Here is a 119,476-nt window from a genome sequence, read left to right on the forward strand (position 1 = left end):
CTGAATTTCGCTATCAGCCGTGTGTTGGCTGTAACTTCTTGTCACTTAGAGATTACAAGTTCAATTGGAAAGACCTGAAAGGGAACTATTAGTGATAGCTTGCCCCCAAGAAAATACTCGCCCCTCCATGTCAATAGCAGTTCCTTTACAAATAAGCCTGCTGGGAAACCAGTTCAGAAACACAGGCTATTTAACTTTTGGCTCTTGACATTTAATGGGTGTTTGTCATTTTGAAGGAAGAACTGCCAGAACTGAGATTGAATCCTGTAACTACTGCCACCTTTTGTGGTATCTGGTGTGACCGCTGAGCATAGTGCCGCCAGCGCTGCCCTGAGCTTCTGGTTACCTCTGACCTGGTGGAAGAATGTTACCTTCTGCCCTGCAAACCAAAGGGATTAATTGCCTCAGTGGCCAGCAATCTCCCTGCACGCAGTGACTATTTTGTCAATTGGCAGTTGCAGTCTTTCCTTTTCTTGAGTTCATTTAGTAATTACAGTAATTCAAAAACACTCTCAAGATCGGTGCCAGTAGTAGGTAGAATAAACAATCACTCCAGGCTTTGTAACATTTCATAGATGGAGTGACAGGTTTTATTTTTGACTGACGTGTGGCTGGTGGTATGATCTGGTACTTTAGCCCTCAGCTCCATTTCGTAGCATGGGGCTCTGATGTGCTTCCCTCTACAGAATAATGTTAGATGTAGAAACGGTTTGCTGGGAGAGCTGCAAACATTGTGAAGTGACAATTGCTTAACTTTCCCAAAAGCTTGGGAAATCCAGATGGAGAGATGCTTATCAGGCATAGGGCTGGGCCTCGGTTGGCTTCTTGGCAGACTACCTACTTTGAGACAGCAAGTAAAAAAAAAAAAAAAATCTTTTGGAGACTTGGGTCATGTCAGGCTGGTGAATGCTCTGTTTCTGAGCCTGGCAGCAACAGTAACTGTGGGTCAGTCTAAGCTTTTCTGGTAAACATCCTTGGCAACAGAGGCTCCCGATATTATAACACCTAATGTTTTAGCTGTGTCCTCAGTCCCAGCTAGATGTGGTGTTTTGGAAGGGTGATGTACAGTAGCTGGGCTGTCAGTAAGGATGCGTGAATGGCAGGAGCAGAACTGCCATGCTCCTGTGGCTGGGCAATACCAGCTTGTTTTGGGCGTGTGTTCCTCAGGCTTTACTTAACAAAGCCTCTGTGGTCAGACTTTATAGGCTGTGAGCAGCTTTCCAAAACTGGGGTCTCTTCTGCCAAAAGGGCGTATCTTGTAAAAAGGTGACAACGATGGGAGTGAGCAGGTTCTGCTCCTTGCTGTTCACCATGTGATGCTGGACAAGTCACCTCCATTCTCACTGACTGCCGAAAACCTGAACTGAAACCCGAGAATCAAAGTCTTAGGATGAATACCTACAAGCATGAAAACAAAAATAACCGTGGTAATATAGCAGATATGAGCAGAAAATAATCAGATGTCTTGGCCTACAGCAGAGTGCTGATGCCGTTCCAGATCCTACAGCCCAGTGCGAGGTTGGCCGGTAGCTCTTGTCCTGATCTGCCACGTTGCTGAGGCTCAGTGTGCACTCACGGTGCGTTCCCACTGGAAAGGAGTGACATTAAAACCCGACTTAGCTAAATCAATACCACGTGTCACATGACACCGCTGTGACATTTCTGGCATGAGCGCTACCTCCTAACAGGAGATGGAAGTGGGAAGCAGCAGCAGCAAGTGAATAATGGATTCGATATGCCTGATTTGTAACGTTTACAAAGAAAGGGTGTGTCTCCTAGCTACAGAACAAACTGGTTATCAAAATGGGAACCAGAAGTTCTGTGTCGTCCAAAATGCACAATGTGAGATAAAGCAGCGTGGAGCACACGGTTAGTTTGCTGTACTCCCCGTGGCTGTCTAGGGGGCTGGCCCTCCACGTTTGACTCTGGATCAGCAAAAATGTGCAGTAGAGTGAAAAAATAAAGAAGAGACAAGGGGAGGGGGTGGGGTAGGGGTGGTAAACTGTGGATTAGAACTGGTGTAGCCAGTTGGTCGCCTGGAGCACAGCATGCCCACACTATGTCGGAGAGGGTGACGCTGCTGCGGCCGCTAACTCGCACGTGGCTGCCGGTAGAGAACAGCATGCCTGGCAGCAGCGGAGCGCGTTGTGCAAACGAGATGTGGGGTTGGCTTAGGTGTACTGGGAGAAGCTGTAGGAAAGAATGGTGGATGAGGAGGCTGGAGGGGACTGAAGGACAGATATGTATCTGTCTGGCTGTTTTGCAGCTGCGCCCTGCATGCTGGACACAGGCTGGGAATGCTGACTGTTGTGTGCTTCTTGTCACGGTCAAGAAAAATCTAGGTTCTTTTGAGTTGAAAAGTTTGATGCTGAATTAGAACAAAAATGTTCTGACACAGATGAAAAGCAAGTCTGATGTTGCATCTGGCTCTGTGACATCCAAAAATCAAACTGAACAAAACCAGAGACTGGACAAAAAAAGATAAAAGTGAGGCAGTGCTGCAGTAGGCCATGGAGAGCTGTGATTTCTTTTGCGTCCTTCATCTCCAGTTTCTTTGAACTGCATGTGGCAGAGAGATGCCCTCTGCCATTTTCACCTTGGGCCAACGTATTTGCTAATCCAACAATAGAATGCTCCAGAAGGATCTGACAGTGTTTCCTGTTTCAACAGTAAAAACTGAGACTGCTGTCCTTAGCACGTAAAGCGACCGGATGATCTCCATCCTCTGAGCTTTCTCCCGTCGAGAAGAGAGCAGTCACTTATCGGATTTGGTGTGGACGGAAGGAAGGGTAAGAAAGGAACTTTGTCAATCCATGACGTGAAATATTTTATATTAAGAGATTTGGCAAATGGTTCTGTGACTCCAAACAGGATGAGATAAATTTTCCAAGGTCAGCTCTCCTGTACTCTCGGCCTTAGGTTTAGTCACTGAGAAGTCAATTCTGTAACCTTTACAGCAACATCCTGCTAGTGATGCAGAGACTTAGCTATTGTTGGCTTCAACAGCAACTCTTTTTGTGTCTTCAAAGGACAGGAGGCTGAATAATGTGCGTACTGCATGGTGAGAAACTTGTGAGCAGGAAAGTATGTTTGACCGATCAATAAAAATAGAGCAGCCCGGGCAACAGGGTAACTGTTCACCCAGGCAGTTGCAACTTGTTGTAAAGAAAAGGCCATATTGAAGGGTGGATGAAGCAGAAAGTGAGAATTCTCTCAGCTCAGCCTTCTGGCTCGCTGTGTGGCTTTGGCTCCCTGAACTGGTTTTCAGCTGTTTTGTTCTTAAAACAGAATTACTACGATGTACTTTCCTGGTGAGTTAACTGCTCTAAAGCCCACTCTGGGCACAAAGCTTTGTGTTTCTGGAATATTCCTGGACTGATTAATTATCGTGGAACTTTACTTTTATATGTCTAAAAAAACCAATCCAAACCCCACCCACCCACGTGTGCTTGGTTCCAGCGTAGATTTCATGAGAGAAAGATAGATTTCATTTTCAAGGCACGAAGCTTTCAGCAAGCGCAGGATCTCAGTGGTCGGCAAGCCAAGCTGCGTTCTCTCTCCACGTGCAGTTCTGGCCACACAAGGCTGTGACGGCGCTCCAAGGGTAGCGTGCGAACACTGACGCGTTTAGCGTACCCGTACTGGAGCCAGGACTTTGAAGAACTGTATTCTTGGTGCCTAAACAGCTCGGTCTGTCTTAGCTTAGTCAACCTGAGCAGGGGAAAGCTAAATGAAAATGATGACAAAGCTGGCGGCTCCAGCTCTGTCAGAAGGTAGGCAGTAACGTCCAGCTGGTTTACAAAGTCATCCTCTGTATTCATTTGAGCAAAGGTGGCCGCTCCTCCAGCGCTACTGCTGCCAGGGATGGGCTTCCCGGGACTTCAGTTCCTAGCAGCGTTGATCTGGAAGAGCTGGGATGTGATTAGGAAGTCGGTACACTCAGGTTGGTTTCATGTGGAGGCATTTGTAGGGCAGAGCAGCGTGACTCCGTGTTTCCAGTCTCACAGAAAAGGAAGCTTGAGACTCAGCTCCAGAAAGATGTCTTGTTTCTCAGCCCGTGTGGCCTACAATGCACACAGAAAGCCAAAAGCTAGTGTGAAGTTTCAGTCACCAAATTTTTCTTTTTGGTGACAATACATGTCAAAGTCCTTCTTCAGGACTCCAGACGTGCCATAATCAGAACATAATCTGAAAGAGCTCGGGCACAACAACAACGTGCCCATCGCCCTAGACTATTTTAGCCTTCATGTTGTTGTATATTTACATTAATGAGCGAAGAATACGGGCCTGCCTTTTTTTTTTTTTTTTTTTTAAGTGAATGCCACTGTGGGGAGGGCACTGACCCTACAGACACTGTGCGCCTTTTATAAGCAGGCACTAGACATACAGCTTTACAGCTTTAAATTGCTATTTCTCTGGCTTTTTTGTACCCTTTTAGTCTCTCCTGTGATTCTTGCAGCTATGAAGTGACTGTAGAGCAAAGATTAATGCATGGGACAGCTCTTTTTTGGGATTTCAAAAGGAACAAGGCTTTTGATGGGGCCTGTAAATGTACTGCATTACCGTGTCACATACTGCTTTCACACTGTCTAGCAGATAGCACTTTTACTGCGTATTACCTCAGCTGAAATGCCAGAGGTGACAAAAACTGAAGTGTGTTTTCATGAAAACACCACAGTGGGGGACCACCATTTGGATTCCAGCTCTGAAAGCACAAGAAAAATTTTGTCACACTGATTTTCTAAATAGTTCCAAAAGAAAAAGAGCCTTGCCTTCCAAATGCACTGAGGATTCTTTAGACACAAATAGTAACCTGGCTGGTACTTTTTTGTACATTTTTATAAACGGTGTCCTATGAAGAATATCCTTCGGTGAGTGTACACTGTTCAGGTATGTAATTACAGATAATTTTCTGCATCAAAGAGTAAAAACATTAAAGGTTAGAAAACAGTATTATTTTTCAAAGCTCCATCCTCATTTTCTCGCCTTCCCTGGCAGTTGATACTTACGAGATATTTAAGGAACAGACCAAAACAAATAAAGTCTTTGTGGGGTCCAGCAGGTAGCTACCCTCTATTTCAAGTCTCTCTGTATTTATTTTCTTAGGAGGATTCAGAAATGAACCCCAGTAGTTTGTAAGTGTCACAGTTCATAGCAGACACTTATTGCTGCTTAGTTAAAATTATTTTAACTAAACCATGAAACACCTGTGCAGAAAGAAATGTGAATATTGTCTGGAGTCATATTTAATATATCAAACTAGCAATTTTAGTAGTTTCTTGCATCAGAAATTAGAGGAGAGCCTGCAGTGCAGCTATTAGAAAAAAAAAAATAGAGTAAGCAGGTGCTGGCTTAGTTTCTTAGCGCCCACATTGCTGCTGTTGGTTTATCTGATTGCAAACCTAGCATACTGTAGCACCATGAATATGGAGCAGCGAGCGTATGGGAAAGATGCTGGAAAGATTGCACCCTGATGTTCTTAATCGGTAATTAGAAACTAAAAATAGTATTTTAGGGAAAGATAATAAATCCGTAGCCTTTAATCCTCCTGTGCCAATCTGTAAGCTGATATCATTATTACATGAAAGGCAGTAAGAACGTAAGTGAGTAAGCAAGAGCGGGTTGCTGTTACAGTCACATTATGAATTCCACATAGCCCAAGCTCGCTAGCTGATGTTTGGCTCCCTGTTTTATGCAGTCTCTAGCCATAAAGCAGGTTCACTTGCACACAGAGAACGTACAGTTTTGTTGTTTATTTCCATTCCTTAGCTGCTCCTACTTCCTGAAGTATTCTGAAGAGAAGTGAGTTAGGTTCCGAGTCTCTTCTGCACTCGTGAGTTGTAAGTAGTAGTGTACGTGTGAGAAAATGGCAGCAAGGACAGAAACGGGAAAATTTGTTCCCATGCTGGCAGTTCTGACGCACCAAGAGGCTGAACCAAGAGCTAACGTGCCATGCAGATACACATCTTCTCTTGCTGTAATAATCACAAAGAAAGCATCCCCCTTCAGCAGGGCCTTTCACCTAAATATTTGGTTTGCAAATCCTAAGCTGCAGGTATTGCCACACCGGTACCATCACAGCTGATCCTGCTTAGCGGAATCGGGCCGTCAACCTTACCCCATCCAACGGGGAAACCTCAAAGAATGTCAAGAGTGAAGCATACCAAAATAGATGTGATTTCATAGACCAGTCCTCCTCCCATTCACAACTGTGCAATAGCCCTGGGACAACTGCTGCAGTTCTTTAAAGGGAGAAGTAGCACGAAGTATTTAAAATAGTGCAAACTCCCTGAATGCAAGTTAGGGGTCTGGAAAAAGGTGCCCATGCTAAATGACCTGCTGGGAACCACTGGCCATGGAGCAAGAAATGTAATACAAGAGATCTGGTGGCAGAAAGATTTGAAATAAGAATGTCCATTTACCAAGTATTTTTGAATTTTAAAAGCTTTATTCCTGCAATTTATACAACTCAGTATCTTGCAAAAATGTGTGAAAGCAAGCGCCAGATACAATTACTGGAAGTTGCCAGGAAACGTACTGTCATGGCTTAGCCACGGCTACAATGCAGGGACGATTAAAAAAGAAGAAAGTATCAAATGCTGAATTCCACTGGAAAAAGACAACCAGAAGCGTGAAGTGCATCTGTGGAGTGGGCTCTCTGATACTACAACAGTACGGTTCAGCAGGCACCACTGCTTCCCGGGCTCCGTTTAGCGAGTCCCTGGGGCAATTCGTCCTCCAGATGAAACGAACCCCTGCTCCGCGGAGCAGCCAGGGCGGGGAACCGGGAGCAGTCCGGGCTGGGAACCAGCCCTGCTCTCCAGCGTTGGCCCCTCCGGGACAGCGCCCTGCCCCGTCCCCCCTCTGACCGAACTCCCCAGCTCAAAGCTACTGAGGCCGGAACCCCTCCTGGGGCCGCTCTCTTCCCCGCAACGGCGAGTTTGGGAGCAGGCCCAGCCTGGCAGGAGCCACCCCGGCCCCTCTCCTGCCCGGCCCCGGGGGCGGCCCCGGCAGGTGGATGCCTCCTCCGCCGCTCCTCCCCGGCTCCGTCCCGTCCCGTCCCCTGCCCGGCTCCGCGCCGCCTCTTGCCGCCGCCCCGCTCCCAGCTGACGGGGGCAGCCCCTTGTTTACCGGCCAGGGGAAGCGGCCGCCAGCCCGGCCTGCGCTGGAAGGGGCCGCTGGAGCCCGGGGCCGACACCGAGGGGCAGGGAGGGGCCGGGCGCTATAAAGGGGGCCCCGCGGCCCCTCTGCGGGTCTCTTACCGACCATGCGAAACCGGGCCCGGCCCCCGCGCCCGCCCCGCGGCCTCTGATTCGCCCCCGCCGGGACGCGCCCGAGCCTCGGCGGCTGCGACGACGCGGGAATGGGACCGAGAGCGGCGGCGGCGGCGGCGGCGCTGGCCGTGGCCGTGGTGCTGGCGGCCTGGTGCGGCCGGAGCCGCGGGGAGAGTGAGTAGGGGCCGGGGGCGCGGCCTAGGCGGGCGGCGGCGGCCCCGCGCGGTGAGGGGGCGAGGCGGCGCGGCCCCGCCGCCTTTACCCTTTGTACCTGCTCGGGGCGGCTCGGCCGGGGCCCGCGGCGCGGGGGAGCGGGGCCCGCAGCGCTGCCGCGGGGAGCGGCGCGGGTCACCTTCATGGCTGGGCTGGGGCGTCTGCAGCCCCCAGAGCGGGCCGGGAGGGAGGGCTCGGCGGCCACCGAGATTGCGGCTGGGACGGAACCGGGCAGGGCTGTCAGGGGGCAGCCGGGCCCTCCGCGCTCTGCGGCGGGGAGGGGGCCGCTCCCGCGGGGCTCGGCGCGGGTCAGGTGCGGGGAAGGGCCTGGCCCCGCGCCCCGGCCCGGTGCGGGGGAAGCCCCGGCCCGCGGCGCCTCGGCGCTGCTCGCCCCGGCCGCTTTCAGAACCGGCTCCGGTTTCAGAGGGGGTTGGCAGGTTTGGGCTTTGGCCGCAGGAACACTTTTAGGGGTGGGCTTTCCGATCCACGGGTATCGAAGGAGGGGGTGAAGCTGCGAGGTGGGGATCGGGGTTTAAACAGGGTCCTGTGAAATACAGCGCAGGGGTATAAAGATGCTGTGCTGGAAGTGGCAAACTTGTCAGGTCCACAGCTGACACGAGTTCAAGCCTTACGAGCTGTTTTGACAGGTGATGTTAAATAAACTTCCTTAGGAATTCTTCTAGTTAAAGGTTTTAATTTTGGATGACGTTTGCAGATGTTTTTTAATAGTGTGAAACTATTTATTTAAAGAGACCTAACTGGATACTTAAATCGTCTGTCTCTAGGCAGTCTGACAGCCTGTTTGTTAGCTTTCCCTTCGGAAAAGGCAGCAGCAAAAGAGTCTGTTCGAGTGCAGATAGCGCAGTGATGGGCATTTTTGAAATGTGAATGGTATTCAAGGAATAAAGCAGGATGTACCCTTAGGACAGCCTCTTTTTGCAGCAATCAGACAAGTTGTATGTTAAAAAATGCCCCCATTTCTTCCTCGTTCATGTTTTTACATTAGAAGCCTTAAAAGAGAGCAGGGGTACGGTTTTGGCTTGGGAGGGTGAGTTCCAGCTGGCCAGCATGTACAAACCTGCCTGTTACCAACAGAGAAATGGAAAAGGTGGCTGACATACAGCACTAATAATAAATATGTGAACAGCTTCGGTCCAGGGGTTCGTAATTTGAAAACGTTATTAGAACTGCTACACTAAAGCTTCTTATTTATTTATTTACTTACTTAAATCATATTCTGCTTTTTGGATTGCAAGTGTGTTGCAAGTGATCTTAACTCCATAGTCTTTGCCGTATTGCTACGTGGTAGGCAAATACGCTCTGCAGTTCATGGATGGGGAAGCAGGAGCGATGCACAAGATGTCGAAGCAAAGCCTGAGGTGGAATATTTTTATGTCTTTCATGTAGTACAAATACTTTTCGAAGTATTTTACAGCCAATTTGGACGCTAAGGTCCATCATTCAAAAGGTTTTCAGCCGCTTTGATGTTTGACTCCATTTTCTGAGAATGATTAGATCGCAGAGCACTACGGCGCGGACGGAAAACAACACGCTGCCGCGGCGGCCGGCATCAGCGTGGCTCGAAGGGTGAACGCACGTACGACAGTTGCATAAGCAAACAAGTTGTTCTCTGAGCAACGGAACTAATGAAGTCTGCTTTCTTGGAGATTTGTCCCCTCCGTTCTCTACACACACGCCCCGCAATAGCGCTGCTCTCCAGTGACAACATTCCCCCGTCTCTGAGCCCAAGCAGACATGGTTTTTCTTGTGCCCCGTGTCTTTCTCTTCCCTTTACTTCTTTTAGACAACGTCAGGTAAGAGGCTGGGGGAAAGCAGCGGAAAGTGTAGGTGGCTCAGTCGGCAAACAGAGTGGATGGTTAAAGCATCCTTTGGATGGAGACGCTGAGTTTTTCCTCCTTAACCCATCCCCAGTTTTCGTAAGACTGTTAGGAATATGGTGTGTGAGAACCCTCTTCCCCTTTTACCTGTGACTGGAGTTAGGTGGCGAGTTCAGAAGTTACCGAGAGGAGCAGAAGGAAGGGCTAGGGAAAGGAGACCTGACCTGTGCGTAAAAATCGAGATACATACATCTTTTTTTTTTGTGAAGAAAAACAAGTTTGTGTGGTTTTTTTAATCACTCTGTTAACATAATGCAACTTTTTGAAATAAATCTCACACACGACTCATGCCCGTCAATGCCCGTGGCATTTTGGGTGGGATTTACCCCAGCTAGTTTTAGGCATTTACCAACTGAGCGACTTACTTTGGCCGGCTTTTGTGGTTAGGAGAAAACTAATCAATGCAGTCACTAGAGTTTAGAGTACGCTTTATCCCCTTCTAAACTCTTCACCGAAATTTGAGCGCTGCGCGTGTACTCCGTTGCCTACCGCTGACAGTGGGAGTTAGAAATCTAGCTGAGATCTCTCTGCCTAAATCAGGTGGGACAAAATTCACTTCATATTTCTGTAGTAATAGCCTTTTAAAAGAATTTGCTTCTTAATTGTTATTTCTGGTTCATACAGATTTTTGTGTGTGTGTGCTCGTAGACTCATTAAGAAACTGGTTCCCTGTCCCACCTCAGCCCTATGTTAATTTTTGATACTGACAGACGCAGTTGAGAATTAAATTTTGCTCCCACGAGTGTAAAGTAGAAAGGGGAACCGCAGCAGGGCAGGGCTGTATCAGCAGTAGGCATCGGCCGCGTCCGTCGGCTATCCTGGTGTGCCCTCTTGCTCTGTTAAAGAGAGGTGGCACGCTCGCTGTCTGTCAGCACTCTGTAAAAGCTGGCGGCTTTCTGGAGGTCCGGTTTGGGGTGACTGTCTTGCGGAATAAAATTTATGTTGATATTGGCAACGTGTAGAACCTGTTTCTGCTCCCTTTGAAGTAACGAGGATGTTAAGGTCGTTAACCACAGGAGCGCTCTCAGGTAGGCTGCCCATTACCCTGCGTGGTCCCCTGTGGTCCTGGGATGCCGTCGCTTCGCTGCCTTTCGTCCCCGCGTGGGTAGCGCGGCAGTACGGGTCGCGTGTTTTGGGTTGATTTGAACGAGGAGAGCGTAACGATAGAGCCAGCCAGGCTTTACAGGCCAGACTGCGTGAAAGTGACCTCCGTGACAGGTCTGCCTGCGGTTCAGCAGCGCTCTCTTGAGCGCTGGACGATACGGAGACGTCATCCCAGGGGGCCGGGGGTTTGTGGACGGGCTCACTTCTGAGGCTGTATCTCAGTTTGCTTCATTGCTCGGATCTAAGAGGCTGAGGTGGAAAATTGAAGTTTAAAAATTAATATTCAACAATTAGATATTTTTATGTCTATCATACCTTTGCTGCAGTAGGCTGGAAGCTGTTCTACGGTCCCTTCTGCTGACCTGTCACTTCACGGGATGTTCTCCTGCCTCAGCAGTTATCCAAGAAACACCTGAAAGCCTCTTCTCCAGCTTCTTAATACCACTTCTGAAAGTCAGCCTGTTCTAGAATTGCAAAGCTTTTGGCTTGACCAAGGGGAGTGTGATTTTTCCTAAATAATTTGTTTATTCAAGCAGGCAGCCAGCACTATAAAAATGCAGGGTTAACTACTAGTTCTCTGAAACGGCTTGTCATCTTTCCCTGCCGTGCTGCGTTATCCAGGTCCGGACTGCTGGAGAGCCAGCGCTCCGAAGCAGTGAATCATGAAGGTTTGGTATCCACATAGTTTACTATAAACAGGGCTTAAGTTCCAGCTCTTCCGCTGTTCGACTCTCTCTTGGAAACTAACCTCTGACATCAGATCTCGTTTCTTCATTCACTACGGCAAGGTTGTTACCAAACTAGTTTGTTCGAGAGGCTTTGGCCTCTTGGGATTTTTTTTGTTTATTTATTTTTTTAAACATTATGCCTTGCAACTTTTTTCTTGGGGGTCTGATGAAACATGTCTATAATGATTTTTTTTGTTGTTTTTTTTGTTTTTTTTTTAAGTTACTTTGAATAGCTTGGTAACTGGGGATGGAGGAGCGTTTCCTCCCTGGCAGTGTAACGCTGTACTGCTGGACACGCAGCCTGTTTCTGCTGAAATTGAGGAATTTCTGTTGAGTAGAGATTTTGCCAGTCGTTTGAACAGGAATAGCTTTGGGCCTACTGCTGGAGAATCAATAGGAGATATTTTTATTTTCCTGAAAGCTAATTTAAGTGGTTTTGAAACCAGGTTGTCTGTCTTATAATGGACTGCTCAGCTTTGCTCTCCTTCTGGGATCAAACCTGCCCACCCTTCGTGCTGAACTCTTGATTAATTCTCCTGTCCCTGCAGAAGAAATGCAATCGAGAGAAGCTGTGGAAAAACACTTACTACTTTGCTTAAAACTGCTTCTTGTTGTCTTGGTAACAATAAATTTATGGGGTGACTTAAGCGGCTGCTGCACGAAGAGAAGATACAAACTGCTGAACAGAATTCAAAAGCTTGAAAAGCTCGAGAAACTTTCAGCAGAAAAGCATATTTTGTTTCTGATTTTCTTAACTCCTTATTATTTTCCTTCATCCTTGAGGTGGTTAAAAAAAAAAAAAGGAGCTCAGATACCATGGTGATATTTATCGGTTAAAATCTAAACTGAAGCAGAACATGAAAAATAATGAAGTGTGATTTTCTCTAACTGTGGAAAAATCTGTATAAACCCTTTTGATCTTTGCAGATTTACAATTTTATTAGCCTTTTATTCCATTGTTTATTTCAGAAACAAACCTCTGGTTTGTTTTAATCTCCTCCTAAGTTTCTATACCAGGCTAACGTCGGCGTTTGACGCGGCCTGCCGTTGCGGGGACTGGTGCGGAAGCTCCCGGTGTTGGAAGCCCGTAAGCGCAGCAGACAGCGTGCCAGTCTGTGTTGCTGTTGCTCAGCTTTGAGAGCAGCCGAGTTCGAATCACTCGGGTCACATCCTGGTTTGCCAGGACGTGTGAAATCTCCTGTCTGGCCTGTGCCGGCAGCACTAATTACCAATACTGCGTTCTGTGTCAGGGTTTAGAAGCGGTGAAAAATCCCAAAATAGGTCTAAAGCGCAAACAGCTGATGGGTTGTGGATGTGTGCTTCCAGCTCGCGTAGATTTATATGAGCATTCAACTCTTCAAAGTGCTTTGCTGTTTACTGCCAAGCCTCACCTTTTTTTTTTGTTGTTGTTTTTTCTTTTTTAGATTCAGCTCCAGCTAACCTTTCTTCTTTAACACACTCAGTCAAAATATCAAAATATTTGCCTGTCTTAGCCTTTGGTCACCTTCTCTGCCATCTCCAGTGGGGGCTGTGTTTCAGGATGGGGAAAACTGACGGCGAGGGAGGTTGAGGAGGTTGATACCCTGCGTGGGTGTTTAGCTCGTTGCAATTTTTGAGGCGGTAGGAAGATCTCCAAGCGGCTTTCCGGGTGTTTGGAGCAAGAGCAGCGCTGCTTGTGTTAGTAGTGACGGCCAGAAGCCGGTAGTGGTGCAGGTCAGGTTCACAAGCAGAGTAATTTGACTTCTTCTGAGGTGGCGAGTGCTGTGAGCGCAGAGGGTTGGCCTGTCCCTAGACAGGAGCAGAGAACGCTCTCCACGAAGCCTCGCCGAATGTCCATCTTGGCCAAACGGGGTGATGCCTTTCCTCGGTGTGTGGCACCCTCTGCTCTGACGCGTGGTGTGTGGCTGGTGCAGCGGTTGCCCACCCGGCATAGCTCCTCCAGAGCGGGTTCGTCAGCGTCGTTACTGGGTGGTACGAAGACTTTTGTAGCCTGAAGTGCAGCCGCAGCACTTGGAGGACTTTGTGCTGGCTGTCCAAACTGCAGTTCTTTTCCTCCACGCTCCAGCTTTTGCGGTCTCCTCTTTGCGCGGAGCTGAGCGGGGATGGCTGTGTGGGTTAAGGGGTTGTCTGAGGGCCAGTTTCTAATGGCTTACCCAATTCTGGTCGAAATGATGAAAGACTCGGGTAATTATGCTTAGTGTATAGATGTCTTTTGTGGCCTTAAGCCACAAAAAAAGCCTGGAGCTTTTATTCTTTAAAGTAATTCTTAGTCTGTAGAGTTCAGCTGTGTTTTTCGAGCTGTATGCGTTCAACTTCGGCTAGGTAGTCCTTCATCCCGGGGTACAGCGACTGGTTGTGGGTACCGCCTCAGCGTGCTGTATTTTGCCCGTGTGCTCGGCAAGCAGTAAATAAGATGTTGGATTTTGGATTTATCGGGTAGCTTTAACTGAGCTGGTGACTTGTAGGTTGGTTGTCAGTGTCTGAGTTTTATTTGTCCTTCTCTTGTTTCTCCTTTCATGAAGAAGCCACTGGCCCGCCCTGTCACACGCTTGCTTCCTTGGAAATACCTATCTGCATCGTTTAAAATAAATACTTAGAGTGCTTATAAAGAATCTGTTGCTCTCCCAGTTCTTCTAGCCCGTGATTGAGACGACAGCTTTCTGGCTTGCTTCCAGTTTGGCTGCCGTTTTTCGCGGGGCAAAGAGGTTGCTGGTAGCTGGTCATCAGATTTCCTTTCCCACCTTTAAAAGGTCCATCCTTCATCTCTGAGGCACTGTGTGCGTGAGCTTGTTCTTCCAAAAAGCAATTTATGAAACGACTTGGATATGGTGCCAAAAAATCCCTTTGGGCAACAACGTTGCTCCAAATCCTGTATTAGTGTTGCCAGATTGGGGTTTTTTTTTTATTGCAGTGGAGCAAATTTTTGAATAATCGTTAAGATGTTTGCATAGAATTTATTTTTAACCCACACAGCAGTGGTCTGTGTGAAACCATGAGGAGTCAGACAATCATAAGTATTAAACATCTCTCTTTACATCAGTTTTGTGAGGCCTGATTATTGCTGGGTGATTTCTTGAAGCTGTGTCGCAGTAATTTTGTAGTCGCTGAGCTTTACGGACAGTCACAAGGACAGTAAAGATCCTGTGCTCGAGGAGAGTACGGGGACGTGTTCGTCTCAGCCGTAGACAAAAGAGAGGATCCCTAAAGTGGATGCAGTCTTTAAAAAAATGCTGAAACCCACCTGGACAGGGCAGCGAAGCAGTTGCTTTGTACCCTTCTATTGCCGAGCAGCTTGCCCCTCCACGGGCTTCTCCCTCGGGCGGTCAGGTCCGGCTGTGTGTTTCTAGGAAACTGGTTTGGAAGGGTTGTCACTGGGACTCCTCTGTGCTCTACGGGCACGGTGCTCTGAATGTCCTTCTTGATTTCTCACCTGTGCTTAACGTTAACGGAAATATTTCCCTAGCCAAACTCTTTTCTTTCTGTCTTTTCCTTTTGCTGGTCCTGGATTCATAATTACCCGGTTTACCTTCTAATTTACGCTTCGCGTAATTGTTCATTTTGCCCGTTCTTTGGCTTACTGGTTCTGCTAAATAAACTGTCCAGAGAGTCAAGGCAGGGAGATTTGCAACCTTTAGAAAATCGTAACAAAGAAGCCCAAACACCTAATCTGAAAAGAATGCTTAGGGCAAAAAATACCAGTGTAGTAAATTACTCCTGTCAGCACAGTCTGGGCCGGAGCGTGGGCCGTGCTCTTGCATCGGTGCGTTTCCAGGGTTTTCGGTTCTCTTCCCAAGTGCTACCATTTCCTAGTCGTTATTCTTTTCCTGCCTTCCCCTCCCTGCAGCCCTTGGGAATGACTCCTCTAATGCGCTGGCGTTAATTGCACGGTCTGAGATGGGGAAGGTGTGTCGCTGGCAGCTGCCTAGAGAAAACAGATCCCGGTGCGCAGACACCTCTTGCTTTTGTGAGTGCCAAACGACGTCTGAGGGCTGCTGTTACAATGGCAGTCGTGACAGAGGTGATATCCAGAAACTCAAGATGGCAGAAAAAAATTACAAAATGCTCTTTCAGTCTGATTTTGTAATCGTATCCCAGGGAGCGTAGCTCACAGTGTATTTCCTAACGCGTGAAGCTGTACTGAAAGTGACCTGGCCGTGCATTCTGAGTGTGGCTGGGCGGGTGGACAAAACCGTGTGTTTAGAAAACTAAACCAATTACCTTTTCTTAAATAAAGAAGTGACGTTGTTCTTTGCCTTCCAGTTTGCAGAAGCATGGACATTCGCAACAACCTGACCCGGCTGAGCATGCTGGAGAACTGCACTGTGATTGAGGGCCACCTGCAGATATTGCTGATGTTTAAAACCAAGCCTGAAGATTTCCGTGAGCTCAGCTTTCCTAAACTGACTATGATTACAGACTACTTGCTTCTTTTTCGCGTCTACGGCCTGGAGAGTCTAAAGGGACTTTTCCCTAACCTCACTGTGATTCGAGGAACTCACCTGTTCTTTAACTACGCGCTGGTCATTTTTGAGATGGTTCACCTGAAGGAGATCGGCCTCTACAACCTGATGAACATTACCCGAGGCGCTGTGCGGATTGAGAAGAACAATGAATTATGTTACTTATCCACGATCGACTGGTCAAGGATTTTGGATTCCGTAGAAGATAATTACATCGTGGCCAACAAGGATGACAAAGAAGAGTGTGGAGATGTGTGTCCGGGAACTGTGAAGGGGAAGAGCAACTGCCCGCCTACTGTGATAAACGGCATTTTCATCGAACGCTGCTGGACCCACGATCGCTGTCAGAGAGGTGGGTCGCGGAGTGATGTGCGTCAGCTGTGGTTTTGCTGTCAATTTTTAACTTGTGGGATCTGTTGGAGGGCTAATAGGTACCGGTGAGTTGCTGCCTTTAAGAACAGATTCTTAAAAGCAAGGCTCACAGTTGACGTTGGGTGAAGAGAGGCCCTTTGGAGCGGGGCTGTTTTTAGCGGTTCTTTCACATGTGAATAACGTATTCAAAAATGTTGTGTTTGGTTCTCTGGAAAGTTAGGGACTGCCTAGAGCTCACAAGTTTAACAGGCTGTGAGTGTAACTGGTGTCTAGTCTGGTAGTTAGTGGTATTAGTATCTCTGCTGGGGATTAAAAGTCCACATTGACTGAAACGCTGCAGCAGGCAGGAACAGAACAGCAGGGAAACGCATTTGTGGAATAAACTCAACTCTAGAAAGGTGCAATTGCACTTTTACTGAAACCTTCCTCCCGTAAGGTGTAAGATATGTGGATAAGTGAGCAACGTTTTGTGCGGAGTAAGAAGCTGAAAGCCAAGCCAGACCTGAAGGGAAAAGGAGGAGGAGAGAGGACCTGGATGGGGGTTACCTGTAGCGGGAGTCCTGGGGAGGGTGGAGGAGCTGGGCTTTGCGCCCGGGTTTGGCTCAGCGGAGGAGGTACGGTCAGAAAGTCAGCTGCTGTGGCAACCCCCGAACCCCAGTTCCTAAGCTGTATCAGGGTTGCTTTTCATTTCGTACAGATTTGTGTTTTCCAGACTTGGAACGGAGCTTAAGTTTAGTTTTAATTACATACTTGATTTACGTTCAGCCTGACGGACAGGGAGCAAAGTGAATTAAGGTGAAAGGGACACATTTAGAGTTGTCTGTCTTTCTGGAGGTAGCGCATCCAAACGAAGCAGTGTGTCCTAAGACGAAATTAGGAAACTTGCGGGCTGGAGAGGATTTCTTGCCAAGCTTTAAAGGGCAATTCTGCGTGCTAAGTGCCAAATTTGAGAAGGCATTCCTACCAGTATGCAGAAACTAATGAAATTAATGTGGTTTCCCCTCTGCTACTCCTCACCCCAAAATCGTCTAGCTTCCTTTTAAGGAGAGTGGTTATTTTTTGTCACCAGAATAACAGGGTATGAGCAAGGAGATGCAAGCATGTATGTGTGTTCCTTTTTTAAAATGAAAAGTAAGGTTATAAAGCATTTTAGTTTTTAAACTCTTTTGGTACACAGTTATTATCAGCGCTGAAACCTGGTTTCTTAGGCGTTCATGGTTTATGTTTTCTGCTACTTCTTAAGGTTAAAGACCTAACTGAAACTTTTTCTGTGGCTAGACCATTCCTGATGGCCCTCATTCCTGTAAGTTTTCTGGGGCTGCGCTACAGCAGACTGGAATGTATGGTTTCTGTCCTTTATATGACTGCCTATTTCCATGAAACCTGTAGGAATGTAATATTTTACCGTCAGGGCAGAAATCTCAGCGCCTGAGCCGCTCGTACAAATTCAGCTCTATTTTTCAGCTACCGTAGCTTGGTTACCTAGGGAAGCCAGACTAGTGAGTCCATTTGACTTGAGTTTGAAATTGAGATTTGAATTTGAAGGTGGTTTCAAAAGCAGATGCTCCCATCTGCTTTCCTGTGTTCCCTGTAGATTTCGAGAAGCTGTGCTCCAGCGTATTTTGGCTGCAACTGCTCTGCATTTCCAAAACCACTTAACACGCCAGGCTTATCTTTGTTTCGAATGCCACGATTTGTACTTTCATTTATTGCTGGCTGGTGTTCTCCACAAGCTGGTTTCTGTATTACATTGTGCTTAGTGACACCTGCCTGTGTGCTTCTAAAGTTGTTTTAACAGCTCCGGTAGTCTTTTAGACTTTTTAGACTTTTTTTAGTAGCGTTTAGACTTTCGAGTCTAGTTACGCGGACGCTAGCGACTGTGGGAGAGATGAAGTGACGTTTATTCAGTGAACCTATTGGAGGAATAGCTGTGTTCTCTGTTCCTGTGCCAGCCGTAACGTATCCTTAGCGTGTGTAATTGTTTTGTCAGGATTATTAAGAGCTTGTGTGAGTTGTACTTTGGCTTTCCTTAGCCTCAAGAGCCTCCTCGCAGCTCCAAGTACTGAGGGTATTAATGGCATTAAATCTTTCCCTCTGCATTTTTGCAGCTTGTCTGGGAATCTTCAGCAGCTAATGCTGTGCCGGAGTCTCCCGTCTCTCTGGTTTTAAGCGTATTCCTCTCTTTTATTTTTACTCTTTGTTTTTTAACCCGTGCTGGAATGAACTGTAGCAATTTCAGTATAACTTTCTTGGGGGAAGTTTGGTTTTTTGTGTCGTTTGTTTTCACGCAGATTATTTGTATCTCCAGTTTGTTTTATAAAACTTGGTGTAGAATCTCCTGTTTGCTATTTTTTTCTTGCGTCCCTGGATGGGAAGTGGTTGCTGTCTAAACTGATATCACTGCTGGACAGCACTGCTGCCCTGGGACTGGGGGCCAGGATATTTTGTTTGCTGTTTTGTCTACCGGAAAAAGTCCTTAAAGAACATGTAAATATTGATTGTTTTGACGTTACAGAGTGCCTGTCGATTGACAGAGACAAGTCCCAAGCTGGCAAGCTTTTCCAGCCTGCTAGGCTTTGAGTCCTGCTGGAGAAAATTAGGAGATGGGCAAGAAGTGGGAAGGCTGAGAGGCGTCACAGAAAGGTCTCGTGTGAGTGGGAAGGGAGATGGCAACGGCTGGGGTTGGAGCGGGGTCCCAGGTGTCCCCCATCTCCTCTGCACCGGTCCCTGACCTTCCCCTGCCTGCTCTCTGCAGTCGCTTCCTTCACGTCTTCCCTGCCACGTCTCCTACTGACCGTGCATCTTCGATAGCTCTTTAATCAGCACAGATATCCCAGTTAACTCCACAACTGACTTTCAGTTATAGCGTATAATTATCCAAGGCACGCATCCAAGTCTCTGAATCATCCTTGCAGCTATAACTCCAGCCCAGAAATTTTTTCAGTTGGTGATAACATGTTCAAGACAACAAAGCGAAGGATCTTCTTACAGACGTTGGAGCGAAGGTTGGGGATCAAACCGGCCGGGAGGAACTGAGATGATCTGTGGGCAGCTGCACGCTTTGAAAAAACTGTTGCGATATTGAGGAATTTGCGTCTGAGCGCAAAGATGTGTAGGTGGAGATACCAGAGACCGAGATTGGTCCTGAAAGTTTTCTTTTCTCTTTTCCAAATTACTTGTGTTGGTGTGAAAAGCAAGGCGGTTCAGTTAAGGCCAACTCACGTTATATTTTTGAGTAGAAGGGAGGGAAATATGTAGTCTGCTTGGAATTTGGGTCTAGCCTTCTGCTGTTTGTGGCAGCCAAATGCTGTTCCTGTTCGGGAGGGTTTGTACCTTTTCAGCCTACATTTTTATAAGGCTTTTTTTTTTTACATACATACTTACTTTTATTGCTGTGAAAACATAGTTCTTAGCTCAGTGCAGCATGTTCATGCAGAGAGCGTCTCTGCTGAAGAATGCAGACAACAAAAATGCTGGAAATGCCACGTCCTAGACCTCAGTCTGGATCTGCCAAACATGATTTTCATATTTTGCATTTTTTTCCACATGAGTTTTTTTATGTAATAAAAATGCTATATGTCTGTCACTCCGCTTGCGGAAGGAACAATTCCTTCTGAAGCAGAATTTCCTGCCAGTTCTCTTTGCAGCCAGTCTTCTCTGTCCATCCATAATTTGAACCAGTCTGATGGTTTTGACAGTCTAACTATGAAGGCGGGTTCAGCCTTTAGCTTGCGTATTGGGTCATTTGGAAGCTGAGTAAGGTAATAGGAAGGAAAAGTGGAACGGCCAAATAAAAACGAACGGGAAAATGATCTGCAGTATCTGACAGGCCCTTGGTGAATAGTGGAGGGCAGCATTCCTCGAATATAAGGATGGATATCTGAAATACAGGCTTCGTTCCTTAGAGGATATGATGAAATTCAAGTCCTCCTGTTCATCCTGAGTGAAACCTTTGTGGGAATCTGTTATCTTCTTCATCTCAGGACTTCACGCTACCAGGAAATCTGAGTGTGAGCCATTTCGGGTTTGTAGGTAGAGTCTTTCATCAACCTGTTGTCTTGCTTTACGCAATAAGAACAAAAGTTATGTCTCTCAATTAGTGGAATCCAGAATTTGTTGGAAAATATTCGCCTCGTGAAAAGAAAATAGAATGTACACAAAGCCATTTGGGCCAAGCGAAGAAGACAGTAAAGCAGAGCTGATAGAAGGGATGGCAGTCTGGAGTAATGGCCATGCAAGGGAGCTGCTAAAGAAAGGTACTGTATGAAAATAAGGATATTTGTCCAGATTTTTTTATGATGTTGGGGAAGCAGGTCGGGAGACTAGGAGTACAACAGAATCCCTCTTTAATTTTCCTGTGAGTTATCCAGGGAAAATTGTGGGGCAGATAGGGGACAGGTAAGGAACGGGAGTAGCTTTAGCAGCTTGCTTTGATTCCTGGTACGAGCAACACAACAAAGCACTCAGAAAAACATCCCTCAGCCTGAAATGTTTTTCCACTGCTGTGAAATAGCACCGAGAGCTTTTAAAGAGACCGGTGCCAGGAGAAATTCTGCAACTGTGAACATCTTCAAGGCAGGTTTGAATAACAAAGTTCAGAGGTGTGTGTGGGAAACGGTTTGTGATGTTTACTTAGGTAGAAATACTACTTAGCAACAGCTTCCTGTAATTTTTATGTGCTGGGAATTTCTGTAACCATAAGCTGAGCTTTATTACCTTTGTATGGGAAAGGGGTCTCGAAGCACCAAACAGACTTAGCCAACCTCAAGGGCAAGATATTTTTAAAGCTTCAAACACAAAAGAAATTTTTCCAGTGGCTACCACATGAAGTGGAAGTGCTCCTTTTATTTGGAGATCTGATAAGAACTACCATTTTTTCCCCCCCTAGCTCTGACAAATACCAGATGGAAGTTGACACCCGATAATCTCGCTGGGGCGTCTGTTCTGAACCTCGCCAAGCGACAGCTTTATTGAGTGCGCGTAGTGCTCATGCTCGGGGCTGTTGTGATGCTTGCGAAGGCTAGACATCCTAAACTCATCCACTTCAGCTTATTAAGCGAAGTTAAGAGATTTATGATCCTGGGTGGGGTGATACAGTCCAGGATTGGGGGCAAAGGGGTGGAATAGCTATTTATTATTACTGCTTGCTTTAAAAACAACAAACAAAACCTGGGGCTGTGAAGAAGCATCTAGTGCAGCTTCCCTCTTTAACAGCCCACCGACGTGGGTGATACAAGACTGGGATTTCAGTGTTACGTTTTCAGCTTGCTGAGAAATCCCCACGCATGCAGCTCCCATAGTCTCACCACGTTCATGTTTCTTGGGCTTCTTCACTGCTGAACCTTCACTTAAATGCCCATGGCCGACCGGCGCTTTAGACAGACGCTGCTGTCTGATCCGTTCCAGTATCCGTTAGAGCATCTGAACAAGAGCTAACTGGCAGGTGAAGTTGCCAAGCCACTGTCCATCGTACTTGAGAAGTCATGGCAAGGATGCCATCCAGAGGGACCTGGACAGGCTGGAGAGGTGGGCCCGTGCAGACCTCATGAAGTTCAACCAGGCCAAGGGCAAGGGCCTGCACCTGGGTCGGGGCAATCCCAGGGACAAAGCCAGGCTGGGCAGAAAATGGATTGAGAGCAGCTCTGAGGAGAGGGACTTGGGAGTGCTGGTGGACGAGAAGTTCGCCATGAGCCGGCAATGCACGCTTGCGGCCCAGAAAGCCAACCGCATCCTGGGCTGCATCAGGAGCAGCGTGGCCAGCAGGTCGAGGGAGGTGATTCTCCCCCTCTGCTCTGCTCTGGTGAGACCCCACCTGGAGTACTGCATCCAGTTCTGGAGCCCCCAACATCAGAAGGACGTGGAGCTGTTGGAGAGGGTCCAGGGGAGGCCATAAAGATGATCAGAGGGCTGGAGCAGCTCTGCTGTGAGGCCGGGCTGAGAGAGCTGGGGCTGTTCAGCCTGGAGAAGAGGAGGCTCCGGGGAGACCCGAGAGCGGCTCCCAGTGCCCAAAGGGGGCTGCAGGGAAGGTGGGGAGAGACTCTTCAGCAGGGCCTGCTGTGACAGGACGAGGGGTGATGGTTTCAAAATAGAGGGAGGCAGATTCAGACTGGATATAAGGAAATTTTTTTTTACGCTGAGGGTGGTAGAACACTGTCCCAGGTTGCCCAGAGAGGCGGTGGATGCCCCATCCCTGGAAACATTCCAGGCCAGGTTGGCCGGGGCTCTGAGCAACCTGATCTGGTTGGAGATGTCCCTGCTCCTGGCAGGGGGGTTGGACTGGGTGGGCTTGAACGGTCCCTCCCCACCCAAACCATCCTGTGATTCTAAGAGTGTAGTGCTTCACGTGCAGTGGTTCAACATGAACGTTACTGAAAGATGTTTTAAGATCTCTGTTCGATCTTCAGTGGTGACGTCAACTGCTTGTGATTTCCAAGGGTGGCGTGCCAAGGGTACTGCAGGTAGAATACTTATTTTTTCCACTTGAAGAACATTTCCGAGTTACCTTGTTTGCTTAAACAAGGGAACCTGCACTACCCCTTGTTGGACAAAATACGGAAGACTGACTGCATTTGGCAGACACGTTTGTTGGAAAATGCTGTTGTCTGGGCATGGATATAGAAGCAGGAAGCCACAGAATGTAAAAAAAAAAATAATAATAATACTGAGCAACAGGGTTAACCTGTGTTAGTCATGCGTGAATGGGAGAGCTGCGGATCCCTCACCTGGTGCGATGTGTTTGCTCGGGGAGGAGGAGGAGGCTGGTTTCGTTCAGAGCAAACCCTGCTGAACGTTGGCAGTGCCGTGGTGGCGCAAGCGAAGATGAGGAGTTGGCCAGCGTACGTATCCTGTGTGCTTTCCTGCCTTCGCCTCCCTTAATGAAGGCAGAACAATGACTCTGTATTTTAAACCTTAAAATTTTCAATTAATTCTAAAACATTCTAAATCAAACGCAGTTTTGATGCCCCTGCCCCAGTTTAGGCAGACAGAGCAAAATAAATTTCAGGTTTGTATGATGGTGTAGCATTCTTTCATTTTATGATGAAGGAAGGGGAAATGTTTATTGTAGAAGGCTTGGAAGGGATTGTGAACCATTGAGTCCATACAAAGAAGCATATTCAGTGTATGTGAGAGGAGCAACTGGAATATGTCGCTTGGCAAAGCTCTCTGAAGCGTCTTTCTCTGTCGGGAATCGGATTTGACAGGGATTGCCTCTGTAAATAAATTTTGTGTTTAAAAAGCCCCCCCCAGAAGAAAGCACAAAAAAGGTCAAAAAACCCCAGGTGCAAGCAGCGCAGAGATTGTTTCTGTACTGAAAGGTGGAGGACGGCAGGGCCTTGTGACGAATTACAGCGCTGGTGAACAGCCCAGGGTGTCCTGGAGGAAGCCGCGCTCGCCCTCTCGGTGTGTAACAACGGCTGCTTACGAGTTCAGCGGGCGTGCTTCCCAATTATATCCTTGAATTGTGTGCAGGCTCCTACTGGGGGGATGTGAATGAACTTGCTGGGATGTTTATGCTTCTTAATTAGGGCTGTTGGTTAGCTGGGAAAACGAGTGCTGGGCAGCGGGAAGCTGGGGGGGCACTGGCTGGCATGGCCCGGCAGCGGGCTGAGCGGCTTGGTCCGTGCCTGGAGTTATTTCAGTTGCTGCTTTGATCCAGAGTTTGCGGCTGGCATTGCGTAAGCGTCCGAAGCGGCGCGCCGCGGCTCGGTCGCTGGAATACTGTAGATTGCAACCGTGTGCGTTCATCGCCTGTATCTGGATTTTTTTGCTGAGGGGACTGGAGGGGCACCGTGCTGGCTGGGCTGACATTGTTTCAGAGTCGTCAGCGTTGCTTTTATTTTGGCTTGTGGCATTTAAAACAAGCAGAGAATTGACTGGCTCTGTGCGGTGCGTAAATGTTGGCGAAGTGAGTATCACGTTTTCCTTTGAGTCTGGCTTCCTTCTAAGTCAGTACTTAAATGAAGTGAAAAAACAGGGCAGGACCCTCGGCACCTGCTCATGTCCAAAAAGTTTTCTAATGTGGAATTTTGTTCTTGATTCGTAAGGGAAACGGGCGGAATTGCTGCCAAGGAGAAGGACATAGGCGGGGCGAGAGGATGCTCTGTACGAACAAGGAGCCCCTAGCTTGGTACCTTCAGCGTGAATTCCTCGATTTGAGGATGTGCTTTCTTCTTTACCTGAGCAGAGGCTGCCCCCGAAGCACCCTGAGAGGCTGGAGGCTCAGAGCAAGAAGATGTTTTGAAGGCAATCCCCCAAAAGAGCTAGAAAGAAAGTCTGGTCTAGAATAGCATTCAGTAGAATGCTGGGATTCATTTTCTTCTACGTATTTGTAAAGATCTCGGGGTGTATGTGGTTTCGCTGGCATCACTTCATTGCAATTCAGAAAAATAAATGTGATTTTAATCTTGTGTATTGGATTAGAAGTGCCCTTTCTGAAGGATATTAAGAAATACTGCTGCGTTGTAATTGTAAATCAGGCAGTTTCAGCTTTGCAGACGTCAGCTCGCTCACCGTGGCCGCTGAAGCCCTGGCAGGTGCCTGACAGCTGAGTTGTTAAGGATTATAGCCCGTGTTCGTATGCGGGCGTGGGGAGGCTGACAGGCATTTAGCAAGACTGGTCCAATGAAGAGCGTAAAATTTGCGAGGTCTTTTTAGTTGGGGAAGGGGAATTTCTTTAATCTGTTCATAAACTACTGCAGTCTTTTGTTTTCTGTATAATTTGAAGGTTTCTGGAGCTGTACACATCTTGCTACTGCTCACTCGGGACTCCTGCTGAGTTGCTGCTGCTGCTGGTATGTGGCCACGTCGGAATGGCAGGGCTCTGACGTGATGAGCTGAGGGATTATTTGGGGTCTGTGGGAGAGCTGCCCAATTTGGCAGCTTTGCTTTTGCTAATGCAAGCGAGACGCCGTTAGCTTCCGAGTTGTCTGCTCTGAAACATCCGAACATAGTAAGTGAGGTTTTTTACTAAGCAACCTGCAGCAAAAAATCACGTTCCAGCTATTGCACTGAACCGAGCATCTGGAAATCTCTCCTGCAGAAAGTTCAGACATCGCGCTAAAACTCCATCATACCGGCAACGTTTTATGACTGAGAAAGTGGGTAAGGGCAGCTTGCACTTGGAGGTGGGCTTGAGCCCTGCTGCGCCGTTGCCTACGTAATTAGGCATCCATGTTGCGTTACGACGCTGTGAGGTTTTTAATACTTCATGAGCAACGTTCATTAAAATTTCAGTATCAGACAAATATTCCTCTTGTCTTTTCTGCAAAGACAAACCAATTATTTCATGGGTAGTGAAAACATAACACCAATGATTTAATAACACAAATAGGACTTGTTTTTTCTGGTCTTCAGTCTTGTCTGAATGTCATCTTTCTGAAGTAAGGCTGATCGCACTGGATGTGTTTACACAGCTTCAGTTGGGGATGAATGAGTCCAAGAGTTCCCTTCCACGTACCCCTCGAAAGCTCCCAAAAGCCAGAGAGGAAATGGAGCTCCTCACTGTGATGTCTGACTGTCTGAAAGTCTCGCCCAGAGGAGCCTTAACGCGGCTTAAAGGAATAAGGCTTTTGTTTTAAAACGGTATTTGAAGCGAAGCCTTTAAAGCTGTTTCTCTGCTCGTTCAGTTCTGTGTTTCTGGCAGAAGGGAGAGGTAAGGTACAGCAGCAGACGTAATGAAAACTCATTTATGTGAAAACTGCTTTATCTGAAACAACTTCTCACCTCATCGTCAGGTTTCTACAATTGTTAAATTAGCAAAAGAAATGTCAGGTGTGGATGACCTTTCCCTTAGGCTTCTCTTCCACTCTCCAATCACCTTATCTCCAGGGCTGCTTAAATAATTTGTGTGGTGTTTGGCTGCTCTTTCAGTGCTTGGATATCGAGTTTCTGTGGCTTGGTATAAAACTAGCCTACAAATCTATTAGGACTAAGTGTCTGCATCAAGCATCGTTTTTTGTTCAGGGGAATATAAGATGTTCTCCTTCGAGCCCGTACGGTGTGTGAATTTGGTGGGTGTGATAAGAAAAACGTCCTCGTGTTTTGCATGGCTCTGTTGGCGAGAGCAGGAGTTGCTGCATGACGCTTCTTGTTGATCACCACCGGGGAAGAGTGTGTTGTTTTTCCACGTGCTCTAATCTGCGATAACAGAAAGAACTCCAGATTGTGTTTTTCAAACACGCTTTCGGTCTCTCTGTGCTCAGATTTTCCGGTGCCTATCCACTGCAGTAAGACATCCATTCACCCAAAGCCTAATTTGAAATGGCACGGTTTCAAATACGAGCCGTGCTGTGGGACCGAAGGAGGCTGAGCAGGACTCGGCAATAAACTATCACGTGTTTTGCGTTGTACTAAGTATTTTTCAGAGGATCGCGTGCTGGATGTGGACTTGGATACCGCCGATCTCTTATCAGCACTTCCGTTGGCCTCTTGGGTGGTTCCGTGCCCTCTCCGTGCCTCGGTGGTTGTCTGTGACATGGAGCTGGTCAGGGTGACTTGCTGACGAACTAGACTTCGATAAACTTCAGATGGCGAATGAGGGAAGTGCTTCGAGGCAGAATTTAAGGTGGAGTTAGACAAACAACTGTCAGAAATGTCTTAGGTATAGTATCAGATCTGGCCTTGGACAGGTGGATGGACTGGGCGGCATCTCGGAAAACCTCTTCTGCTTCCTTCCAGTTGAAGACTGTTTTCAGTAGCAGCAGCTCTGTGCTGAGATTTGGAACCTCCGCAGTTTGCTTGCGAAAAAGACTCTTTGTCCCTGGAGAAACAGATACGGCTTCAGGTTTCTTGCAGAGGAGAGTCCCATCTCTTTTTCTTGCTAGATAACGCTAGTTTGTGTAATTTTTTTTTTCAGAGGACTCTCTCCATCATAAGATTATTTCCATAGTTGTTTTTTTCCCCCCTGCAGTAATTACCCCATTTAGGGATCGGCAGGTGTTGCCGCTCACGCTACGGTGTCAGTTAGAGCAGCTCTGAACAGTCGCAGTTGCTCTGAAATGGACAATGCTGATGGTAGCTGGTGATTAGACCGTATCCTGGCTCCCGTGCTGATAAGCATCCCTGAAGCTGAAGCTTTTTAGCAAACGTGGCGCGCGCCAGCCCAGTTCATGTTGTGTAAGCAGATCCTGTTTCTCTCCATGGCCAAGCGTAGTTTAACAGGCGGGTAACGAGACTTTCGCTGCCACTGTACTTCCTTATTATTGAACAAAGGGACTTCAGTGACAGTTGGTTTTGTTTTCAGAGTTTACCATGGCAGAGGTGTGAAATCAAACAGAATGTTCACAATTCTGACAATTGACAGTTGGAGCCAGTAGCTATCGTGGAGGAAAGACTGAGAATCCAGGACCTCCCCTGCGTTTGATGTAACTTCAGAAGAATCAGTTCTCTCCTTGTTGGGATGGCACAACTAGTTTGGGATTCGGTTTACGACTTTCTCGTGCGTGATTTAGAAGGAGAAATAGATTAATAGCCTCCGAGGGTGACTTGTGCGATGTAGTTAATGGGCTTTGTACTGATCTGTAGCCATTTGGGTTTTAGGGTTGTGTTTGCGAGGCTTTTGGTCGTTCTTACCCATTCTCGTTTGGCACTCAGAGAAGCAGAGTGATGTGGCACGGCACGCGTCCTGTAAATCAAAAGCTGTCGGGATCAGTACGTTTGTAATGAGAAACCATTAGGCAGATATCTATCTGGATAGAGCTGAGTTAGATCGTTTGTGTGGGGCCACATATTAATTAATCTACATTGAATTACGTGAAAATGGGCCTTGCTGGTATGGTGGAGATGACAAGGGCAAGTAGTAAATAAAAATACATTTCAGAGAGAGGTCTCAACTGCTTGGCTCTGGAACTGCGAGCAAACAGTATCTATTTCAGTCCTGCTAAGTAAATTCTTATGCCTAGAAATAAACTGTGGCGAGCGTACTTACTGCTTTAGGGCAAAGAGAGAAGGGTGTGCAAATTAGCGGGCACGAGCTGATGAGGCTAAAATGACCGGAGTATTTGAGAGAATATTACCTGGTGCAGATAATCTATGCATTTGATCCTAGCATGCCTAGTAATGAGATACTGCATACAGTTCAAATGTGATTTGGAAAAAAATTACTGTAGGTTCAGGGAAAACCATGCCACCTACGAAATCTCTGTAAGAGACGCTTTACAGTATGGAGTTTTGGATGTATCTATGCGGGAAGCAGGCGTGGTAACAGAAGGATACAGGTGCTGGGCTTTTGGTGAATCCTCTTGTGCGCTGGCTGCTCGCGTGGGGTGTGACTGCTCTGTCTGATTCCTGCCAGGTTGCCCGCTGCCAGCCTGGGGTTGTGCTGGGGAGCGGGCAGCCGACCAGCAGCGCCGCTTCCCAGGGCGCTGCCTGCTTAGGGAGGCTGCTGGAGACCCGCGGTCGCCTTCCCTCTGCCGCTGTCTCCGGTAGTCAGGCTCTCCTGGCACGGAGCGAAACCCTTTACCCTTGGAGTGCCTGCAGTGGGACAGAGAGTGGCATTGTGATCGGATTCCCTCCGCAGCCGTTCCGTGTCTCACGTGGATTTGGGCAGCGTGCTAAATGACCGTGCGCTGAAACAGTTTATGCATCCTGGTAACTTACGGAAAAAAAAAAAACAAACCTGGTTGGCAGAGCTAGTTAGCTTTGCTTCACTGGAAAGTTCATCCTCCAGATATTTCTTTGCACAACTGGCCTTCACGTGATACTTTACCTTTCTCTCTCCTCATCCTCTCTGGCTCTCTGGGAGCTGAGCTGGGAAGTGGGGATCTGGAATGAGTTATGTTCCTTCTTCCTCTCTGGCTTCTTCTCAGTGTCTTCACCCGCAAGCACAAATTCAGCTTCAGTATCTATGTTTACGATTCATGACTACGCCATGAAATCTGTCCAGATTAAAATCTTAACCTCTGTCTGACGTCTCTGTGGAGATCGTTAGTTATCAACTTAATCTCCTTGTGGTTAGTCTTGCACTTCCACCCATGTCATTACCTTTCTCGGTTACGGACAGCTCCACTTCCCTGTTTGCTGTAAACTGTATGTCCTTTTTGTTGTAGATTTGCTCTTATGTTGTGTGTCCGGGTTACATTTTACACATTTTTTCACATAACGTATCTAAAATGCAATCTTCCTTCTCCCCGCACAGCTGACCGTGTCAACTTAGCTTTCATTCTTTCATGCCTTGTTTACTACAACATCCTTCTCTGTGGCCTTGAGAGAAGCAATCTCATCCCTCTCTTATCTTTGCGGAAAGCAAAGGTTACACGTTTCGCCTCGTGCTTTGATCACACCACTCCTCATTTCCAGGACAGGGTTTGCAGGTAAAAGTAATAGCTTGTCTGAGACCTGTGTTTGGAAGAACTCGATGGACCTTGTTCTGAGACCGTCACCGTACACTGAGGCGCTGCGCATCTCCATTTGTCGCCGGTTCTCAGTAGGGCAGATCCCAACTCCCGTGCTTCTCTCTGTCGGCTCGTCCTGATGCAGCATCTTCTCTCATCCAACACGAAGCTGCTGACTGACTGTTCCGGTCAGTCTATGCTGCTCGTCACAAGAAATAAACTGCATTTATTTCTCAGCACTGTGCTGACACAATCGCCTGGCTTTAGAGGGAGATGTATTCAGAAGAAAGCACGGATAGAGACTTTACGCGCAATGACGCTTGTTTTTTGGACACGTGTGGCTGTCGGGATCCCTTCACTGCGATTCTCTGGGGTTCGCTAGGATCTCAGCGTGAGTGAGCAGGTCTGACGGGAGGAGGTTAAAGTGAACAGGGATGTTTGCACGATGCTGTACATCGGAAAGAGTCATATATAGTTAAATATTAACGTGAAGCTTTCATGAGGCTCCCAGGTGACGTGTCAACTGTTGAATGATAAAAACAAATCCTTAGGTTGTAATAAGGATTGAAATTTAACGAACCATAACAACAAAACAGCACCCTCGTAGCTGTAAGTAAAATGACCAGCAAAGCCTTACAGAAGAATTCCCCAAATTAACTTTAAAGATTCTGGTCTTGATTACAAATCATCTGTTCTGGTGTACAGAGTCAGGTACAATATGAGGTGGCTAATGTCCAAACTGCTTTGAAATTAACTGCTCCTTACGAATCTCCACGTTCGCCAGAGGCTAGATACGCTGAACGTTTCTGCCCCTTTTCCCAGGGAGACAGGTTTCACTCCATGGCTCTTTAGCAAATTACCATCAGAAGGGCTGAAGCTCAGAAACTTCTGGTCTCCCCGTCCTCAGGTACCTGAGGGACAGGAGCGGGTTGCGGTGGCTTCTCGATCTTCAGTGATGAGCCGTCAAAGGCACTGGCAGCAGCGAAGCCTGGGGTTGGTATTGATTTGCACAGGGCGTTACGTTTCATGGTGTCTGACTCCAGGTTTTGCCTGAAAATGTAGTGTCAATTTTGGAGTTTGCGTATTAAAGAAAAACCAGCAAGCGAGCAGAGGTTGGTGGTTGTTTCCGACCCCTTACGCTGCGCTAAGCTCCCGTGTAGTTTTGAACACAAAGTACAAGGAGCAGGCTTGATCTGCTGGCCAGAGAATGGCACAGCAGCCGTGTTGTGGACACTAGGTAAAGTATTTACAACTTCTTGTCGCTATCCTTGGGTGCACTGTGTGACACTTGTTCCGCCTTTCACAGTGCTGCCTGTTTTCAAATCAAACTCCATGTTTTGATATTTTAAGCTTGATTGCCAACAGCTTAGCCAGATTTCTGCAAGTTGTTTTTACATGCCTGGGGAATCGGCTTGACTGAAAGGTACTAGCAGGATGAAAACAGACCTAGTCTTGAGTTTTACTTTTTTTTTTTTTTCAGCTCTGTCCCCTCGCTCTCATCAGAACGAGACGCTTTTTTTCTGTAACTTCAGTTCATACGGCCCTTGCCATGGTGTAAACGCCATGCGCACTGCTTAAAATGAATGAAAGGAAAATGCTTCTGTGATCTTTATTCTGTCTGGGCAATACTAGGCATACCCAAGTGGGAGACATCCACTTCTCTGTGTAAATAGTGGGAGTGACAGAGGAGAGCAGGAGTGAAAAACTTCAAGGGAGAGAAACAGAAAGGTCTAAAAGATCTGTGAAATGCGAGCCTGTCCTGAAGATTTATGGGGAAAAGGTGAGGGACTTTCATAGCTGGGGTTTGTAGCCCAAGAAGATCCTGTCCCCCGAAATAAGAGATGATAGCTGGACTGCCTTACTAATTCTGGCCGCAGTGCTGAGCCATTGAATCTGAAGTTACGTGGGGCTTTGTACGCCTGGGCGCGGGTACTGCGCTGTGTCCGTGCTGCGGTGGCTGAAGAAGCTCGTTTGCAAAGACTCTCACTTCGTAAGAGGATAAAAAGCATTGTGGATCCATTGCAGTTGATGACTTCCTCCAGGCTTCATCATATCGGCATGACTTATAGATAATATATGTTTACATATTGTATAAAAAGGTGTGTGTGTGTGTGTGTATGCATATATGTTTGAGTTCCTCTTTGTAAGTTTTCTGTATTCCTTGGCATAATTCACGTGTGAATAAATTTCTCTATTTGCAGAGGAAAAACTCCACCGGTAGTTGTAGCACAGAAGATAATAGATTGCACCGCGGTCTAGACAGCAGAAGGATGGCATGGAAGAGACTTAAGGTTCTGGAGACATCTCCCCTCATCCGCTCCTTTCCTCTGTCACCAGCAGAGCTCAACCTTTCCCCCTATCTCCATTCAACAACTTCTGTCGCAGACCTCCATATCCCCCATTATCGTCACTGGACAAGGTGGCACGCAACTCCAAACCCTTTTATCTTTTCTGAACTCGCGTTTGCTGATCCTAACAGGTCCGTGCGACAGCACCAGCATCTCTGTCGGTTTTAGCTGTGGCGGCTGTTCTGAGCTGGGAAGCAGCCGAATACACGGGGTTTGCGAATGGCACTGGTTCCGGGTTGGAATATTTGAGACGTTCCTCGTAGCTCCAAATAAGCACGTAACTTGTGAAAGGGTTGGGAGGCAAAACAAGTTCTTTCTTATCCTTACTGCTAGATGAGATAAGAGTTGTGATGTTGTCCTGAGAAATGTCAATGGGAAGAGTTTCCTTTACGTTTTAGTAACAGTGTGTTGTTTTTGGAAGTCACTGTCTATGGGAAGGGAGGCACCTGCAGTTAATTTTATCTGTTCCTGTGTAAATACGGACCTTCTAACGTTCCCAACTCGCGGCTCAGTGGGGTCGCGGCATTATGTACTGTAATATCTTCTTTTATAAATAACACTTTAATTTTAGTGCTGATTGTAAAACCTTGAATTTACTTGGCGCTTTCTGCTTCCCGGGTTGGTGCTAAGAGCTGAAATCCTGTGTGTAGAGAACAGCATTTGAGTCAGTGTGGTTTTGGAGGGTTGTTCCTTGGACATCTGTGGCGCTGGGGAAAAGGGAAGGGTAAATGTTGTTAGAGCAGTTGAGCACTGTGAATAAGGGACATAAAGTTTACTCGAATGTGTTGTGATATTTCCTGAATTTCGCTTGATAACTACGGCCAGTGTCAGGCATCACGGGCAGTCTTTTTGTAGAAGCACATTAACCTCTTATTTTCTGTTGTGTTCTAGTTTCTCCACTTATTTTGTAAATTTGGGGGCGGGGGGGTCTGAGAGAGCTACTGTTGTTAGTTGTTGAGGCAGTGAAGAGTCCTTGTGCTCTTTACAGTCCGGTGGGCCTCCATAGCCATGTTCTTCCCAGGCGCGTTACCGCTGTCGGAATGCCCCGGGAGCGGCGTGCCCTGCGCGGCCCGAGGGGTTTAGGGGTTAGGTTTCTGCCTCTCCGGTCTCGGTGACATGAAGAAATAATTGAAGGATGTAAGCCACAGTGCAGAGGGGCCGGCAGCACGCTGGTTTTCTTGACGTGTTCAGATCATATAAATGCTCAGAAGAAAACAGATGATCGTGAGTAAAATAATTTTAAAATTATGTTACGGATAAAAATTATGTTCTAGAACTCTGCAACAAACACTACGTAACGACTTACTGAATTTGGAGTCTTCTTGAGAGGAAGAGGAGTCAATCTTGGGGAAAAGTGATCAAGTACAAAACGCTATGTAGGTAAAATATGATTTAATACATAATTGTATAAGGAGGTGAGATTTATATGGGTTTCAGTGGACGCGATGCTGCTCAGCGCTTGCAGAAATTCAGGAAACAAGCACAGACTCCGCAGTGCTAAATTAAGATCGCATGCTTGCAACACAGGAGTTACTGCCGTGGGCGATTAGTCCTCGGGTTTCCTTTTTTTTTAATTCCTTGTTGGTTTTGTTTTTGTTTAGAACCGCAAGACCCATTTCTCCAGAGCTCATTATCGCGACTCGAGGGTTAGGAAATTAAATTAAGAGTTCCCGCTGCAACTGTAACTCAAGTATAATTATATGTGCGTGCGTGCAAGACTGTTCCTGGGTGAATTTACATGGCAGCTCTCGCAGCCGTTTACAGTAGGAGGGGAAAGGCAGCGCCCTCCGACAGCGTTCCTGCGGAGCTCGGGTCTGTGCATGTGCCCGTCGTATAGCATTACGCCGGCCTAGGCCCTGGCACCGCGCGGTGCTATCGCGGCCAAAGCAAGCCGTTCTCGGCCGCCTTCGCACCGCCTTCCCCCGCGACAGATACGCCTCGCGAGTTAAGCGCTCGGCGGGAGGCAAACCCTGCGCCAGCCGGTTGAGCGGCGCTGGGCTCCGCAGCTTTGCGGCCTGGCGGGCGGGGAGCGGCGGGGGTGAGGGCGGGCTGGCCGCCTCCCCGCGCAGGCGGCCGGTGCATTGGCGGAGCGGGGGGCGGCTCTCCTGCCGCAGCTGTTGTCCGTCCTGGATTTCCTGGGATCCGGAGCCTCCTCACGGCTCGCTGTGCTGAGGGAAGAAGGACCCGGCGGTGCGGGGGCGGCGCGGGGGCGGCGGGCCCCCCGCTGCCGGCTCCTCCGCAGGCCCCGAGCAGCGGCTGGGGCGGGACGCGGCCGGTGGCCCCGGCCCGGCCGAAAGGAACGGGGCTGGTTACGGCCCGGTAGAAAGATGGTGGTGTCGATTCCTGACGAATCGGTCCCAAAACCGTGCGGGAACATCTGTGCAGTATATATGCTGCATCTTGACGTTCATACAAGCGGTGTAGGATTTCTTCTTGGTGAGCTGCGTCGCTCTTGCCGTGCCCAGCGCTCCGTCCCTGTGAACGCTCTGGCCAGCTCGCCCAGCACGTCGCGATTCACACCCCTCCGGCAGCTGAGGATCCCAAAGGAACAGCAAAACTTACCCTGAGTGGTTTTTACATCTTTTTTTTTTTTTTTTGTCTTTTTCTGACAATTCACTGCTATTGTGTTGTGAGCAGAAAGCAAGAAACAAGGCCTAACGCAAACGTTTTTAATCATTAGTTCAATATTGAGACAAACTGTGTTTATTAGCTGAACAGCTTAATTGACTTCCCTGCTGAATATGGGTCTCCTGGTTACCTGTGCTGGCTCGGGAATATGTTGACAGTATCGGTGTGTTTTCTTCCCACCTGAAGCACAGGGAAGTGGTGAAATGGCGGGAGCCATCCACAGAGGTAGAAATTCCTTTGCGCTGACTCTGCTGCCTTTTGTCCCCCCCAGCTGGGCCTCAGCAGCATGAAGAAATGTCGGTTTGAATCTATAATCAGAAAGGTTTGTAAAATGCATTGTTTCCTAAGCCTTTGGAGCCACTCTAGCTAGCTAGTTAAATATTTATTCACCCCTGGAACAACAGGTTTGAACCTCTGCGTCGGCTCCGTTTCTCCCCCATCCAGGGCAGGTTAGTTAAGCATTATGCTGTTTGTCATTTTTTCAGATGGGGATTTTAAAATCCCCGTTCTTAAAGATCTGGTGAAGAGGTTTTGTGGCTGTGATGAACAGCTTTGCGTTGTCCAGAAATCCCCCGGCGTTAACCAAGGCTCGGGCTGCGTAGATGCTATGTCTGAGCCCACCCTGTGCCTCCTCGGTTCGTACCGGGCCGTGCCACAGCTCCCAAAAGTGCAGCCTCGTTGCAACGGGGCAAACCTACGCGGGGCAGCGGCAATTACTGGAGTCTGCAAACCTCCATGGCGAAGGGGTAATGAGGTGCACTCAGTCAGCACAAACCTATTCAGTGTTGTCCTGCAGCGAAAGCGTAAAGTGGCAGCAAAAAAAAACCAAAGAAAAAACCCATCTGACTCATCTGGAGTCCCATAACCTGGATGCCGTAGCACCAGTTACAAGAACTAGTGAAGATGCACTGGAGAGGTTTCTGCATGAATTTTAAGTGCTTTCTAGCGTGCATACGTTGATAATGTCAAGACAACATCTCTTCAGGATCTTGTGTAATGAGCATTTGCACAAAATAGTGATTGACAGTTTCTGGTCTTAATGGAAAAAAGAGACGTTGCCTTGGCTGCTTTGCTTTCTTCAAGCTGTCTTTTAGACATCAAAAGCTTGTAGAACAGGAAAAAGAGAAACGTTAAGAACAGTTTAAAAATACTTTCATTGTATCTTCTAAAAACCTTTAGAGTTGAGAATTTGAATAGTTTCTGCCCTGTGAATATTTGCAGGTGAGTTCAAAATGTTTAAATAAGTACAGGACTTTGAAGATTAGTTTCCATAACAAATTAAAAAAAAAAATTGTGTGGCATAATGTTAAGTAGGTGCCGTGTGTCACTGGGTGTTTTGCACGAGGGCCAACTTTGCCAAATTAACTGTCTGCTCCACTGGCTCCTTGAGAAACAAATGTTGTCTTCTGAACATTTTAAACTCTGTAGTTCTTAAGCATGAAACAGAGCCGGGAGAATACCCTTTTGCAGGAAGCTCTGATGACGAACGCTGTGACTTGCGCGGCAGCGTTCACCCTCCAGCTTGCACAAATCGTTGGTGCGCGCGTTCGCCGTGGCAGTTTACGTCCCGGCTGGATGCTAACCCCACCAGTACTTGCAAGCGTAGTCCTTGCGAGACGTCGGTGTGTCAGTGCTCACTTAGGAGCATGGGGAGGTGTGTGAGAAATCACCCAGACTCTTTTCCTCCCGTACACCTTGACATTTTAGACCAGAGTTAGTAAATTTGATGGTGTTTTGGACTAAATTCTGGAATTTTCTGTCTATGCTTTTCTGCTGCCAATATTTCTAATAAACTGCAGCCATGACATCTGTTGCTAGACTGTGCTCCATCTGTGGCGTGGTAAGGAATGCAGAACCATGCTTTTACAACAAGTTTCTCGTTTCATATTTAGTCTGAGAGAAGGTATCATCTGCAGATTGCCTGTATTTGGCTGTTGCGGATCAATGAATTACGATTTGTGGCAGGTTCATGAAGTAAGAGCTATTGCTAGAAAAGGGCAAGAAGTTGGTCAGCGTAAAAGAAAATGAATTTGAGATACTCTCCTGTCTTCCTTGTTAATGGATGAATCGTGAGGGATGCGCAGAGAAAATACCTGCCCTGGATGCCTGACATGGAAGCAGTAAGATACTTGAGGTGAAATTGAAATTCTACCGCAAGGTCAATCTCATCCATTTCGTATTTCTTCAAAGGATTTATCAGGCTGGAGCAAACCAGAGGTTGCTTATATTTCCCATGCCGTCTGCTGCAGCTACTGCTGCTTATTCCAAGACCGGCATTAACCGCTTTAACACGCTTAATTCTGCAATCCTTTAACGTGGGGCGGTGCGCGGCAGAAGGGGATTTTCTTCCTCACCACAGCTGGGGATTTGATAATCAAAACACCGGTAGCACTCTGTGCTGCGGATCCTACACGTTTAGCTGAATGAAACTGCCCCACGGTCCGCTACCAGGCATCGGCCAGAAATTAAAAATAACCTTTTAGCCCCTGAACATTGGTGTGTCTGGGACCTTCCCAAAGAAAGCCCCTCCTGCTTCAACACTGAGTGCTGCACAGAAAGTTTGAGGCGTTTTGAAGCGGGTGGTGTTAATTCAGTGTAAGGTTACTTGTTGTGGCCAGCACGGATCGCAGCAGGAGTTATCGTTGTCTTCCGTCACCGAGGGCGCTTGGGCAAGACATCAGAAGCCGTTCAGATGTGCCCTCAGACAAAACTCTGCTTTTGGTGGGAAGGTGATGATGTCTTCCTCTGCTGCTTGGCAGTTCACAGCTGTGGCCCCAAGGCTGTGTGTCACGGCGCAGATGAATCCCGGCCTGCGTCCCTTGTCCCTCCTGCTGTTGACATGGCTGCGTCACAGCCGTCCTTGGCTTTGCTGCTCGCTCTTGTAGCGGCGATTCCAGCTTTATCGTATCTTTTCTGTCTTGACGTTCTGCGACGTGTTCTGGATTAAGCACTTGGATTTAATCGGTTCAGCCTCGTTTGAATTGTTAAGACTGAGTGTGAAGGTGCTGAGCGGCAGCGGGCGAGGACTGTCCTTCATTTCGCGGCTTCTCTGGGTTTGCTGAGCTGCCCCTCCAGCTCCTCGCTCAGCGTTAGTCATGGCGTTTGCTCTGAGCTATGCTGCCGCTTGGTTTCTATTTCAAAGCCCAAACCGCTCATTAAAAGTATTGTGAGGCGCTAAGTAATGGGTAATTAAAAAGCAAACCATAAAAACCTCAAGCAATAACACTCGTGGGTGCCCTTCTTCTTGGACTTGCTGGGACAGTCACCAAAGAGCTGGTGTTGGGTGCCAGCCCAGCAGGCTTCCTCCAGGGAAACGGGTCACAGGTTGATAGGTAGGAAGCAAATTTTCATAAAGCTGAAAATTAATGTACAAGTAGTGTTGGACATGTGTTATTTGCAGCATTACTGTGGGAAACTTAGTTTCTTAAACCAAGAAACTAGAATCTTCTGGCTGGAACTGGCTATCCCAGACTGGGAAGCTCGCGCTGTAGGAGTCTGGTCACTTCAGGGCTCCAGAAATAATTCTGGAGTCACCAAAGCACTCCTGGGAGCCTTGCACTGGACAGAGAGGAGAGGAAAACTCCGTTTTCTCTTTTTGAAGATGAGGGTTAATGAATTGTGAGGGCGAATGATAGCACTCTTCAAAAATGTTGTTAAAACTTGGAATTTACACTGAAAAACTGAGATGAGGCAGATGTCTGCCCTTCACGGATGCCTCTTTGGAAAGAAAGTTACCAAGCTGAGCAGGACGACGTGTAATTGTTGGTAAGCCTTTCGCAGTCGTACGTCGTCAGGTTGTCCTGTGATGCTCAGTTGCCTTTTATCTTTTCACAGTTTGTCCACCTGCCTGCAAGTCCCAAGGCTGCACCTCTGAGGGTCAGTGCTGTCACAGCGAATGTCTTGGGGACTGCACGGAGCCGAACAACCCTGAAAAATGTGTGGCGTGCCGCAACTTCTACCTTGAAGGCAAATGCGTGGACACCTGCCCACCCGGTTACTATCGCTTTGAGGGCTGGCGTTGTGTGACCTTCAGCTTCTGCCAGGAACTGCACAACAAATGCAAAAATGCCAGGGAGTCGGGGTGTCACGTTATCCACAATAACGAATGCGTCCATGAATGCCCGTCAGGGTACATCATGAATTCCAGCAAGTAAGTACGAGTGTCTGCAGGTAAAGAAACCACGCTGTAGTTTTTGTACGGTACTTTTCTCTCGCTTGGACAGGTTTGTGTTCTGTGTCAAGACCGAGAAAAGTTTCCGGCATTTGAGTGTCTGTGACAGTTACCTGGTCAGCTTTAATACAGTTTGCAAACTAATACCGTGCTAACTCAAGCCACTAAAAGCAGACGTCTCTACTTACCGATCTATTCTTCCTCCGCTTCCCTTGTTCCCTATTGAGTCTGGAAAAAGCGGGAAAGGGAGATTGAGAGAGAGGACAAGGAAGAGGGGCGTCCTGAAGAGGGGCGTCTCTCTGTGCTCAAGGAGGATGAGGGAGACGTGCAGTGGAGAGGCTGTAGTAGCCCCGCTTCCCCTCCCCTCCGAAGCAGAGCTCAGACTGGAAAGCCTTGCTGTTAAGCGGAACGGGGAGAAGTCATGCCTAATGAAAAGAGCATAGCGTGTTTTGAGCGGATCATTCTCGGAATATCTGTCCCTCATCCCTGTAATTACCTTCATTGAGCAGGTTCAAGCTGTGCCAGACAGAAATGGACAAGGTAACAAACAAGTGTAGCATGAGTCAAAGCAGGGAACAGCCATTCTGACCGTTCCCAGGGTTTTTCGACAAAGGAATCAAGTAATTTACGTTGCTGAGCTGTTGTTTATCTCTGAAAACTTCGTTGTTTGTCTCACGATAACATTCTGTGTTGTGATGAGTCAGATTTCCTATGAATATTGGTAGCTTTGTACTCACATGTATTTGTTCTTGCCATAATAATTTCAGGGAATTCATTCTAACAGGACTTTTAATTCCATTTCCTGTTTTGCTTTTCAAAAGAACGAAGTAGCAGCCCGCAAAGCAGATATGCTGCTTGCGTAACAGCACCATCGCCTCTCTCCTGTGCTGCTGTCAGTAGGACCTCGCAACACTACTCCGTGCTTTTCCTAGAGTATTTATTTCTCCGAACTAGTTGGGAACACATTCTTGTGGTGTTATGACCAGGGCAAGCAATCATCTTACTGCCATTTCAGAAGTATTTTCCCAGAGCACAAAGCACGTGCTTGCTTGCCTTTTTTTAAGGCAGCTTTATGTACAGTCCTTAATCAGAGGATTCCCAGATGAGCGCCCGGCTCTGCACTCGTCAGTTACATGTTTGGTTAACAATCTCGGGATAGAGACTGGGCCTGGGTTTCTTGATCTGAAACCCCTGGTACGTATGGAACTGAGCAGCGTCGTGCTGGATGGGCCCTTCAAAATAGTCAAAGTCACTTTGTCCTGGTTTCTGTTGTGTAGGAAAAGGCAGAGCGATTAGCATTCGAAATGCGGAAATGACAATTTACACAATTATCAGCAGTTATTTGGAGTTCCTAAGAGCCATGTGCTGCGCACTGCAGGTGAATCCCATGACATATTGTCAGGACACTGTCGCTTTGAATCGATTGCTCTGCTTTTGAGAATTGCTGGGGTGCCCCAGATGACGTTCCGCAAATGCATCACGTCTCCCTTCCCGACTCTCCTGTTTTTCAGCTTGCACTGTACACCCTGTGCAGGGCCCTGTCCAAAAGTTTGCGACTATGGGAAAGAGAAGACGATCGATTCGGTGACATCGGCACAGGAGCTCCGTGGCTGCACGGTTGTTAATGGAAGCTTAGTTATAAATATCCGTGGAGGAAGTAAGTTCTGCATGAGTAGGGAGTAGGGAGCACTGGGTATCAGATCGGTGAATACGACGCCGTCCGTGAGCTGGGGGGTTTCTCTTCTGCTTTGACCACTCTGAATCTTAGGGTGATTCAGAAAAGTAACCACAAAGCAGAGGCTCTTGTGATGTTCATTTGCGATTTTTCGCTAACTGACTTTTTAAGGTCTTAGGAATTAATGTAAAGCAGTTCTATTTAATATGTTTATCCTCTGATATCGGTGGTTTTCTCTGTGGTATCAGACAACTAAACCCGATGTTTTCCTCTCCACAGATAACATAGCGGCTGAGCTAGAAGCGAATCTTGGCTTGATAGAAGAAATCTCAGGTTACCTAAAAATTCGCCGATCTTATGCCTTGGTTTCTCTTTCTTTTTTTCGTAAACTACATCTGATCAGAGGAGAAACGCTAGAAGCTGGGTGAGTTGTTTCAAAAGATACTTTATTTTGATGCTTTGCAGTGTACGGAGTGCCAGGGCTATCAGGGTGATTTGTATTGGCAAACAATTCCTAAGTTATTTTTAAATGTTCCTCTGCCTATGGTTTGTGGCCTGCCAGGGAAGATAGTTTGCATTCGTTTTTCTTTGATGTCTGGATTAGCACACAAGAAGAAGGATTTTCAGTGGATCGCTCCCCAATCCACATTTTCACTCTCTGCTTTCAGGAATTATTCGTTTTATGCCTTGGATAACCAGAATCTTCGCCAACTCTGGGACTGGAGTAAACACAACCTCACTATTGCACGAGGCAAACTCTTCTTCCATTATAATCCCAAACTGTGCTTGTCGGAAATCCACAAAATGGAGGAGATCTCTGGGACTAAGGGCCGTCAGGAAAGGAACGACATAGCTCTGAAGACAAACGGTGATCAAGCCTCATGTAAGAAAGTCTCCGAATGCAGCGAGACTTGCACCATTTTCCATTCCCTCTGCCTTGCTAACCTCAAACTCTTCATTCTCTCAGCCTAGCCTGTGGTTTTTCCAGGGACTGTCCTTGTCCTTTTGGTAAAGCACCGGACACGTGACTTGCCGCTTGCTCGTGCGCTGCAGCAACACTGTCAATGTGCCATGAGTAAAAGTACTTGTGGGTTCTACATCTGGCCGGGAGCCCACCTTGCCAAATTCGGTCTTTAGAAGTTTGCTCTTTGTGTGCTCAGCTGTGGGTTTTTCAGGACTGAGTGTATTGTTGCGTCTCTTTGAAGAGTTTAGCACGACATAACCTCAGTCCAGACTGGGACTCCGTGTTACTGTTGAGTACCTGATTAATAGTCCTAATCTTCTTTTCCATGTCATGAGGCCACAGTACGCACACAGAATAAACGTAGTAGAGAAACAGGATTTCCACCCATCTCTAGAGCCACGTGAGGGAATTGCTATGACAACAGTCAGAGAATTTTTCCAACACTTTTTGTTATGCTTCTCAGAGGCTTTTAAGCTAACAGCTTTCTTCAAGAGCAGTGATAAGACGATGCCTGTGTCAGCATGACTAAGGAGCAAACACACGGCGTTGCTTTGTGCTCTAACTGAAGCCGTGCTACTGGAGATGTAGTTTTGCAGACTCTTATTTGGGCAGCGATACTGCTGTAAGCACATCCTTTCTGCACCCCCAGCCCCGCTGTTTGTTCCCACTCTGTGCCGCACACGATCCCTTTTCCCTGTTTGTGCTGGTAAAACTCTTCCAGGGCCACGTGGTGAGCTAGGCTGTAGAAGTAATCTGGGATGTAAAATAGCAAGCCATTTCTGCTTTGCTGGCCTTGGGTTGTGTCATCTCTCAGCTCTGGCTTATTGCCTACCCCCGCAAAGTTTTACGTGCACACAGGAACAGGAGCTCTCGCAGGCTGACACGTTTGAGCAGGTATCGCCACCAAAGCCCCCAACATTAATTAAACTAGAATTTCAGTCCCTTACATTTCAGTTCCTTGCTCTTTTCGCAGCTTGCAAGGAAGCCTATATCATCTTGTGGCTGCATTGTTTCTCTGCATTTGATGACAGCACTGCTTGAACAGCCCCTTCCCTGGTTCTGCCCTTCTTGTGCTGATGTAGCTGTTTGTGACCAAACGTAAAAAGTGAAGATCTTTCGGCTGAATCGCTTTCCTGATCCGGTTTGCCACATATCAATGCATGCAGCCATGCCAGCACAGTGAGGAGACGGGAACGTAATGATTGCCTGCCCAAAAACTGGCAGTACCAGTGACAAACCCTCTGTAGAGTCACACCCTGAGGGATATCCCAGCTCTCACCCGGGCAGAGTGGAGGAGGTACACGGATTTAGCTGCCTGTAAAGGTTGTCATCTCCCATGAGACACTAACAAGCTTTTCCCACGTTTGGGGATGAGACAGGATTTGGGGTTCAAATGCACCTCTGCCGTTCGGTTGTGTGCGGCTCCTGGGCCGGCTGGTTGTTTTGTTTAAAGGCAGCTGGAGGAGACAGTTGCATTTCTCTTTGCCAGCTTTAACTCCAGTCTGCTGAGCTGTTCTCTGGGCCGCTCCCACACCTCAAACCACAGGTTGCCAGTGTGTTTGGCTTTTTGTTTGTTTATACATTTCAAGACCAACATTGGCAGCATCCTGTTTACTGAAAAAAAAATTAAAAAGAAGGAAAAAAAAACCAAAAACAACCCCTTGTTTGTTCTGGATGCAGTGCCAGTGAAATGAATGTTCTTCCTCCCTTGTGCAGCTACTGCAGTAATGGCAAATCCAATCAGAGCTACGGTTTGTCCTTCTTGGGCTGCCTGGACGTACCGTATCGTAATGCTTCCCTTGAGTCCCAAAACTCCACCCTCCTGCAACTGTTTGTTGTCCTTCCCTCCTGTTTGCAAAGGGACCGTGCTGCTCCCGGGCCAGGCTGGGAATTCACGCCCTTGGGAGGCAGAGGTTGTGCAAACCGTATTGTTGGGCTCAGCTATATAGACCGTAATGAATTTTAACATATGTTGCCTTTAGAATTTAGTTCAGCTTTTCTAGAGCCATTTCCATGAAATCATAGGAAAATTTAAGCTGGAAGGAACCTTAGGAGGTCATCTGTTCCAACCCCTGGCTTCAGGCAGGAGTAGCGTCTAAGTAAGACAAGGTTTTCATGAGCAGCTCTTCTCAATGCCTGCCTTCTTATATTTATCCGTGGAGAAAATAAATGTCTAAGATAATTAAAAATAGAAACCTTTATTTTTTAGCATTAACAAAATTATTGTTGCTTCTCTTGTCATAGGTGAAAATGAATTGCTGAAATTTTCTTCCATTAGAACATCTCATGACAAGATCCTGCTGAAATGGGAGCCGTACTGGCCTCCTGATTTCCGTGACCTCCTGGGATTTATGCTATTTTACAAAGAAGCGTAAGTGATCCACCGTTAGGTTATAAAATAATGCCATATGAAATAAAAGCCATGGTGGGCTTCCAGAAGCAGCAGTTGGTGTCAAAGAGTAGATACAAAACCTGCTGCAGGCAGAGGTGTTCAGTCTCTGTGATTGGCTGGCTCCTACATTTCAGTTTCCAATGTCGCCCTTCTATAAAAGCGGTCGTTAAGATCCCTGACTTCTCTGAGTTGTGTGCAGTCAAAATTAATCATTTAAGAGCAATCCAATCGTTAGTTGTTCCAACTATTCTAGACATATGTACTCTAACCATGGAATTTATCATCTCCCCACTATACCCATGGGATGTGCAGGTTTTTATTCCTTTTGAGGTGGGAAAGACTCTTTTAGAATCAAGGTTACCAAGGTGATTTTCATAAAGATGAAAATAATTAGCCTGGATTTAATTGCTGGGATCACCTGTAGAGCAGTCCCTGATCTGTGATGCTGTTAAGAGACTGGGTTGCAAAGCTCCCTATGCTTCATCTTGAGAATACAGACAATGAGATAGACTTCTCCAAAGGGTGAAGGATTACAACTTTCAGTGATGTCTTTAGAAATGTTGGTTTTAAAAGCTGAAATTAGGATTCTGTTCATTTAAGGGTTTTCTTTTCTTTTCTTTGTTTTCAAGTCCATACCAAAATGTGACAGAGTTTGATGGCCAAGACGCTTGTGGATCAAATAGCTGGACAGTTGTGGATGTTGACCCACCGCCACGGTCAAATGAGCCCAAAGCCCAGGCTCAGCCAGGCTGGCTTCTGAGGGGCCTGAAGCCATGGACACAGTATGCCGTGTTTGTTAAGACTCTGGTCACCTTCTCCGATGAACGAAGAACGTACGGTGCAAAGAGTGAAATCATCTACGTCCAGACCAACGCTACTGGTCAGTATCATTAAACTAATCTTGCCTTGCAAGTGAAAAAGAAAAACAGACCTAAATACTCTTCTGCCTGGTAGCCATGGTAGTCCCGTGTCCATGAAACTTTCCACTGCCGTTGCCACTGAGCTTTGGTAGGAAGGTGTTCCTAAACAAATGGAAGAGTGTGTGCATCCCTGCATGGGGAGATGGTGCCAGAGTGCACTTCCATCAGGCGTGCGCGGCCACATGTAAGAGCTTGTGTGCACGCTGGTGTGTCCAGCTGCTGGATTGCTGGCTGTCAGGGGACCTCCTATGGAGAGCACTCTTGATTCCCATGGAAATGGAAACTTGCCTGTGTTTGTCCCTCGTTCTGTCAAGCTCTCGCAGAGCAGTGGAAGTGACCTCTGTCTCTTTTCCCACCCGTGCAGTTCCGTCGGTCCCGTTAGATCCGATATCTGTTTCCAACTCTTCATCCCAAATCATTCTGAAGTGGAAGCCACCCTCAGAGCCCAATGGAAACATCACGCACTACCTGGTGTTCTGGCAGCAGCAGGCAGAAGACAGTGAGCTTTACGAACTTGACTACTGCTTAAAAGGTGAGTGCGTCTTTCTCTCCTGTGCCTTTCTCTCAGGCTTCCTCAGAATTGTCTGGAGATTTCTCGCACCCTTTGGAGGTGCTCTGGGTGCCTAATTTTGCTGTTTTCCAGGCTGTTGTTCAGGAAACAGGCTGAGATGCAGCTGTGTTCTCCCACTGTTCAGTTACATTATACAGTAGCGCTGTTGCCAAGTTATGTGCAAAAGCTCGTGTTTTTTAACAAAGTAATCAGGTGGTTTTTCCTTTGGGGGTCTCCCTTCTGCACTTTTTCCTTTTAAACTGAGTAATAAGTTTAATAACAGCTATGGATGTAGTAAGGGAAGAAATTTCAGTGCTTCTGGAGATCAGTGGCCATGTTAATTTTTGACGGCATCCTGTGCCTGTTTTGGGATTCTTTCAGAACAGAGCTTCACTGAGGACTCCCAGAATCTCACCTGCTGCCCTGTGTTACCTAAACTGAGATGAAGGGGGGCAGAACTCTGACTACAGCAGCATCTGAGTTCCATTTCAAAAATAGCGTAGTTCTGAATCAAAGGCCTGTCATAAAAGACGGAGGGAGCTCAGAATGCCCGAATGTGCGATGAATCTTGTGTACGCTAGTTTTGGATCTTTATAGGACCAAACATCTGCTTCTGCCGTGTCAAGAATGAGTGATACCAAAATTGTTTTGTCCACAGGATTAAAACTGCCCTCAAGGACATGGTCTCCTCCTTTTGAATCCGAAGATCCTCAGAAGTATAATCAAAGTGAAAATGAGGATGTCAGCGGAGAATGTTGTTCCTGTCCTAAAACAGACTCTCAAATACAAAAGGAGCTCGAAGAGTCTGCTTTCCGCAAGACGTTTGAGAACTATCTTCACAACGAGGTTTTTGTCCCCAGGTACGAATATCAAACAGTATTCCCCAGGTGGTCAGGATGGGATGTGTGATGAATTATTAAACAAAAATACCGGGCCGGACGCAGCCGTGTTGCAAGTCTGTGTGGGCTTCCGTGAGACTGTCCAGTCCAGCTGAGGATGCGCGTTGGAGACCGCTGGGAGCTGAGCACCTACAGCTGATGTTATTGCAGATCTGGGAGGTTCTGCCCTTGTTTCCTGTCTCTGAGTTCTCCTTAGCCTGAGAGTAAAGTGAGAATCCTTAACAAATAGCTAAATGCCTGCAGCTCTTCTAAATTTGTATGATGCCAAAAATAGCTGGGTTTTTTTCTGTCCTCAAATTTTGTGGTCTAGCTTTTCATCCAGTTGAAAAGAAAGGAAAAGAAAAAGGGAAGTTTACCATGCCGCAGCCTTGTCCTTTAGCGTGGTATTTGCGGTCTTCCTTGCACTTAGTCTGGGAAATACCACCAATACCATGAGGAATGCAGCCGCTGTGGGCGGTGAGTGTCCTGTTTTGAATGGCACACGCAGTGTCACATTAAGTGGTGTTGAATGTCTTCACACTTCATGCGCAACTTACAGAGGAAGGGAATCAGGTTAGAGTCTGTAATAACTTACCCTCTTCACTGTCATGTATTTTATGCTCTAAATTTATTCTCTGCTTCCTGCCCTTAGCTAATGAACTTTTTTTTTCAGCTGCTTGACAAAAGCTACGTTACTGCACGAACATTTTTGTACTGTTGAGCGCATTAGTAGCAGGCAGCGTCTCTTCTCCGCGAGCCTGGTCTGATGCCTGCAGTTGTCACCTGGAAGCTTGCGCAGCGTCACTCCTTTTGCTATTTCTTTGCTCTTAGTGCTGATCAGAAGGCCAAGTTTCAGTGTGCAAAATGCAAAATGATGCCAGGACACGACGTACTCGAAAGCAGAGGAGAGCCCAGCCGTGTATAAAAGCCAAACTCCTCTTGATGTAGGCAGAAAATTCTGACAATCTGATTTCTTTTTTTTTTTCCTCCTTCTTTTTTTTCCAATTTTATTGTGCAGCCAGCCCGGGATGCTTCTCAGGCCAGTTTCTGGGGTATGTATTTTAGGAAGAAACCAATCACCAGGATGTGCCACCTTGTCAGCCTGCTAAGGAAGAGATCTCCCCTTCCCCTAGGCTAACTCATCCCTTTGATACAAGCCCCTTTTGCTGTTGTAAGGCAGCGGTAAAGATACTTCCTGCTGGCGTGCATCCCGCTTGTCTTTTCTGACAGGCTCCAGGCTGCGGCAATGGAAATTAGAATTAGTTTTCCCGGGAATACTGTGCCTGTTGCCTGCTCATGGGGCAACCTGCCTAGAGCCTGGCACTGAACGTGAAGCGTGTTTTACTGCGGGTGTTTGTTACGTGGCTCCTGGTAGCTTACGGACCTCTCTCCAGGCGCTGTGTGAGCTCCGCTTCAGATAAAAAGCCTTCTGCCAGTCACAGGGAGGAATCTCACAGACGAGGCCGGCAGGGAACGTGAGATGGCAGGGGTGCAGAGGACAGAGCAGTTGAGGAGTTACTGCCCCCGTGTTTGTCTCCTTGTTTTCCATGTACCGTTTTTCTCCTCCTGTCCTGTTCCCGGCTGTGCGGTGTCTAGTCCGTACCAGGCTCTGCCCTCGTCCAGGTCTGATTTCACCTGACCTGCTGAGACCCCTCTGGAGATCACCGAAGCTGTTCCTGCCCCGTGTGCATGCTTGATTACTCTAGGAGATACTGTCACAAGTCCTGTGGGTTAATTTGCTCTGGCACTGGCAAGGCAAACTAGAAATTTCTAAGTGCTTCTTGCCATACCCACCTTCCCAGTCGGAGCTCATGGGTGTCTTTACACCGTGTGCTTTGTAACCTCCCTTCGTAGCTGAACAAAGTGGCCATCAGAAGCTGATGCTTTGTTTCTTCTTTCCTGTGTTATTTGCTCTTATATCAGACCAAGTTCTGCACAGATTGGAGCAAAGGGCTGATTGCAGGCTGGAACAGGTTGCCCAGGGAGGGTTTGGAGTCTCCATCCTTGGGGATAGTCGGAACCTGAACAGACGTGGTCCTGAGCGACCTGCTCTGGCTGCCCCTGCTTTGAGCAGGGGGGCGGATCAGATTGTCTCGAGGTGCCTTCCAGCCTCAACCATTCCGTGGTTCTGTGGAAAGCATGGAAAGATTTCAGAAGTAATAATGAAGTCCTGAGAGGCAGAGGGAAACTAAATGGCTGCTATTCAGGATGAAATTTCATGTACGCTCTCCACCATCACTCCTGCAGAAAAAGCAGTCTCACTCTTCTCTCTGTCTCTGTCCTCTCTCTCTCTGTCACACATGCCCGTGCCGTTACAAATATTCGTGGGTCACAGTGAACAAGCTCTGGGAAATGACTCGCATTAAGAGTAACTTTTTTTTTTTTTCCTTGCTTTCTGAGTTCAAGCCAATTAGTTGTACAGAAAAACATAGAAGTGTTTTTGCTAGCACAAGGGGGAACACCGGCAAGCTGTTCCTCTGCTAGTTTCAGGTGTGTGGAAAAACTTGGCTTAAGCGAGCTAAGGCATTTTTAAAACCCCCAGCGCAGGCCGTATTGCGTGTGATGAGTTGTCGCTTCCATCCTTCCAACGGAGAGCCCTCACGCACGCTGATCGTCTCTGGCAGCAGCAGAAGGAACCCGAATCTGAGGATTTCACAGGGAAGGTCATCGGAGCTACTGAAATGGCCGTGGGCCATCATGAAAGTTGCACTGGAACAACTATGGGAAGACATCAGATGTTTGAAAATACAGAGAATCTGGCAAGAAAATTGCTGCAAATCCAGGACAATAAATACGGGAAGATCTGGGCTTACAGCTTTAAAAATGTTTCTTGCTTTCTGTTACTTGAGAAGGAAGAGGTTATTCTTTCATTTTACTCTGTGTTGCATCAGTGGTCAAATTACTGTTTTACTTGTGAAAAACAAAATTCTCTGAAACACGAGGAACAGCTGAATCCACACTTCGTAAACAGTGGCGTGTAGCTTTGTTTTTAAGTCCAAACAAGGTTCTGGTTGACCGTAAAGATCCCTTCCAAAAGAGGGAGGTGGCATGACCCAGCCCTGGGTCTCTGAACTCTGCCCCATTGTTGGGGGACGCTGTTCAGAACAATGCACAAACTGAGACAACAGCAGCTCCAAAATGAGTTAATTAGTAATTAGGGAAAGAGAAAACTAAAAACTGGAATGTGCTCTGCTGAACCTGCCACTCGGCATCCCGTTTTTTCGTCAGGTGGCTTAATATGCTTACGTTGTTGTGTACAGCCTGATGCTTAGTTTGAGGAAATCTTTAAAATCTCCTTTCCAGCTGGTTGCCTTTGCCGTTGGAGGAGGAATAACGCCGGGGAACGGAGCTGGGGTTGCAGGTGCAGACCGTACCTGCGCGACCCTCCCTTGTAGCCGTGGTTGGCCAGTCGCGTGCCTGGTAGTCAGAGGGCGGCAGTGGAATGTTCAGTTCAGCAGCGAAGATTTGCTCCAACAGCTTGTTACATTTTTAGAGACTGGAGATGCCTCAAGTGTGGGTTCAGTTCAGGTCGCCACCTTTAATAGCTGCACACGCATGCACACACAAAAAAAGATCATCATCCCCTCAGAATACACGGTCTGGTTTTCCGATGGCATTAATTCCTTTTGTGTAACTAAATCCTGTTACTGATTCACCACGTCGGTTGGTTCCCAGCCTGGAATTCCTTGTGGCAAATGTGAAGTGGGATGTAAAGGGTTAGAACGAGGAGTTTTGGTTTAGTACTCATTCCTTATCCTCACCCCCCACCCCGAGAAAATTAAATTTGTGAATAGTTCTTACTTCTGTTGAATTGATTCTGTTTATCTGATGTTAAAGTTGGCTGGTAGCCCTCACTTGCAAACAGGAGAGTTGACAGGATCACATTGCCGGTTTTTTAACAACTGCAAAAACCTGATTTTTCGGACTAAAATGCAATATTTTGAGAGGCAGTACTTGGTTCACAGAGCTGCACGACTGATACATAATCATGAGTTTTAAACGCGGCTCTTGAAGAGAACGTAAGGGGTTTGGCCTGGCAGGAAAAGGTTACAGTTTTCTGTCTCTCTGGATTCAGCCCGAGGGTTGAGAGTGGCAGATGCATCCCAGTGAGCTGAGAAACTGGTCTGATGCTCTATAAATGCGAGTTGGTGACACCTGGAACGTGTGGCACATCTGCGATCCCCGCAGCTGGGGGCTGCGCTGTGGCCTCATGCGCTCGAAGCTAGAATGTGTAGGAGATGAACTCCGAGGCATTGCAGCACGGCGGGGCATCCGCGAGGCACCCTGGTGAAGTGCAGCCGGGAGGGTCTGGAAGAACCTGAGTTCTCACGCGAATCATTCAGACTTGTTGGTTTGTTGGGTTTCTTTTCCCCTGTGTGGAGTTGTGCGGCGAAGGTGTCTCAGGGAGACGTAATGTTAAAAAGCTATGTGCGTTACAAGGGGTGAGATGGATTGCTTGGTTTTTTTTTTTTAAAAACCCTGAATTTCTTTGTTGCGTTGCAAATGTGAGGCTTGAATTTGGATTTTCAGTGGCACTGTGAGCCCTCTCATTTCAACTCTTCCTTTTCAGATGAACGTGTTTACGCTGAATGTAACAAATAACGTTGTAACCTGCGTTGTCTGACAGGCCGTCAAGAAAACGAAGAGACCTTGGTTCTGTGGCAAACGCCACTGTGGTGATACCCACCAGCGCATCCTCTCCAAACAATTCCGCAGCAGCGTCTGAGAACGCGGAGGAACAGAAACCTTTTGAAAAAGTGAAGTCTAAGGAGTCTCTGGTTATCTCAGGCCTGCGGCATTTCACCGGCTATCGCATCGAGCTCCACGCTTGTAACCATGATGCCCAGGAGTCCCGGTGCAGCGTTGCCGCTTACGTCAGCGCCCGGACCATGCCAGAAGGTAATTATCTTCCCCAGCTTTGCTTTGGGTTGACGGCTGTTTACAAACTGCTGCTTTTCCTGCAGCAGCCAGCCGCAATATAGAAACGTTGTGCGGTACTGGTGCTGTCCTTACGTCCTGAGAGGAAGGGATGATGGATGAAGTATTGGCAGTTTTGAATTTTTTCAAAGACATGAAATAAAACTGTTGCTATCATGAACTTCGTTCTAGCTAAGGCTGATGACATCGTGGGTCCAGTTACCCATGAACTGGTTGAAAAAAATACTGTGCATTTGAAGTGGCAAGAGCCAAAGGAGCCGAATGGTCTTATTGTCCTGTACGAAGTGAACTACGGACGTCTCGGGGAGACAGAGGTGAGAATTTCTGCTTGTCCCTCAGCACAGCATGTTTGGAGAAGTAGCTCCACGTGGGGGTCAGGACAGTTGAGTAGTCCTTGTACCTGTGTATTCTGTCCTGTCCAGCTTCCTTGTGCATCAGTCAGCGTGACATCAAACTTCGATCGTGAATTTGTATTCTCTGGCAGTCCGTCTGCGGCGACAGCGAGAAATAAAAGCCTGCCGCGGTGGTGCCTGTTTCCAAATAAGCGTATCTAGTCTGCCAGCTTTCTGGGTGGAGTTTTTTGGGGAATTTTATTTCACAGGACAGAAAACACACCTCTAAATTTACATTGCTTAGAGAAATGAGGAAGGCGCTGAACAGGCAGCGAGCCCGGGGGCAGCCCAGCCGCCTGTGCCGAGTGCCAGTGCCCGTGGGTGGTAGGGCTTGCCAGCGCAGGTCGGGTTTCGGGGCTGGCACAGCGCACGGCATTCGCTCTCTGAAACCTGAACTACCAAACTGTACCGTGCACATCCAGGACAAACCACTACCCTGGAGCGGACCTGAGGGGGCGAAAGCCCTGTTTGTGTGTGTTTGCCAGGCAAGGAGGGGAGGCAGAAACCCCAGCAGGCTGTTGCAGAGCTCGGGGCTGTTGCGGAGGGGGCACAATGCAGCTTTCCTCTTCCCTCCTCCCGCAGGAAGCACACTACTGCGTTTCGCGTAAGCACTTTGCCAGCGAGCAGGGCTGTAAACTGCGCGGACTGCAGCCTGGAAACTACAGTGTCCGCATACGAGCTACGTCGCTGGCTGGAAACGGCTCGTGGACGGAACCGACCTATTTTTATGTGGCCGATTATCGTGAGTTCATTTCGTTTGCAACATTTAATTCCTGATAGAAACTCAGGTTAATTTTTGGAAGATGGGGGTTTAGCAAGAGGTGCACAGGGAACCGTAAGGGGTCATAAAATATTTACCAATATGTCTACTTTCAAGAAACTGAAATGACTTAGAAATGTGTGACTTTTCTTTATGTAGCTGCTGAACAGCAGTTTGAGTTCTCGTTGTGAGCAGCCCCGCCTTCTGTATCCGAAATCGCCTCTACTTCCATGTTTGTTCCAGTTTATTCAGGGGGGAGGTTGCTCTGAGGAAAAGACTTGGCTTTTGGACCTTTACAATACCTGCACCTCTCTCTTTCTCTCTTAGTGAACGCTCAGCCTAATATTGCCGTTATAATTGTTCCGATTATTTTTGCCATAATAATTGCTGGAATTATTGGAGCTGCTTACGTGCTCGTGAAAAAGAGGTGAGTGCAATTTTGTGTAGTTTTCACCAGAACAAGCAAAACTTGCATCCAAAGATTTTGTTTATTTGTTGGGAATAAGTCTGTGTTTATTTTCTGATTTAGACAATGATTGCAACATTAATTTAGCTTAGGAAATACTCTGTGGCTTTGGAAACTGAGGCGGTTTGTATTTGCCGCATGCTTTGGGAATTAATCAAACGGCCTTCAGCTCTAATTGTAAGAGGCTGCAAACGTGCTGAGGAGTTTGTGTCTCTCTTCCAGACAAACCGAAGGACCAACTGGACCGCTCTACGCATCCTCTAACCCTGAATATCTCAGCGCCAGTGATGGTGAGAGCAGTGAGGGCTTTCTTCAGTGCCGTGTTTCTTGTGTAGTCGTTCAGACAGGGCAGCGGTATGGGATTGGCGTTGTCTTTACGGAGTTCTCTAGACTTTTTTTTTTTTTAATTCATACCCGTAGTATCCTGTGGCAGTGCTGAACAAGGCTGCTACAGAAATGTCTTTCAAAAGATATCTGCTCAGTTCAGAAACATTTCCCTCTGCTCAACAGTCTACGTCCCCGACGAATGGGAGGTTCCGCGAGACAAGATCACTCTCCTCCGAGAGCTGGGACAGGGCTCCTTCGGCATGGTGTACGAAGGTATCGCCAAGGACATCGTGAAGGGAGAGCCGGAGACTCGAGTAGCTGTGAAAACTGTTAACGAATCAGCCAGCCTCCGCGAGCGCATTGAGTTCCTAAATGAAGCTTCTGTGATGAAAGGGTTCAGCTGCCATCATGTGGTAAGCGTCGCTGGGTGCCTCGGATGATCAGCAAGTCCCGTCACATAACTGAGAGTTCTTTGGTGCTCTCAAAGCCGGATGTTCAGCTCACAAAAGCCGCCCTTCTGCAGAGGCGGCTGATCAGAAAGAGCTGGGATCTTTCCATGTCGTGTTTTACAAAATGCGTCTGGCAGAACTTCTTGTTGTGAGGGGCTTTGTGGTGGCGTTCTGAGTGCTCGCTCGAGGGCTGTTGGCTTTGCTATATCCCCCTCTTTTCATAGCTGGGCTCTGCCCAGTGTGTTTGGACACAACCTTGAGGGAATTCCTCACTTATTTTCCAGGTTCGTCTCCTCGGGGTGGTCTCAAAAGGGCAACCGACTCTGGTGGTCATGGAGCTAATGGCACATGGAGATTTGAAAAGTTACCTTCGCTCTTTGAGACCTGATGCCGAGGTAAAGGCAGAGGAGAGAGTGAGTCTGTTGTGCAACAGAGTAACTTGATCAGGTTTTTAATGCTTCTTTCTTCGTTGTAGAACAACCCTGGTCGCCCGCCGCCAACGCTGAGAGAAATGATCCAGATGGCTGCAGAGATCGCTGATGGCATGGCCTACCTGAATGCCAAAAAATTTGTTCACAGAGACCTTGCGGCTCGTAACTGTATGGTTGCAGAAGACTTCACTGTAAAGATTGGAGGTGTGTAGTGTGTGACCAGAAGATCATTCTGTCGGTCGTGTTTGTTGTGAAGGCAAATACATGAAGCCCAAGACCAGTGTAGCACGGTGATTTTCACCGGCTCCCTTTGGAAACGCAGCACGTTTTTCTTTTCTCCTTCCCTGTGTCAGATTTGTGTGGACTTCAGTAAGAAAATAATCTCCCTTGGAGCCAGAGCAAGTTTTTGCCCCTTCTCAAATGTCTATCCAAAAAGTTTATTGCCTCTCCAGCCTAAACTGCCTGGGGTAATCTCGCTGTTCTTTGCTTTCATGAGAATTAGGACAAGAAGGTGTTGGGTACAACAAACCCAGTGCTGATAGTCCTCTCATTAGGTCAGGTGCCTCTTAAAAGCCGTTGTCTTCCACAAGAACCAGTGTTTAACCCACTCTCTTTTAGAAATAAGTAAATATAACCTTTAAACATGAACCAAAACCCCACAGCATGGTGGTTTTTCAGACCCCTTTGGACTTCACGCTGAGGCATTTCAGGGCAAAGAGAGCTCTGCCTGACCTAAAGGGGATGAAGAAACGTGATGTTCAGAATAGAAGCTGTCACTAAAGATGTTAACTCTGGAGTCTCTGTTATGGCTCTGTAGAAAAAATGCAGGGAAAAGGAAAATGTTTTGAATGTTGATCCCAAGGTGACAGATGACCGCCACAGGAGGCTCACCGGGCCTGTGGCACAGCCTGGCACCAAAGGGAGGACACGTCCACCTGGGGATGTTGCACAGTACAGGTGGCAGGGGAGGAGAGACATCTAACACATCCCAACTGCTTTTCTCAGACTTTGGCATGACCAGAGACATCTACGAGACGGATTATTACCGAAAGGGGGGCAAAGGGCTGCTGCCTGTGCGGTGGATGGCACCCGAGTCGCTGAAGGATGGCGTGTTCACCACCTATTCCGATGTCTGGTGAGTTGCACCCCGCAGTCCTAGGTGGATTCTAGCTCAGGAGCTCACTGTTGTCGCACACATGGTTTAAATTGTGAGCTGCTGGCTTCCTCAGAGAACAGACACAACAAAGCATTATTTTGCAACCCTCTTCTTAAAAATACAGTCACGTTCTTTTACAATATGTGTTCTCCAAAGTGAGACTGTGGCTTGTAGATCTCCAGGATGTTCGTTCTCACCAGGAGTCTTCTCTCTCTCGTAGGTCGTTTGGTGTTGTCCTTTGGGAAATAAGCAGTTTAGCAGAGCAGCCGTACCAGGGACTCTCCAACGAGCAGGTGCTGAAGTTTGTGATGGATGGAGGATACCTGGATCAGCCGGACAACTGCCCGGAGAGGCTGTAAGTAGGAAAGCAGGGGAAAATGCACCAAGCTGTGCTCTTTAGCTAAAGTGTGGCCCATTGTGTGGGACCTCTTAACCCCTTCTCCGCTGGGGAGGAACAAAACAGACTTCAGTGAGCCTCCTCTCCCAGAAACTCATCCTTACTGATCCAGGATTAAAGACCTGAGCCAGCCTGTTTCACTAGAAGGGAAATTAAACCAACCTGGACCTTACGTTATGAGTACAGATTCAAGAGGAGGAAGTACAAAGCGCAGGAAAAGCTTAAAATACAACTAAGCACTGTATCAGTTGCTCCAATAAAATGTTTTTCCTGCACTCCCAACTAGTGGGTGGCAACTGGCTTATGTCACGTGGCAAAGCCTGGCCACAGCCTGCATCCACGTGGCCACAGAGGCTGGAGAGCAGCTGCTTAATCCCAGCTCTGCTGAGGTTTTCTGTAATTCATCTCTCTGTGCTGCGTAAATAGCCTTGAGAATCCCAGCAGCTTTTTACCGCTGATTTCCAGAAATCCAATTTATGGCTCCTGAGGAGGGAGAGGCAGGAGAATGCTGTGCTGAGCCAAGAGCTGTTTTTCGTGTCCGAGGCCTTTCCGTTGGTGGTGCAGACGCGTTGCCCCGCTGAGTAGAAGGCGAGCTGCCTGCAGGGTTAGGGAGAGGAGGGAGCGCTGTGTGAGAGCTGTGAAAAACACCTCACAGAGATCACAGGCTGGAGCCAGACGTTCTCCGGCGCCAGGGTCAAGGGTTACTGTCCGCAGCCGCTCCTGACGTTTGCTGCCTGGAGGTTACTACGTCCCCAGGTCTGCCGGTGTGGCCGCGTACCCAGGTGCTCCCTAAGCTGCTTCTCTTGGAGTAATTAAAAAAAATCCCGTTAGTGAGTGTCTAACCTGAGCTCGGGCAGTTGGACGTAAGGGTGTAAGAGTCACAGCTGGAGCAGCGTAACCCGGTAACCTCTTACCCCAGCCCACTTCTGGCCAAGCAGCACTTCCAGAGTCAAAAAACCCCCATGTTTTGTGAGTGTCCGTGTGAAAAAAGCCCACTGTCCTGGACGCTTGCCTCTCGTGGCCAGTTACAAACTCCAGTTTGAAACTTTATTTGTACTTTAAATTCTTTCTGCGTGGCGTCTGATAACGTACGACCTCTTGCCGCAGCCTTTCTTTTGGGTGGGCTGTTTACAGGACCTCTGTCCTCTGCCCAGCCTCCTATTTTCCGTGAAGTTTTAGGAGCTTTGTTATCTCTCAGGCTGACTTAAAGTTAAAATGGAATGAATTTAAAAATTGCGACCTGGCTGTAAGCGCGTGCGCGCATACACAGAGCGCGTGAACCGCAGCCCCGTTTCCTTCGGAAGCCAAGTTAAGAACAATTGAAGGAATTGGAAGGAATTTTTGATCTAGACAGAAATAGAGAAAAGAGAATATTGGGATCTACAGGCAGATACGGAGACTGGAAAGGAAACAACCAGCTCGGAGTGTCGGAGGAGCAGCGTGTGTGGTGGGTGGTCTGACACGGGTACGGTCCTGGTCTGGGCCACGGGAAACTCTTTCTTCCTGCCCCTGACTCTCGTTTGTCCTGATCTAGGCACAGCCTGATGCAGATGTGTTGGCAGTACAACCCTAAAATGCGCCCCACCTTCATCGAGATCATCGAGATGCTGAAGGAGGACTTGCACCCCAGTTTCCACGAGGTCTCGTTCTTCTACAGCGAGGAGAACAAACCTCTGGAAACGGAGGAGTACGAGATGGACTTTGAGAACATGGAGAGCATTCCCCTCGACCCCTCCTCGTACTCGCAGAGGGACAAAGTCCTGGGGCGGGACAATGGGCCCTCCATGGCCCTCAAGGGGAACTATGAAGAGCACATACCCTACACTCACATGAACGGTGGCAAGAAAAACGGGCGGATCCTCTCCATGCCCAGGTCAAGTCCTTCCTAACGCTTCCTGTTTGGCCCAAGGGTTGTATCTGCTTTTTTCCCCTCCACAAATCTCAGGACTCTCGTTATTGCTGCCACAGTGTATGACACACACCTACAAACTCTTCAGATTTTTAATCATCTTATGATTAATACTTTTTTTTTTTTTTTTTTTGCCAAGTTGACTGGTTGTCAGTGGACTTATCTGTGAACATAAATGGAAGAGGTTTCCATGGCTGCTGTCCCTCCTGTAACCATGGTTTCAAAACAGGAAGCGACCGTGTCAGTTAAACTGCAGGAGGAGCATCCGCGTTTGCCAACAAAAGACGTGAAATTTGCCGGTATCTGAGCTACAGCGTAACGGTGCGGAACAAAACTTCTGCAGGACAAAAGCATTTCCAGTAGAATTCCAGGCTTTCAGGCACACTCTTCACTACAGCTGAAGGATTCAACACATCAGTCGGACGCGCCGGATCCTCAGATTGACCAAGAGCTGCTGCTTTCGTACTTTTTCAGTGGGTTAAACCCCAGGGGTGCGTGCGTGCGTGTGCGTGTGTGCAGTACGTAGATGTGGGGTGTATATGCGTAGCAAAATATACACTTCTTGGTTTTGTACATAAGTTTTGTATGTTCTCACAGAAGCTTTCTTCTTCTCAGAAGTGTGTACTTATCTTTTTTTTCCCATTTCCCTGGAGTGACTGAATCCTAAACAGATTATTTTTATACGAAGGACTCTTGGGAGTAGGTTTTCTCTCGTTGACAAATGAGGAAGATGTGCTGGGAGCCAACGGCGCAGAAATCTGAGATTTGTGGGTACTTTCAAGACCAAACGAAGGAGGAGTCCCCTGACCTGAGACACGGAGTTTTCTGTCCTTGCAGCATTAAGTATATATATTGTTTGTTGTAACATATTTAAAAATGTCTTTAGTTTAAATTTTAACTTCGTATAAATTATTGACTGTTTATGATCCTTTCGGGGAGGGGAGAGTTGGGGGGATTGTTTGGTCTTAAAGTGGTCCAAAGATTTCAGAATGAACTAATTTTAGCCGATTACCCTTTTAGGAGCGACGAAGCGCATGTTGAGTTTGTACTTGACAAGGCTTTATAATACAGCTTGTGATTTATACAGCGCGGGCGGCTGGCGCCAGTCAAAGCCCTGAGATAACGTAGTTGAGACTTCGCTTGGCTCTTGGGGGCTGAAGGACACCAGAAGATCCCAGTCCCGAGTGCTGCTGCTCCTTCGCCCCCGCGTCCCTCGCTTTGCCTTCTGTGCGCGCCGTGCCGCGGAAACAGCCGGCGAGAGAGGACGAGCGAGAGCTTGAACCGAAAAAAGCGACGCTGAAGCCAACGTAAAGGGGGCAGAGCGTGAGGCTCCTGGCTCTGCGCGTGAAGCAGAAGCTGAACGTGACTGTGGTTGGCTCCCTGCTGCCTGCCTGCTGCTGCTCGGGCGTCTGGCCTCCTGCTGCCTGCAGGCCCGCGGCGTTTTCCTGCGATACCCGCGCTGCGTCCTGCACGCTTCCCAGGGCGCGTGCGGTAGCCACTGCTTTCCGCTCTTCAGGATGTCGACTTTCGTCTTCTGGACTGTGCTTCATTTTGCTGCTGTTTGCGTAAAAGACAGAGCTGATTCGGTGAGATGTCAGAAAATAATTGTGAAACTAAACGCGTCCCGTGGCGACGAGGGAGCGCGTCGGCAGGGAGAAGTGCTCAGGCAAGAGCTGAAGATGATGGGTGTGGCAGGCCCTTGTGATGCAGGAGGTGGCTTTAGAGGGGGAGAGATGCTCAGCCCTCTGCTTCTCCTCCTGGAGAAGTCCAGGGGCTGGTTTGTGCTCTCTGCCAGGAGCAGTCCAGGTTCTCCTGGCTCGGTGAGCGTGGGGACGCCGCGCTGGTGCGTGGCTTTTCGTTCCGGTGCAGGCAGTGCTGTTGATTTCTCCCTGTGAGCGGTGACAGGGGCTGGAGTCCGCAGGGAAGCGCCTCTCCGGGCCCGCTCCGCTCAGCTGCGCCGGAGGTAAAGCGGTCGGCGCAGGGGGGACGACGGGCTCCGTGCGCACCACGAGCTGTCGGCTCTTGGCGCTGGTTGGTTCTGGTCGTTCCGAAAAAGGAAGGTGCAGGTTGCTCATGAAGTTTGATGGAAAATAGACGGTCCAGACACGGGTAAGACCCTTCGGTTTCAAAAGGCCTCGTTTACATTTCTTCTGCTTTACGAAGTCGTTACTGGTCAGCAGCTCTCTACTACGCTGCAGGAAAGAAGACGTATTCTCACACTTTTCTAAGGAAGAGAAATTTTTCTTATTAGAATTTTTAAATTTATTTTAATATATAAAACACTGTACAAAAAAAAAAACCCAAGAAACGATTTGTTTTCTTAAACACACAAAACGTGTAAATTTGTATCCGTCAGATCTTGGCAGGTGGATGTGGGGGGTTATCGTTGTCCTGTTCTGGTGCAGTCTACCTCAGTGTTTCTTAAGGATATTTTTAATACTGCGCACCTCTGAACCTGTTGAAATATTCTGGTCTGGACCTGTTGTGGATCAGGGAGAGTCAATATCGGCCGATTCCAATACTGGGGACCATTCTCCGAAGGCAGCGGGTAGGAGAGCAGCTCGTCGCTGCTGAGCGCTGATCTGAGCGGTGGCGACTGAAGGAACCAATTTACAAATTTGGATCTGGAATTCTGATAGCATCCTCTGAGTTCTGTTGTGATTAAAAAAAAAAAAAAAAAAAAGAACAAAAGAGCCATTTAAATGTTTGGACTTCAGTGAAGTGATGACCTGAAAGGAGCAGCGTGTGCCAGCGCGGAGCGGGCGCTGTCACCGGTCCCCGTCGCTGCTGTTGGGTTGGGGCGTCTGCGCGCGGGGGATCCGGAGCCCTGCCGCGGGGATCTGACCTCCCGAAATAAACCTTTCCCAGCACGTCCTCGCTGTGCTGACGTTTGAAGTTGCAGTGATCGCAACTGCGGGAATAGAAGATCTTTGATATCAACAAACATTGGAGCCTGGTGTTGGGTCTGGATTTAAAACCGAGTCGATACTGGTTGGCCCTCTGTGTACACACGACCCGCAGCGCTCGGATCCGGATTCCAAAACAACGGAATTCCGTGGTTTGCTCTGTGGACAGCCCGGTCCCGTGGCTCACGTTGTCGTCCTCACTGCACCACGCAGAGCGGTTGGTTGTGCCCAGTTCTGCGCGTAACGGCCATCCCGGTCATCCTTCCTACCTCGTGCCGAGGGTGAGGGAGGGCGTGTGGCACCAGCGGGGAGGGAACGGTTTTTCCCCTTCTTAAAACCGACAGAATACCGCTAGCGGCTGCCGCTCGTGGCTGTTACAGATTACGCTCAATTAACTGCAGAATTAGGAAGAATAAATGAACATCACGCGTAAAGCCTGGCTCTCACTTCTGGAAAATCCTTTCCTCTCAGCCCACAGCCGCCACTTAGGTCGCTGTTGGCCGAAGATCTTTGCCCTGGCGATGGCGGAATCCCTCAGGTGGATCTCGTGGTGCCCGCTCAGCGGCGCCGAGGGTTGCGTACCAGTTGAGGTTGCACGTGCTGGAGCAAGCCTTCTCCACGCGGGGTGCTGCGGGGGACTCCTGCCTGGAAAGAGGTGCTGTGCCCTCATCCGGGGAGGTCCCCGTGGGGAACCCTGCCCTCGGCTGCGGCTGCTGAGGGGGAGCCCAGCGATGGGGCAGGGCAGCAGGAGGACGGCTGGGGACAGGGAGGGTACCGGCACGAAGCCAGAAGCTCGCCGCCTCTGACGCTGGTGAAGCAGGAGGTGGAAGCAGCAGCTCGCTGCGCGCTGCTGTGTTCGCTCAGCAAATGTTTGAAGCTGACACTGGAGAGGTTTCTCGGAAACGTTTGCAGGTTAAATTCAGTTGCCGCTTCCTGACCGCCTCTTGCCAGTCTGGTCCTTCTCGTGCCGTACAGCGCGGCGTTGCAAAGCGTGGCTGCCGGGCTAGAACGCGTCTGGCTTGGCTGCTCGTAAATACCCCAGTGTGCCGTAAAACGGAGCGTAAGCTGTGTGCCGGCACCAGCTCGGGCAGGGTGCGAGGAACCAGGCCGCGCCGCGAGGAGGGTGCTCTCCGGTGATCACAGAGCAGCCGCGTTGGTGCGGAAGAGGCTGCTCTTGGGTTGCTAAAGGGTACTCTGAATTTAGGGGCAGCGTATCTCTTTCCTCCTAAATTTGTACTCTAGCGGTGGGACACTTCGCTTGTACGTCGCATATCGTCTTGGTGTCTCTTTGGAAAAGTCTCAGAGTTGCTTGCTGCGTCACTGCCCTAACTACGATGGAGGCAAATGGGAAAAGCCGGGAGCGAGACGGGCGCTGTGGCGGTTATCCTTGAGGCTCCGTTTCAGGGGAGAGAGAGGCGCTTGAGTTCCCTCACCGTGCGACGAAGACGGACCCTGAGGTACTGCGGGCCCTTCGCTGCGAGCAGTGATTCCTCATACAAAGACTGGAAGCTTGTTTTACAAGTGAGAACGTAAAAATATCTTTGTGCCATAAAAACCTTACTCTCAAGGCTGCGCCAGGTGCTCCCGCGATCCGTGCGAGATCGGGCCAGAGCCTGGAGTGAGCAGGAAACTGCGGATAAACCCTCTGAGCCTCTCGCCGTGTCCCGGCCTCCCTCAAAGCCGCCCGCCGCCGTGGGGAGACACGCGGAGCCGGTGGGTTTGGCCACGGCCACGGCCGAAACCCCTTCCCCTCAGCGAAACAGCCGCTGCCCCTCGCAGTTTCCCGAGCGCGTGGTGCGGGGAAGGGAGCTGCTGAATGGATTGGAATCAAGAGACGGCGACTTCAGAAAGACACGAGATTCAACGTAAGACAGGTTTGGTATTTGTATGAACTGAACTGAACTGGGCCTTTTTATGAGTTCTGCTCGGCTCCGGGTACCCTGCTGGGGTTCTGGCCCTGGCTGCCAGCGTAGGAGCGGTGTCGTGTTCGGCCCGTTCTGTCCCGGCTTGCCGCGTTCCGAGCATCGCGAGAGCGACGCCAGTCGTGCAGTTGCCTTTTGGAGGAACCTGACTGTTTGAAAGCAATTCTAAAGCTACCGTTTTTAGCAAATCTGCTGTCACTAAATGTGTATTTCTTTTTAAAATGAAATCGCTTGTCCTTCTGGGAAGTAAGCACTTATCCTTGCAGTGTCAGCGAATTAACTGCAGCACAATGCAAGCTGTAAGGGGACAGGTAGAGCAGTGACTTTTTAAATATTGTGTAATAAAGTTAGTATTAACTGCGACAGCGTCATTCTTTCTTTGCCATCAGATTTGCAGTCGGCAAGAAATGGTGTTTCCGGTAGGCGTTTTGTGCCGAGCCCGGCGTTCCAGCCGACGGTACGAGAGTTTCTTTTCCTCAGCCCCAAAAGTGCCCGTGGGAGCCGGGCCCGGCGGCGGGGGGGGCCTGGGGGCGTTCTGGCACCTGGAGAGGAACCACCAGCGGGGTTTCAACGTGAGCGCAGCCGCGCTGGCTGAGCCGCGTCCCAGCCCCGCGAGTCCCAGCGCCCCAAGCCGGAGCTCGGGCTCCTTACCTGAGAGACTGAGCTGGGCAGGGTAGCAGAGCTCTTCCGTTCATCCAGGTTTTCCCAGCAGCAGCCAGCGACGCTTTCGCGCTTTCCGAACACTTCTCCCGTAGCTGAGTCCTGTAAATGATGGGGAACGTTCGAGAGGCCACTTCCAAACCTGAAGACAGAACCTTATTTAAAAACAAAAGGCGTTCCCTTTTTGCTTTGATCCGGGGAATTTTTTTCCTGGAGTATCAAAGCTGGTTTGTGTCTGGGGACCCGCGCGGCTGCGGGTGCCGGACGTCGGGTTCCTCAAACGCAGCCCAGAGCAGCGGCTTTCTGCCTGCGCCCCAACCGAAGGCGCTTTCGGAGGCGCGGTAAGTGACGCTCTGTGAAGGGGTTTTTTCTGTTTAATCTTGCTGCTCCCGCCTTTCTCTCTGCAGATCTGAGGTTCCAGGATACAAAGGGGATTGCAGGTCCCTCCTGTTGGAAATACAGGATCAAATGTGCCATGATTTTTTTTTAAAGGCAGGAAAAAAAAACAAAAGGAAAACTTTCCCCCTTGATTTATTGTTTCAATGCTTTCATATATGAGCCAAGCAGTGACACGTGCAGAAAATATCTTTGAATATTAAGAAAAAATTCTTGCTGTGTGTCAGAATGCTGAACAATTAACCGTTTATATTAAAATTCTGAATAAATTATCCAGGAGTAACTCTGTTGTCTGCTGTCTGTGCAGCACTGAACGCGGCTTTACCACAGAGAAAGCTCTGAATTCGTATTTTGGAACGAGCAGTGCTTCAGCTGCCAAATGAACGGCGTTAAGGAAAAACAAAAATGCGGATCTGCCAGTTGCAGGCTCGTGGTCTGAAACAACTTTGACTTGGGAGCCTGGTGCCATCAGGTGAACGCAGGGAAAGGGATTCCTTCTGCCCGCGCGGCCAGAGCTGCTCCGCCAGAGCGTAATTCCGCGCGCCTGGACCCAGGCTTCCCTCTGCGTAGGCAGTTTAAAAAAAAAAAAGGGAAAAGCTTGAGGGTCTGCTCCATCCCTGTCCCGCGGCTGAGCAGCTGTCACCAGCTTCGCCCCGGGAACGCTCTCGCCGTCGGCGCTGCAGCAGGCTGCTCCGGGCGTGTAAAATCTCTCCGCCTGAAATCTCGTTTTGTTTCGCAGAGGTGAGATTTCCTTCCTGATCAGCTGCGCCGGCGAGGTGGGGGCCTCACGCTGCTCTTCACCGCTCGCTGTGTTTAGCCGCTGGTTAAGATCCCTGCCGTTCAGCAGAAGCGTTCGGCGTTGCGCTGGCTCCTCGTGGCCGTGGGTTTGCCGCCGCTGTGTCTGCAGGAGCTGCTGGGGCCCGTGGCCGGGTGGGACGGAGCGGCGGCGCGGCTGCTGGAATTCACGGGTTTGGTTTAACGCTTCCTCGCTCCCTGCGCTGCAGCCCTGGCTCTGCACGCCTCAGCCCTGCGATGCTCTTCCCCTGCCCGACCTGAGCGCGTGGTCTGGGGCTGCTCTGGACCCGCGTGGAGCTCTGCTCTCCGACGTGCCCCGCAGGAGGCCCTGGGACGCCGCGTGATGCTCATGCGATGAATTGTTATAAAAGCGAGTAGTGTGGTTTTCTTTTTGCAAAAAGTGCTTTTATTTTGGAGGGGTTGAGGTGAATCTTCGCTGTCCCTGCCAAGGTACAGTAACAGCTTCCTCAGCTGCCTCAGCGCAGGGTGGGGCGGGGCTGGGCTGTGGTTTAACCTCAGCCGTCAGCCAAGCACCACGCAGCTGCTCACTCACTCCCCCACCCCGGTGGGACGGGGAGGAGAATCAGAGAGAAAGGAAAACTCATGGGCTGAGATAAAGACAGTTTACTAGGACAGCAAAGGGAGAGATAATAATACTATAGAGAGAGATCATTATAATAATAAAATATACAAAAAGAACGATGCACAATTTCTCACCACCCGGTGACTGATACAGCCTGGCCTGAGCAGCAGTCGCAGAGCGGGACTGAGAATGATCTCGGAACAATCCTGAGCAGCGATCTCAGAACGGCAACTTCCCCATTCTGCCCACCGGCCAACCCTGCCTTACGGAATATTTCCTTTGGCCAGTTTGGGTCAGCCGTACTGGCCGTACCCCTCCCAGCTTCCCGCACCTGCACATTAGCAAAACCTGGGCAGCTGGAAAAAGTCCTTGATCTCTTAGCAACGACCAATAACATCAGTGTATTATCAACATTCTTCACGTGCCAAATCCCATAGCAAATCCAAAACACACCAGCTACCGGGAAGAAAATGAACTCCGTCCCAGCTGAAATCAGGACAGGCTGGGAGGGCGGCGGTGCCGCTGGCTGAACGCAGAGCGAGCAGGGCGGATGCCGCTCAGCGCCTCTGGGCGCGGGACTGGCCAGGGCGGCCGGAGCTGGCTCCACGCTGCCCGCGACCCCACGCCTGCGTGGGGCACAGCAGGAGCGCAGCCGGACCGCAGCCCTTTTCTAAGCCCATCTGGAGTTCTCTTCCCGTGGGAGCGATGGGACACAAACTGGTTGGTTTGGAGTTCTGGCGCAGGCTTGTTCTCGGGATCCTAAAACGCAAAATTAAGCAAAGCCACAAAACTCGAACTTGCTGTCAAGGGAGGTTTGCTGCCCGCTGGGCTCTCCGGGACGCTGCAGAGACGCTGCCGAGGCTCAGCCAGCCCTTGTGCCGTGATCCCGCATCGCTCTCCCAGGCCGGCTCCGCGGTGGTAACCCCCAAACCGCGCCAGACACCAGACCAGAGGAGACGATAGCGTCCTCGTTCAAGCTGAGGACAATTCCCTCAGCTGCAGCAGCTGCGTGGTATTTAGGAGCAGCCCTGGTCTCTGATAGTAATCGAGCTCTCGTGGACTTCAGAGAAATTAAACCTTAATTCCTCTTTGCTCTTGTGGTTTCCTGGAGCACGGGGTAATTGCTGTTCCAAGCACTGCCAAAGCTGCGGTCTCTGAGTAACTGGAGTGCGAGCGGATCTTGTTCTGATTAGGGCTTGGCCGGGGCTGGCGTGCGCTCAGGGCCGCGGGAAGAGGAGCGTGCGCTCACCGGCCCACGGGGCCTGTTGGGAAGGAGCGAATGGCCGTGCCGGGGGCGCCGCCTGCCAGACCGCACACGGCGAGGGCAGAGGGACCACCGCCTCGTCCCGCGCCCCGGGCGCTTTGGGAGCCAGAGCGTCTGTCTCGCTGCACGATGGCCGGCGCGGGCGTTCCTGTGCTTTGCTGGCACGTCATCCCGGGTCAGACCGAGACCTGCTGGGCTTCGGAGTCTCTGTCGCTGCCCCGGGTCAACCCACGACAGCAAAGACGAAGGACTTCACGGGAGCCCTGCGCAAGGCCTCGCTGCCTCTGACGGGAGACTAACGAGCGATGGTGCAACAAGCCCGCGGGCACAGCCCGTGTGTGCCAGGCTCTCACGGCGCACACACAGCGGTTTTTCTCCGAACGGAACAGGAAGCAGTTTGCGGCAACTGCTGTCCTCGCAGCCATCGCCGGTTCGGCGGGCCCCTGCAGCGGGTGTTTCGGGGCGCACGGCCCCAGTCGGGCCATTCTGCTGGACCCGCACAGAGCCCCGACCCCCGCGAGGCTGGGAGCGAGCGTCGGGGCAGCACCGGGGCCACCGCCGAAGGAAGGGCAGCATGAGAGAGGCGGGTTTGTTTGTGCCGTCGGAAAGGGGAAGCGGTGAGATGGTTGAGCCAGAGGCCCTCGTGAGCAAACCGGCCGCGCGGCTGCGGCTTCCTCGATGAGTCGCCGCTGTTTGCTTTGCTCCAGCGGCTGGAGAAGAAGCTGGAGCTGTCAGCTACGGGGAACGCGCCAGAGAGGTGCCTCCGGCCCTCGGGGCAAGTGGGGTAAGTCACTCCCCGAACCAGCTCTGTCCCACACAAGGGCGTTGTCCCTCCTCTTCCTCGGGGCATGTGAGGGAGCAGCTCGTCCTGAAGCCAAAAGTCCAAGCGCTGGGCTCCCCGCGCGTGAAGGCGAAACGCGGGCTGGGGAGCCTCCGCGTACCAGGAGCTTTGCTCTGCTGGGAGGGAGGAGCAGGCGAGGCTGGGGTTGTGTCCCCACGGCCGCCCCGGGGCAGCGCTGTGGGGTTTGTGGCGGGACAAGAGAAATGCTCTTCATCACCTGTCCTGGCATAACACCAGCCCAGTGCCACGGAGGCGCCTGTGACCGTTCCCAAACCGGCTGGACTCCGCTCGGTGAGGCCGTGCGCGTCGGCTGAACAGCAAGCGGCAGGTTCGGGCTGGCCCAGGAGCCCACGCAGGGGTAAACCTCAGCTTCTTCAGCCCAGCTGAGGGGTTGGGAACAAGGTTTGGAGCTGGTCGGGGCTGTGGGGCTGGTGCCAATCGGGAGCAGTGGGCTCGGAGACCTCAGGGTGGGGAATGTGGCCTTGGCGCGGTTTGGAGATCGGCCCCACCTGCCTCCCGGCGGGGGAGAGCTGGGAAGGGCTTGGAGAAAGGGCCTTGCCGCGGCCGGGGACTTGCTGCGAGCTGCAAGGGGATGCTGACGGTCAGCGTCTCACGCCTTCCCTTGCAGAGGCTCTGCCACGGCACCCGAAACTGATGCCCAAGGTGCAAATACCAAGCCTGTGGTCTCAACTCTTACCCTGTGCGGAGGGCGAAGGTCGCTCGCACAGGTGGAGGCTCTGCCCCTGCGGAGCTGCCTTAAAGGCGGTGGTTTGCAGGCTGACAGCTGATGGTCGTGAACAGAGCCTTCGGCGGAGAGAGGAAGGGCGTTATGGTGTGGCAACAGCCTGTTTGCTGTTTCTATCCGCAAGCCTCACGCGGGGTTCGGGAGCCGGGTGCGCTCCCCGGGCCCCGCTGTAGGAAGTCACGGACCCGCCGCACAGGTGGGAAAGCCAGAGACAGGAATTTCTCTCTGGCTGCAGCTTCCATCAGCTGATACTTCTGACAAAACACTTGGCTTCTCCACTCCCCCCTTGGCAGCCCCTGGGCTGCAGCCTGCAGCGCTGCCTTAGACCGCGCCGAGCTCTGCCGTGCTCCGCGCCGCTGTCTCCCGCCCGGGGTCGTACCTCGCACGGGGCTCGGGGGGCTCCCAAATGTCAGACTCGCTGCTCAACCACTCCTGGCCGTCGTTCTCGAAGCGCTGGAGGAAGAGATGGTCCTTTAAGCGAGGTAACGGTCTTGCGCGTGGGGAGCGCGGGCTGAGCCGTGTGTCGGGAGCTGGGCTGCTGCGGGGCGGTGCAGAGAGCCCGTCCCGGGCGAGCGGGTAGCGAAGGGCGCTGGGGTCCCGGGGCAGGGCTCGGTGTCGGTGTCGGGCCGGGGGACACCGCCACAAGTGTTGGTTAACGCTTTTCCTTCCATTTCGTCTCCATTTCGAGGCACATTAATGCTTTGAGGAGCTGGGTAATGGGTTAAATCTCAGCCTTCTGGTTTTGTCATAAATTTGTTTCGCCGCCGCGCGAGCAGGAGGTGCCGGTGTTTGCAGACAGCTGCCTCCGCACGGCTGCCTGGCGAGGGCTGAGCCTTAGGGAGCGCGTGGTGTTTGAACAGATGCTGGGGAAAAGATTCCCCCCGGCTTGCAGAGCGGGCTGGCAAGCAGAGCCCCCGTGTTCGGAGCACGGGCTGAGCCGTGGCGGTCGGTGTGGCACCGGCTGGGCGTCCGACAGCAGGGACGGGAAATGCCAGCAGTGGTGTGAACTGGCCTCGTTTCTGCGCGCGGTGCCGTGACCCGGAGAGAGGGATGCGAGAGCCCTGGGGAGCGGGACGTTTGCGGTCCGGGAGGAGCCGGACACTGCTGTCCCTGCCTGCAAACGCTGCCCGCAGGCTGACGCTTTTGGGTGCCTTTTTCCGTGCCGGTAAAGCTCTTGGCGCTCTTTCTCCCTCATCATCCCCCCCACCCCACCCAGTTCTCTTCTGACGCGGGTGCGCGGCAGACCGCGATCCAAGCGGAGCGGCCGAAGGAAGGTTAATTCAGAGCGGGAGGCAGGGTCGGGCGGGCTCTGACCGGTGGTGAGCCCCGAGCCCTGGCTGGGACACCCCGCTGCAGCCTCCCCAGCGCCGTGCCTGCTAACACGGTTACGGCTCACTGGGGAGGCTCAGGTGGGCTAAGTTCTGTAGTAATAAACAAAATAAACAGCCCGGCAGCGCTCACAGGCACTGACCGCTTTGGAGGGCGTCTCGGTGAGCCCTCTCCCCCCAGCCCCGCTCCCAGGGCAGTTTGTCCTGCTGAGGCTCGTGCTGGGGGCACAAAACATTCGGGTCTCGCTCAGCTCCCCTCCCGGCACCGGCGTTCTGCCCCGTGGTCCGCGTGGGACCGTCCTTTGTGCCCGGCAGCCACGGGGGGAAGCCGTGCGGTGACTCTTTCTTGTGACCCGGAGAGGGTCAGAGGGGCTGCGAACCCCCTCGGCCCCGCTGAGACCCTTCAGCTGCGAGGGAGCCGAGGAGCGTGCTGGCTCCCTGCTCCCCTGGCCCTTCGTGCCCAAAAACCAGGCCCCGGCACCGCGATAAGGCAGCAGCTCTGTACAGTATGTTACAGTGCCGGGCGGCTTATCTGCTCCCCTCCTCCAGCCCGGGCCACATGAGCCAACCCCCACCGTTGCCAGCGGCCGACGGTGTGGGGCCCAGACCAGGCGAAGGACGGCGCTTCAGCCAATTTTGGCTCAGCGAGTTTAGCTCTCGCTTTACCCTACAGCTCTGGGCACTTTGCAGGCTGGTACGTAAAGAGCAGCTGGGGCGGAGCCAGGAGAAGACGGGATCATTTTTGTTTCTTGTCCGTGATGCTCTCCGTGGCTTCCCAACAGCCCGTACCCCGATTGCTGGGAAATACCCAGTCGGTCTGGTCTTCCCACCCTCCCGGGACTGTTGCACGTAGCACTGCCTTTTTCCAGCCGCCGTTGGCGTGGCCCTTCCCCGGTGGAAACGCAGAGAGCGTTTGATGCTTGGAGGATGCGACCCGCACGGCAAGAGCTCCCGTCTGTGTTTCCTCCGGCGTTCCCCCGCCAGCGCCAGCCTGACTCCAGGGTCGCTCAGGGACCTGCAGCGTCCCGCGCCGAGCTGCGGAGCAGGCGGGCGAGGGTGCCGCGGGCAGAGCTCATCCCAGCGCTGTCTCCCGCTGCGATGCTTGTGGGTGCATCTCCGGTGACTGGCCCTTCCCGGAGAAATCGGCAGCTGCAGGAGGGAGCTCTGCACTGGAAGCGTTTCAGTCTTTGTTGGGCTCCCAGCGGCCTCGCATGCGGTTACAGCAGCGTGGAGTGTTCCTCCTCGAGACAAGGCAGCTCAACTGGCTGATCCCACTGTCCCCACGGCATCAAAACCCCCGAGACCGTCCCAGACCGTCACAGGCAGCGGACGCCTGTCACTACTTCCTTCCTTCCCACGCAGGAGCTCCTGGGTTGGCGTGTTCCGCCTGCCGGGAAGCTCTGGCAAAACGCAGGAGAGCCCTGCTCGTGGGCAGGGACCTGCCCGGCCCTGCCGGCAACGCTTCCTCCCGGCTCTGCCCTGGGAATTCCTCCGATGAGGCTGCTCCCTGCAGCAATAACCTTTTATGGTTCCTGGCCAGAGGCGAACCGAGCAACTGCAGCACCGAATCTGCTTAATGTTCCCCTGAAGCGCACAGCGTGCGTTCTTGGAAGTGTCACTTTGTCATCCCAGCCTCCAGCCTCAGCCGAGTGAAGGTGAACGCTGACGCCCGCCAGCGCCTGGGCAGCTCAGATATCCCGTTCCCTTACCACGGAGCGTGGCTCCTTCCGAACGGGCTCGAGCGCAGAGTCCAGGAGACTCAAGAGGCTCCGGAGTCTGCGGTGCTTGCTGCCACGTGGGTGACCCCCCGATCGTGGATATAGGGACGTTCGCAGCCTCTCACCCTCCACGCTGGCCTTTCCTTGCACATCGTGCCGGAACCCGATGCCTGAAAGCATTTTTTTCGCCTGTGAGTCCCTCCAGCAGCCTCCCTCGCCCCAGCATCCACACAGCTCGGCTCTACACGCGGTGCCAGCGCAGCATCCACCGGCGGAGGTGTTAGATGGGGGAGCCCTGAACTGTCGCGTCCGGCGCTCGCGCATTGCCTAAAATGGTCTCCCCGTCGCCGCAGCCCCGCGCGCGCCGCGTGCTGCTGCCTAACGGCCGCTGCCGCCAAGTTCGCCAGAGGCTGGCGGCAAACCTGATTTATCACGTGTTGACCGGGAGTGTCTGAAGCCTCCGAGGAGGATATAAGTTGTTTGGGGGGTCTGGAGGAGGTCTGTTGACTGCAGCCTACATCTTGGCCAAATCCTGAGCCCAGCGTGGCACAGGCAGAACATGGGGAATATTTTCCAGGCCTCTGAAGAGCTGACTCTGTTCCAGGGATCCACTTCAGCGCTGCAGCCTGGAGCCTGGTGCAGGCCCAGCGTAGCCTTGGCAGGACAGCCGGACCCTGCCTGGGGAGGAAAACGCCTCCCTGTTTCTCAGTTTGAGCTAAACCTGCGGGCCGGGGCTCTGGCCTCCGTCAGGCCACCGCATTTGTCAGCTCCTCCCGCTGCGGCCCTGCCGCCTCCCGGAGCTTTGGCGCTTTCTCTGCGGGTAGTTTGCTGCCGCAAGGGATGGCGAGGGCCGGGCATCTCCTTTTCCTTCCTTCCTTGGACTTGCAAGAGGGGAAGCGTTCGTTCTCATCCGCCCGGGACCTTCCCTGCCACCTGGCTGCTGCCCTTGGGTCCGTTCTGCCTCAGCCTCCATCCCAGCCTGGTCTGGGGGTTCAGCGGCTTTTACTGCGCACCGACATCTTCGGCTGCTGTCTCCTACACGCTCACGCCAAAATCTCTGCTAGTTCACATGTGAATTCACTTCAAAATGCCGATATATTTATTTATTTTTTTTTAATTACAAGCTGCTGAGAGGCAATCCGCGTGCGCCTGAGGGAAGCAAAAGCTGGTGTTCAGTCACTTTTACCAGTTTTACAGATAGAGCGTTACAGATGTGGCTCAGGGACGTTCCGGGCAGGAATTTGTCTATTCATTAAAAATGTCTTGTGAAGTAAATTCTCCAACCTTGTCAGAAAGCCTGTTCCAAATTTTCCCTGCTCTTCTAGTTAGAAAACCCTTAATTGAAAGAGTGCCTTCACAGAGGGCTTGCTTTCCGCGTTATTTATAGACCCTGGGCTGAAATTACCGCGCCCATTTGAACACACCAAGCTCCTTCAAACAGCAAATCTGGCGCCGGCAGCGCGCAGCAGCACCCAGGGAACAAACCTCCAAACTCTCCCTGGCGTTTGCTGCCTTTTTGTAGCCGGCACCGTGCAATTTCTGGCTGCGTAGCGTGAAAACCCACAGCAGCGTGCAGGGTTTCCAGGAGTGTGTTTTTTAACAATGTCTTCCCCATATTAATGTTTTATACCGGGCTTTCTTGGAGTTTGATGGGTTTCTAGCCGTTTCTTGGTGTTTTTTTTCCCGTCGGATAGATATGGCAGCTTACAGTCTCTTGCTGTTGTTCTCTGCGTCTTCGGAGATCCACCACAGCGCTTTGGCCAACAGCCTCAGCTGGAGGTATCTCCACGGGATAAAAGGCCTCCATGGGTCACGCGAGGGTTTCGAGATGGCAGCTAACATTTACAGTGTGTCTCGTTGCATAGGAACGTGCTTCGGTCAGCCGGACGATCTGTTGTACCACGACGCGCGTCCAGACCTTGGTTTTGTTTCTCAATGAGTTACCGGGTGGTGCATGCACACTCGGGTTCACACTCACGCAGCGCTCCTGCGTGGGGGAAATCCACACGAGAGAGCTGGGGTCAGGAGAATCCCGCGCTCCTGCTACTGCTCTGCACGTTCCGTGTTGTCTGGAGTCACAGATGTGCCTCCAATTTGGCCTCCCAATGGCACCTTTATTCCTCACGGATGAAAATAAAATCACCGTTAGTGTTTTTATTCATAGATTTCTGCTTTAAAGGTCCATCATGTCAATAACAGCCCTCAAAATGCGCTTAGCTCTTCTGTTTTACTGTGGAAACAGCCTCTGCAGCACAAGGCGTCCTACGAGGGTCTGGCTGGGATGGTGCAAGCCCAGTCTCTGCCCCGCACATGCCATGGCTCGAGGGATGACGTTTCTGCTGTTAGGGGATCCCAGCACCAAGTTCCCACAGGATCAAGACCTCTGAGGACCTGGGGTTGCCTGGCAGTGCCCGTCTGCAAGGGGCAAGCGAGCAGAGGGCCACGTGGAGCATTTCAGTGCCGCCTAACGTCACCTCTCTGCGCACGGCGGATTTGACGTCCGTCCTGCCTGAATCCTCACATGCCGTGACCTCCTCTGTCTTGCAGGGTCTGACTGCAAGCCATGCTTACGGGAATTCACTGACCCCAGCACCTCTGCTTTGGAGTATCCCAATCCCAAAAGCTTCCTCCCGTCCCTGATTGCGGAGGATGACACCTTCTGCACCAGCGCGGCTCAAGAAAAGGCAAGTGTCCTCTTTCCTGCCGCTCCCACCGCGCGAGGCAGGAGCCAGGGGCAGCAAACTGGGTGGTGAGACCATATTCAGAGGGACTGGGGTGGAACGAGGATGGGGGAAAGGGGTACCCATCCAGCCTGTCAAGGAATACAAGGTTGTGTTGCTTCTGCTGCTGGGAAAAATCACACCTCTCTGCTTGGTACTGGTGTTAGCGGGAATGAGGGACGGGGAACCGGAGGAAGTCGAGCTGGTGGGGCTGGGGCAGGTCTGGCCACGAGGTGCAGTAGCAGAGTGCTCCTCTTGGAAAGTCTGGTTTGAGAAACCCAGCCGCAGGCCTGGCCCCGCTAGCGGCAGGTGGGCTGTTTGCCACGACAAAGGGAAAAATAAAGCAGCTCCAGCTCTGCACGGGAGGCGTCCTGGTCGCAGGACGGGTGCAAGGCTCTCAGCAGGATTTGTGTGCTCAGGCTAAGCCATCGCTGCCTTTGCAGGAGGACTCGTCTTCCGCAGAGCTGGATGTCCCAGCAGTGGACCTGCACAGCAGCACGGAGGATCTCCTCTCAGACGCTGCTCTCCACGGCACGGAGTATTACAGAGATCTGGGACTTCTGAGCCCGCCAATCGCCAGAACGGCACCGGAGACGGCAGCGCAGCCAGAGCGAGCGCCCCAGGCTGTGTCTGCCATTCGCTTACTGCAAGAGAGACCGGGGCCTCTGAGCAAAATGTCTGTGGATGTCGCTTTTTCCAATCCCGTTTCCTGCTCCGTGCGTTATGGCGAGGCCGACTGTCGCTTTCTGAACAAAGGCCACGTTTGCTCCTGTGCAGCGGTGTCGGAAGATGGTACCGGCACTTCTGAGTGTCCCGCAGAGGCACACAAGGAGCTGGAGCTGCAGGAGGCCCAGGAGTCCTTCCCCACGCTGGTGAGATCCATGTCCACCTCTCGGAGGCACAGCTGGGAGAGCCCTTTGTCACCCGCAGACTGCAAGCGCAGGTACGGCAGGGCTGCGAGCAGGATTTGAGATCTAGAGGGCAATGATGCTGCGTGAGGCTGGAGCGATCACGCCGCCCTGAGCTGCTGCCGGGTGGTCTCCCTCCCTTGTCAGCATCTGCCAAAGCAGCTGGACACCTGCCGCTCATGTTGGGTGGGGCGTGGAGGGAGATGTTGAGGCAGCAAGAGGCTTTAATGTCTCCTTGGCAGTAGGAAGACCCTCTTTTCCTGGTCCTGGGGCCGGGAAGAGGATCTCCCAGCTGGAAAGAGCCCTTTTCTGTCTGGAGGGAGCCTTGGACAGCATCAGCTGCCCTGATGGCTTCTTTCCTCTGGCTCAGAGGGAGCTTTGCCCACCTCAGAGGGATCAAGAGAGCTCTGTCAAATCCTTTTCCTCTTTTCTGTGAGTCAGCTTGGCGGGGCCTGTGCCTGCAGCCGCCGCAGTGTCCGCCAGCCCTCCGTCCTCCACGTGACTGCAGAGGAGAGTGTGTTCTGTAGCACGACGCGGAGCCCTGGCTGGGAGCGGTTTCCAGGCCTGGCATTACTGCCGCCCTGTGCTCCTGCCACATGGATGCCTTGGCCTCCAGGTTCCTACGCGCCTGCTTTCCCTGCTGACAAACGTATTGATCTCCCGGATGTCTGGCAGTTAGGCGCAAGCCAGCAAGGACTATTTTTATCTCTCCTCCTTATAAGGTACCTTAAAATTATCTCAGCCTGAAATCTTGGCGGGTCTTTATCAGGCTCAGACCTTGGTTCTCAGACCTCTTGTTGTTCCGCGTGCTGTGGATCATTCACAGTTTACGCTGCGGAACGGGCACGTGAGCAACGGTGGCACAGCGTGGCTGCCAGCGCCAGGGGCTCCTGCGGTCCCCTCGCCGGGTGATTAAGCGTGTGTGAGCGCAGGGCCAGGGAAGGGGCATACGCCCCGCTGTCCCCTAAGCAAACGCTCCCTGAAGCCTGTCTCTGGCAGCAGGAATGAAGCGGCGGTGATCTGCAGACAGAACCCACGCAGGGAGTAAAATTTTCCACTGAGCCCTATCCATCACTTTGCTCCTATGTCGTTGGCACTGCAACAGCACTTGGTGTTCAGGAAACCGCGGGGCACTGGGGAAGCTGGTCCACCCCTCGTTTCCCTGAAAAGGTTTTCTTTTTCCTTCCTCGAAGCTGGGCCCCGGTGGGAGCAGGAGTTATGACATGATGCCACAGCGACGATTCGATAAATGACAACATCTGCCGTTTCTAAATGCCCAGAGGGACTTTCCTGGCATTGCAGCTAGCAGGGCAGCAGCTCTCACGCAGGCGAGGCAGGCTGCTGTCTGGGTGGCTGCATTGTCTCAGGGGTTGCTAAGAGATCAGCAAGAGCCATCCGGCACTAAACATCCCAGTGACCGAGGAGCTCGTGGACTCGCTGATGGCAGCCAGAGAAGCTGTTTTTAACATGCTCAGGACTTGGTGTCCAGGCTGACGCTTGCTGGCATTTCCTCTTCCACGTGCCTGCTGTGGTCATCCTCCGTGTCCCAGTTGCGTGATCTCTTTGGGACTGTCCCCCCAAGGCTAGGACATCGCAGGGCCTGTGCCGTGCCTGGCACAACAGGACGGGTCTGCTAAACTGCCTTGTTCCTCTTCCTTGAATTAGGTTCAGCCTGGATGCCACAGAGGTGGGCAGCGACCCAGAGCAGGAGGATGTGGAGAAGGGGAGCCCGTCCCGTCTGCAGCCTCGCGTGTCCCTTCAGCTGCCCAAAGGGGAACTGGAAACCTGGAGCAGCAGTGCGGGTGGCACGGTGATCAAAGTGGAGATAGAGCCATTGCGGCCGAACCTCACGGTCAGCTCTGGCTCGGAGGAGGCGGTGAGTGTGCGAGGGCTGTGTGTGTACTGGCAGCAGGGCAAACCGGGCGCAGGGAAGTCAACGCAGGCAGGCGTCGACTACTTCGATGCCAGCGTTGGACCAGGTATGCTGGGAGGTCTGCAGGAATCTCAGCAAGGATGGGCCTTCTCTGCTCTGGGACAAACTGCCTCTTCTTGCAGGACAGAGGCCCTGGGAGCTGGCTGATGCACAGCCGCCTGTGCTCGCAAATCTAGTTGTAATTTCTCTTGCTGCAGCCTCCACTTTTTGCCTCCCATCCTGTCACTGTGCACCTCTAAGAAGAGTCTGGCTCCATCTTTTCTGTAATTCTCTGCTAGGCAGCTGAAAACAGCAGTGTGACCTCCCCTTTCACGCTGCTTTCCTCTGGGGAAGTTCGTTGGATTCAGTTCCCATTAAAAGGACGATTGTATCACAGCGCTACACGCCCTATAAATGTGAGAAGTGACTGAGAAGGTTTCAGCCACAAACATCACTTGCTCCAGCCTCCCTGGAGCCCAAACCTGAAGCCAACAAACGGCTGGGCCTTACGGTGCCCTGTCATCGGAACCCTGACAGAACGAGAGAGGGAAGGGGTGAGGAGGCAGCCTGTTCCCAGCAATATCTGGGGTCTTGATCTAATCCTGCGCTCTCGCACACCACAGGTCTCAACCCACGCAGTGAGGGTGGGCCCTCAGGCTCCCAGGGTGGGCACGCAGGGCAGGAGGCTGTGGGAAGGCGGGGATCATCACTGGCACTCCCGCCTTGCCACCCACGCTGTGCCCTGAGGGAGGCTCCCTCGGTGCACAAAGGACCAAAGATGTCCGTGACTTTGTGCTTCTCCAGGAATGTGGCGGCAGCGGGAAGAGACTGAGGTCACAGTCTGTCCCATCAGCCTGCGAGACGGTTGCCTCCCCTCAGATGCCTTGCGGTTTCGACACTTCTCTTCCAGCCGTGGAAGGTTGGTATAGTTGATATATGGCATTAAATGAGTTAAAGGCGTTTGTGATTAAGAAGATAAAAAGCTGGAGATGTAGCCTCTGCAAACCTAAACATCCTCTGTCCTTCCCTTCAACATGGTCCCAGGAGCTCCTGAAACAAAAAGTCAAGCTGACTTTGAGTCTGGTGCTGGCTAAAGCGCAGGCTGAGCTCAGACGTGCCCGTCCCCGGTGACACGTTGCCCTGTAACCGCTCTGTGGCTGGTGCACTGCTCGCTCCCCACTCACGCGAGGCAAAGACGGTTTCCTAGGAACAGGAGGCACTGCTTCATCTGCCTGGGTTCAAATGTGCCCTTTCTGCCGTACCCCAAAGAACGGGGCAAACACGGTCTGTGTGCCGGCCCCCTCTGACAGCAGTGCCCTTAGCTAACCCACCGCGAGGAGCTGGCTTTGGGACAAGGCTGTCAGGTCCTGGTTTCTGCACAGAAAACCAAAGAGCCTTAGGAAAACAGAGGCACCCTAGCTCCTGTAAACTTCATTTTGACCTTCTCTGTGCTGCTGGAACGCGTTAACCTCTCCCACCTGCGAGGACTGGCCTGGAGCAAAATGTAGGGACTTGTTAAGAGCACATCCAGGGAAGCGGAGGGGAAGCTGGCTGTCACGGGGAGGGTCTCTGGGGTGGTCTCAGCTCCTACGCTCTCGCTGCAAGCAGGATCCTCAGGAGCCAACGTAATACAGACTGGAGAAGGGAGGGGTAACAGAGAAAAGTGATGTAGCCTTCCCCTCCCTCACAGAAATGCAGTGCAGCCTTTTCCTTCCTAACCACTCCCGGCACTTCTCCCTCCTCGTTAAAGGCAGAGTGGAAGCCCAGCAGCATTAACAGGGTCCAGTTGCACAGCTTGCAACATGGTGCTCTGCAAAGGCGACCCAGGATCCCTGCTGAGAGTGTTTTGTGTTCCAGGTGTTGAACCCCCTGCTCTGGAGATGCTGGAGAAGGACCATGTGTCCCCAGACCACGTGTAGGTATTGTCAGTCCTGGCGGTTTTGAGACGGCTGAGATTCCTGAGCGTATCTCAGCTGCTGGAGATGCGATAGCAAAGGAGATCCCACTCCATGCTGGGGCGCAGCTGAGTAGTTGGTCGTAAACCAGCGCCTGATGCCTTGTGGGGTGCAGAATGTGTTGTCGAGGACATTTTCTAATCTCTCGCTTTTCTTTTGCCCAATTGCTGGTAGGCTAATTGTCCAGCAGGTACTTCAGGAGCTGAAGCAATACCATGGGTGAGTGTGTCTGGGAGAGGGCTGTGGGTGGGGAGCTCACGGGTCTGCCTAGGACCCGCCTGGCGAATGACGCTTGGTCCCGAGGGGCAAATCCCCACAGCACCAGAAGGGCTGTATTCTTCCAGTGCGACCAGGGCAGAATTGCAAGGAGCAGTGGCATTTCACGCACCTCTCCTGTAACTCTAGACGTGCTCCTGCCCCGTCTCCAAAAATGAGCTTTTCCGCTGACCCAAAAGTTCTGCTCTCGTATTCTTTGCTGTGTGTCTGATGTCTTCTCCCTGCACAGGGCGAAGCAGAGAGCTTGTGTGCAAGAAGGCAGCGATTCCTCCCAGCAGAACCTCACCTGGTTTGAGTTCCTGTCTAACGAGTAAGTGAGACGGAGGGGAACCCACACACTTTGTGTGCCCAGAGCAGGCTGAATTGGAGCCCCTCTCCATCTAAGCTCTACTGCCCTGCAAACGCTGCGTGCAGGACGCTGGTGTCTGCCCTGGTTCCGCCAGGACTGGGGCCTCGTTGTGCACGGCACTGAACAAAAAGACAGAGATGGTAGAACTTGCAGGCGTAATGTGAAAGATCAACTCCTTATTTGCAAGGGTTCTGTTAATAAATGACATGACTGATGCTGAGCCAGATCCTCCAGGAGATGGAAAAGCTCAGAGATGGGATCCTAAAGGAATGCTTCAGATGAACGTCACCAGTGGTCTCCCTGAACTATGCTGGGCCAGTTAACTTCCCCTTAGTTAAGATGGTTTTGCTCTTGTTTCAGAACTGAGGATAGTGGAAAGAGCGATAAAGCAGAGAAAGGCACAAAGGTGATGCGACGTCTGAGTTCACTGCGGAGCCGAGTCACTGGATCCTGGCAGAAGGATAAGGTGAGATGCTGCATTTGTGGAAGGAGTTGTTGAATTCTTCAAGGAGAAAAGGGGATCTGACCCCAGGGATCAGACAGTTGGATTGATTTCGGATGGCTGAGGCCTCCATGTTGGTCAGCAGATGCGGCGTGACCCCTAACGCAGTGCGCTGGGCAGAGAGAGCCCTGATTGCAGCCCACCTTGCTCCAGGGCGTGTTCTGGCTGTCGCACCGTCTTAGCACGAGTTGTGCAGACCAAGAGAGGAGCACTTTGGCTGGGCGACAGCCTGGATCACCCACGGAGGCGAGGGGGAAGGGAAGGTGCAGGTGTAAAGGTGCCCACCGTGTGTGCTACGCGTCGGCTTTCCACGCCCGAAGAAAAGGAAAGCGTGGGCAGTGCGAGGCCTGTAACGGAGCCGTGTTTTTTCTCTCCTTCCAGGGTAAGAACAAAGAGCAGCCAAAAGAGAGAGAGAAGGAGAAAGAGACAAAGGAGCCAAAAGAGAGGTGGAAAGAGATCAATGGGCACCAGCTTGTGCCGGGGGTTTTCTCCAGTTGCACCAGCTGCTCACTGTGTGCCAAACCTCTTGTGAATAAAAGTGCTCTGCAGTGCCTGAGTGAGTATGGCTGTCGCCGTCTGGCTCTGACCCAGCCTGGCTGTAACCGCTCCCCGGCCTCCCCTCCGGCCCAGGCCGGCCGTTTCCCCGCTTAAATCAGCCTCACGATTGCTTCACTGTTCTGCCTTGACTGTACCCCCCACCCCGCTTGGCCTGGCCTGGTTGTTCCTCCAATAGCCCAAATGATCTCTCAATCCCGCCTGGCAATAGTTTATCCTCATTTTCTTTGGCTGCTTGGCCGTTTCCTGCCTCTTTCCCCCAAGGAGGGTTCTAGGTCAACTTTTCCTTTAATATTTTTTTTTTTTTTTTTTGCAAACCTCTGCTTTGCCCCATTAAATATCCCTGCTGCCTGAGTGAAGCTGCATCTTTTAGGCTGTTTTCTGCAGATGCAGTGATGTCTCAGCTCAACACCTGCCCTGCACACAGGCACAGGGATTTCTAGAGCATCCAAAACTCTACTCACTAACACAAAAGTCAAACGGTGCCTTCCGGAACCTGCAAGGGTGAGGTTGTTGCTTCTCAGATGTAAGTAGTGCGCAGGAACGGCAGCTGCTCCTCTGCTGGCGTGCACGGAACTCCGTCCTCCCGCTGCTTTCCCTGTGGCATTGCTGCACGGCTTTGGCTGGCGGACAAACCCTGTCCCTCCTCCTTGGGGCAGGTACTCAGGGCACTGAAGAACATTTTAATTCCCAAGGGGTTGTCTGTGGGCAGAGAAAATCTTTTGGAAATGAGAGATCTGCTCTCTTTCTCCCCCATATCCTCAAGCAATGCTCACTCTCCAGTAAGGGTCTCTCAGAGGCTCTTAAGGTCAGTAAAACCTTCCTGGGGCACAAACGAGCTGGCTGCCCTTGCACACGCGCTGAGAGAAGCAGATTTTCCCTTCAGGGGAGCTGGAGGGAAACTGAAAAGGACCACAGGCCCGGCTGTTAGTGAACATTTTTCAGGCATCACAGCAAAAAGTAGGAAGCAGGGAGCTGAACAAGAGAGAGTGCTTTGTGGGTATGTAGAGAGAACCCAAATATTACGGGAGGAGGCAGAGTTATGCCTTGTTATTCCTGTCTGAGGAACCTCCCAGCAGAGGCTCTGCTTGCAGTCCCGCACGCTGCCTTACCAAAAAAACCCTGAACCTGCGAGGGTGCAGACAGCCCGCGATCCCCAGCGCACCCAGAGCTTGGAGCCGTGCTGTGTATAGTCTTGGGAACTCTGAGGGCGTTGCCGGTGCGGGTGATTCCTCTCTGGACGAGCGCTGCGGAGATGCGTGATCCGGAGTGCACGGGGCTGGAGCTAGCTGCTGAAATGGGAGCGCGGCTCAGCTTATCGTTTTCCATCATAAATGCGTGCCGGTTGGACATAAGTTATAGTCACTCTGACCCTGTTTCTCAGCCCTTCCGTGAGGAATCTGTGTTCTTGAGTCGTGCTAACATTCAGGAGAGAAACTCCAAGGTGGCTGAGGAACTGGTTTGTGTTTGGGACTCTGTGACACCTCCTTTGGCTCTCGGGGCCGCTCAGGGATGCGGTGCCCAGGCTGACGTGACTGGCAGGGCAGCAGAGCTCGGTTTTGTGTGCTCCCTGTGCGATGGATTGAACTGTGGCTGAACGACCGGGCAGGGTTCTGCGATGTTCATTAAAATTAACGGCCCGTCCGTGGTCAGACGGGGATTGGGACTCGCTGTGTGACAGCTGTTAGCCTGAGAGCGCCTATATTTGGATTATGCTTGGGTGAAACCTTTGCGAACCGCTTCTGGGCGGCAGTTGATAGCTGACATCACTAACTGCTGTTACGGCAGCTAGGAGCAGCGCGTGGTCTCCCGACAAGTCACCAATACGGCTCTCGAAAAGCAAGCTTCGGGGCCACCGCGTAGCCGGAGCGGCAAGCCCGCTTTTCAGAAGCGCGAGCTGCTCTGTCGGGGCTCAGTGTGAGCCGTAGGTGCTGCCAGGCTCTGAGGATATTTGGCTGCTGCTCTTGTTCTCTCATGATGAACTCACACTTCGCCATCTCTGCGCTTTGGTGCCCAGCCAGCCCTCGGTCCGTCTCGTGGTCGGGTGGTGGTGTTGATGTTATCGCCGTGGTATTTTTAACCGCAGCACCACCACGCGGTAGAAAACAAAACAGGCTCGCGGAAAGAAAAAAAAAAAAAACCAAACAAGAAAAGATGGTAGGTAGAGGAAAGGGATGAGCTGAAGCCAGGGAGAGGAAGGATGGGGAAAATATTAGGAAGCCTGAGGTCTTTTCACTGTCCTGTGGGCACAAAAAGTCTGGTGGCTACCATGCCTGTGATGAAATAGAGGAGCTCTTATTAGAGAAATGAACAGCAGGAGGAATTCTGCAGGAATCATCGTTCTGCTAGAAACATGCACACCAGCTGTGAAGAGGGTAGGCAGCCCCAGTGGCCCTGTACATGGTGACTGGTTTCCCTTTCCCACCTGGTTTCTCCCATCTATCCGACACCACGCAGTACAAAGTCTCCCAGGGAAGGAGGGTGTGGTGTGCGTCAAGCGTTAAAGATGCAGGAGAGTTTCCGAAGCTCCGGTTTTAGAGCCTCATAGATGTGACGTTAGGAGTCTGGTAGGGATGAAAAACAAAGAGGAATGTTTGCAGTCACCGGGATCTCGGCAAAAGCAGCCACCGGGTCTTCTCTGTTATGTAAACTTTGAGCTGTGAGTCTCTAGGTTTATTGTTCACCTGGAAATGGAGAAAGTTCCTTTTGAGCCTTTGCTGTCAAGGGTGGAGAAGGTTCTGTGCCTAAATTAATCCTCTCTTATAAACATGCTTCCAGAGTTTATGCAACAGAAGTTAGATGACTCCCAGGAAAGCCCTGACAGGAGGAGAGCTCTCCAAGCAGGCTGTGCCATGGAAGCGAGCCAAGGATATGCCGCGGAATACGAATGGCAGGAGGATTGCTTCCCTCCTAGCGACTTGAGCTTGAGCGCTGGGGTAGAGCTGGGTCTTCTGCAGCTTCGTTAGTTCAGAGTTACATCTCTATTACTTTATGGGTAAGATAGAGCCCTAGACCCCTCAGGGAGCTCAGATCAACCACCCTCTTCAAAAGGAACTCTGTAGCTGCACCCAAAGTGTTTGGGAGGCTTCAGGCAAATTCCTCTGAGAGAAGGGGCCTGGTTTCAAGAATCCTCCTGAATTATACAAGCTGGAGAGCTGTGTGGACACCAGACTGTCCGCCTGTCCTAGGCTGACCCTCACTGGCTGCTTCAGTATGTAGGCTGGTTTATTAAAAAAATGCTGTCACGTCTCCTCTCCAGGACTTATTTAAGGCATGTTGTGAAACAGGTTTGGAGAGCCGTTTCCTTTCTCACAACGGTTCTGTGGGTAAATGGAGGAGATGGGTTTCTGCAGTTTGTCAAGCAAACATCCTCCACCCATGCTTCTTATCTGCAAGGAAGAGAAGCCAGAATGGCTTTTTGTTTGGACTTGAAATTCCGTGTGAAATTCACCTCCAGACTCTTGCTTTCAGGATTCCCAGTGTAGCGCCAATAAGCTACTCCGGGAAGGATAGTTTTGGGTTATAATAAGGAGGAATTACTTGATTTTCTAACCTGAGATATTTGCTCATAGCCCACACAGAGTCCTGAGAAATCTGAAAAGCAGCAGGCAATCTGAAACTTTGCATCTCTGGAGAGAGACACAGTTGCCAAAAAGCTTCTATTTTGGGGGGAAAAGGAGGTTTGGCTGCTGGAACATGATGACAGTGATAAATGGACTGGGAGTCCCACTTGGAATAAATGATTACTGACCGGAATCCAAACAAAACAGGCAAAACCAGAGCGACTGACATAACTGTGGGTTAGTGTGGTCATAAGCCAGTGGTGGATCTAAAGCAAATGTGAAAGTGATCCGCAGTGTTGGCTTCAGAGGAAACACTGACTGAGCCGTGAGTCTGCTGACACAGAGCTGGCTCTACCAAGCTCTAGAGGCTTTAGAAAAGGAAGCTGAAGAACACGCTATTCTCAGTGCTTCTCCTTTTCTGCTTTTCACTTTCTTTTAATATCTGGGCAGTATCGCCTTAATCTGGAACATCTCCAGGGGGCTGCTCCTTGTGTTCCCTGATAAAACCTCAGGATCTTGTACGCAAATACATAAATCTGCATGGCAGTAATCTACCTGCAACTCATTCAATAAGAAATCTTTTGTTTTGTAGGATTAAAAGGTCGGTGTTATTCTCTTCTTTGCAATCCAAACCTTCGCTCTAAGCTACGGAGTCTTTCAGCTGGTTGCTGTGCCAGATTTTGCTCTGATTTTGCGGAGGTGCCCTGAGGCCAGCCGCGCAAGCACAGCACGTTCTCTTCGTGACAGCTGTAGTTGGGCAATCTGCAATGCTTTACTTTTATACTACAGCGAAGCATGAAGTTTGAAATGTGTAAGGATTAGTCTGTCACAAAGTGACAGCCAGCTGTTTACCCCCAAACCACTTTATTTAATGATTATTTCTCTGTAGTGCTGAGAGAACCTAATAAATGACTGGGTCACTATTGTATTTAGTCCTGTACAGAAGCAGCACAAAAGGGAACATTTCTGAAAAGCTTGCAACTGTCAGATGAAGAGAAAAATAAAATAGATTAAACAGATCGCAGTGTGGAAACCAGAGACAGTATTGGTCCCGTGGTAGTCTAGGATTTCAGCATATTTCCAGCCCAGGCGGAGGCAGGTTCTTTCAAAGCAGCGTGGCAAAGCTGTAGGGTGGATTTTGAAGAGGGGAAGTTTGTTTTGTAATCATGCGTTGCGTTGTCAAGCTCAACAGGGAACTTAGCCGTGCGTGATTTAAAATAGGACAAACTTGTGCTGGAGATCAGGATGGTAAACCCTGGGTGACTCACAGGTCGGGAGGCAAAGTTAGGTCACGAGCTCTTCTCATTTTTCCTCCCTGCACAGAGCACTTCAGTGGTCTGCTGCTACACTTGTCCAAACCTCATAGTTGTCAGGGAAAAGGTGGTTTTTCCAGCAAGCAATTCAGTCATACAAGCCAGTGCAGGAATCTGCTGATAAGGAAGATAATTCTGCTTTGCTTTCGCCGTTTGCCGCACAGGGGTGAGCTGCGGAGGCCCAGGCAGGCGCTGGCCGTGGCGGGGCGGGTAAGGAAGCCAGCACCGGGCACTCTGGGCAGGAGCTTCAGCACATTTTGAACGGCAAATCCCACCAGGCTTTTAATAACGAATTACATGTTTAGAGTAAGCCCTGGGCGCTGCACAAACCTATGAACTACCACGTTAAAGCTGTCACTGGGGATGCCGCATCCCATCCGTTACAGGGCCTTTGTTCCCGCCGCAGCCAGGCGCCGACGGCGGGCAGGTCCCTGCGGGACGCTGGCATCGCCGGGCTGCGGCTGGGGCAGGGGCAGGGGAGGAGGCCGGGGCGGTTCCCAGGCTCGGGGGCAGGCGGCCTGGGACCCTCGGCAGGGAAAAGGGCCGGCGGCTCCCGGCTGCGGCCGCCTTCCCCGGGCCGAGGGGAAAAGCGCGGGCTCCCGCTGCCCGTGCCCGTGCCCGTGCCCGCCCTGAGGGGAAAAGCGCGGGCTCCCAGTGCCCGTGCCCGTGCCCGTGCCCGTGCCCGTGCCCGCCCTGAGGGACACGGAACCCGCCGTCGGCTCGGCGGCAGCACGCAGGCGCGCAGCTCCGTCCGCCTTTTGCTTCCGGGACAGAGGGGCGTTTCCTGTTGCTGTGGCGGCGGCTCCCGGGACCGAGAGTGCAACCGGCGGCTCCCCGGGGAGTCCGGTAAGAGACCGGGGTGTCAGCGCGCCCGCCGGCTCCCCCAGCCTCGGCTCCCCGCGGAGCCACCCTCATCCTGGCCTTAGCGAGCCCTCCCGGCACCGGGAGCCCCCGTTCCGCCGGGCAATGGGAGGCCGAGGCCCGGTGACCGGCTGCCCCTCGGTGTCCGCCTCCTTCCCCGCTCCCGGGGCTTCGCAGCGCCCGCGGTGAGGGGGGGTTTTCCCCGGGGAGCTGGGGCGGGGGGGCCGAGGCTCGTCCCGCAGCGGGCGGTTACACAAGGCCGGGCGCCTCCGGGGTGTCGGAGCAGATCCAGAGCCTGGCCGGGGCGGCGGGTTTATCTTGCTTTCCGTGACAAATCCTGCGGGATTTACAGCCGTCCCAACGTGAGCGGCTCGAGGGTTAACCTGGGGGACAGGCCGTGTGGCTCGTGAAGGTCCGGGGTTTATCTTTTAGGGGGCGCAGAAGGAGATGAAACGCCGCCGTGTGCGCTGGGGAGGCGAGGTGGTGTCGCCCGGAGTGGAGCTGGTTCACTTCGTGCTTGCGGTAACGACATCCTGCGTCTCCTCTTCTCGCACAGTGCTGCTGCTGGGGCTGTCAGCGGCGAGAAAAGTCCATAACACAAAAAAAAAATAAATACCCGCAGTTGTGATGGCTGACCCATTTTAAATATCCGCCAGCCCTCGCGCATCGGGGAGAGGAGCGGGAGGTGGTGTCAGATGGTAGGCTTAGCTGGCCTGTGCTGGAGAGGAAACTCCAGGAGGAGTGGCGATGGATAGTGGAGGAGGTGAGGTGAAACGGGGAGCGATCCGAAGAGAAATGGCTTTCGGAAGGTTTCCTGTGCTGTAGTTGGTTTTGCTGCTCTAATAAATAAGCGCAATTTCTGAGTACTGTTTGAAGACTTTGTGCTGTGTTTTTGTCTCTATAGCATCCGTGTGTCTTCTGTGTAAAACCACGAGAAGAAATGGCCGCTCCTCAGTTCCTTCTCTTTCCCCTCCAAAGACAGAGTTTTGTAGGTGCCTTTTTTTATTTGGCACTTTTTAAAAATGTATAAAGTTATAAGGCAATAGTTAGTTTCCCTTTGGTATGGTAAAAAAAAATAAACCCATTAAGTACGGCTCTCGAACAGGAGCCATCAGACATTGTGTGTTGTAGTTCCACCTAATGTTTACCTACGAAATATTTTAAATACCTTTTATGATTGTCATAGCTGCCGCTTCGGTCCTGTAGCGTTCCTGTACAATGGGGGGAGGGTTCGGGGTGAGAGAATTGGAATGGTCCTCGTGTTTGTTTTAGGATGATGTGCTAATTTTACTTTGCCTTGTTTAAAAAAAGAAACCTCAGTTGTTCGTTCGTTCTGGTTTGGGTTTTTAAAGAAAATCCCAAACCCACCAGAACTGGCGGTGCTGGGCATGTCACAACTCCGCCCCCTCGTCTGTGTGTCTGATATTTTGACAATAAAACCAAATACAGTGAGAAAGCAATTCCAGTTTGGTTTTGGAGACAAAGAGGAATGCTTTAACGGGAAAGCTGAAACTTGATAATTTAGTGTTGTTGCTCTCTCGCGTGGACTGTCTCTGTTCCAGAACGTGAAGTGTCTCGTCACCCTGCGCCCTTCCAGGTTTTGGCTTCTGCCTCCGCACAATTAGGCGAGTTAGCAAAACAAGTAATCAAACTGGTCCTGAGTTCCTGAAAACTCCTGACCTGGATTTACCAAATGCAGAGACTTCTTCATATTCCAGTGAAACTCCTCCTCTTTCCTGAGGAGACTTATCACAAAACAGGCTGCTTTTTCTGGAGTGTCGTAGTTGTTTGAAATGTCTCTCAGTAGCTGTGTCGTGTATCCTTATGTGTAAATTCAGACTTTTAAAGTCTGTATTAGTCATTCGTGTGCAAGTTGTGCAGAACTAAAAGTTTCCGTTGTCAGCTCAAGAGAGAGGGCTTACCTCGTGGGGTGTAGGGATGAGTAAAGAGAGAAGAGGTTCTCTTCGCTTGCTGAAACACCGGATATCTGAAAACGGAAAAAAAAAAAAGATTAATTTCACAAGAAAACTATTTTGTCCGCAGCTCTCTTCAGCTGGTTGGATTTAATAGGTGGTGGGTATGTCTGTAGCATTAAAATAGCGCCTGAACTCCTTGTCTCGTTAGCATCACGGTTAAAAGGTGTCCCTGGCTGAACTTAGCTGTTTGGAAGTTGTGGGGATTGGTTTGGTTTGTTTGGGTTGTTTTGTTTGTTTATTTTTTTGTAATCTGCCATTTTTAAAATGCCAAAATGCCATGTGCTTGAGGGGACAAAAAAAAAGTCAGGAGTTCGATTTTTGACTAATCGGAGCATATCTGTCTGTTAGTTGTCGTTGCTTGCAAATGGCCTTTTAAGAGTTATTTTGTTGGGCAGTACCGTTCCAGACCAAAGGTCGGGGTCATAATACTCGTAATATCTGGTGAGTCATAGATTTGTCCTGGAATCCAATTCTGGAAGACATTCATAGGACATTGCCAGTGTCTGACCCACTGGAAGGTATTCCAGCTGGGGGGAAAAAATGTATTCACCAGCGTTGTAATGTCTTGTCCAAGAAAATGCTTTTAAATTGCAAATTGGTTCCCGTGAGCCTTTGGGAAAGCATCTCATGAAAAAGGGAAGATTTGGGTTTTTTGTTGTACCAGATATTAATTTCATTACCCTCAATTGCGAACGGGATATTTATGATGTTTATGAGCCTCTTGGTTTTAAAGATTTCTTAGCTGGACGAGGCCCCTGTTTCCGTTAGCCTGTCCGTGAGCAGTCGGTCATCGCTGGTGCCAGTCCGTGTAAAATGCTTCAGAAGCAGTGACAATCCCTGTAGCGAGCAGGCGTGGGATGATGCGATGCTCTCAACATTCTCAGTCTTAGTTCCAAAACTGTTGGTTTAAGCCCGAGAACAGCCACAGTGGGTTTGCTCCGTTTCCATGCTACGTGTGGTATCGATTGCTGTTGCATCTGTAGCTCTAGCAGTGGTGGTCCTGTCCCCGTCCGGTCGAGGTAACCCGAATCCTCGCACCTCCCGCGTGCGGAGGCGGTTGAACTGTGACGTTCTCGGCGCTAGTCAGAGCTGCGGCCCTCCTGCGTGGCCTTGTGTCAAAGTGAAATCCTGCGGAGGACCTGTTTTGCCCTGCCAAAGCCATCCTCCTGCAGTTGCAGTGGGTGACTGAGGGAGGAGAAGACTGGGAGGAGGAGGAAGGAACGAGCCTGGGTGGCAGTCCTCTGAGTTTTTCGCTCTGTCTTTCTCTGTGCTGCTCCAGTTTGAGAAGAGTTTGCTGACGTAGCTGTCCGTTTCCTTGTTGTGCCTTCCCAAATTCTTGATCTGGATAAGACCAAATGCTACCAGTTACTAATCTTACATGCAAAAATATTTTTCTTTTGTCAGTTTTGAGTTTGCCAATGCTCCTTTTCTTTGGATGGCCCTGTGTGTTTTTAAGGTTAGGTATCTATTGTTTCTGTACACCTGTAACAACCCTTCATGTGTATCTCTGCTCTCAAATACCGGCCTCAATGTGCGCAGGTTCCTGTCGCTTCTTCGCTGTCCTCTGTCCCTCCTTCTTCTCTTCGCTGTTTTCTTGACCCCTGCAGTTCAGAGGGGCTGTGCAAAGAGGGAAATCGAGTTCGCTCACGTTGAAATGTTTGTTCTCATCCTTCGGTGGAGCGTGCTTGGTTCAGCACTGTCTCCGAAAGTGTGTGGAACAGCAAAAGCTGCAGCATATTTTATAAGATGAAGTCTGCTTATAAAATAGTCTGATTCTTCTGTCGGTTTTCAAAATTCTTTTCTGTTACATGGGCAAAAATAATGCCCCTTGGAAATCATTGTTAATTGCGTTTCATATAGTCTCTTAGAGAATCAAGTCCTTACATTCAGCGGGAATTTTCTGAGGCTTTTCTGCAGCATTTTCTTGTTTTCCAGCATGTTCTGTTGTGTGAAGACACTTTGAGCAGCCTGGGAAACTAATTAAGTGAAAAGTACCTCCCGCGAGTGATGTAAGCTGTTATCTTTAACAGAGCGAGTGCATGATCTTAAAATTGAAATACATTTTAAAGTTGATATTCCTTTTACATTAGCTTAACGAGATACCCAAGCTTTTGAAGTAGAATTGCTCCTACTAATCATTAATAGGGAAATAATTATCAAATGTAATCAGTGAAGACCTGTAAATGTCAGGGAATACGCATGCCTAGTGCAAGTTTGAGGAAACGTTTCTGGATGACTGTATTGCACAGCTGTAGGTGAATGAAGGGGATTTCAAGAGGAGAGGCGATGTCGCAGGCAGGGCAGCGGCTGTACGAACGCTTCCCTCCGTGCGTGCGCCGCTGCTGCCCCCACGGCACCCCGTCTGTAACCTAGACTCCAACCCGGCCCGCCTCCATGGCACGGGGGCTTTCTTCTGTTTCCTTTTGTGTGGCGATTTTTGTGCTGCAGTTTGCTCCTTTGGCTCGGGAGAAAAGGAGTTTCCGTTGTCAACCAGTTGTTTGTTGCTGTGGCATGTCTTTTAACAAGCTCTTTATTTCCTGGTGGTGGCTGGAGGCCTTATCGATGCTGAAATAGCCGATATATTTGTTATTCTCTGCAGGGTTTTAGCAAGTGAATAATTTTGAGACATTTTTATCATGCGTCTGCAGAGGCACATACATTTTAAATGAGATACAGTGCCTTTTGTTTTGTTGCGGGGGGTACGGTATGGGTAGAAATATCCCAAATAAGAGAGAAGTTACGGGAGGTGATTGGTTTTATGGACACTTTGTCTGTGGCAGGCACTCAATTGCTGGTGTCCTCCTCCTCCACCTGTGGAGGATCTGATTTTATAGACGAGCAGAAAGACTGCAGGAAGTGTTTGACACTACCTGTTGTCATCCTGTTTTTTTCAAGAAGTAGTTATTACAAGGGGGAAAAAAGAGGCTGGATTTTACCACGCTATTCATGGTTTTACGCCTTTTGGGTGGGAGAGGACTGCTCTAGTTGCTTCGTCTGAAAACGGTTCCTTTGTGAAGCGAGCACAGTGGCAATGCTCTGGTGGTGGTAGTACTCTGATGATTCTGTGGTGCATTTTGACCTTTAGTTTACTGCAGGTACTTCAGCTTCTACTAACGCTGTGCAGAAATGAGCTAGTTGTGTGGAGCCAAAGAAACTGCTGCCCTCTTGGGTGGTCTCGCCATCCATTCCGAATGGAGAGGCACAGAAACAACCTTTGTGAGTACGAGGGGAGCAGCGCTGTGGCTGAGCGCAGACGAAGCAGAATACTGTTCGTGCAGTCCGTAGCGTCTCTTTGTGCTTGCATGTGTGAATTGCGTTATCAGTGATGGAGACTCAGTGAAAACACCTGAGTACTTGGTGTAAAATCGAGAACAGATCCTGCAGGAGAAGGATGCTCCCTGAAACACCTGAGCTTACTCTGCATCTCTTTCAAAATTAGAAGATCTTTTCTGTGTCGCTCTTCCTTTCCCTAGATGGGAAGGACAAGAATAGTTTAAGACTTTTTTTTTTTCTTTTTTTTTTTTTTTTCTTTTATGTTTCAGATTGTGCAGTGAATGTCCATAAGAGCTGCAGGAGTTTCCTGGCTGAATGCAGCAGCATCAGACCCAAGGTGGGTTTTAAAATATTTTCGTCTTTCATAGCAGTGCTTGACATAGGAAGTTTGATTTAGTGCAAGTGTTTCAGTTTACATCAGTACAGAATCTTGCCCTACATCATCACGACTTATAAGAAGGCTCAAACTCTAATTTTTGGGGGGAACGTCGTTGAATTAGATGGTGCCTCCGGATGTTAGGCCACTGTGTTTCAATAGGCTGTGCCATCTCAAAGCTGGTGAAGAATGTGAGGGGTGGAGGAGAATTTGATTCTAACAGTTGCGGATGGTTTATAAGTGATTTCATTTTTGAACTGTAATGAACTTCGCATCTTGCTAAGCTGTTCTTTTTTATCTTTGTCGCCGTGGTGCCTGTGATTGCACGTAAGGTCACAGGTTCATTTCAGATAGCTGTCTATCTGTTGGGTTTTTATGCTGCTCTTGGTTTTGAAAAACATTTCCTCCTCCTTATAACTAATTATACTCGAGGGAGTTGTAGTTTGTTTTAACCTGCAAGTGTTGATGGTTTCGGAGACTGATAGCAGATTAGGGAGTACCGTGAGGGGGAGAAGAGAGAGCAGAACAGCTCAAACCTAGGCAATTAGAGGTTAGAGGAAGTGCTTTCAGCCCTCGGTGCTTTAGAATGTAACTCTTTTGAGGGCAGAAATGTTCTTGTGGGGTTTTTGAGATATACTTTTAAACTTCTTCAGGCATTGTGCATTTTCCTCTTAAACCTAAAAATTCACTTGCTCTGGTGCTTTCATTCCTACTCTTTACCATCTCTCAAACTTTCATGGTTGAACCAGCCCTTGCAAACCACTCCTAAAGAGAGCAGAGAGGGAGCAGGAGCACAAAATGATGTGAGGAGTGATGTCAGAAATGAGATCCTCAGCGTGAAGCCAGGCTCCCAAAAAGCTGTTTGTAACAGACTGTATTACTCACAATTTCTCTAAGATGCAAAGAAATTAAATATCTCAAGGAGCTGTAATATCGTAGCGTTGTAAGAGCAAGAAAGTTGTGCAGATTACCAAAGATGCAATTTTAAAATCTAAATTTTGGTTGAAACTGGCTGGATTGGTTTAGGTAGTATTTCTGCAAACTAAAGGGCAGCACAGTGTAGGTGCAGACTGTCTACATGAAGGGTTTGCTTTCATTTGATGACTTATTTATGATCACAGCTGTACTTCAGCTGTAACTTCACTTTTGGTTCTGTTCCAGTCTGGTTTACGCTTGGTGGGATTTTTATGTGAAGTGTTAATGTCTATATGCCATTCTTCTGGAATGTGGAGAAATGAAATCCTTTACACTTTCAGTGTACAGCTTCACTTAGTGCTATACGACAGGAAAGACGTGATTCATTTGGGATGGGAAGTTTGGTCTGTGTGTGTAAGAATATTGTATTTTTTCCTATAGCAGAAAGATTTGCAGCACCGACCTTCTGGATCTCCGCAAAGTTCGCCCCAGTGCATTTCCCCAGGTTTGTACTAAAGAATGATTTCTGTGCTCAAGGCTTATCTGTTCGATTGTATTTTTTTCTTTAATATGTTTTAAAGGCTATACACAGTGTGTTATTGAGGTATAGAAAAGGTCTCTTTTAATAAGACGGCTTCATTTTTTTTTCCTATTGGGAATGGCTTAGAGGCTCCTAGCAATCTCCTGTGTGTTTTTATCCTTTTATCTTTTTATTTTTCTTTATACCTTCTTGCTGTGTAACCTCAAAATATCATGGTGAAAAGGGATCAATAAGCTAGTTTTTCATTGATTGTCTATTCTCTGCCCTCTGAAAAGACTAGAACTGTGAACTTTGTTTTACATCAGATTTTCATAATTGTCTATTTAAAACTTGCCTGCAGCTAGTGGTTGCTAGAAATCTCTAAGACAAGCTAGCACTAATGGTCTGAACATAAATCTTTGTTGAAACAAAGTGGGAAAAGGGATCTGGGAGAAGAAGAAAAAAAAAGAAAGAGCAGCTCTATTGCAGCATAGGCTTTGAAATACCTTTTTGCTACTGGAACAGACCATTGCAGCCACAGGTGTATGATTTAAATGGCATTTTAATTTGTAGATGTTCCGAGGTCTGCGTTAGCAGAACAGGCTTCTTGGTGTTCAGGTGACTGACTGTAACTGGGGCAGAATTGTTTTCTGCCTTGTACTTGGTCCGTTTGGTTGTTTTGAAGAAACGCAGCTGATGTGAATGTCCCAGCAATGCTGTGTGTCTTTCCTGTGTTTTTGTGGAGTGCCATTTGGTCTGCATGGCAAGGCGAGGCGTACTTCTTTGTGAAACCATCCTTACCACGAGGTAGCGCGAAGGGAATAATCGCTGTAAGAAAATAAGTGGCTGCTTGCATTGTGAAGAATGGTTTTGTGCATTTAGGGGAAAGTGCAGAGGCGAAAATCAGAAACAATAAGGAATAACGAAAATGGGAAAAGTTGGCTGTGGGGCTTGTCGTTGAAACAGCTCTGTGGTATACAGTCTGGTCTGGTGTGATAGGTTAACAGCGATCGATACGGGCTCTCAGCAGTGTGCAGACAGTGCTAATTGAACTCAGAAAATGGCTTTTGTTGGTGCAGACTCTGCTAGGCAGCCAGTACTTATTTTCCGTAGTCAAAAGCAGAAACTGGAAGTTAAAGGAACAGCTAATAGCATGGGCATTGTATGTCTTCACCCGCAGTGTAACGCTGCGGACTGCAGGGCCCCATAAAAAAAGCCAAAGGTATTGTATCAACATAAAAAAGAAATACATTTTAAGAAAGGTACAAACTGTATTGTTTGTGTCCCCCCATCCCGCTCTCCATGTTTTGCCTCTGGAGATTTTGAGATTTGGCCTGCCATTGCGAAACAGAACTTCATGTTCTTGGCTTGTGGAGCACAGAAAGAGAATTTGATGGCTGGTGATTTCAATACTTCCCCAAATGGAAATGAGAGGGCATTTGTTATTAAGCCTTTGTTTAAGAATTCCACCTTCACAGATCTTGCTAACGCCTACTGAGTCTCCTCTTTCGGGACAGCGGGCTTGGAGCTCATCACTTGGAGTTGGTGGAAGAGGACTCAGTTTCCCCTGTTTGTTGTAGACTGAGAATGCGCTCTGTGTAGCCAAGAGATTTCAGACCTAAATGGATCCTGGGAAAGGTATTTCCAGCAGGAAAAGATGTGGTGATATAACTTCTATCAAATGTCATTGATGAAACCTGCCCTGCCGCCCTCGTACAATTCTAGTCCTCTGTTTCAAGGAAGGTGAAAGGAGAGACAAGCAGATGTAGAGTATGGGATATCAAGAAATGTGGAAAAACCTGTTTTCTGAGAAGAAATTTGAATACCTTTATTTAGCTGGTTTTGATTGAGCAAGGCAGAAGTGGAAGGAGAGATGGTAGGTAGTGGGGGCACACCAAGAAGTGCAGACTAAGAAAGGGGAGCTTTTGGGGCTGGGGAGACACCAGTGCTTTTACAAAAAAAAAAAAAAGTGGCAAATTGGCGATGCATAAACCTTGGCTGGGAGCTGGAGACCCCCTTGGTCTGCTACAACAGCATGGTCCTGGAGCAGCCTCCCAGTCCCAGTACTGGAAGAGGAGTTTGGTCTGGGTGTAAGACAAAGCTTCCTTGCAACGACAGAGTCCTGGGTTCAAGGATCCATGAGATCTCTTCCACTCCCATGTCCTTAAAAGCACTTTGAAAAAAGGGCAGCTGCAGACCTTGGCAGTGATAAGTTTTAAAGATTGGCTGGCTGATTCATCGTCTTTGACTTCCCTGAAGCTCCTTTTTCAAAAGGATGTATTTTGTCTCCTGTGCCTTATCATTCATTACAGACATTAGTGCTAAATAATTGTATCCATTTTTTATAAGTCTATTACAGGCTTCCATGTGTTGTGTAATAGCGATTCAAGTTTTAAATATCTTTCCAGTTCACAGCCTGTGTAGATTTAAAAAGCATTAAAAAGCATCAGTATTAAAATTAAATTTAGCCCTGGTATCTATTACATTCCGTGTGTGTGCATGCAGATATAAATCACCGTGTAGCAGTAAGTATTGCAAAGAACTTGTGGCTTTTATGTGATCTCAGATTTTTCTTGTTTGCCGTGAAATGTTCTGTGCCCTTATACGGTAGGGTGTGAATAATTGTGTGTAGGTTCTGGTGTTTTACTAAAGGAGAAGATACTTGCAATTTCCACACTAAATGGGCACAGTAGGGACCAATTTCCTGCACTTCAGACCTGCTGATTTAGCCAATACAGTAAGTTAAGTGGCAGCTTTACATTTCTAGAAGGATCACAGGTAGTATAAAAACAGTGCATCTCTGGGGCCACTTTACTGTGCCAAGTCTGAGGGCAGCCAGCAGTGAGCATGGGGAATACAAATTCAAAAAGCAGCGGCAGAAGCAATGCCATTCCGGCTCATCCTGAGCTGTCTTTTTGTGGTTCCTTTTCGAGAAAATGGAATGAGAATGTTTTTTTGGACAATGAGCTCTTGACGTCTAAGATCCTGTCTGTTCTCCGTCCGCATTCAGAGAGAGGTTTGAGAGCAGACGATCTGCAGTGTACGCCTCATTTTCTGAGTACCAATTCGATTTTTGCCTCTCTAGCCGCTTCTTTGAAGGAGCAGCCCCGAAATCTTCTCCTGGGACCGGATGGCACCCCAGTACTGCCACGGAATCTCGGTATGACTATCGCCCAAAGAGGAAATTCTCAGTCTTCATTGAATACTGCTGGAACTGTTAATAAATTTGGGTGAGTAAACCGCTTTTCTTCTAGTTCACTAGCTTCTGCTGCCTCTCGCCCACCTCCCCCGGTGTGAAAAGAAAAACAATTACAGAACTAAAGCACGAACTCGTATTGGCTCTCAAGCTCAAAAGATATTTATTGAGCTCTTATTGCTGAAATTAATTTCCCTGAACAGTAAGCTATTTTGTCTTTGTTTAAATCACCTTGTCTTTAGTCCCTCTGTACTGTGTCATGAAAGATAGATAAAATGGGGCAATATTTGAGTAGCTCTGTCGAGTTTGTGCTTTTCACGGGTATGTTTGTCTTCAGACTTGTTGAAATTCAGCATTCAGAGTTCAGTTATTCTAGATTGTGCTAGTTCTGACTAGTGTAGGAGACAGCAGTATTTGAAATTGCAGGATACCTTGATTAAAATAGTAAACTAATTCAAAACAATCTGCTGTTTAAGTAGTAGTTTACTTTTTACGTGCTGCAGTTATGCTCCCTGCTCGGTGAAAGTGCCCTTTGTACTCTGGACTGGCTGTGGCTTGTCACCAGGTGGTATCTTTTAAAAGTCATACCAGAAGTTACATACTTGCTCCTGCTGCTCTAATTAAAACTGTAATATTTCAGTGGTGGAGCTGCTAAATGGATCTGGCTGTTTAAAGTTGGAGTGCGACGACAGCTTTTATGTATTTATTTTAAGTTAACGGCACTGTAGTTTAGGAAAGATGCTTGTTAAAGCAGTTGTATTTTTTTCTGTCTGTGTGTCAAACAACTTACATAAATGTTAATATTCTGTTTTGGTGCATTGGTCTAATTTCTTTGGCCGTTTAGACTGATTTCAGGAGACATGGATGAAGGGGATTCAGGCTTTATAAAATGTAAGCAGCCTTCAGATGACGTTTTCTCGCTTGCACCTTCAACAGCAGACTCCATTTTTCTGGAAGGTATGGAATTTCTGTGCCTTTCAGGATTTTTTTGCAACTTCTTACACAGTCTGAAAGCAGCACTGAGTTGTTTTTGTTGTTAATGATGGTAATGAGGGATATAGTGGGAAACAGTTTAATAACAATTGAAATTGCATGTGCTTTTGGTCTAGATGCGTATTCTGTATCCCTCCGGACTGAAATAGAAACAGATGCTCATGAGTTTGAGGCGGAGTCTTGGAGTGTTGCAGTGGAACAGTCTTATGCAAAAAGGCAAAAGAAAGAAGTTATAAAAAGGCAAGATGTCATTTATGGTAAGAGTATTTGTTTTTCTTATAACTTCTTATTTCTTAGTGCCACTGTTTTGAAACAAAGCAGAAGTCATTGATTTTACTGGCTCCCATTTTGACTCGTGCTTGGAAGCTAAAACTGAGTGAAGATTTCAAGTCTGTTACATTTTGTAGTGTGCATAAGTCCTCCTATTGATGATTTTAAGCAACCCATAGTTTTCAGTATGCCTGTGTATGCAGAAAACCCGGCTATACGTTTAGGGAATAGCTCAGTTGCAGCTGGGAGATGTCATTGAGTAAGTAGGGCCAGTCACTGGTTGGGAGATTAAAAGGGCAAATTTAGGGACCTCGCATCCGTGATGCAAAAGGCGGTGGCTTTTGGAGCCGCTGTTTTATGTCTCACTAGCCACTGTGCAGCATATAAATGACTTGTGACTTTTTTTTATTTCCCCTTGCCCAGAACTGATGCAGACTGAAATGCACCATGTTAGGACACTGAAAATAATGCTGAAGGTATACTCCAAAGCCATGAGAGAGGAGCTGCAGTTCCCAAATGCAGTCATCAACAAGCTCTTCCCCTGTGTGGATGAGCTGCTGGAGATGCACGGGCAATTTCTGCTCCAGTTAAAGGAGCGACGGAAGGAATCCTTGGAAGAAGACAGTGACCGAAATTATATAATCCAGAACATTGGAGATCTCCTGGTTAAACAGGTGTGAATTAAACTCTGCCAATGTTGTTGACATTATTAAGCTTCTAAAAAAGCTAACTGGAAGGTTAAAGTGTTATGTAAGGGTTGTTTTCATACTGGGTTTAAGGTTATCTTCCCAGTGTAATGTGTCAGCCTGACTCCCAGGAACGTACCTGGTGACAAATAATACGAGATGTTCATTAACTGTTCTTTGGGCACGTGCGTAGGCATGTCGTAGGATATGTGACCACGGATGGTTTGGTTCTATTTTCCATGTGTTCCAAAAGTAAATAACATATTCCTGGTGTTCATCCCATACACGGCTCTCCTGCATTTAATGCCGCGCGTCTTGGTTCTGACCTTTTAAAAATACAGTAAAGATCCTTTGAGCTCATTACTACGTTAGCACCCATTCTGGTTTGGAGCGGATGTGGCAATTTCTTTCGTATATTGTGACCATTTTTACAGTCCTCAGTCTTTTTAAGTGCAGAGGCCCAGAAATCCTTTTAAAAACTCTCATAATGACAGCCATCGTTTAATATTTAGTTATCTACTGGTATTCCAAGCTCACAGCTGTCACACTGCATAAATTTCTCATTTCTGGTATAGAAGAAATTGAAATATTGAAGAAATGTCTCAGAAATCAGTTACTGTAAAAAACCATGTTAAACTTGGGCCTTGCAGTGGAGGTAAGTCTACGCTTAATGATTCATGTCTTTCATTTTTATATTTCCAATTAGTTTTCAGGTGAAAATGGGGAGAGAATGAAAGAAAAATACGGTGTGTTCTGTTGTGGACACAATGAAGCTGTTAGTCACTATAAAGAGCTGCTCCAAAGTAATAAGAAGTTCCAAAACTTAATAAAGGTAAACAACAACCAGAAATCTTCCATTTTTACTGTGCGAAATATACTTGAGTGCTTTAGGTTTTATTTTGTCCTTGAAGATCTCTTAAATTGCAAATAGCAGAGTTAGAGGCATGTTCTCCTTATTTGATGGGTTGTTAGCTTCTTGTATCTCGGATCTTTTGAGCTCTTTGGACACAAAGCCACAATTAGCAGGTGTTAAATTTGAGGCAGGCTCTTGAGACCACACAGGACTGGGGAACGGAGTATTTGTTCTGTTCCTGGCTCTATCGTTGGCTGCCCTGCTGCATCACCATCGTTGTCAATTGGCTTGATAACAAGCTAGATCAGTGATAAATGCTGTTGATGAACTACTGTAGAAAAAAGCAGGTGCTCTTAGTCTAGTCTTGCCCGCTACGTCATCTTTCCAAAACCAGAAGATGGGCTCCAGGGTGGTTTGTTTATCTGCTGTACACTGTAATGTGCAATTAATAGGAAGGGCTGAAGTACACGGCCGAAGTGGAAGTGTGTAACCTGAATCTCAGATGGCGAATGCCTAAGTATTCTCATTTTCCAGTCGTCAGTAAGTGATACTGTGTGAACTTTCCAACACGGCTCTCTACTTCCAGCTCTTCTTAACTAGGCGACTTCAAAAGTGAGAACTCTTTACTTTCAAGGAATGAAATAAGCGCCCAGAGTTTTAAAATATGCAGCCTCAGTCCACGTAAAGAAAGATCGTGGTGCTGTATTCTGCTGCCAGGGTTGTGCCGTGCCTGCAGTCAGACTGACTACTGGGACTCTGGTGCTTTACAGCCTCCCTTTCCAAACAGCAATGTGTTTCTGTAGATCAGCTGGTGAACACGGTGGTGAAACAAACACTTGGTTTATTCATTATTGACAAAATCTGACTGTTAGCTGCTTGGATCTGGTTTCAAAAAGACAGTATTTTTTTTAAGTGTTTAGGGACTGATCCTATTATAAAAGACAATCAGTTACAAATAGGCAAACAGTTCAGATTTGGAACTTTCTCTGCTTGACTCTAGATTCAGTTAACTGTAATTCAAAATAGTACCTAAATTATTTTTCTAGTAATCAAAGCAATTTTTTTTATATCATCAGTTTTGCTTTAGTAAAAGAACGCAGCTAATCTTGTGGTGCCCTGCCTAACTGTACAGAAGTGTTTTGAGACAGAAAATGTGTGAATGGAGGGGCGAGGGAGTTAGGTGACCAATATATGCCGTGGACGTGATGGGTCTGGTTTGCGTTCTAGAAAATCGGGAACTGCTCCATTGTGAGGAGGCTCGGCGTTCAGGAGTGCATCCTTCTGGTTACACAGCGCATCACCAAATATCCTGTCCTGGTGGAACGTATTATTCAAAATACAGAAGGTAGGCTGTTTAATCTTTCCTAGATGTCTCACAGTTGATTCCTGATCCCTTTTTCTCATGTGTTTTGCATATTCTCTCCTCACATAAGGCAAGCAGGCTGCTACTGCCTTATACTTGCTTTCTCGCTTCTTTGTTAGCTGAAGATGCCGTTCTAGATGCAGCTCCAGTCTTACCTCATCAGAGGGTCAAGAGCAGCGTTCAGTTTCAAGTCTACAATCACAAAAACATAGCAGTTCGTTAGAGATTTAGAGCTTTAGGATATTCTATTTTATTTTTAAAGTTAAGCTCTTAGGAAGTACTGGTAGATGTTCAGTATGGAACCTTCTTGTTCAAATACGTTTGGGTGGCTGATATCTTGCATTCCAGAGTTGAAAATGTAACCGACTGCTACTCTTTTCTCTTAGGTGGGACTAAAGATTATGAAGAGCTGACCCAGGCCCTTAGTTTAATTAAGGACACAATCACTCATGTAGATGCCATGGTAAATGAGTGCGAGAAGGGGCAGCGCCTTAAAGAGATTATGCATAAAATGGAGTTAAAATCATCTGGGAAATGCAAGAATGGGCTTTTCTTCCGGAAGGATGACATGGGACAGAGGCGGCTTCTACTGGATGGGATGCTGTACTGGAAAGCTGCGTCAGGGCGACTCAAAGGTGAAGGACCAGGAAGGGGAAAAGCACAACTAGGAAACAAGATCTTAATTTTTTTTTTAATTTTTTTTTTTTTCTTTTTTTAGTAACTGTTTACTGTTTGTTACTGATTGATTGAGTATAAAATAAGATGACAATAACCCCCTTGTTTAATAGGATATTGGAGGAAATAGCACTTGTTCTATTCTTGGCTTGTCCAATAAGCATCTCTATAATGATGCATGATAAGTTCCTTATGCTGTTTGCTTATTATCTGTCTGATCTGCTTTCCAATGCAAGAGGGAGGTCTTCAGAGAGATGACAGAGCTTTGAGTCATCCTGCGTTATCTTGTGCGAGCTCGGGTTCACACTTTGAAAGATTGTGTCGTGTCAGCCCCATGACACCTTCATTCCCCGTGTCTCTTTTGCCAGAAAACCAGAACAGTGAATATTTTAACAGCTTCATTGCTCAAGTGTTCACGGGGAAGCTTCAACAGCACGTAAAATACAGCCAAGAGCTGGTGCTACTATGAATGTCTGCAGTTCCAGAAGAATCTTCTGTCGAGGGAGACATGTTCCCTTGTGAGTGTTTGAGTCGATGTGTAGGATGCCTGTGTAGGTGTTTTCAAGCTTTAAATCGACTCCGTTTGTGCTGGTTCTGCACCACTGCAAGCTGTCCGTGGACAACCCAAGTGGAAGGCAGTAGCAGAGCCAGTATTGCAAATGTTGATGTGCTATTCCCTGATCGGCAGGAAATTTAAGTCAAGTGATTTTTGAGTCTGGACTAGTCTTTCTGCTTTAAAAATCTACTTTTTTTTTTTTTTTTTTTTCCTCTCTTGTTGCTGTAGATATTCTGGCAGTCCTGTTAACTGATGTTCTGTTGCTCTTACAAGAAAAGGACCAAAAATATACATTTGCATCGGTGGTAAGTATTGTTCTCCTTGTTTAGTACATTCGCTTAAAGTATCTATGAAAGTGACAGTAACTACAGAGGAAATGCAGTTAGAGATGTGACATACTTGATATGGTAGGTTCAGAAGGAAAATTAAGTTAATAAACCAGCTGGCTATTATAGAATCACTCTTTCTGAAGCAGTTCTGGTAGTTGTTGAAACCCTCCTGCTGTCTCAGCGCGAAACAGCGTTCCCTTGCATGAGCTGGTTTTAGCTGCCACATCTGCTGCGGTTTTCTGATACCCTGGGCGTTTTCTGAGGTTCACTGCTTCTCCTTTTGTTGTGCTGTGAACTTCCCTTTCACTGCACTTCGTTAGGCCGTTGTTTTATACAAGTCTGATATGTTTAACATGCTAGAACTGTGCTTTGAAGGCACTCGCAAATAAGGTCTGCTGCTGTTTGCTAATGTGCGGGGAAAGAATCTTCCATTTCAGTTAGGGAAGTGGTGACCGTGGTCATAGTAGCCTAAGATTTACTGGGGGCAGAGAACTTTCATGAAGGTAAATGTAATAAGCGCTAAATGCAGATGTAATTACTGCAGCGCTCTAGAATACTCAGTGGGTTAGCTTGCTCTTCTAGGGCATTTCCACAGGTATCCTCAAAGCAGTTAATTGTGTACGTTCTGTCCCGATCTGGTTCGGTTATGGCTGTAATAGAATGAGTGACAGAAAATATTTTATGTAATTGGTTTTTTGGGTGTATTTTTTTTCAAGACATTAACATTAGAGCTGAATTCTAATGGCAAAAGCTATTTTGGTGACCTCAGGGCTGTAAAAGCAACTGCTTTTCAAATTACCTCCTTCTTCTAATGCACAGAATGGGAGTACTTTCACAAACCAGGATGGCTGGAAGTTATTTTCTCTTGAACAGCATTAGGTGAATCTTTGAACAGTAGTTCATTTGATGGCGTTGACTCTGACGGACTAATTTTGCCCTGTTTTCCAAAACACATCTGAGCTATGAGCAGAAGAGCAAGTGGACAGAGAGGAAAAACACAGTTACTGTACAGTGTCTCAGCTCTTGTGGCAGTTCTCCGTGACTGCTGTTGCCTTGAGATAAGCGTGAGTAGCTTACGTCGGGGCTGAAGCGTTGTTCCCAGAAAATGCAATCATGCATATGTTTTCTTAGTCAGTGTAGCTGTTTCACTGCAAAGTCGTGCCCTCGGTTATACGTCCCCTAGACCTTTCTTTTTTGTGAGCACGTATCATACAGTTGCTTTTGACAGTCCCCAAAAGCTGATCTCTGCTACATGGTGGGTTTTTTTTTCCCCTCCAGTAACATGCTCTACAGTTGCAGACTGATCTATTTTTTTTCATCTTTGTGTGTACAGTTTGTTTGAAACTTAGATATCACTTTTCCGTGGATAAATCAAGCAAGTGAGAGGAGCAAATGGATCTCCTTAGTGGTTCTCTTTTTCCTGTGACCTCTGTTCATGGCTTGAATTGCAGCACAGCTGCTCAGAGAAGTTGGCAAAACCTAGTGTTCCTGATGTCTGTTTCGCATTTCAGTTTTATCGTCACTCTAGACCACGCTGTGAAGGTTCAGCGCTTACAGAGAGCTGTTTTCTTCGGGGGAGGATCTTTCTAGGCTGCCTATATTGGACCTGTGCTGTGCGAAGCATAGATAGGTTTTTAGTAACTAATATCCCTCCTGTAAATTTGTTTCATTGCAGACTGACAGCTAATCCAGTTAATCCTTGGTTATACAATATACTGTCACCTTGTTTTATTATTCACAGGGCCCGATGGCACACTGAACACCTCTGTGTTATGGTTTTGTTTCTTTTGTAGCTAACTTACCGACTTAGAACATCTGACGCTTCCTTTTGTTCTCCTCTTTCACTTCACGTGTCATTAAAATATGCTTTAATATTCAATCAGGTACCGAGACTTCTTGGTTTTGAAATGCACGTTCTTCATTCCGCGGTTTGATCTGTGGTTGATGAGTAGCAATATGACAATATCAGAAGCGTAATGTGAAGAGGCAATTATATTTTGTTTTACAGGACTCTAAACCGCCAGTTATCTCATTGCAGAAGTTGATTGTAAGAGAGGTGGCTAATGAGGAAAAGGCAATGTTCTTAATTAGCGCTTCCTTAAAAGGGCCGGAAATGTATGAAATTCACACAAGCTCGAAAGAGGAGAGGAATTCCTGGATGGCACACATCCGCAGAGCTGTAGAAAGGTAAATTATGAGTGGAAGTGGGAGGGCTTGATTTCTTGCTCTCTGTCTTCTCTTTGCAGACCTCATAGGGGTAAATTTATTGTAAAAATCCGTTTGCCTATCCCTAAACTTTCCTTGTAAGACTGAAGCATGTGATTCTGTTTGTGTTTGTGGGGAAGAAGCCACTGATAAAGATGTAATAAAAACAGCCAAAGACTATTCTGCTTTTTTTTAAAAAAATCAACAAAAAATTTGGTTCACTGATGTCAGATGCAGCAGGGCTTTCGATAAGGGAGAAGGATCGACACACAAGATAAACCATGTCCTAGGCAAAAGCTTCAGGCTGAATCCTGGGATGGTTTTAGGCTATCTAACGTGCAAATCAAACATATATCTGTCTCTCCCTTTTTACAGCTGTCCTGATGAAGAAGGAGGAACATTTAATGAACCTGAAGCAGAGAGGAGGCTGGCTGAAGCAAGAGCTGCAAAGTTAAAAGATTTTCAAGGTAATGACTTAGTTATATATTCCACGAACTGCTGCTCAGCACCGTTTGTGATTTATGACTGTCTTATTCTTTTATCACATGATATGATCAAGTTCTCCTTCGTAAGTCTTTCAAGGTGATGTAAGGTTGAAATTTTAATAAGTTTTGTATGCTTCACGAGTCTTCCTCGTAACTGTTAATTAAATCTCTGCATTTGATGCTCTGATCATAAAATGAGTAATAATCTTCCAAATTGAACGTTGTACTCTGACAGTGATTAGGAAGGCAGAACTGAGTTTGTTTCTTCCTTTAGAGCGTTTGAACATGAAAGATGAGCTGATTATGCAAAGTCTAACTGAGAAGCAACAGATTTATCTAGAAATGTCTGAAATGAACGGGTTTGAAGACCATTCCCAAGGCTCCCGATCTCGGCTACTTTTTCGGGGGGATATCTCAGAAAATCTGCAGGGAGAGGCTCTTTTGAAGTCTGCAGTGACAGAAGGTAAACGCACTGTTGGAATGTGCATGTGGGGCTGGGGATAAGCACGTAAGGTCTAAGTACAGATCCTGAACATTCTGTAATAACATAATACTTTTATGTAACACTGGTCAGACTTCCTTGTTCTCAGAACCAATCTGCCAGATAGGTAAGGTGCACCTGTGTTTTTAGGTACAAGACCTTCTCACAGCTTGGATTTTTCTTATTTTTAAGGATGGAGTTTTAGGATGAGTCTATTCAGATGGGTAACTGAGTGCTCTAATAATACACCAGTCCTGAAACATAATATGATGTGGGAGTTGTATATTAAAATAACCTGTCTAAAGATAGTCTATTTAGAAAGAAAATAAGCACAAACATAATTTTTATTTTTGGGAGGGGAAAGGAAAAACCAGACACCCAGGGCTTGATAATCTAACTTACACTCAAGGAAGGTTGTCTTTATGTGTGCAATATGAAGAGCCTGTCCTAAAGAGCAAGTCACAAAGGAAAACTCATCTGTGCTGCAGGAAGTCTCTCAAACTGCCCAATCTTTTCATGTACTTGATGGGTGATTTTTTTTTTTTTTTAACTTGTTAGCATGATGCACTCGTCTTGCTGCATAGATGTGGCTGTTTACATCGCATGTTCTCCTCTTTCCTAGCTGAAAATCTCCAGAACCTTATCTTCACTCACTTAGGCAATGGATCCTGTCAGCCTGAAGATGGCACTGGGTCGGGACTCCCCAGGAGAGCAGAGACCTTTGGAGGATATGACAGTAGTCCCTCCGTTTCAAATAAAAGTAAGAAAGGGGCCGTTCAGCTTTCTCCTGGGCTCTTTGCTGTGTTTCTCTGTACAGAGAATGAGATAAGAACAATTAATTAAATGGGGCTCTGGTGTGAGGAGCCTTCACCAGGCTCTAAGGGGGGATAAGGGCAGGCTTCTAGCGCGTGGAATTATGTTGTATCGTTTGCTTCCGATGCCAACACTAGAGAGCAGAGTAGGGCTCTCAGCTGCCGTTATGCTAAGGGCATTACCTTAACCAATACTTTCTAATTACCAGAATTCCACACAGAATTTTAATTTTTTTTTTTTTTTTTTTTTTTTTTTTTTTGGGAGGGAGGGTGGTGGGGATGACCTAAAAACCTAGGAAATTTGAATTCAGCTGCCTGCTTTTGTTATTGAATCATGAAAACTTTTTTCACTTTCCTTTGTATCTGCACAATCACTAAAGGGTTGCGGAATCCTTAAATAATATACATTTTCCTTTTGGCACAGATGTTTTATCAGTTAGGTAATGAAATAAGTGGAAATACTAGATACTATTTATCTCCATTTTTCCTTCATGTATTTGTTGAAAAATAAAACCATTTATTTCACTGCTTGTTAATATCTAGGATTCTTTCTGTTGTCTCTGAGAAGCTATATGTGTCTGTCACGCTATGGGTGCTTTCTACAGTATGGTTTCCATCTCCCCCGACCTCCTTCCGCGCTTACAGTGGTGCTGCTTTGAACAGAACTTTTCTACTTAAGAGTTCCATTTATGAGCTTGCAGTTCTGGTAGCCACAGATGATCATTTTCATGCATACGTTGTGGTTGCTTCACTTAAAATAGCATAACATAATTTGAACTTGCTCTCCCTGTTTATCTTAACCCACTCTCCTCAAGTCTTTGTACTTTTTTGAGCAGTCCTGCTCATGGCTGTTGTCAGCTCTTCCGCCTTGAATCACCGCAGATAAGCCCTGCAGTTGCATATTGGTTCTGATTTCAAAGTCTTTTTTTTTTTTTTTTTTTTTCTGCTTGCTCTGTTGGGCAGTGAGTTTTCACAGGCCTTGTGCTGGTGCGAGCTGCTCATATTCCGCTCTTCTTTCAGGTGGTAGTTTTAGGAAGAACAGTGGTGGTGACCAGAGACAGTGGGACTGGAGAGGTCCTGCAGTGAGCTCGGATGTGCAACTCCATGACCTCCCTTCTGATGCAGAAGAAGGATCTCAAACCGTATGTTGGGCTTACACGTGATTTAAACGCATTTCCTCTTGCTCCTCTTCGTGATAGTGGTGCAGAACGAATCTCGCAGAGTTGAAAGCTGTAGTAGCTGGTACAGCTAGACTGTAACAGAGACCTGGCTGTCACATTACCAGACTTATCAAGGATGTTTTGCAGGGCAAGTTGCTAACTTAGCACTTGAGATGTATGATAATTTGGTTTTATATTTGTTCATTTGATGCTATACCATTAACGCTGGCTTTGATCGCCACGCATCTGTTTCAGCCCGGCCTCTGCTTCAAGTGTTTTTGATATGTGTCCTTCTGCGTATAGGAGCGATCTCTGCTGCAGCAGTAATCGCTGTTCCCTAGTCAGATGAACCCTTCCAACTTGTTCTGGCAACACTACCGGTCCCTAACAAGTGTCTCCAGTGCAGATGTTGTTTTTGTCCTTTTTACAGAGTGACGTCGCAAGAGCAGATGACAGCAGTGGTTTTCAGCCCACCGTAGAGTCTCAGGTATGTTGCTTCTGTTGTCAGGAAGTCTAATGGCAAATAGCCAGATTATAATAATAGCGTGCAAAACCAAAACAAATTTAAAAAAAAAAAAAAAAGGAAAAAAAAAAAACCACAAAAAACCTCTCTATTTTTAATGTCTGTGGAACCACAAGCATATTAACAGCCTGTACCTTACGCATAATGCATTCTGACTGCAGAGATAAAAGTCCCGTTAGAAAACAAAGATGGGTTCTGGGTACGTAGGCACACATTTCACAGAGCTGGCTAACTGCTTTTCCTGCGTCTTCGGAGGGGTTGCATACGCTCAGCTCCCTGACAAAATGTGCCTCTGAATCCTCCGTGGGTGCTGTACCTGTGTAGTGATTCAGTGCTGGCGCATGGGAGGAGGTGACCCTTAAACAGGTTACGTGAGGGAAAGCGATGCTGAAGGTTGCTGCCTGGAACCGCAGTGAGGTTTGCTGGGCGCTATCTACATCTGTGCAGGGACCGTACGCTGAAATTCATCGTGCCTGCGTGTTGCTCTGGCGGCTGTTACTGTGTTAGAGTACTCTTGGAGCTGTGCTTCCATTGGATGTGGTTTTGTACAGATACTGTTGATTTTTTTTTTAAAAAAAAAAAAAGTCCAATGCATCAAAACAGAGCTCTGATCGAGTGTCTAATGTCTTTTTTTTCCCCCCCCTGCCTCCCCTCCTCTTCAGCTTGTCCAAAAGATACAAACGCTGTTACAGTTGCTCTTCAATCTTCAGGTAAGCCACTGTTTGCTATCCCAGAGGTTTGGCAGACATTAAATGTAATAAATTCATGCAAGTGTGGAGAGGAGCTACCTTGAAAATATCCCTAAAGCTAGAGTGAAGTGTGGAATGTAGGACCCGAGACTCAAGGAAACGAACAGTCTGCTGTTTTGAAGGAGGTGTGAGATCTGTTGTCTTGATTGTTTCCTTTTTCCTGCTCACTTAAATACAGTTCCTTTGCTGCTTTGAGCTCAGGCTGCTCTCTGTGCTCATTTCTTCTTAAAATTGTCATTGATATACACATGTGTGTATGTGTTAGCTGTTTTTACTGTAACCTTGTAACCAGCAATATTTGTACTGGTCCGATTCAGTTAGAATTCTAGGTGTGAGAAATGTTCGTTTTGACATGTGCAAGCATAACTTATTTGCTCAGCCATCTTTAGAGCCCTGTCAGTCACAACAGGCTGACCGAGCTGGAAGTTAGATCTGCTCTTGGAGACAAAAGTCACCAAGCTGGTAGATGCTGTTGTCTTTTGTTTCGCTGCGCGTGTGTTTTGAGCTCATGTGCTTTATGCTGAACTTCTTTTCCCTGCAGGCAGTGATATCTCAGCAGGACAGCTACATTGAGATGCAACGAGCCACCATGGTGGACCGGGAGAAGCAATACCGGCTGCAGTCTACGCGAGGCAATCTGCTGCTGGAGCAGGAGAAACAGCGGAACTTCGAAAAACAAAGAGAAGAACTGATGAATGTACAGAAACTTCAGAACCAGCTGAAGCTGGAGCAGCAACGCCTGGAACGGGAAAGGAGTCGGCAGCAGAGGGAATTTGAAAGCACGGAAGCCCGGCTGCAGGAGCGTGAAGAGGAGACTCGGCAGCTGAGAGAGAAGTTGAATCAGGAGAGGGAAGAGCTCGAGAGGCAGCGAGAGGCCTATCAGCATGACCTGGAGAGGCTGCGGGAAGCTCAGAGAGCAGTCGAGAAAGAGAGAGAGCGTCTAGATCAGCTAAGGAAGCTGAAGAAGCAGAACACAGTGTCAGGCACATTTTCCCCAGAAATGGGACAGGTGAGGAATTTGTTTTCTTGAAGTTTTATTTCTGTTAACCTGCTTGCCTCTGGATGAAGGATGCCCCTTTTGCAGCACTAACCCACGTTTGCTTTTTACTGGGCTCCTTGAACCATCACATGAAGTAGCTGGTGGTGGCTACTGTCAGATCAGAGCTTGGCAGTTCCCCAGTGTCTGTGAGAATCCACGCAGACATTTGGTAATGAGAATTATTTTTTTTTTAAAGGTGAAAACAGAGAATAAGTTATTTTTGAATGTGGCTGGCTGAGGATTTTTTAAGTACAGGCACTGCCCTGTTGCAGGCAGGTGATTGCAGGTGGTGTGCTACCGGGTAGCGTTCTGTACAGTTGATTTCTTCGCTATGTGTGACGTTAAGCAGTCTGGAGCGCTGAGGTTCATTTCGGGGTTCAAGGACTTGCACTCTTGCTCTTGCTTCTGTTTGCCAGCGTGCTTTGGGCTTCGCCTAACCTGTTGTGTTTTTCACTAGGAAGTGCTTTATGTTTTCAGAGCGGTCTCGCCTCATTGTATCTGAGAGGGTGAAAACACCCGTTTGACTTAAAATGCCTTTTTCTTCACACAGAACCAGATGCTAAGTCATTCCCTCAGCTTCAACGGAGAAGGGCTTGAACCATCGCCGCCCGTCTTGAAAACCTCGGTGAGAGTGAGCGTCTCCGGGATGGATTACCTGGAACGGCCAGACTTGGTTCGTAGGGACAGTACCACCCTGGAGAATCGGCCGGTTCTTGCATTGAAGAATGAAGTGCCAATACATCTCCTGAGTGCAACTAATCAGATCCAGAAGCCAGCTGCAGTCCAGCAGCAGATTCCTACGAAGCTGGCCACTTTTACAAAAGGAAGCAAAGAGAAAGGTGGGAAGAACAAAGCATCTCATAGGACGGACAGTTCAGGTGAGTGCATTTATTTAAATGCATTGCTGATCTCTGCCAGCATCACAGAGAGGTGGAACACTGTAGTTTAAACCCGCGACTGCCCGTGTGGAACCCAGAAGTTAATACGCCACAAATTGTTAGTGAGCTTACTGCAGGTAGGAGGCTCTCAAAATCCTTCAGTTAGGAATGTGTAACTGTTGAAATTGAAATATAGCCCAAAGGGATGGTGTTGAAAATGGATTTCTGTAATACAACAGGACAGAATGATGGTGAGAGGTTGCAAACCTGGGTGTGAAATCTTCTTGGCTAACTGCAGTGTTAAAGGAAAAGAGCAAATGTTTTCCTTGTTCTGCGTGAGTGAAACGTTTTGAGGCTGGCTCACCCTTTTCTCGCTATCTGTCCAGAGTTGTAACGACATTGAACGCGGTGCCTTTCTTAGCACCAGTCACCCGTTAAATACCGATCTCCAGGCCAGAATTGAGATGCTGTCTGCATTGCAGAGGTGAAAGGGGATAATTTTGTTAGAAATAGAAGCAAGTAAAAATACAGTCACCCTGTCCCAGTGTAATTGCTGCTAGTAACTGCTGGGTACTAAAGCAGTGATCTTTGCCAATGACAGACACGGTAAAAACCACTTTTTATTTCTACCACTTAAAATAGCCTTGCTGCCAGCTTAGGAGCATGGCCTATAATTTTAAGTTTCAAAATTCTCTTTTTAGCTTTGAATAGGATTCAGAGTGGCAAGCTTACCATCACTACTGCAGCGGACTCGGGGCCAAACCTGTCTAGGGAGGGGAAGGGGAAAGTCTTTTGCACGTCATGGAAACGGCTGTCTCTGTCATGCCTGAAGTTCAGTAGAGTTACAAACCTGCTTATGTTTTTGCACGTAAATGAAGCCTGATGTCCTCTTACCCTGAATACCAAATGCTGCTAAATGGGAAAATAAAGCTCTAATACCACATCTCCCCAGGTTTATTTTTAATAGTTCTCGCATAATGATCGCTGCAGTGGAAATGTACTTAATGGTCTTTTTCTGGAGTTTATATGAAAGTACGAAACGCAAATATATTGGTCTCTATTCTCTCGTGGGAGGCGTGCTCGTTATGCCCATATATAGGTATTAGAATGAAACGGAACAAGACTTTCTGTACCAGAGGCAAGATACTGTGTATTGAATTTGGGTTTTGTGACATGTAAGGAATGTGCACTGAGAGGAGCTCTTTGGACCCAGAGAAACCGTTTCATGAATTGCTTTTATGGCTGCAATCAAAGAAACCGACGGGCCGTAACGCCAGAATCGGTGCGCTCTGCTGCTGGGCAGCTGTGGGACAGATGGAGAGCAGCGACAAACGTTCATCGCAGTTCTGCCCGTTAAAAATCGCGCAAATACCCATTGCTATTTGAGTGCTAAGGACAAACTTTTTTTCCTCTGTTCTGCTTTATAATACTAGATTTTAAATTTGTGGTTGTCAGGGCCTGCTAGTAACTGAATTAGAAGTCCTCGAGGAAGAGGAGAGAGAAAGAACTCACAGTCTAGAGGACTGAAGCAAAAATTTAAGTAACTTGGAACAGAAGCACCAGCTCTTTGTGGTATAGCAACTTCCTTGGATATGCAAAAGTGTCCGTAGAGCGGGCCCCAGCATGAAAGTGTGACATTTGTGAAGTACTGCTAGCCTCAAATACTAATTTATAAAATATTTCCTTTAGCATCTGTTGATCAGAAGCAGCTGCTTCCCCCCAGGCTCGTTGGACGAGATGAGGGTGTCCTGAGAGGCAGACGATCGGCAAGCCCAGTCCTCCCGAGCAGCCAGACTGCTGCATTCCAGCCAGGTATGCCTTGGCCAACGCGCACGTCCCTGGAAGCGCATCAGGCTCCCGGTGCGGTGTCACTAATCTGTTGTCTTCCATTTTTTTTCTGTAGAACTGTATGGCCCTACAGATGCTCAGCCAGAAGCACTTCCATCTGCCTCAGCGAACCTGTTCAAGCCCAATAACGTTCACGTTCAGACCCTGGTGACCTCTCAGCCAAGCCTGTTAAATGTGCAAGACGATACCAGCAAAGAAGATGTAATTTTCTTTTAATTGTTTCCATTTAAAGATTAATCTTCTGACATACTGTTTGGAAAAACTCAGGCCCCGCTGTTCAACGTGACAGACCTGACGTGGATGTCTTTTCACCCCTGCCCTGTTACGACTAGCGAGCACCAGACCAGGATTACTGTTCGACTTTATCGGCTTCTTTGCCAGCAGCTCAGAATGAGGGCGCAGCAGTAACAATTTGCTTTTAAATTCTCCAAACACGGAAATGTATTGATACATGGCGTGGGTATATAAGTTCAGAGCGTATTAAAATGCTGCTGTTTATTGTGTTTTGCTCTTTTCGGAGAATGTACCCTCTTTGTGGGCACCGCCTTGTAAATTGTTATCCTTTATGTTGAACTGCCCGGATTTTTATGTAAAAAATTTTAGCAGTAGGCCCCCAAATGGCTGCAGATTTTTAAATCCATTTTCACAGGTCGGTGTAAAGGATGGTGCTAACGGTGTGTTGATAACCTGTTGACTGGCAAGCCAGTCTCCTCACAGCCAGGCGCGGCGGACGCCGTGATACCTGCTCGCAGGCGCCAGGCTGGCGTCTCTGTTTCTGTAGGGAAGTCAGCAGAGCACAGGCTCAGTGCAAGAGAGAAGGTAAGCTTCTTAACAGAGTCTTCGAGGGTCGGGAGCTCACCTGCTTGTGGACGAGAAGGGTTGGACACGTGAGAATACGCAACGGTAATTAAGAGTTGGACTAACCGCACATTTCATTGGCCGTCAGCTTGCGCTGGCATACCTGGCTCCTCGGAGACACTGAGTCGCTCTCTGTTCGTCAGAGCCGTACAGGTTCCCAGGCAGAGCTTGTGAGTTGGTTCAGAAGGAACTTAGAGACTTGGGTTTTGTTCTTCGCTGAAGACGTGTAAGAAGCGTTTGAATGCAGTAATTTATTGTCTTGTTTGATTTTAAGTTTTCTGCATCTTTTGTTTGTCTGTTAACTTGTTGGGACTTTACTCCAAATACCAGAAGATATCAAAGCTGCTGTTACTGCGGAGATCTCTCTGCAGCACTGTGTTGGGAATGAAGGGAATAAGAACGGTTTGGTTTTTAAATTTTTAATTTTTTTTTTTAAATACTCTTAGCTAAACCTGTGTTGGTTTGGCTGCTTCCAGCTAAACCAGCTTTGATACCTCTTGTTAAATGGGTCAGTTCTGAATGGTGGAATGGTGATGACGGTAAGCGTTCGGTTCAGAAGGCATTATTTCCCTTTGTTGTAATTTGCACAGCCGTTTTGTTGTGTTGTGTTTCTTCCCTCTGTACCTCGGTTCTTTCTTACACACGTCGCCTAGGGATGTGTATTCCAGCGCGTGTGAGCGCGCCCGGTCAGATGTGTTGTGCACAGGAGAGATTGTTTAGAGGGTGTTATTACAGAATTAAAGAAATCAGTATCTCAGAGCTTAAAAACTCGGGTTGATACCTTTCAGAACATGCTGGATAATCGTTTTTTTTTTTCATATTTTTAACTTCTGGTTTAAAATGAATTTTAGCACCAGTGAGTGGAATGCCTGGTCAGTTCTCCATCCAGTTGCGTGGCAGTAGCAGTGAATGGCAATTTTTTTTTTTTTTTTTTGCGGTCTCCTCAAATCCTTGATGCTGTCTCAGTGATTAGGCCCTATGTGATGTTAGCAATGCTCTTTAAGGCTGTAACTTCACTTTTCTCGAACATTTTAAAATTATTTCACTAGTTACAGTGCAGGAAAAGTCACAAATTTTCAGCAGAAAATAGAGGGTTTATTTTCAAGTGGTGATAATTTGGGTTATCGTCTTCAGACAAGAAACTGAAGAATCCAAATTTATTGGTCAGTGGGAGAGGGGAAGGACAAGCTACGAAATACTGAATTGGTCTTAGGGAGCAAGCGCTCCTTGCTGTAACACTTCTTCGATTTAAGGGTCTTTTTCTTTGCGCAGTGATACCGATATAAACCTGGAGCGATGGCACTGAGTTCGGTGAGAGGAAACGCCAAACCATCTGGCTTGTTCCCAGACTGGTGGTACTGGTGATACTCCCCTGCCCACCAACTAATTATCGCTGTGAAATGGGGTGCGCTTCGCTGTAATACCAAAGGACGGCTTGGTAAATCATCAGCATTGCAGAATTCATGGAGCTTTTCAGTGGCTGGATTTGCAGAACCCAATTTAGGGAACGTGGGGGTGTTTGCGTTGTTGTGATACCATGTTGATGAACGTGGAAGTTGTACAGTACATTCCTTTTTTTGCATTCCTAAAAGCTAGGTTGGAGTGGAGGGGAATTGTTCTTAAAATTAATGTTTCTCCTGTAGATGTACGGTGAAGCAGCAAGAACACGCACCATGTTCTCCTCCTCTGCTGCTGTGGTTTGGGCCACTCCCAGTGAAAACTCTGTCCCTATTGCCTTAATTACCAGGTTTTTAGGAGTTTTAGCCTAAGAGAAGTTTCATCAGTGGAATAAACCACCTCAAGCAAAGAGCGATGTCGCTGGATATTTGAAAACCGTTTTTGGAAACATTTATCTGGTTTAATTTTGTGCCTGTCCTAAAGTATGGGAGAGGATGTTCTGTGCGCTGAAGGGATTTATTTGGCTGCTTTCTTCCGTGAAATGAGTGAACTTGAATGTAGAACAGGGACATCTGGATCATAAAGTCTGCAGTGAGATCTTGTTTTAACTGCTCCCTGTCCGGTTCCACACCCAGCGTGGAGGCTCTAGAGGGAGCAGATGCTGCGATATCTCCCTGCCAGTGCAGGTTTCACCGTACCAGAGTAGGGTGAAAGCGTTCGTGGAAGGCTGAGGGGAGCAAGTGAAAGATTTTCTTTACGTGAATAATAGGTCATCTCCTTGCTTTTGCAAAACTGAATCTGTGAGACTGGGATCAAATCACCCCAACTGAGTGAACTAGTTTTGGACTCTCTACTCAAATCTCATTCCCAAAAAAATAACTCATCCAGGCAAATTAGATTGCAAAATACTGCTGTGTCCTGGGCTAAGTCACCTCTATTGGCTGAGTAATATCCTTTCTATTTGACTTTTTGATTTCTTCAGGTAAAAGTTCCCTTCCAACTGATATCTGAGGATTAGCCCGTTCAAAATTCTGTGCCTCCCAGGTGCCTTTTGGCTTCTTCCTGAGCTGGGGTGTGGAGGAAAAATTACAGCATGAGCTTCGAACTGCCTTCTCCTTTGCTTTGTGTCACAGCCTTAAAATTATCGTCGTGTCTGTCCTTTTAGATCGTGGTGGTGTAGTGTAGAAGCTGTTTCTGTGGTTCTGATTTTCAGTTTCAACTCTGCTGTAAAGGCTGCTTCCTCTTTCCCTTCCCGTTCGGCCTGTGGTCGTTTTGTATTTCAGGCTGAGGAGCCCTCCCTACTCACTGGTACCAAGCCCACCTGCCCTGCACGTTCCGTAAGTGCTTTCCCAGTTCCTAACTGTGCTGTCTGTGGGTTGTAGTTGTGGCATGTCCCGCAAATCGAGATTGCTAATGATTTCCCAGCGCGAGGCAGAACAAAAATGATATTTCTAGAGACGCTTGCTCATCGAGGTGATAGTGTTCCTGCAGAGGTAGGAGCAATTCTAAATAATTTGCAGCCAGTTTTGTCTTTGAGTACTCGTCAGATGATCCTGCATGCATGGAGCTTGGTGTTCGCCGTTTGCATTTACGAGGAAAGTTGAAAATTCAGCTAGGAAGGGGTTAAAATACATACTTTGTTTCACTTCTGCTTTGAACTCTGCAGAATAGGAGCTAAGGCTCCCCGGTGCTGCTCAGTGGAGTCTCTGTGTGTTGTGCCGCTGTGCAAGGGAATTGGGAGCATTTTGTTATCTTCCCCAGCAGTTCTCACATTTACAAGAGAAAAAAAAAAAATCTTCTTGACGCCGGGTTGCGCATGTGCTATCCTTGCCTGACCTTCTTCTGAGTGAGTCAAAGAAAAGGCCTCTCCCCTGCTTTCTCTTTTGAGGCCAGACCCAACGTTTTTGTAGCCACTGGTGGCTCCTCATCATTTCCCCTCAGCACGTTCCTCATCAAATACCATTTGCGTGAGCTCCGGTTCGTACCATTTGTGCCATGTTTATAAATCAGTTTTTTATATTTTTGTACTGAAAGAAATCGGAGCACTTTAGAAAAGTGTTTGTCAAATTCCGTTTCTGTTTGTACCTGGAAGGAAATCTCTCATGAAAGTAGACCCTGATGGCGTAACTGTGTGCATCTCACTCCGAGCTGTGAACTCTCTTGATGCTTTCCAGTCTTAGGTCTGGTTTCTAGGCCCACCTTACACTGTAAAGAGCTAATAAATCGTCATGGTCCGTGGTTAAATTGACCATTTTGTTGGGGAAGTGTTCGATCTTGGTTTTTGTTAGGGTGTAAACATTGTAAATAATTCCTGTACTGTTGATACTGCGGTAGCAACATCTTTGTAGTCCTTATTTTATTTGTAAAGTTGATGGTTAAATGTTAATATTCTGTTGAATTGTGCACTCTTGATTAATTGTAAACTTGATCTTAGCACATCAAATGATGATTTTTACAATGATTGCAATGTTTCTCCACTGAAGAATTTCGGAGCTGCAATAGGACTGAAACCAACTTCTAGCAATAAAAAAAAATATTTAAAAACTGACTGCCTTTATACATCTGTAAAATTATTTATTATTTTGTGTTTGAACCGAAGATCAAAGCAGCAGTCACTTCTCACCTGCTTCTCATTTTCTGCCCTAGACAGATGTCGTGTGCCGTATGAACCGAACTCTGACGGTTTTCCGAAGGAGAGCACGGAGCATAGGAGGTGTTAAGTAGAGGATACTGATAGCCGCAGACCTTGCCAGCGTGGTGAGCAGCTAGGAAAAAATCAGCTGATCTCAAAATGTCTGCGCTCAGCATACCGGTGAGAGAGCGAGCTTCGCCAAGTTGCTTATATTTAGCATGAGGTGCTTCGCATGGTGCCGGTCTGAGACATGCCTGGCTCTGTCCCAGACAGTATCGGTTCCCATTTGGAACAAGTATAACAAAAATAGAAACTTTCTCCCTGGTGCTCGTGCCAATTTGGCAGCCCTCGCTCCCAGCACCATCCCATTGCCGCTGGCTGGTACAGTGCTTCCCAGCTCCCGAGTCAGCGAGTTGCATTTCCTGGTAAAATCCCCACTCGTGGCATCTTGGCAAGCTAACCCAGAGGCTGCAACCTCAGATAATTTCTAGATGTTAGAACAGATGCAGAACTGGGGAGAGAGTGGAAGAACTGGGACTTGGATGGGTGCTTTCAAAGGAAGAGCTGTGATTTTTATCGTCGAAATCCTGCGTTGTAGCCGGTGTTGAGGAAAACCCTCAGCTGGTTTTTGATGTGGTCGTGCCGGTGGCGCGGTCTGGGAATGGCTGTGTGCAGCAGTAAGGCTTTGTGTTTATCACAGCACCTTTGGAGGACCCCGGCTCTTTCTGTACCGGAGTCAGTAGCATACAGCCTGCGTTTTTCAGCTGCTGCAGTGCGACTGCATCTGGGTTGGGGCACAAACTGGAACTCGATTGGAAAAACACAAGTTTTTCTACTTTTTCACTGCGTGTAAATAATCAAAAGCTCCTAGGCACACGAAGGTTTCAAATACGACTTGATCTTTGTGGGGAGCCACACACCGCTGTGTCAGCGAAGGAAATGTTAAAGTATGTGTGGATAAGCTTTTACTTGCGCCTCCTTTGAGAGAATATTTCTTACCTCTGCCGCTGCTCCGCTCGGCTTCCAGGGAGCTGCGGCGCAGTGGCCGCTGGAGGTCACTGCCTCTGTGAGCTTCCACGTCTCGCTGTCTGTCGCTCCAGCAAGGCGAGTAACTCTTCAGATCCATTTTTTTTAAATATCTTTCAGCAGCAAGAAATGGAATCAAAACGATTTCACGGGGGACAGCTGAAAGGGACAGTCGAGGGTAGGAGTTATGAGAAGCTGCTTCCAGAGCAGTGGGTTTAATCTTTAGTTTCTAATTGCACTGTACTCTCCTGCAGCCGTACTCGTGTGTCAGAGCAGTAGTAATTGTTTCTAGGAAGACAGAAGAGCCTGGATCAAGGAGATCCAGGGTTAATGTGGCCAAGAGGGATCCCTGCAGCACAAATTCCCGCTGGGAACTGCCTGGCTGTAGCAGCCCAGAGCTCCGCAGGGACAAGTTTAAATCTCGGGGCAGAATTTGCATCTGTTAGAAGTTTGGTGCTGCTGCAGCCATCGGTGTTCAAAGGAGCGTGGGCGTTTCTGTGTTGTGCTTCAGTTCTTGCCGCAACAGCGGGGCAGACATTCCTTCGGTGATTGCGAACACTGTGACTGACAGTATCATTGATAACGCTGTCGCTCGGGTTTTTCACAAGGAGGGTGCGATTTCAGGAGAGGGTGTGATTTCAGGACAGGCGGCGGTGCCTTCAGAGCTGTTGACTTGCTCATACTGGTATTCCAGCAGCTCCGCCCTGCCTTGTCTCCCTTTAAAATCTGTAGCTAATTAACCCGAAACCCAAACCACATTCTTTCTCTTTGGATGAATCACGCTGAGGCCATAGGCAATGACCAGCTTTATGCTAAACCTTCCTCTTTCATGTGGCTGAGACACGGCTGATGGTTCCCATACGTGCATCTGATGTTCATTGGCAAGCCAGATGCCGGAGGACAAACACGCACAGAGGATACTGGCTCCGTAGGGTGCTCCGACAGTGGGAATATGCTGGCTTCTGCCTTTCCCTTTCCTCACCCTTGTGACTCAAATCCGGTTTCATTTCCAATCCCAGGGACGGGGCCAGCCCAAAGCTTAACAGACGAGGGATGTGGGGCCTGTCCTTGTGTGGTGCCTAAATTGTTCACTGCTTCTGGGCCCAGGGGATCTGGCAGAGGATAAAAGCCAAACCCTCTTGGAGCTGGCAGCGTTGGAGCATGCGACACGTGGGACAGTGGCGCACGCACAGGAGGCTCCAACAGGGCAGGGAGCGCTTTATGTGGCTCCACGTACACGGGAGCATGAAAAATCCCAGGTGACTGTCTGTGATACGCAAATTTTGGGGGGATTGCAGACAGGTAGATGCGTAATGTTCTTTTTTCCTCCTTTTTTGCCTTCTAGAACATTTGAAGTCATGGGCAAAATCACGACGCGCGTAGTTAGTGCTTTGTTTTTCCTGGGCTGCCAGGGACTGTCACTGTACTCGGGTTCCTCGCTAGATGTGTGGTAGCTGCACTGCAGAACCTTTGAATGAACCTGAACCACATCCAGTCTGAGCCAGAAAAGGGAATTTCTCAGTTACTGCTGCGCTCTTTTTTTTTTTTTTTTTTTTTTTTTAATTAGCAGCACTGGCCCTCCGCAGTGGAGAAGGGAGAAAGGCTCTGTGCTGCCGTGGCACTCTGGCAGCGGGGGCTGAGCAGAACGCAGCTCCCAGCGCAAGAAGCAGTGCATTTCACTTAAAATCAAGGCTGGCTGGGTATCTCACGGCCGGGAGGGAGGCGGCTCCGTCTGCTGCTGTATTTCTCTGGCTCCGGTGGCTGGCAGGCTTTGTGTGAGAAGAGGAACGTCCCGTGGGAGAGCGATGGCAGGCTTGCATTGTTTTGGCTGTGAGCCTGGTGATGCCCCTGTGTGTTGCCTCTTCCAGCTGTGGGCTGGGGTTTAGCTCCTGCAGCTGGGGGAGTGCAGCCCCGAAGCGGGGTTCTGGGCCAGGAGGAGAGGTCTGGGTTTGAGCTATGCTGAGATTCTAAATTAACTCTGTTAATTCAGGAGGATTTCTGTCCCAGTAACCAAATTAACCCCTAAACTAAATTCACCTACAGCCCCGTTGGCCTAAATCTTCTGGGCCCAGCATTGAAGTGGAGATTGGATGGATGCATGGAAATGTCAAACTGGGAAAACAGGTCTGCTGGGAGGATGACAAGCATGCAAGAGAAGAAGGTGTCTAGTTTTCCCCAGGGCTGCTCCCCACCGTGCC

General features: G+C 48.7%; 2 protein-coding genes across 4 annotated transcripts; both read left to right on the forward strand.

Annotated features, from left to right (window-relative positions):
- Positions 1-7,172: 7,172 nt before the first annotated feature.
- On the forward strand, positions 7,173-62,322 carry INSR (insulin receptor). Of its 2 annotated transcripts, XR_015261130.1 has the most exons (22): positions 7,173-7,448; positions 15,478-16,029; positions 38,191-38,506; positions 40,039-40,184; positions 40,482-40,626; positions 40,871-41,085; positions 43,411-43,537; positions 44,188-44,438; positions 44,843-45,010; positions 45,687-45,888; positions 50,534-50,805; positions 51,016-51,158; positions 51,819-51,978; positions 52,324-52,423; positions 52,685-52,752; positions 52,973-53,202; positions 53,523-53,633; positions 53,714-53,873; positions 54,675-54,804; positions 55,046-55,180; positions 56,757-57,974; positions 58,152-62,322. XR_015261130.1 is itself a non-coding variant. In XM_086767061.1 (21 exons), exons 1-21 carry the CDS (start codon positions 7,364-7,366, stop codon positions 57,109-57,111), a joined length of 4,071 nt encoding a protein of 1,356 aa, XP_086623187.1. In that variant the 5' UTR covers positions 7,173-7,363; the 3' UTR covers positions 57,112-62,322. The 2 variants fall into 2 exon arrangements, 1 of the variants encoding a protein (XP_086623187.1); XM_086767061.1 differs by having other exon boundaries at positions 56,757-62,322.
- Positions 62,323-66,239: 3,917 nt separating this feature from the next.
- Positions 66,240-111,867, forward strand: ARHGEF18 (Rho/Rac guanine nucleotide exchange factor 18). 2 transcript variants are annotated; one of them, XM_086767147.1, is made up of 31 exons: positions 66,240-66,441; positions 72,837-72,973; positions 73,453-73,952; positions 75,583-75,793; positions 76,634-76,748; positions 77,687-77,744; positions 77,959-78,003; positions 78,290-78,370; positions 78,770-78,875; positions 79,293-79,467; positions 90,722-90,789; positions 92,185-92,248; positions 95,349-95,493; positions 96,304-96,416; positions 96,569-96,709; positions 97,146-97,396; positions 98,115-98,240; positions 99,489-99,606; positions 100,011-100,259; positions 101,084-101,160; positions 103,193-103,371; positions 103,765-103,856; positions 104,149-104,337; positions 104,978-105,115; positions 106,188-106,309; positions 106,758-106,814; positions 107,513-107,560; positions 108,141-108,608; positions 109,189-109,516; positions 111,206-111,328; positions 111,420-111,867. In XM_086767147.1, exons 1-31 carry the CDS (start codon positions 66,336-66,338, stop codon positions 111,578-111,580), a joined length of 4,791 nt encoding a protein of 1,596 aa, XP_086623273.1. In that variant the 5' UTR covers positions 66,240-66,335; the 3' UTR covers positions 111,581-111,867. The 2 variants fall into 2 exon arrangements, with proteins under 2 accessions (XP_086623273.1, XP_086623272.1); XM_086767146.1 differs by lacking the exons at positions 66,240-66,441; positions 72,837-72,973; positions 73,453-73,952; ... (5 more) ...; positions 78,770-78,875; positions 79,293-79,467 and adding an exon at positions 85,135-85,188.
- Positions 111,868-119,476: the final 7,609 nt, after the last annotated feature.

Source organism: Chlamydotis macqueenii, chromosome 26 (genome assembly GCF_036417535.1).
Source record: "Chlamydotis macqueenii isolate bChlMac1 chromosome 26, bChlMac1.mat, whole genome shotgun sequence".
Taxonomy (NCBI): domain Eukaryota; kingdom Metazoa; phylum Chordata; class Aves; order Otidiformes; family Otididae; genus Chlamydotis; species Chlamydotis macqueenii.

What these genes read in the sequence shown, in the direction of transcription:
- INSR (XM_086767061.1), top strand. Translation starts at nt 7,364, where the DNA reads ATGGGACCGAGAGCGGCGGCGGCGGCGGCGGCGCTGGCCGTGGCCGTG. An exon ending in TACATCATGAATTCCAGCAA is followed by an intron (nt 38,507 to 40,038) that starts GTAAGTACGAGT and finishes CCTGTTTTTCAG; the next exon opens with CTTGCACTGTACACCCTGTG. An exon ending in TTTTTATGTGGCCGATTATC is followed by an intron (nt 51,979 to 52,323) that starts GTGAGTTCATTT and finishes TTTCTCTCTTAG; the next exon opens with TGAACGCTCAGCCTAATATT.
- ARHGEF18 (XM_086767147.1), top strand. Translation starts at nt 66,336, where the DNA reads ATGAGTCGCCGCTGTTTGCTTTGCTCCAGCGGCTGGAGAAGAAGCTGG. An exon ending in CCCGCAGACTGCAAGCGCAG is followed by an intron (nt 73,953 to 75,582) that starts GTACGGCAGGGC and finishes TCCTTGAATTAG; the next exon opens with GTTCAGCCTGGATGCCACAG. An exon ending in AGTTGCTCTTCAATCTTCAG is followed by an intron (nt 107,561 to 108,140) that starts GTAAGCCACTGT and finishes TTTTCCCTGCAG; the next exon opens with GCAGTGATATCTCAGCAGGA.